General features: G+C 32.4%; 3 protein-coding genes across 7 annotated transcripts; 2 read left to right on the forward strand and 1 right to left on the reverse strand.

The window, feature by feature from the left end:
- Nucleotides 1-16,253: 16,253 nt before the first annotated feature.
- LOC132699572 (MOXD1 homolog 1) lies at nucleotides 16,254-86,837 on the forward strand. Its single transcript, XM_060666365.1, has 10 exons — nucleotides 16,254-16,481; nucleotides 37,626-38,094; nucleotides 66,757-66,912; nucleotides 71,478-71,651; nucleotides 75,945-76,230; nucleotides 76,284-76,546; nucleotides 76,598-76,714; nucleotides 81,392-81,693; nucleotides 81,751-82,075; nucleotides 85,433-86,837. Exons 2-10 carry the CDS (start codon nucleotides 37,663-37,665, stop codon nucleotides 85,583-85,585), a joined length of 2,208 nt encoding a protein of 735 aa, XP_060522348.1. The 5' UTR covers nucleotides 16,254-16,481; nucleotides 37,626-37,662; the 3' UTR covers nucleotides 85,586-86,837.
- A 1,924-nt stretch (nucleotides 86,838-88,761) lies between these two features.
- LOC132699835 (trans-1,2-dihydrobenzene-1,2-diol dehydrogenase-like) lies at nucleotides 88,762-95,632 on the forward strand. The gene is made up of 5 exons (XM_060666755.1): nucleotides 88,762-89,054; nucleotides 91,120-91,411; nucleotides 91,462-91,700; nucleotides 91,748-91,906; nucleotides 91,969-95,632. The coding sequence occupies exons 1-5, from the start codon at nucleotides 88,853-88,855 to the stop codon at nucleotides 92,082-92,084; spliced, it is 1,008 nt and encodes a 335-aa protein (XP_060522738.1). The 5' UTR covers nucleotides 88,762-88,852; the 3' UTR covers nucleotides 92,085-95,632.
- Nucleotides 95,633-96,056: 424 nt separating this feature from the next.
- On the reverse strand, nucleotides 96,057-104,146 carry LOC132699859 (globin-like). Of its 5 annotated transcripts, none has more exons than XM_060666803.1 (5): nucleotides 103,966-104,146; nucleotides 103,634-103,877; nucleotides 103,105-103,275; nucleotides 102,827-103,049; nucleotides 96,057-98,992 (listed from the first exon to the last, which is right to left on the reverse strand). In XM_060666803.1, the coding sequence occupies exons 3-5, from the start codon at nucleotides 103,260-103,262 to the stop codon at nucleotides 98,870-98,872; spliced, it is 504 nt and encodes a 167-aa protein (XP_060522786.1). In that variant the 5' UTR covers nucleotides 103,263-103,275; nucleotides 103,634-103,877; nucleotides 103,966-104,146; the 3' UTR covers nucleotides 96,057-98,869. The 5 variants fall into 5 exon arrangements, with proteins under 5 accessions (XP_060522786.1, XP_060522784.1, XP_060522785.1 ...); XM_060666801.1 differs by having other exon boundaries at nucleotides 103,612-103,877; XM_060666802.1 differs by having other exon boundaries at nucleotides 103,612-103,905.
- Nucleotides 104,147-107,129: the final 2,983 nt, after the last annotated feature.

Below are 107,129 nucleotides of genomic sequence, written 5' to 3' on the forward strand. Positions count from 1 at the left end.
AGTTACTTGTTTTTCCTTAATAAGATAAATTACCTTTTAGAATTTTTACGTATTTTTTGCCTGTGATTAATTTTCAGCCCAAGGCGAAAACCTACATCTGCTCTTCAGCCCGTTGAGTTCATTCAGAAGGGAAATACGAAATGTTTAATCTAAATTTACACTCCCTTACTCTCATTAAATTTTAATAACGTATTTGGGCAGCAAGAACTACCATAAACTCTTAACGAAATTAAACTTTGTCGGAGATTTAATAATTTCGGCTTGATGTATTATTGTATATGCTTGACTTTAGGGGATGTATAGCATGCGTTATCGAGTTATTAAAAAGCATAATAGTTAAATTTAAATCAATGAAAGGTGGCTTAATGTCTGCTAATAAAAATTCAACTAATATTTAAACAATAAATAACTAAGTACTAAAAAAACGAAACTGATTAACTATTTTAACTGCACGTTGCTAAATGCCGTTTTCGTTATTATATTGTTTATAAATCAAACTTGGTGACGTTTCACCAATCGTCCTGTTGGCTTCATGTATTATGTTTTGTGATTTGCGATTTTAAGTGCATTGGTTCATTTTTAAAAATTAAGTAAACTTGTATCCACCAGTTTATATTAAAAAATTATTATAACATGATACATATTTGTTTAACGACACTTTCGTCACGAGTTAAAATCAACATGAGCGGAGCGAGTGTTTAAGAAACCGTACACACCACACTCAAAAAAAAAATATGGTCATTAATCAGTTGTTGGACACTAATTAATTTTGTTAAATATTGACGTATTTAAGAAGTAAAATGTGGAAAACAATTATAAAATTAATTAAAGTTGTCAAAGCCTCTTGATTGCCTGCCGTTATAACTTATATTATTTAATATTTAATAATTATTGCATTAAATATGTCTTTTAAAGTCAACATAACCTAGTGCCTGGAACAGACAATTTAAATAATCCAACAATTAATAAAACTGGTTAGTTTTCAATATTTAATTAGTTTTGGTTAGTTAACTTAAAAAAAAGTGATAATCCTATACATATTTTTTTGAAAAAAGTATAGGAATGTCAAAAGGTAGAAACATCAGCAGCGGGATATTTTAAAAAAAGCAATAGATGAAAATAATAACATTTTAATTTGATTTTAAATATCATTTATCTTTCTGAATAGTCAATTAGCTTTTATTTGGTAAATTGTTGATAATTAGACATTAATAACTACTAGTAAAGTAAAAGTAAGTCAGTGAAATCATTTTGTCCATATTTAGGGTTAGCATAAAGATATTGGAATACCGTTTTCACTGGATTGTTGGGTTCTTATTTGATATAAAAAAAGTCATATAGTTGCATTTATTATTCTTTCAGAAAATTAGTGTTTTTGATATCATGTCAGAAAACGCCATCTGGTGGCCAGGTAGGCGATCGTAATTGCAAGGCACTTAATATTATACGAAATGTTGTCCTCCTTCTGGCTAAGCTGTGGGTGGTTTCTGCAACACCCTGTGTATATAAAAATATATTTTGCAAATAGTTTACTCTGAACTTACTTTGAACAACTTTTGTATTTGACGTTTTTTTCCCCAAATTTTTGTGTTTCTTAAAAGTGTAAATAAAAAAAATGAAACGAAAAAGCAAATTGCAGAAAAAGAATGGTAATTAAAAAAGACGAAATATTGGATATGAAATTATTCCACAGGGTTACTTAAAAATATATTATACACATATCAACTATCGATGAACCGTGTTTTACTTACTTAGTGTTTTAGCCACTTAACAAAACGCTGAATATACAAAAAAAAGTAATGGGGAAGTGCCGCAAGATGTCGGCTTTGTTGAAATAATGGAAGGTGAATTCCAAAAATTCTTCGCCATTATATCAGCCGCAAACGAAAGAGGCAGGTAGCCGCAAAAAGACGGACGTACATTGCGACTGACAAAAATTCAAATACGAAGTCGGGTGGATGGTGAAATTTCCTTTTTAAAACTAAAAAGCAAACACGCATTTTTCTAACTAAAATTTAATATTAAAAAATTTGGCATTAGTCACACTTATACCATTGACAGTGCTAATATGTTGTTTAAGTTTTGATCTCGATCTTTATACTGATATATCTTTCAGGAAAACTAATAAATAATAAAGTCAAACTGGTTAGATTGTGGAATAAACAAATACACTTGTGGGGCTACTTTTATCCCTAACCCATTGTTAAACGAGAGTTGGGTTTGGTTATGTGGGTTCAAAAAGGCGAACAACCTAGAACGTGCAAACTATAGGAGTTCTTCAGCATCTTATAGAAACTGAATATAGAGGAAAAAGAAAAATAATCTTGTTTTAGAGGTAGAGGAACGTGCACAAACAATATTGCAAATATCAAGCACCAGCAAAGAAACACACCTCATGTATATTTATCTACATAAAGCATACATTAACAATGCTATTCCTATCAATAGGCTATGGAGAGTACTTTAGGTAACCAACACAAGTCTTATCCTAGGAATGTGAAAACAGAGGAAATATAACATCTATGCGGTTCCTCTCAAAAGCAGCTTACTGTATGGGACAGAAACTTGGAGACCGAAAGAAAATAATAAAAAAAACATTGAATCGGTAGAAACGGATGCATTCCGAAAAATGTTGGGATTATCAAGAGAATTACAAATGAGAAGTAAGACAACGAATATATGATTGTCTGTCAGCTGATGTGGAAAGAAAACAGCTCATATGATACGAAAATGTACAAAGAATGAACTCTATAAGGTTACCATAGAAAACGGAGAAGATCAAAAAAAACTTGGACGGGAAAATATGCATTGGACAACGTCGCAGGACGTTGTTAAACTGATATAATAAATGACAGCAAGAAATAGTGAAAATCATCATTACAAACACGTGTACCTAATTTTTAAGTGCTTATTTTTTGTCAAAAATATTAGTTGCAGTGTCTTCCAGAATAATTAATATTAATATAATGGTCAATTTTACATAGGAAGAAATATATTTTTTAAGATTTTGTATGTTTTAGTACTCCTCGTAAAATCCCCCGAACATGACAACCCGTATGTATCCAATTCATTGCGGGCATGGGAAACTAAGCCACACAAAATCCGATATAGAGTATTACGTAGGCAATGGGACAAATAATGAGTAAGTAAGTAAGTCGATATCATATCGATATTAAGCAGTTTTATTAGAATCCGTAGAATATAAAAAAATGTATTGTCCCACGGGAGTCATTTGGATTTGGATTCCCACATCTTCTGCAACATTTTTCTTCGAAAAACCTTGTTTTTAATTTTCTGAAATAAAATACCGTCTGACGTAAGTGGTTCAAAAGAGGCTTATCCCTTTTGATGCGTCGTTCGTAGCCGACGAGTATAAAAAGACCCTGAGAATTTCCTTTCGTGAGAACCTACTCCGGGTAAATGTTACACAGGGTATTGTTTGGTTAGTTTAAAGCCGTTCGGGGTTTGTTCCGCCGCGGCCTAACATAAAGAGAATGAAAGTCTTAGAATCTCAATCTTAACATAATTTTGAACATTTATTATTTATAAAAATTACAAATTGACATGACAGTTTAAGGAATTCCTATACACAGAGGGGGTGTATTTTTTAGGATATTTTTATGACCTCTGTTATTCCTTATTTATACAGCAAGTATGTCGAGTTGCTTTGGTGAATTCACACAAATACTCTATACTATTTTTGCCAGTCTGATGCAGTGGATACTTCGAGGAAGCTAAATAGAGGTTTGTACTTTGAGAATAAACTTAGATTTCGTATACAGGTTCCTAAAGTTCTCCGCAGCATCTATAAAATCAAAGATATTCAGAACTTCATTTTTTTTTAAATCTCTGTTAGGCATTGGTTCGGAGTCATCTAAAAAACTGTCATTTTGTGACACTGGTCACTGATGAAAGCTCCTGTATAATAGGAACCCATGGTCCAAATAGGTTCCAATAACTTAATAAGCAATTTGAGTTTTTTGAAAATATTGCATATTCTTAATTTCTCCAAAACTTAAGAACAATTTTAGTTATTTATTTCATTATTTATTAAGATTGACCAATAAGAATTAAAATTCAAGTTATGTAATCTAATAAGATTCTATTTTAGTAAAACCAATAAATTTGAAAGTAAACATTATCATCTATTTTCGACGAAATATGTCGTTCTCTGATGGAAGATTTAACTCATATGCAACTTTTGGATATTTAGCAAATTTGAACGAAAATCAGAAGAACCCAAACACCTAATTGACTCTGTTATTACTGCCAAAATAGGTAGATGGGCTCGAAAAGTTGCACCAGGTCTGATTATTAGCAGAGTCTTTCATCAGATATTTTGATAGAGCGACACATTCCGTTAAAAATCTTTAATCTTTGATTTGAAATTTAACGATTTCAATCTGAAACTTTATGTATTGTCTTAGGTACCGTCCGGTACGTTTTAAAGTCCAAATATAGTAGTAGTCCCAAAATGCAGCACTGGATGCACTGTCCGTGCTTCAAGATTCAAATATATCAAAAGTCAAAAAAATTCACTAAACTTATACTTGTACGGGGTGTTTTTTTTCGACGCTTGCAAATAGTGCAATTTTATTTCGAAAATAACGGTTCTGTGCGGAATAGGTATCGCGCACTACGTCCATTTTATCGTCGACAAAATCGCCCATTAGAGCAGTTAATTCGATTAACCATGGAACGTTTTCGCACCATATTTACTCTTATTGATAACTCGCACCCCCAGAGTCGCCGTACGGTGCGTACAGAAGAAGCTATTGCTGCTGTAGAGCGTAGCATTGAGGAAGACCCGAATGAGTCCATTCGCCATCGAGCACAGGAATTGGATCTGTTTCCATCCACTTTATGGAAGATTTTGCTGAAGGATCTTGGTTTACGTGCTTACAAAATCCAGCTCGTGCAAGAATTGAAGCCAAACGATCATCAAGTAGAGTTGTCGAATGGGCCCAAAACAAGATTGCCGTTCCCGATTTTCATACGCGAATTTTGTTTAGCGATAAAGCGCACTTCTGGATGAATGGCTACGTCAACAAACAAAATTGCCGCATTTGGAGCGAAGCTAATCCTCAACTGTATGTCGAAACACCGTAACATCCAGAAAAACTGACTGTTTGGTGCGCTTTATGGGCTGGTGCAATCATTGGTCCGTACTCCGTACAGTTAATGGTGATCGGTGCAGAGCTATGATTACTAACTGTTTCATTCCGGAATTGAATAACTATGATGTCCAGGAGATGTGGTTTCAACAAGACGGCGCAACATGTCACACAGTTCGTGCCACAATCGATTTATTGAAAGACACATTTGGTGACGGCCTAATTTCACGTTTTGGACCTGTGAATTGGCCTCCAAGATCTTGTGATTTAACTTCGCTTGACTACTTTCTGTGGGGCTATGTAAAGTCATTGGTCTATGCGGATAAGCCACAAACGCTTGACCATTTGGAAGACAACATTCGCCGTGTTATCAGCTAACATGAAAGTTCTAAGTAATAGAAAATTAAACAAAAAACATCTTAACTTTTCTTAAAAGGCACTGCTTTTACTCGGTTGGCGTGTTTGTCAACGGCGTGACTGTACAACGATATGTACAATGTATAATTTTGTTGACGTTGCTTCCTTTTATTTATTTATATAAACGTCTTGTTCTTTGTTATATACGCTGTCCTGTTCTTATGTATTATTCACTGTTTGATATAACTTATACACTCTTTATATAATTTATGGATTGTCTTGTATTTTATATACATATTTTTCTACATTGTATTTGTGACTTACCAAAATTGTATGAACAAAACGTGGTCAACGAATTCTATTCTATTCTACCAATTATGGCACAAATTTTTGAAAAAATTATTGGAACGAAGCAGTTTTAAAGTCTATTGATGAATATCCTGAACTTGGTACTAGAAAAATTAGAAATCATCTGAATATCGCGCACGTCTTGGTTTGGAAAATTATTCACGATTTTCTATTGTATCCATATCATATTCAACGAGTCCAAGCGTTACTTCCGAATGATTTTCCTTTGCATATTAATTTTTGTCAAAAATTACGCATGATCCCTTGTTTGACCAGAAATGCAAGAAGAATTTGGGCCGATGAAAACCTCCCCGCATTTATAAAATTTAAACATAAATGTAAATGTTTGGGATCGAATTGTTGGAGATTACTTAATTAGACACTTTTTCCTGCCATAGAGGCAAAACATCTGTAATTATCTTCGAATTTTAGAAGAGGATTTACCAATATTACTAGAAGAAGTACCATATTTAATTAGAAACAGAATGCAGTTCATACATGATGGCGCGCCTGCTCACTTTGGTGTTGCAGTAAGAGAATATTTAAATCAAACATTTAATAATCAAAGAGTAGAAATGATTGGAGATTTTAAGAATAATTTTTATTTTAAGAGAAATCAGTGGCTTACCATAAAAATCTGCCAAAATAGAGAGGTGAAATTCTGTACGCCCGCTACTGCTGTATTTAAAAAAAAAATGTGGTATACTAAATATTACCTTTTGATACATGTGTGCTAGATCTCATCAAAATATCTAAAGTGGCATTACAGATGTTAAAAAAATATTTATTTTATTTTTGAAAACGTTATCAAAATGTATCCCAAAAATTTAGACGTTTAGGACATATGTTCATATAAAGTTTTCTTTTTAAATGAACCCAAAATTCCCCCCCCCCCCTTAATTATTGACATTCAGTTAGTAAGCATAGATCACAAAGCAGATGATAGTTCACAGAGGTTTGCAGATATGGGTACCACCAGGTAGATCAGTACTGTTATGTTAATTACCTATTACAATAAATAAATAAACACGTTTTGACCTTGTGATTCCCATCCCCATAAAGCTGTTTAAAACTGGGTCACTTTTTCGGAGGCCAACTTCATCTAGCTAATAAATAACTTACTTTTTATAACCACATTTAAATAAAACCAATTCCGTCGAACGTGGGGCCCCCATTTTGAATAGACCATCAATTGCGATAGTAATGGTGTAATATAAACTATTTTAATCAGCTGTCCGTTTACGTTCAGACCGATATAAACCTCGATAATTTCGACTGATATAGAAGTTCGTGTTACGTAATCCTGCTCTAACTTTCACGAAGATACACTGTTCTTAAAATAAAAGTATACTATGCATCAAGTGTGGTAAACACCACTTGAGTGCATGAATATTAATATCTTCTTTACTTAGTAGTATATTATGCCACGAGTGCGGTAAACGGCATTTGACTCACGAGTTCATTTGGCACGAGCGGAGCGAGTATTTAATAAATGAGTGAGATAAACAGTTTACCAAACGTGCGTGGAAACAATTACAATCTAACAAATTAAAACTAACAACAGATTATCCGATTAATAAATTTTATATCATTCAAACGAAAGATTTACTAGTTGCCATTAAACCTATAAACAGGGACCGAGGATGGCTCGGTTGGTTACGCAGTATTCCTGCTATCTCGACTTGCCGGAGGTTGTGGGTTCGATTCACACCGGGAGCCTTGGGTGTTATTGTGTTTGTCCAACTTCAACGACTAGCAAAAATTGCCTAATTTACTCGTTGATATGTGGAAAAACCTGGGCAGCTGTCTAAGTAAAGACGCGAGCTCACGAGGACTTAAATTATAAATGTCACTTTACTCACCGACTAGTCCACTATATTTTAATTGTAGCTTATAGCATGTAGTATTTAAATTGTCTGACATATTGCATAACGTTTTTCTGTGTACTAGTTTTTGAACAATACGAACACATTCACTGACATGACCGTCAAATTGACAAACGTCAAAATTTACTAGTGAAACAGGCCCTGTTTTTGATCTTAAGCGGAGAAAATGTAAATTATTTACTAAAATTCTAATATTTTAATAACTAATGGACTATGTAACTAGAAAAATATAATAATTATGAAGTAAAGAACAATTTTATTTTTAAGAATACATTTTATATTATTGTTTTTTTTTAATTCTAATAACTGTTCTGCAGTTGATGTACACTATTCTGGTAAGTCAGAGTCCTTTAGGGACAAAGTTTTTTGCTTCAGTGATTCAGAATAGTTACTGTAAACTTTACTGCTTTGAAAAGAAAACGATTTTTAAAAAATTCTGTTTTGTGTCTAGGAATTCTGAACCTACGAAGCTATCTTAATTATTAAACAGATAGGGTAGATTTTTGTTCATTACGATTTTATGAAACACAGAATGCATTCAGGATTCTTCTCCGTTTTGATATTCAACCACCTGATTTTTTCTTCTTCTTTTTCTTCTTGTGGTGCCTGTTCACTACGACCATTCTGGCGATGATAATTTTGTTGGTTGCAATCCGTAACAGTTGTGTGGAAGACTTGCCAAACCATGCTCGAATATTGGCCAGCCAATAGAGCCTCCTGAGTCCCGGAACTCTTCTTCCTGGAATTTTTCCCTGAAGGATAGACTGAGGTAATTCATAACATCCTTCGTTCCTGATGATATGAGATAGGAAGTTTGCAGCATTTGACGATGTTGGCTGTTTTAAGATCCCTGTCTCTACACAGTACAGAAGAACCAAATACACGTAACACTAAAGAGTATTTTCTTTATTTCCAGTGAGAGTTTGTGGCATTTGAATACTTGACCCATTCCAATTCTGCACCAAATCTCTTGAGAATTGATGATTCATTAATTATACTTCCAAGACATCCATTTATGTCTTTCTTGCTTATTATCATAAGTTTGATTCTGCCGGTATTTATATCAAGACCATATTGTTTACTTGTCTCTGTAACTTTGTCTATTAGCTTCTGCAATCTTTCTGTTGTATCCGCGAATACTATCTTGCCATTTATGTATGGCAGGTGGTTAAGTTTAAGACTATTTATGGAGAGAAACTTGATTTTACTGTCACACAATTTATGAGATATATGTCGTCTTCATCTGATACCATAGATGAGTCTTTGACACGAATTTTGCACTACTTGAATTCTCCGTATGCATGCAGAATCTAAGCAGGGTGCATAAATAACATCCCCGTAGTTAAATCTTGACAATACTAAAGATTCGCAGATATTTTTTACAATTTTTTTACTGAAATATTCCTGTACTTTAAGGCAATTGTTTATGTGTAGTTTAAATCTCAAACAGCTGTCAAATGTCAATTTAAGAATTCTAGCTTGTGGGACGGAACGTATACTTTCGTTAGCAACTTTGATAAAAAAGTTTTGTTCGCGGAGTTTTTTTATTTTTCTTGGTAATGGTATATTAATAGTAATTTTACCATATTAGCAATACTAGATATGTCTTCGTTGATCATTTCCATCACCAATAAATGGTGAAAAAGATATATAATCCGCATAATATCCTGGTTTGCAATATCTAATAACTGAGTTTTTTTTTAGACGTGTAACAAATATTAAATTGACTCTTTGGGTTCTTCCTGGCAAAAAGCTCTGAAATAGATAAGATTAGCCCGCGAATTTTAGAATTGCTCTTGAAAGACGGTGGTTGATTGCATTAAAAGCTTTTGTAAAGTCTTATAATACAACCGTTGTAAGTTGTATCTGCTGCTTTACATATATCACTCGACAAAATTAAAAGTGACGTTTCACAACTCAAGTTCTTCCCGAAGACTCTTTGCTGGTTAGATATGTTTGTATTCTAAAAATTTTCGAAACTGTTTTTAAATAATCCTTTCCAATATTTTTGATAGAGTACACATTATATTGAAAGAACCAAGATCTTTAAATTCCTGAGGACAAATACGAATAACTGCATGCTTCCATGAGCTTGGAAAAATACCAGATGTTAAACTACAGTTTACTAAGTGCGTAAGGAAAGTTGAAAAGCTATTAGGAATTTTATTGGCGTTAAAAAAAAAACATTAATTGAATTGACAACAAACAAATGTATCGGTATTGCAGTGTCCCTTTTTTCCGATATTAAGTGACTTCAGAGTTGCCCATGTTTGCTTAACTCCCACAGTTCACATCTATGCTCTACAGTTTGTATTCTCTTTTAGATCTTTTCCACTTTGACTTAGCCTTATTTCTCAAGGTCATCAAAAATCGAATATTGTCAGTAAGGTCAGTAAGACAAAGAATGTACTGTTCGATCGCTTTTATGGTTTTTAAAGATGCATGTTTATGAAATAACAAAAAAAAAATTACGGTAAAGAAGTCTATTTCTTTATTTGGATGAGAGATGTTATAAACTTATAGCAAAACAACAATTGTTTATCATTCATATTATTAAAATCTCTTATTATCTGGAATGTAGAAGTGTTTTCATCCTTATCCAATTTTAGAGAACAGAAAATTAAATCATCACCTATTTTTTATCTAAATGAGTATTTTAAACTAAATCGCGATAAAATCTAGGAAATGTCCGAAGTGACTCAAAATGACACTTTCCGCGGGTTTGATCCTTGTATAATTAGCTATTTTACAGAAGGGAGTAGAAAAATACCATTAAAAAAAAATCTGGGTTTCAGGTAAAGCCCCAGCCGACACATTAAGTATTACCTAAAAAGAGATTAGCAAAGCAAACTTTTCTTGTCTAAATGTTAATTAAGTTACGTTTTCGCCGTTCAGACGTTACTTTGGACTTAATAAGTTGCTGGGGGAATTTCGGCAACTTTTCGTTGCATATAAATCACAACATTCCGAAAATCAGTGAGTTTGGTATAATAAATAATAAGCGAGGGGAACAAGTGGTAATGAATAAAATCGTAGCGTACATCAAGTGACATAAAAAAGCGGGAGATAGCAACACGGTCTCGACTTCCCACGCCCCTCCGTGAACATGTGGCACGTGCCACGAACATCTGCCGTGCTCTACTCAACCGGAAACTAAAGCGGCAGCTGCTCAGAAAAAACAACGTTGCCACATTTTTTATAGCGCCGAAACATCTATTTGATTGACATTTCAATGATCAGGAAACAAAAAAATAAAAATAAAAATTTTCCTGCTTCAAATTTAAAGAGGTAGTTTTTGTAATTTGATGAAGATTGGAAATGAAATGAAGATTTACCCAAAAGAGGGCTTATTGATATGATTTTTATCTTTCGAAGATGCAAGCAAACTTGTATATTGACTTCTCGGCTTTAGACTCAAAGATTTCTTGAAACAAAAAATCTGAACATGAACGTTTAAGAGAATATTAAACAAGTTTACAGAATCTGGATGTCGATTTGAGAAATTAGAATTAGGTTACATTTTGGCGAGACTCAAATTATTTTCAAAAGACCTTTAGTTAATATAGAGAGGATTCAATTTTAAGGCATACATACATCGTGACTGTAATAATGCTCTTATAATATATTATACAACAAGTGCGGTAAACGGCATTTGACTTACGAGTTTATTTGACACAAGCAGAGCGAGTGTTTAATAAACGAGTGACTTAAAAAGTTTACCGGATATGTTGCATACTATACATTTTCTGCCGTTAGTTTTTGGGTGCTTTTACGCAAAACAACAAGAATACTGACATGAACGTCAGAATTGACAAACGTCAATATTCAAAGCATGGGAAATACCTCCGAAAACATCCGATTGCTCCCAAACTCGTGCGGTAAAATCCCGGAAATGTCCGAAGTGGCTCGGATCTGTGGGAAACGAAACTGACATGGTAAAGTGACGCTTCTCGAACGCTAGATCGGTGTGTAATTAGACATTTTACCAAAACATTTTTATCTGCTCTTAGGCATTTTTTGGCTAAATATATGAAATACATACATAATGGTTTTACGTTGTTCCAAGTTTAATTGTTATAATTATTATTTCATACTGAGTTTTAATTACATTATATTACATCAATTACATGGGCTGACATTTTTGGGTTTATATAATTGTGTCTAATTTTGTTTTTTGATTCAGCCCATATAGTTTCAATTGGATTCAAATCGCATCTAAGATGTAAATTACCAGATTTTCTTATGACCTCTTCTAGGAAAATATGATTTATAATGCGATCTCGTTCTTAAAACTTCAGATAGTTGTTTTTTTAGTGTTTTCAAACATAATGTCATGTGGACTAAAGAACTTCTGCAATATCACTTTTTTGCTACTGATCTTTGGTACTTTTTTAGCTAATCGGATGTGATAACTAGCATTTTCATGAGCTATTGCGCTGCCTGATGGAATATTTGGAAAAAGGGTTTTTTTCTACCAATATTTTTAAAATGTTAGTTATCATGTCCTGATGAGCAATCTTTAATGTTTTTTGCTGAAAGCAGCAAAGTGTTTGGCACCCAATCTTCCCTCAAGTCACAATCAAAAAGAATATTCTATTTCCTCTGGACCCTTTCTTTATAGTGTCATGGGTGTCGGACTAAATCCCAAATTTGATTCAAATATTTTTGTCTCCTTCCCAGCGAATGTTTAAGCAAGTTATACTAAACGTTAACTGACGTCTTGTCACACAGTTTTTTAAAATCTAAATTCCTAGAAAAGGTATATCCAATTCTCCGATAATAAAGACATAATTATATAAATAATAATAAATAATAATAAATACCTTCAGATGACACTTTCCTTTTGTTCGGTTTCTTACATTAACTTCCTAAACATAACAAATAATGACTGTAACAACCCAAACTTTAAAATGTGTAAGGTGTCGACATTACTAAAATAAAAATACCTCTCTTTACGGATTCAGAGTAAAGGAGTTTCCGTTCATGATCAAGACCATTTATTGTGTGCTAGAATATGCTTCTAACAATTTTGGAGCAACCTGCAACAGTATGAAGGTATTTTCGAAAGTAACCATAATAGGACTATGCAAATTCCAGATATAAAACTTTTTGAGAATCTTGTATTTTGACCACAATATTCCGTAAGGTAAGGTATGTCAAAATTAAAGTAAAGCAAATATGAAATTCGATCCGTATCTTCGAATTTACAGCGTTTTAAATATCAGGAATGATTTATGAATGCACTATAGTGAAGTTAATGCTTCCGAATTAATATTTCAAGCCCATTTAAAATAGTGATAAAAGCAGCACTAGTAATGCAGGTTGTTTAAATTAAACAGAAAACACAATTTCGCGTATATATGGAGAGGATTACTATTTAAATTAAAAATAACGAATCTTGCAATTTTGCTAATAGATGAAATGAGGAAAATGTCGAATTATTCTTATAGACGATAAATTGAGAAATTTGAATATTATGAAGAACCTGCCTAAATCATTTGCTTAATTTTAACATTTTAAATTGGTGGAGACGAAGAAACCGAAGCGTACACAAAACTCGGTTTCTGATTAAACGGCAGGTGGCAGCTATACTAATTATTAAAGTTGAGATTAGTAGAGCGTTGTCACTATAAAGTACTATTAAAAAAACCTTCCCACCTACATAGCAAAAACGATTTTTTTTTCGGATAGTCCTTTAAAATATTTCAAATTAAGCTTCGAAATATTTCACACGGCGGCTTTCCTGTGCGGAGTTTTGTGAATTAAACGGATATGGAGACGACGGAAACTGCGGTTGCACTAAGAGTGCGGGCTGCTAAACGAAAATGCCATTATTATTCTGCTTCGTTTTTTTATTGCGCTTCTATTACATTATGGTAATGTTCATAAGACTTTGCTTAATGTGTATTATTGACAGAGGCAACAATTCAAAAGTGAATATTTCATTATTTTGCTGTTTCCAACAATGTATGAATGCACTTCCCAAGAAGCACATAAATTTTATTATTCGACTAAATAGTTATATACTTGCCTTATTGTTACTTCCTTTAAGAGCAAATAGTCGAATAAAGCTTGCCATGGTCATCAATAGCTTTAGAAACTGATACATTTTTTTAAAGTGCCTTAAGTTGTTGATGAGACTGATTAATAAAACTGTTTAAATAAATAAGTTTAAATAAAACTATTTACGTTTGAGCTACATTTATTTTATAATTGTTTCAAAATGATTTTATTAGTGGTGTAGAATGCCATAATAAAAATAAAATTTTATTTTTTGTAAGAGCATTATAACAAGATATTATAGTTGTTCTGGAAATTTACCTTTAAATGAATTTGTATGTTGTGACATTTTTGCACTCAAAACCACTTTAATAAAAGTATTTTATAATTACATTACACATTACGCTTGTTATAGAATAATTGAAACATTTATATACTACTTCATTAACAATAACCTATCTTTTTATGCTAATTCAACATTCCGTATACTGCAAAGTTGAAGAATTTCTATGTTAAATTTTATCATTACAGATTTAAAACAACAAAATCGAGTGACGAAGAAGATACCACAGAGCTGTCCGAACGCAGTAAAAATATTAACGTGGACTATGGCCTATTTCCTGTTGCATTAGTCATTTTGCATTAAATGGAATAGTAGCTGATGATAACGAACAACAATTACAGGAATTTATGGATTCCATAAGAGTACATCATAGCCAAAATTTTTCTAAACAAATCACAAATCACTATAAAAACAAAAAGGCAATAATTTGCATACAAAATATAATTTGGTATCTAGAACATTTAAAAATATTTTTCTACTCCCGTCTGTAAAATGCCTAATTACACACCGATCGAGCGTGCAGGAAGCGTCACCTTACCACGTCAGTTTCGTTTCCCACGAATCCGAGTCACTTCGTACGTTTCCGGAATTTTACCGCACGGATTTGGGAGCAATCGGATGTTTTCGGAAATATTTTCCAGGCTTTGATTTTTGAAGTTTGTCAATTCTGACGGTCATGTCAGTGAATGTATTTGTGTTGTTTTGCGAAAATGTACCCAAAAACTAACGGTCGTAGAAAAAGTATAGTATGCAACAAGTACATGAAATTGTCAGCTCTTGTTGCTTTAGTATTACCTTAGCAAAAAGTTCAAATTTCTATGTACGTGTACAGTAAAGATTTCTTTACACACATTTCGACATGAGTGAACCCAGCCCATTTTATTCACAATTCGAATTGTTCTTTATTGCCGTACAAAAATTTCTTGTATTCTACTATGAGGACTCAAAAATATAATTCCATACTTAGGGGCAGAGTCAATGTTTACAAAATAAACTATTTGGTGTTGTTCTATTATCTAAATATTTACCAAGAACCGTGATTTTGATTTATATGACATGCCTAGTTCAAATTTTAATCAATGGACATATCCAAAAATCTGGCGTTTTCCGAAACATCCAATATATGATTCGCGAAATCAAACTCAATAATATTTTCCAATTTGGAACTTTTTGTTTTTAAAAAATATTCTCTAGTTTTCTTTCTAGTAAGGGCCGTACTTTGAGAAGAACAGACATCCAATTTAGATTTATATATGGTTGTGGTCATATCTCAGTTCTTTTATAATTTATAGAGTTTTGTAAAAACAAGTAAACAAAAAAAACAATTTTATGGGGCGCATTTGTCGCACAGAAAAGAGCAGGATCTCTTAAAAACTTCAGCGAGTTTATATATTAATTTTTAGTTAGTTTATATATTGCGACAGCTGTGACTAAATCATAAATATTAATAGCATCAAATTAATTTATTAATATAAATTATATATAAATATAAACATAAAAAATATCGGGCCCAGGATTGAACTCTGCGGTATTTAGGTTGAATTATTTATCATAACAGTGCAATAACCTTAGTTTAAATATTATCTGAGACATTTACGACATTTGAATATAATGGCAATAAAGAAAAACAAAATGTTTTTCCCTTTTTATTATGTTTACAAACCACTATTAAAAAAAATACCCAATCGAACTTTTAAAGTTTTCAAATGAAGAATATATTTTTTAAAAAATCTTACAACGCATTCGGGTTTTTTAACATTAAAAAAAAATTCTAAACTAACGAAATTATTTATAATTTATTTTGTAAGGTACTAAACTAATTTATTGTGGAATAATTTGAATGTTTTCGGAAGATGAAACGACTTCACCTATATAACATGTAGCCCTATAATTCCAAAGAAAATCTTAATCCCTGAGGAAATCTCTCAGCTTTAGCAAAAGATTATTTTATCTTTTAGCCAAAGTGAAATGTTTAGTACCCATATAAGTTCCTACAAAGTCATTGCGATTAACTTAAAATAATCCGGAAAGGAAACTCCATTCATAAACCCTCAACCACGAGAAATTGCGCTCCTGGTGCAACGGACGCGTCCGATTGCGCCATTGAAACCATCTGTAGGTAGCCGGTGGCTGCCGGTTGATGCATGGAAGGAAGAGGGTATGCCTCGCGGCACCGGCACCCGGCCTATGGGTACCAGACCATCACATACACGACGTTATAACACCGGTCGAGTCGCCAGCGTTCTTTCTACCTTCAGTCGCAACGGTTAGCTTTTGATGGCAGGATGTCAGGGGAATAATTACTAGAAATCCCCGTCAATTAATCAGATTTTCGTTCGTGATTGTTCGTAAGCACCAGTAGTTTAGTCGCACTTCTTCAAGTCTGTGTTACAATTTGGATTAAACTTCCTTCCTTCAGAATCAGCTGATTGGGTAAGCAGTTAAGCTAAAATGCGGTTTCCTTAAGCTACTTTAGTGTGGTTTTATTTATTTATTTATATTTGGAACTGTAATATTTTAAAAACATTTTGAAATAAAGATGATTATTATTATTATTATGTGCAGTATGTTGAATTATGGATACATGCATACTATCTTATAAAAAATAGGTCCATAATAAATTTGAATTGTTGTAATAGTGATTTGTGAAATCAAACACAATTATTTAGCCAACTTTAGCTCTTTCCAGCAATAAAGGTTTGGAAGAATGAAGTATTTCCACAGGAAGGCTCAAAGGAATAGAAGTATATTTATATACGATTATATATGCCGATAAATTGTGAAAATTTGACTTCACATATTACCTAAACAAATATCTTAATATCTTAATTGTAACCCATTAACATGGCTTTCCACATATTATTTTTAATTTATTTTAAACAATAAGAGAATACTACTGACAAATTGTTATTAAGTTAAAAAATGAGCTCGTTTCTAGATTTCTGGTTCGGTGATGATCAACTAGCCTCGGATTAATGTTCATCTCAAAATTTTTGTCTACTGGTCTCTATAACTTAGTCGCTTAGGAGTGTACTCACCCAGTTGGATAGACGTAGACACGAAAGCAGACTTTGAAAACCTAGAAAATATCGTACTGCAGCAGCTAACGATAAAAGTATAATAAAAAATTGTCTTATGAAATAAGTTTGATGAATCCAACCTCACTAGGGGAGCGTATGGCTGAAGAAGTTTATCAATGTGTTGCAATAGCATACTTCTTTTTCTTCACACATTCGCACTTAATTTTCGATCGCTCCTAAAGTCGTGACTAAAGTAACGAAAACGTTCGAAGTCACACTCGATCAGTGCATAATTGGGTATTTTAAAGTAAGGAGTAAAAAAAGTTATGGGGGATTATAAAATAATTGTTATTGTGGTATAAATACTTTTGCATTGATTCAAACGGTAAATATTGATCTAAATGCAGTGCGGTTCCACGCCCAGAACATGAATTATCTATTTGCATATAATGAATATTCACTTAAAATATGTTTTAAGTATGTATATTTAGTTATTTAAGACACTGATTTTGCTATTTTGCACATCTATATCATCCATATAGACTTTCGTGGTCAGTATTATACAGATATTATAGACGATTTTTATAGCTACTTCAAGCCAGGCCGATGATGGGCATAAAAAGCAGTAAATTGGGCTATTAGAGGTTTTAGTGTTTAATAAAAATATATAAGGGTGTAAAATTGATACGTGGCGGCAAAGCGACATACAAATTTTTTTCCAAATATATTGTCCTTCGCCGTAGCGGCTTTTTCACTACTCAGCGTTGATTGTATACTTTTCGGGCAGAATAATATCCAATTAAATTATCAAACACCATTTTGCTTTTAATTTTGCGTATGCGGATGACTTTAATCCTACGCAATTGAGGAAACCTTATCTCTGCCTCAAATTCGTTTAATCGGGGATAATCCACACGTTTTCTGGGAGATTGGGTCTAAATTGTCTCCCAATTTATTTCGCCACTTCCGGAAATCATAGTCTTTAAGAATCCAGATAAAGGGAGTTTTTGCTAATGGCTGGCAGCAACGTCAGAATATGTGGAAGAGGGATAACGAAATAAATTTGAACATTCAACGACGTCAAGTTTGCATGATTAATTTCAAGACAACCCAGATGGTAAATTATACTGTAATTAATAAATTATTCATAATAAGTTTTATAACTAATTAATTAATAGCAACCTCAAAATAATCCTCAAACAAATTAGATAATTTCATTTACACAGAGCAAGGAGCGGAAATAATTAACTATCAAGTAATTACATTAAATAATTAGATAATATTGGCTCATTACCAAATTAAGTGTTAATTAAATGTCTAAAAATAGCAAATAAAGAGTGATTATTTTGCGATATATTCTAAAAAATTATTTTCCGCAGCAACTAACAACAAATACCCCACAACACATTGCCGTTTTGTGCCGCTATCATTTTCCGTGAAATTGAAATTTTGGATCGTTAGAGAAAGTATTATAACATAAAATAACAAAAGAATATGCGAACAAAAAATATCCGATAACGACGCGACGTGTGTCCAAAACAGAATTTTCAGCATTAAAATATTTTTTATTTATTTGGTTCTCTATACACCAGGTGTCCCACCAAGAATGGCTATGTCGGAAGTTATGGTCTGTATTCCATAGGAGTAGCCATGATGATTGGCAAGGTTTCTGGGAGTGTCAGCTTCATTCGCATGTTCCCTATTATAAACAAATTAGTGTGAGCCTAATTTACAAACAATTCGAAGTGTATAGATCATAAAAACTGAAATATGGAAAACTATCGTTGCAATCTTTCTGAACTTTACGATATAACCACGTCCACTCTGTAAACAAGAGTTATTGGAAATTAACATTTAGGTATAGAAGCTTATTTTTTCGTATAACTAACAGAATGCAGTGTTTATTGACTTTGTTAGCTCTTCTTTTAACGTTCATGTTTGTTAAGTTGTAAGACAACGCCCCCTAGCGTGTACTACCAAACGGATATTGTTATTATTTATCACAGGAAAAATATAGCCCAATTCATGCCCTTCTAAATGATACCTAGCTCATTTCATTTCAATGGCCCAATCCAGAATTATTAGCAATAAAAAAATCAAACCTTGCCCTTGTTTCAGCAAACAGAAAAAAATGTTTCGATCAAAGGAATCGGAAATTTTCTGGAGTAATAAAGGAATTCAAAAAACTCAAAAATGGAAACGCACCGGAACGCGATAAAATAGCAAACAATATAATGAAACACGTTGAAGAAAGGGGAATGGAAATCCTTTCCAACTTATATATAATAAAGTGTGCTCCGAAGAATACATACCTCAAAATTCGAAGACATCTTTTAAAACCAAAAAAAAATAGGAAAGGGGATAAATTCGACTGTAATAATTACAGAAGAATAAATCTTCTATGTTCAGCGGTTAAAATATATGAACAAGTCCTGGACAGAAAGATAAGACCGATGATAGAAAATACTTCACAAAAATCTCAATCTACAGGATGACATATGCACGTTAGAACAAATGGCTGAAAAGGCAATAGATCAAGGTAATGAAATATATTTACATTGACTTATAGAAAGCGTTTGATTAAGTACCAAGACGCAAATTACGGAAAACTCTACTTGAAAGAGGAATCGACAACAAAATGATAACGGTGTTGAAAAATATATAGAAAGAAAATATTAACTATGTTATCAAAATAAAGAATCATTCACAACCAAAGCAGGATTAAGTAAATGAGAAGGACCAAATCCTTTTCTCTTTACAGCCTATATTGATGAAATAGTAAAGAATTGTACCTCAGCCGTAAGAAAATATAATGTAAGCTATACATGCCAAATGTAAAAGTATCCGAAGGAACATTTGTTGGCGATCTAGTAGTAATAGCCGGAAAAGAGATAGATTTGTAGAATTATATGACAATCTAGAATAATACTTTGCTGGATTTTGGAATGAAACGAAATGAAACAAGACAGAAGCAATGGGAATGGGAAATGAACACAAAGAAATATATGTAAAACTGGATGATGTATTAATGCAGCAGGTCACAAGTTTCAATTCAATTCAATACCAACATAAACAAAATTCGAGCCCTGCGAAGTCACAAAAGTGGATAAAATAAGAAACACGGAAGTAAGAAACGACTTTGAGGTAGAATCGACGCTGGAATACATAGAATGGAGACAATTGGACTGGTTGGACACTACAGAATTTGGAAAACACAAAACAAGTAAAACAGGTATGCGAAACAAAAAAACAAAAAAGAAAAAAAAGGTGGAAGACCAAAAAAAATAGGACAGTATTGCAGGGATTCTGTAAAAAAGAGGCAAAACTTGGAGTAAGGGAGGATTATGAGAAGAAATTAAAGAAATGGGCAAAATTTGTAAACGAACATTATACCAGTCTTACTTAACATGACATTAAAAGTAGGAATGTAGGATAGTGCAATAACCCAACTCTATTATGTAATTATAGCAAGGGTCTCTTGAAAATATACATGTTGCATTTGAAATGAATTGGAGAAAGACCGAATAATTATTGGTTTTATTATAAATTCGTTCCTTCACCATTGTAAGTCGGCAAACACATATAAGCTTCGGGAGATGTCAGAAACGACATGTTCTAACAGGCTTTTGTGTAGTGTAGTGCGAAGTAAATAATGATCAATTTCTTGAAATGTTAAATACTCTAATAAGAAGTAGGCGACAAGAAAGATCTCTAAAATCGTTTCTGAAGTAATTTCTGTTAAAACTAAATGAAGTACTAATTTGGACTACATACTTCTAAGGCGTTTTGACTAATCCGCAACCCAGCACGTCCTCATCTGAAATGCTGATTGATCTACAACTCATCTTCAACTCAAACCACGCCTCAAGTTCTGACTACGCAGCACAACCTTATTAATTCAAAAAGAGGGTCTACTACTCCAAACAACAAAAATATTGTGAACTTGGTAATAAATTGGTCATCGTACAGACTATCGAAATGTGCTAGAATGAGGATTTCATGCCTTTGTGTAATTCAAAGTGTTATTTTTATATTAATATTAGATATATATTTTTTGTATTTGTTTTAAGTTCGACAACTTCAATATGTTCATTTGAAAACTTCTTCCATGTTTTAAGCAAAAAAGTAATAACCTATTCAGTTTTATTTAATTTGCTTTTTCAAAAAAATACATTTGAATATACACCATGTGTAAGACGAAACTAACCAAAACTAACCACAAGTTACTTGGCGAATGTTGACATTCGCTGGTATATCCTGACAATGTTTTCGGACTTTCACGGTAACATACATATACATTGCTATTAAAAATTTGCCGCAGAAGTTGTGGCGCACTCGGTACGTCATAGCAAAACAAGCTCCGGAATTTCTATTCATATTTTACTTTTACAACTTTAACTCTTCCAGATTGCGCAGATAACCTGACCACACGGCAGGTAATTAAAAACGCAATTTCGCATAACCGAGACGATTACCCCAGTGTGGGAAAAGAAAAAATAATTTTTCCGCTAATTGCGAACGCCGGCATTTAACAATGAGAAAATATCAGTTTGCATCTGCGATCATGAGAACCGTCCAACCGTTTATTGAAAACCCTTATGTGTGAAATATGGGAAAAATTAAAAAAATAAAAACGTTTTTCCCAGTAGATGCGTGAATCTATCATTCGAGTTACGTCTGCAGCAACAGTTACTTTCAACCGATTTGATTATTTATTCACTTGAGCACGGTGGATATGACTCACCGTTGTGACACGTAACCTGTCTAGACTTTTAAACAGTCTTCCACTCCTTGGCTACTAACAGGCATATTACATGTGAGAATAAATTTTTTAATTAAATAGGTTAATTATAAAAACATTAAAAATGGCTGCGAGGATTAATTTAAAATTATTTTTACAATGTTTGATGGCATTGTTAGTGATATCCTAAGTGAAACCAATTCAACAACTAAATGTGTTATTTGTTATTCAGAAGTAGTAGAAATAGCACAGTTTAACACCTTCATATTTTATATTTAAGTTATTTCATATATTGATTGCTCTTGAAATTTATTAAAATGCAACGGAAAGAGGATTAAATAACGTGGAGACAATACATACAAAATGCTTTTTAAGAAACTGCGAAAATTTCGCATCTAATTTTATATTTCATGTCAGTTGAAATCTATTTTGAACATATGAATATGATTCCTTCCTTTATAATGTGGACCTGCGGAAAAATTTTAAAAAAAGTTTCAAATTATTTTTTTTATTATTAATAATAATAATAGATCGAGTTTAAACTAAATTTACTAAGTCAGTTATGTAGATTTGTGCTGTATTAAAAAAAAACATAAGTCATACTTGGACTTAACTAAATTTTTGATATTTATCCGCTTTGCCTGCCGTGGAGCAATTTAAAATTTTATTCAAGAAAAGAGAATCAGTGACTGCATTTTTACGTTGTTTAAGCTTTGAGTATTTAGCTTTTTTTCCAATATCACTCCATTTGTTACTCTTTTCAAAATACTATTGTTGACAGAGTAGTTGACGTGAATAGGAAGCTAATTTTAATAAAAGATATAACACAGTATTTTTCGATGATTATAGACAGCCAACTATTTTCACAATACGATCTAAAGCACTGTATGTCTTGCTATAACATACTATAATGCAGTGCGAAGGTGAAGTAAATTGTCTGAAAATTTTTAGTTCATCAGCATAGAAACACAATATGCTGTGCTGAAAACATTTCACTTCGTCATTAATACCAATCACAAATCCTAAATGGGATCCCTGAGAGACCCCGGACGTGTATATCCAAGTTTTGATTATTGATACGGATTTTAAATTTTGTGCCGGAGTTGCCACTCCACCCAATCCATCAAAATCCCATCCACACCGACTTCAGCCAGTTTTAACTAGTAGCAACTTATAGTCGATCTTATCAAAAGCGTTACTGAGATCGGTGTATCCTGCATCAACCTGAATAATAATAAAAATAATAATACTCGGTATAAACAAATGATCGATTTGAGAAAAAAACAAGCTGGTCTAGGTCTGGAATAATTTGCCTCTTATCAAATTAAGAAATGTTTGTAAACAAGTTTCTCGACCGCTTTGGCGAATACACAAAACTTACTAATGGGGCGATAATTTTTAACCGTATTTTTAGACCATTTTTATGAACCGGAATGATATCCGATACCTTCCAAATTATAAAAACAATGACGGAATTCCGTCCAAATCAACACCCTTGTATAGTATCCACCAATGGAGTACTTTGAGTACTTTATGCTGGAGCATTCCGACGAGCAATGAATTTGACAAACAAATTACGTATTTCAGAATGGTTACATATCTCCGAGTAAATTAATAATCTAAGGCGGAACAACTTTTAACTGACACAAGTTACCAAAACTTTTTGTGGTTGTAAGGAATTTCATTTTCAATATAGCTTCTGAAATCACTTCGAATTAGACGCTTAGATCGTCTTCTTGTTGCATATAAATGTGTTGGAAGAATTTATTTTTGACCAAGCATGCCGCTTGGCATTTTCTTTCTAAACACATTTTATTATTTTTACATGAAACAACCTCTTCGCAGTTTTGCATACATCAAACGGTATTTTGTTGTGCGAAATATTGCCAATTAAGCAATTAAGTATCGTAGTAGGTATATTATCGTGCACATTTAACTTTTACCACCGATTAATCAGCGTTATTATTGACAGTAACATTGAAATGGAAAGTGACAGCAACATATTATATTCACTCGTGCTATTGTTATATTGTAACACGGCCTAATTAGACGTAAATTAAGTAAGGTAAGAAAATGCACAAATCGAGGCCAAAAACTATAAATGTAAAAAAATACGAATTCATTCATACCAAAGTTAATTATTATTTGTTGTGATCGATCGCTTTTTAAAATTGCTCAAATTACACGCGAAATGTTATAAAAATATTATATTTAATATTTTTTTTCCTGAAATATCAAATATTCCAAGTCGTCATACACATTGAACATAAGAAACAATAATTCAAGTGGGTTTTCATTAAAGATTTACTACAGGATTTAAATGAGTGATGTAAACATATGTGTTTCTCGAGGTCTTCGCTACAAATATAGTATATTGCAAGATATTTGATATGAACTTAATGGTTGCAAATCACGTGTGCCGAGCCTCTGGAAATGGATAAGGGCAAAATAATAAACAACCAAATGACAGAGGTTCAAAAAGGATTGTAATTTAGATAACTATGTAGTCTATATAAAAAAGAAAGAAGGATGCGAAATTGCAAATAAAAGTTAATTACATTTATTTCATCTATAACTAGTTACGATCGCTCTTGCTATTTTCATCAAGATCAAGACATTTGCATAATTCTAAATCAAGGAAATACTTTCTATCCTGATATTCAACTGATCGTAGACTTTGTCTAGACTGACGTTAAAATTCCAATAGTAGGGTATAAGTCCAAGGCCGCACACCTCCTCATATTCGCTATCAATGCACCATTAAAATACTTGTAAAATATCACGCTTGGTTAGTTTTGGTTAGTTTAGGCTTATGGCAACAAAAAGCTTTATAGCCCTTAAATAAATATACTACTTTTTTCTAATCTATCAGCAATATTTTCCTCTCTCTTTCTTCTCCTCTTCTAATAATAAATAACGAAATTTATTCTTATTTCATTTTCAAATCATAACTGTTATCTAATTATAAAGAAAATTACAACTAAATTAATAACCAACAAGAACTACGACAATCCCGTATTGATAAACGAATAAATAATTATTTCAGGGCGGCCACTTTTATAATAAAATTTAACAAAAATCGCAAGAATTATAATTATGATTAATTATTATTTCAATAATTATATATTGACAATTACCACTTAAACGTTTTTTATTTGTTGATTCTTAAATATTACATTCTTTTTAAAAGCCATCTTAACCTAAATTGGCTCATTACCAAATTGCCTGCATTTTTAACTTATCGATGTGGACGTATATATGAAATTTTACAGATAATTCGAAAATGGGTTTAAAAAAGCGGTGTTCTATATGATAAACGTATACAAGCATTTTACTTGAAAAGCAATTACCTGATTTTTAAATGAATTTGTACCAATGTTAGCCGTTCAATGTTCAATCGTTTGATTGTTCCAAATGATGACACCAACAAAAAAACAAAAAAAAAGAAACGTATTAAGAAGAAGGGATATAAAGCATGGCAGGGAACATTGTCTTAAAGTAGTTTTACGGAACAATAAAAATGAGAAAAAAATATAGAGCATCTCCAATCGGTCACTTACATATTTATATATACAAATACATATACAAATTATATTATTTAGAAAAAATAAATCCGTAATATATTATTTTATGCAATACAAATTTTGCTTTTCGCTATTTATTGGCGCATGCTACCAATAAACTATTATAGATTGTAATTATGGAATAAGTAACGTTTTTCTGAGTGTAGGTTAGGTTACATCCCTCAGGTAAAAGGTTTCATTTATATTTAGTAACATATTCATGTTTATGTAAATATATTTACATAAAACATATTTACATACATAAAAATATATTTTCATAAACAAGAATATGTTACTAAATAAAAATGAAACCTTTTACCTGAGAGATGTTATATATATATATATATATATATATATATATATATATATATATATATATATATATATATATATATATATATATATATATATATATATATATATATATATGTGTGTGTGTGTTCGAAGTGTTTTCGGAGCGCGAGCATTGAAGATGCCAAGTGAGATTTTGGCGAAACGTCTGCAGGATTCCAGTAGGATGCAGGATTTGCAGGATTCCAGTCGGAGTTCAACGAGCGAACGGATGATATCCCGGAATATAGTGCCATCATATATATATATATATATATATATATATATATATATATATATATATATATATATATATATATATATATATATATATATATATATATATATATATATATATATATTCTCACGTATTGATTCACGGATGGAAAAATGTGATGACACTATACTCCGGGATATCATCCGTTCGCTCGTTGAACTCCGACTGGAATCCTGCATCCGACTGGAATCCTGCAAATCCTGCATCCGACTGGAATCCTGCAGACGTTTCGCCAAAATCTCACTTGGCATCTTCAATGCTCGCGCTCCGTGTTCGAAGTGTTTTCGGAGCGCGAGCATTGAAGATGCCAAGTGAGATTTTGGCGAAACGTCTGCAGGATTCCAGTCGGATGCAGGATTTGCAGGATTCCAGTCGGATGCAGGATTCCAGTCGGAGTTCAACGAGCGAACGGATGATATCCCGGAGTATAGTGTCATCATATATATATATATATATATATATATATATATATATATATATATATATATATATATATATATATATATATATATATATATATATATATATATATATATATATATATATATATATATATATATATATATATATATATATATATATATATATATATATATATATATATATATATATATATATATATATATATATATATATATATTTCTACCAGTAGGGTGTAAGGGTGACATTTTTACATACAATCTAGCTAACCATTTAAAAAAGTTTCCAGTCATTTCTATTTAGTGCCAAATTTTTAGCGCCTACCCGTGTTCTTTCCCGCTTTTTCTTTTTCACAATCTTTCCCAATGTGCTGTCATTTCTCTGGGTAATTTTTCCTTTTTCCGACATTTTACTCTGTACCTGGTACAGTGCTGCCTCTGTAAATGACCTCATCAGCCAAGTTGTTTCCTTTCTATAAATTCTTCTATGGATGGTTTATACGTTGCAAAATTTTTTACTCAGTGAAAATTAATAATTCTTCCAATGCTTATAAAAAAATGATTCACCACAGCATGAAGCTACCGTGACAATATCATATTTACCAACTAATTAAACGTTTCCGTTGAATTCAAAGGTTGAACGCGTAGGAAACGCTCGGCGATCGACCGAAACGACAAAGACGTTGCTAACTACAACAATTATACCGATTAAAAAAATTTAAATTAACACTGATTATCTCAGCGTGGCCGTAGGATCCACACAGACTTCCTGCGACGACTGCCCCGAGTCAATTTCAAATTAAAATATTATGCGGCGTATCGTGAGAGAAGGTTAAAAACTTGTTTGCGGTGTGATTTAGCGGAAGTTCTATATTATTATAATATATTTTGCATTGTTAAGGATTATTCCGGTTGATAAACCTCCGCTGACGTCTTCGGATATTACAACACGCTATCGTATTAACTAGAGACGCCGCACAGTGGAAATGAAACAGACATTTTATGGGACATTTCTTACATCATCCTCTGAAACTGCACAACATTTGAGAGGATCGTTAAAAATGCTAATCTAAATCTAAAAAATCTTAGGTTCTTGCCGATTTTTAGAAATACTATTTTATTTCTTAAGATGTATTATCAGGTAAGAAAAAGCACACAAAAATATTACAAATTAACCTTACAGAATTTATAGAGAAAACAACAAAAAACAACAGAAAACTGTTCATTAATTAAATAATGTTTATACAATATTTTTTAACATTTATTTTAACTTGGGGTCATCGTACAAGTCTAACAAATAACGGGTGATTCAATAAGTGTTTCCACATTACAATCTGAAATATTTTTGAAACGCCACTGTATTTGTTTATTATCATATGAGATTTCTAACCTCAAAACATAAACAAAATTAGTCATGGAGCAATATACGATTGAACAACGTTTAAAAATTGTGCAAGCCTATTATGAAAATGGTTGATCAAAAAAAAATGCATTTCGGGCTCTACGTGAATTTTTTGGCGCGCAAAATCGACCTTCTGCGAAGACAATTTGGAATGTGGTTCAATAATTTGAGCAAACTGGATCTGTAACTAACCTCAAAGTCCCTCGTGCAGGTCGGTCAGATCAAAATGTTGCCATTGTTCGCGAAAGTGTAGCGGAAGATCCAAACACATCGATTCGTCATCGATCGCAGCAAGTGGGCCTTATGTATTCAACCACACGGCGAATTTTAACAAAAGACTTGCATTTACACCCATATAAAGTCCAAATAACTCAGGAGTTGAAACCCTGAGATCATCAACAGCGTCGCGTGTTTGCAGAATGGATACGTGAACAACGGGTTCATTTTTCAACGAAAATCATCTTTAGCCATGAGGCACATTTTCACGTTGGTGGCTTTGTAAACAAACAGTATTTGGTGATTAGAAAATCCAAGAGAGATTGTTCAAAAAGCAATGCATCCTTAAAAAGTGACTGTTTGGTGCGCATTTTGGTGCGGAGGAATAATTGGCCCTTTTTTTTTCGAGGATAATGCGGAGAACGCTGTTACGATTAATGGTGTTCGCTATCGAAACATAATATCTGATTTTTTCTGGGAGCAGTTGGAAGGTATGGACATTGAAGATTTGTGGTTCCAACAGGATGGAACCACTAATCACACATCCAGAGAAACGATGCAATTGCTGCGGGGCAAATTTCCTGGTCGGATTATCTCCGCAAATAAAAATGTTTGTATATTTTTATACTCTTCCGAGTTTTTTTTTATTATTTTAATGTGGAAACCCTTATTAAATCACCCTTTATAAAACTTCTAAAGACATTTCACCAATATCACTTTCTGAAGATATTTTATTCATATGCAGAGTATAGTTAAAAATTTGTTTGTTCAAAAGTGGCAAATTGGGACAACAAGAGTCAATTTTATGCAGCTTTTCGTTTTATGGCACCTTACGGCACTTGCATTATTTTTCTTAATTATTAGATCTGTATATAAGGATTTTAAACTAAAAACATATAATTGGTGATGAATCAGATTTACGTAGAAAATGTTGTCAAAAATTAATTAACAAAGAACGTGGTAGATTACAAACATAATAACTTCAAAAAACCTACAACCGCTTGGTCAATAAAAAAAACTCAAATTTTGGCAATATTTCAAACATGATTTTATCTTAAAAAAAAAGTTAATTTTAAACTTCTGCAAGAACGACAAAATGTTCTAAATAATATTTTGCAAATGTGGAGTATTATCTATCATAAATATAATGTGTGCTTTTTACAAAACTTCTGGATTTCTCCGTCAGGAATTTCGACTAAGCAAAAACCGACGTAGGAGGAATCTAGAAGTTTTGTAAAAAGCATTACAGTAGCTAGTGGAAGTTTCTTTGAAAAAAAAAAATATGTGTTATGTTTGTTTCGTAATAAATTATTATGCCATTGTGATGTTCAATTTACCTTCAAGGCATTCGCGAATACGATACTTGGCGATTTGGTTCGTTAGTTTAGTTTAGGTAGGTTATTTTACTGAGTATCCCAACAAAGATATCAACTCCATTTATCTATCAGAAGGACACAACAGCGACGTAACACACAATATAAATACATGTAAATAAATAAATATAAATTTCATTGTATTTTCAAAATTATTTCCGTTAATTGACACAAAAAAATTGCTCCGTCAATTCCACAACGACAGGTCTGACGTTTTTTTTCGGATTTAAAATTTAACCTAAACTTCCTGCTTTGTTCGCCTGGTTGAAACTATTAGCGTGTTATGGAAAATTAAAATAAAAACAAATACGCCTCAATAAACCTCAATAAGAATTTTATCGAAAACAATTTACCTATTTTAAATGGAACACCAGGTATATTATTTCACTTTTAGCGCCTTTTAATCATTTTAGACTTGCAATAATCGCCTGTGAAGTAAATTGAAACACGAAATTGGTACTGTGATTAATTTATCGCTTGCAGTGTCCAAAATTTATAAACCAATTAAATAATTTAGATTGGATTCAAATTCTTTAGGGTTTTATTGACTTTTAGTAGAAAAATATAAAATTTCCAAAAAACGGTGCATACAATAATTTGAACGATATCGATATCTTACAAAAAAAAAACTGAAAAAACGAAGTTTTGCAACTTTGAAAGATGTATCGGGTTGGTAAATTTTTAACACCCTGTAAGCAAATAACCAATTATCCCTATGTATATTAGGTTTTTCTGTATTTACCTTACCGGTGATTAGAATAAATCGAAAATAGTAAAACAGCGCACTGTTCAAAATAATGTTACCTTTTAAAATGTTTAAATATTCAACACTGCAACACTCTGTATGCATTGTTCTTTCACTTAAGTCAAGCTTTTAACTATTACAACACCTCAAATGTTGATGGTTTAGGTTTAAGAAATAAAGGATTATAAATTAGCGACCTCTTCTGGTGATAAATTAATAAATAAATAAAAGTATTTTATCTAATCATAAAATGTGACAAATGTACTCTTGTACATTTTTGATACTCCAATCTGTTTCATTTTGGAAAATAATCGATATACAACGATTCGTAAAACTAAAATAGGACGTTACTTAAAATCATAACAGTTTTATCTTCAATGCAAGTTTTCTAGATTATTTAAGAGTTATCAAATGATCGAAATATTTCAGGTGAATCACTTTCTCAACGTATGAAGCTTATGAAGATTACAGTAAAAGATAAAAAATAATTTAGAGCACATCTTATTCTTAATAAAAGTTTGAAGGCATTTTTGTATGCCACATCAAGCGGTTTACAATTTTGAGGTTTTAGTAGCACGCAATAGCTAACACGCAATTATCAATTGAAAATTACTGTAGTTAAAGTCAAGGCTGTATGTAATACTAAGTTTATCAGAGATGAAAGAACAGACCTTTAAAATCCATGCCTAATAACTGTTTTGTCAAATGCCAATTTTCATATCACTTTCATAAATTAGACCAAAATACAACAAATAAAAGCTATTACCATGGTATCACGTTTGATACAAACTTTAATTAAGGGAAATTATTAGGCGTCGCCGACAACACAATGTGAATTATGGGCATCATTATATCAGGTACATTTTGTTGCAAGGAGGTGCATAAATTATTACGAAATAGTTTTACATCTACTTTAAATTAACAGTTAATATCGGCACTAAACGTTATATTAAAGTATTAACGAGCTATTCATTAATTATTTTCCTTAACCATTACTCGTTTTTTGCTGGACTAGACTCGCTATTCATATCATTTGTCTTCTGCCATTAAGGCCCCCGTTCTAGCACTAGACACCAACACAAAAAAAAAGCAGCGTAATGTTTTTACGCCATTTTTTACTACCCTTTGTGTTGCTCAGCAAGTAGATGAGGCTGATCGAGATAGTTGATACGATCAATCCATTCGCCATAACGAGATAACAGTTGAACCGATAAGCTACTAACAATAAAGCTTTTACGAATTCTTGGTTTTAGAAACGCTTGGAAGCTTTAAAAATCGCGTGAGTTAACGAGTTTTCGGAAATACGGTTTCCACCGCAGACAGACGGCGAAAAAATTAATACCATTTTCCCCGTTTGTACTCGCAAATGGATAGAACTATATCAGTCTCAATTTCTCGTTCTACGTAGAGGATACTTTAAAACTAGGACGTGGTAAGGTAATTTCGTTAGGTCAAGGATTTTGTTTCACAGGCTTTGATTTTCATTATCTAGATTGTTTCATGCTCCGAACAAATTTTTCATATTTACAAATATACAAATATACAAAACAAGATAAAATATTTTTTTACATATACATGCAATGATACTACGGAATTCATTGCACTTTTCTTACAAAAAAGCGTTTATTCGTTGTAAGGTTACCTCATTCAGAAAAGATATTTCCTACAAACTATATCGCCATTGTTAAAAGGAATAAACATTTTTTATTTTAGGAGTGATGTTCATCGCATGACATTTTGTTTACATATGATGAGTTATATTTCTTCTTTATTTGGTTTTATTAAAGTGTTATAATCCAGAAGGGTTAGCCTACACCACACTCATAACTTTAGGTAATAAATATTATTCAGACCAAAAGTCACACAATCAGCACACAGCAGTACTTTTTCAGTCTCCCCTCCTTCACCAGTTCTACCCCATACTATGGGTTAGTTGGTTTATGTACTACTAAGAGCTTTTGCAAAACGCTTAACAAAAATCATAATAAAAATCAATCGAAAGACGATAGACCTTGCTTAATTCCACTTCCCATAGAGTTCTAGATGCTGTTTAGGCGTCATATCAAGTTAAAAGGTAAACCTAGGCCTAGAATGTAACAATAGACAACTAACCCAATACATATTAACTGTACAAACACTGAGAACGTTGCAATGCGATCCTAAATTTTGCTCTGAAGGTGTGGCTAGATGGGCAAAAATCCGCGACGCCCGTAGAATTCAGAATTGAAGAATTGTTGTAATATATAAATGATCGCTTGGAAATCTATTTTCGACGTTTTTTTATTGTAATTATATTTTTCTGCTTACGCACCTCCGTGCGCGAGAATAATCCTTCGAAGAGACGGAATCTTAAATTTCGCAATCTTACATATGAAGTTTCAGTTTGTTACTAAGCCATCCTGATCACCTGAAGCAAAGCGATATGATCTTTTCTTCGACCCCATCAAATTTTGAATAATTTGTAGATGTATTGTATATTTTGTGTATGTATATTTTACTAGCTAAACCTTTTATAAAAATATTTTGCCACACTGGAACTAATTTAATTTGCCAATTTGATGTTAAGGTATGGTATTGTAAGAACATCATACTTTTCTTCTTCTCATCTGAAATATCTGTTTTTCGTTTTATCTTTTTTAATTTTTTTTTACTCTTTGAATCAAAAAACGTCTTATTTTCTGATCTTTCTTCTTGCTTTTGTTCAAGATCGTCTATCCCAAAAATCTGGGAGAGATGGCAAGTTTCATATCACCAAAGTTCAATGCGATTATGAAACCTTTGGTACTTTACTATAACCTCAATCAACTATAAAATAGTGAATCGAAAAAGTAATTTCATTATAATTTCATATTTTTGATTGGTCGTATAAACTTCAGAATTGTACAAAAATGTATAAAACTTAATATGGTTAAAGTAACGGTAAGTGAAGACATCACTCCCAGAATTACTCTATTTGGACACTAATGTTTTCCATGTCTTTGTGTATCAGAAATTTACCTCTAAATATAAACATGTTTATTTAACCAACTAAATGCAAATGAGAACAGAATTGATCAGATCCGTATTGTTTTCGTTCTAGTTTAGGTTAGTTTTTTATACACCTTGACACTTGATTCAAAATCCTTAAAAATAAAGTATTTTTTTATTGAAACAATAGTTTTGTTTCTTACTTCTGATGTGAGTATTCCACATTTGTTTGTTATATCATTATAAATTATGTGTAGTGGATCAGATTGGAAGAACAGATATCATTGTAATTTCAGTTTACATAGAAAATTATGGTCTTTACAGCTCACATATTTCATAATCTGTTAATCAGTCGTTATTACTTTATAAAGGTGAGTAAAGGAACTTTAATGCCGTGATGCTTAGCATATCCCTTCATGCTTTCCAATTTTTATAAATATAAATATAATATACTATAAAAAATTTTTTAATTTTTGATATATCCATTAAAACATATGGCGATTTTTCTATTTTTTGTTCCAATTTTTTTTGGGTGCAGGACTAAGCAGTTTCAATTTTAGAGTCAACTCATCCATCGTTAAGTCCGTTTGAGTAGAATGTTCAGTAGGTTGATCTTTATCCTTTCCAAAACATGTAATGGTACCTTCATCGATTACAATTTTTCTTAGCTGTTTGTTCTTTTGAGTAGCTGGCACTATAAAAAAACGGTTTTACACAATATCTACTAAGACTTAAAAAACGCAAAAATTAATTGCTTTTGAAGTTTAGAAAACACCTAAACACTTTTAACAGACACAAAATAAGATCATTTGTTGAAAAATAAACAAAAAAACAAAAAACAGTTATTTCTTTGTTTGTTCACTCTGGGACTCCATATCGAATTGCATTTGACAGATCGTTTGATTGGGAAATTACGATCTCATTTATACATCCAACAATTACATATTACAACACAATAATTGCTTTGTACTTTCCAACCGTAGTTTCCTAACAACAAGGAAAAAGCTCTTTGACGCCAAAAGTCGCAACTTTTTTTGGTGTTGACTATGACTCTGGGATTTTCGTCCATTATTTAATATGCAAAAATAATTAAAAATTCAAAATAATAATTTAAAAAATTTAGCAAAATGAACGTTTTATTAAAATTTTGTCAGGACAAGTCTACTAACTAAATCAAAAAGATTATTTCTAAAAAAGGTCCATTTGAAATATGACGCTTAAAATAATTTTCTTATGTTCTCGTCATTTAACTAAAGGCGTTTTTATGACTTCTTCGCATCTATTTGGTGCACAGGGATATTTGGGACAGATTGAACCGACATGCCGTCCGGAATGGGAATGTGGAACATAAAACGGAACCTATACGGACTTTCTTCGATAACGTATCTTATCACCTCTCATTAAGAATTCCACAACTAACCTCTTCCGAGAAATTAGCTACTTCGACTGCAAGACTATTTTAACGATCCACATTCCGTAATCTGAATGTATTAGCCGAATCAGCTCACCAAAACCAATTTCTACGCTTCACAAAAATTTAAAACATCTTACCGATTTTAATGACCTTTCTTTTCAGATCTAATGCATAAATTTTCTAATTCCTTTTTATAAAACCTGAAGGTGCAAGCTAATAGGGACACAAAATATATATACTACAAAGGACCGCTGCACTTTTTAATTGGAAACTGACCGGCGCAGGTCAAATTTAATGAAGGTTCCATACGGGGTGTTCATTTAACCTGAAGCATCAAAAAAATATCCCTGAAATGTATTGATTGAGGATACCCCATTTGGATGTGCTGATTATTCCTTTTTTTTGCTATTAAAGTCACATATTATATCCAAAATTCTCAATACGCTTGCTATTCTCACTAAGAAGAAAGTTGCCATAATTAAATTAAGAAGGTGTCAAATAATGTAATCGCCAAAATCCATTATAGATTTAGTATCAGTATTTGGAACCATGTTCTTCTTCAGTTACATAATATTCGTAGAAGTAATTTGGAAGCAGATAGTGTTAACTAGAACACATCTATTTCCATCGCAGATTTTATGGGGATATGATTTTCATTCATAAAGTTCATAATTTTTAAACCTATTTTTGGGGTTTGTTTGAATATTGGATAGCAAGTTTTGTAACATTCATCTAAAATTACTTTTTTGTTCAGAATCCTCTGCTATGACTATTTTAAGGTCTAGAGGGTAAACAAAAACTAAAACGCGTTGAACATACGTTACATTTCGATTGCAAAATACTTTTGCTTTACTTCATATCAGGACTACCTAATATGAGTCCTGTAAATATAAATATAAATATCAATAAAATATTATAAATCTGGAAGCTTAATCCATAAAATATCCAGGTATAAGTCTGGATTGTCATTTAAAATGGGATCTTTATGCTAAAGAATCTCTAGACATGATCAGACACCTGATTGAATCAAAGCTTAGCTTTGAACTAGGTGGTTGGGGGAAACAAGGGATTCTCTCATTTTTAAATTTTTGAGTAATTCAAAAATGATTATTAAAATTAATTTATGAAAAGAATATTCTTTAAGTGGTACACTTTATTAAGACACCAATATATTTCGCTTACGAAAATTGTATTTTTTAAATCTCATTAAGACCATCAAAAACAATAAAAACACCACCCAGTGCAGCGGTTATATTAGGTCACAAAAGCAAGCCCTAGTCACTAGTCAACAAGGCAACATGGTTTCTTAGTTGATGTTGATGTTTTTTTACGAACTCATTCGTACATCCAACAAATACAAATTAAAACACAAGACCCTCGGGCAATGTTTTTCTAAAAAAGTTATGGCACAATTTTAGTTTTCATAATACCTTGCTTAAATGTATTTAAATCATAATTATATATTATCACGCAACGCCAGGTGCTCTGTGCGATTCCAATCCTTGGTTGCTTTAGTTTAAGATTCGAAAATACATTTATATGATGATGATATAAAACTTTATGCTGTTATTAAAAATTACGTTAACTGTCTAAAACGTCAACAAACCTTGCAGAGAATATATGACTAAATAATGATAAATGTTTTGTGCTTTGCTTTAATAGAGATAAGGAATAAGAATAATTTTAATATAAAATTGATTGATTTATCATAAGAAATTGTAAGGTTTTAATTTCACATGTCTTAAAACATTTTATACCTCATTTGTCACAAGTATTCTTTAAGATTGTTCTTTTATATGGAGTCCTTGTCAAGGTTATAAAACTCAAAAGTATATCACTGAAAAGGATCAAAATAAGTTTCTAAGGTATTTGTATGACCGTGAAACTGGTGTGTACCAAATACACATACCAAAGACCGAAATTCACTATCGACGAAATAGAAGAAATTCGTCTGCAGTAATTTTTTTTATGCAAATTGTTAAATAATATGACTAATGCTCCCGAATTATTAATTCAAATTAAAATTCATACTCCCTAATACACAAAACCCCCTGAATTTTTATGTAGACAATGTCCACTCAATATTAATACAGTCAATCGAACCGTTTTATTTGACTGTATACAAACAACTAACCAAAACTGAGTGTTACAGCAATTCATCAATTATTGTTATACGTAAATTGTGCAATCGTAAATCTAAACTCTTTGAAATATGGAATTGGTGATTAAATTGCATCTTTCTTTTTCTTAGGTTCTACTCTGTAAGTGTTGAGTATCTGAATAAATAAATAAAATAATCAAAATTAAAAAAGATGAATTCAGCAAACAAGCATCTTATGCATATAGCCTTTTTAAAACTTCTTATTTTTCTGTAGACATCTAATCAAGAAATAATTCCTTAATTCAAATAATATATGTTTTAATTTATATCCAATATAATCTTTCTCTCGATTATGACAGAACATCCTAACAATAGATAAGTTTCCAAAATTTATATGGAATAACCCCAGTAATGACCATAATATAAAACTTTTAATATACTCTTATATCCATTTTTTCGTTATTTACATATTATTTTAAAGTAATTTTTGTAAACTTTTATTTATTTATTGTAAAGTAATAAATAAACTTTTTTTTGCTCCTACTAACATACATATAGTCAAGCTTAAAGCAAAATAAATATTCTAAAGGATCTTCTCTCAATTATGCCTATACAGAGCACTCTTTTATGGGGTCTATATATTATAATTGGTTTTTCAATAGAGTGTGTTTTTTTTTTAAATATCTATTAACGAAATAATAAATGTATAGGTCTTTGGTATAGTACATTTATAAATTAAACGATTAAGTAGCAATGACACAAAACACAAAACGGTTTTATTATTATTAAAATGTGTTTATAATGCAATAAATTATTTAATACGTTTTGACGTTAACTGCACAGATTAAGGACCTCCTTTTGCATGTATAAGAGATAAATGCTCGACGCAACATGGATAAAGTTGGGTCTTTTCTGTATCGAATCATTTAGCATTGAGTTTTTGAGACAAATAAATTAAGATGGAAGTTGGTTCAAACCGCCCCTAATACGAGTTCTTTTTTAATTTCAGATAATGTAAATAAGGCTATCCCGATAAAGCTACAATTATGATTTACTACTACGACCACCGCAGGACCTACCTCTTTATATTTTTCCTGATCTCAGCAATCGCCACACAAGCTGAAGACCTTTTAGACCAATACGTGAAACACGTGGAATTAGTGAACGGTTTCGAACGAACTAAGGAACATTCAAACGATAGTGCAGTTTTAAGGACGTCCAGTGATGTGCTCGTGGAAGAAAAGTGGCGAAGAAAACGTCAAGTGTCGTCTGATATCGTATGGACCCATTCGGCCTCGTTGGATCGCGAAGGTTTAGTAGTTTTAAGGTGGCAACCCAGGCACCAAGAAATCCTGTTTCGAGTCGAAGCCAAAACGCTAGGGTATATTGGCATCGGATTCAGCCCAAACGGTGGAATGGAAGGGGCGGACATAGTCATGGGATGGGTCGACGACCGACTGTTGAAACCCATGTTGGTGGTAGGTACACGTGCGGAAAATTGGTTTTATTGTATTGATCTCTGTGAAAATTGAAAATTAAAGAGCCAATAATAAAAAAAAAATAGAAATCACTTGATCGTACAAAATGTGCGTTAAATAAACTGAAAATAAGCATCACTTTTTTTAACTTTCGTAACCCAGCATTCTTGAATTTCACTTTTAGAACTACAGTTATACATGGGTATGTATGCAGAGCGTCCAAAATAATGTTGTCAAACTCAAAAACTACAAACGATTGAAAATAAATATAAAAAGAAAAGTTGTATAGTTTCATCTAGATTTTGATTTATTAATTATAATTTGAATAATAATAATTTTAATTATAAAAAACCTAAAAAGGCAATTTTTTTAGCCACTATTCTTATAATTTTAGATATACGTTTTGACATAAAAACTTAAGCTGTCTTTCTATCAGGTTGTGTTTATTCTGGTGTTTTATAACAATTTAACACTTTCTATTGTAATAATATATATATATAAAAATATATAAATAATAGATACAATAATAAATTATGCTCCTGCTCGTGTAATGCAATCTTTTAAATCTTAATCCTCTTCATATACTTTTCTTCCAAAAATTCTTTTATTGGAGACTTCTTTTTTGTTGATATTTTCTTTGATAATATTTTGTGGTCGAAGCGAGATTTTTGTTGTTTTCAATATAACAATTATATAGATGAAATCTTTTATTTTGTGAATACATATTTGGTTTAAAGTGACGGACAGATTTAGCGTATACTAGTGAGACAAAATTTATTGCTTCTGTAGATTATATATGTCTTTACTAGCCAGAATTTACGTAAAGCTGCTGAGAGTGAATCTTTTTGGTCCACTCTATCAGTGATTTCGATTTATTTGTCGTTCCCAAAATGATGCATTTATGGCAAATTGTCTCAGCTGTTATTGTTCTGAACAAGTTAAAAAATCCTCGATACTGAAAAAGAAAAGAAACGTATGGATTAAAACAAGGCAAGCAAATACATTTTTCTCAATATTATTGAAATAATTGCAAGAACATGCAAAGTCTAACAGATTTTATTTGCGAACGTACAAAGAAACTGGAGCCGTTGATCAAAAATAACGGAATTCACCATCTGAAAAACTCGACATTACTTAGCAAAAGAAAAAAACTTCCAGTGATATTAAAAGTAATTCAAAACTGAAATTGAAAAAAATATATTACTGTCAAAAATAACTGTTTCCATTTATTTCATTCGCTGCGAAGTATATATATATCGTCTTAATTTCGGGCTCTGAAAAGACTGGTAGAACTTGCTGCAGAAAAGACTCAAAAAAATTGTGCTGTCGAAATGAGCATTACAGAATTTCTTGCTATGGCAAGAAATTGCTAGATACGTAAGTTTCGTGGTGGAATCGGTGAAAACAGTTTTTAAAAAAATTTGACTTTATTTCTTAAAGTACAACTTTGGAACCGACAATTCATGCGAATTTACAACGTGAGCGCCCTGAAGTTAAGAAGCAACTACTTTTAATCCGGCGAGAAACGAGGCACCAGAGCTTGCACATAACGATGCACTTATCAGCAACCGATTCGGCGAAATTGCATTTTGTTTAGTCTACGTCTACACTTCATCAACATATAACTTCTCCCCCCTTAGGAACGAACTACCCTTCCAGAAGGGTATGAGTTAAACAGCATACTCTTCTACTTCTGTAGTTTCTTCAGGATTAGACCTATTTTTCCATCGGTGTACCATTATCCAAACGAAGTATATCAGTATCAGGAACAAACCAATATAAAGGAGTAATGTCCAGATACTTAATCCTTTTACATTTATTACGTTTTCTTTAATTTTGTTAATTTTATTTTTTTGTGTTTCCAATGCAGTTCCAATAGTTTTTAAGTCATCCAGTGGAATTGTATCCAATACTAGTGGTTGCAAATTATTTTCTTCATGATTACTTATAGGTGTTAAGTAATTAAGATTTGGTAGTTGAATTTGTTTAAGTTTCAGTTTAGATTGTTGATAAATTCTTAAAGTAATTTGGTCCAGTTTTACTTCACAATCTGGGGTAAGTTCCACTATATAGGGTCCTTCAAGCGGGATATATTCTTTCTCTTCTCCACATTTTTGCTCAGCGATTAAGTCTGTTGGGACAATTAATAGAAAATGTCTTCCTGACAGTTTTTGTAGTTTAACATTCTTCAAGGAAACGTTAATCATATTACAATTGGTCACGTTCCTTTTATATTTCAATAACTGTACTTCACAGGGTGAACTGACGTCGATATTTATCGGATTATTATTTTTACACAAAAATTCGGATTCAGTTATCTCGTAGCACGGATCATTAGTCAGTATGTATTTATGCTCATTTAGAACAAGGAATTTCGTAGATGGGAATATCGATTGATAGGTTTTTAGATTTTTTACTGGAAGTGGGAATAGTTGAAAGTAAGAATAGCTTTCCTTTTCGGTAATTGGAATTTCTATAATAAAAATCAGTTTATCGGGTTTAAAATAACTTTTCACTATTGCCAACTTTTCGAAGAATAATAGATTTTCCAATTCTGGTTCACAGATTAATTTATGATTTTTATTTAAATATTTTTTAATAATATTTAATTCTTTTAGTAAATCTATAGGTTCTACAATAGAATTATGAAGAATATTCAACTTTGCAAAAGTTATTGCGTTTCCTAGGTTTTCCAAAATATTATCAATCATTTGATATTCTGTAATTATTTGAAATAAGACAGTTTGTATCAGCAATAGGTGGAAATTTTCTACCATAGTGATTTTAGTTTGTTTAATATTTTGTTCAATTTGCATAATTCGGCTTTGAATAATTACTTGATTGTGCGCCAGCAAATTTGTTGTATTATTGAATTTTTGAATCGAGTTTTCTAGGATTGATGTTTGGTCTTCAAGAATAGATTTTATTCCGTTCTGGTTTTCGGAGAGCGTTTTTAGAAGGCTGTCGTAACGTTCAGCATCTTCACTATCTAGGTTTCCTGTTATTAATTTTATAAATGAGCCTAACCCATTTATAAGTCCACGTTTTTTCTTATTTGATTTCATCAACGGTGGGTCAATTTGCAAAAATTGTGATTGTATTTTCTCTTCGAGTGTAGCCAATATCTGAAGAGAATTTTGAAATTCGTTTTTATAGCCTGCACTATTTTCATATTGTTCAAATGCTTGTTTTAAATTATTTGTAGATGTCTTTAGAGTAGTAAACTCCTTACTAATAGTTGCTAAATCAAACATTTGGATAAATGTCCATGTATTCACCTGGTTTTGTGCGATTCCAACTTTATAAGGGAAAAGTCCGGGGTTGTTTTCGATTGGTTGAAAGATAGATGTTCCGGTTACAGCAACTAAGAACACGATTCTGTAACAGAAACGGGTATTCTTAATTCTTTAACATGAAGAACAATGATTTTATTATTCTTTTTGTTTTTTACTTTAACCTTATTATTTTCAAGAATTTCTATTATTTCGAATGGGCCAGAAAATTTATTTTCCTTTTTATTTCGTTTCTCGTTACATTTAAACACTGTCTGACCTAATTTAAATTGAATTTGAGTAGGTCCTTTGATGTTATGTTTATTAATTATTTTTTGTTTTGTCTGTTCATTTGTCTCATTTACCTTTTGATAGATACTTTTTAGTTTATTTTTGTGGTTATCGACATAATCTGCATAAAATGTACTTTCAATAAGTTCGTTCGGATCTCGAGACGCTGTGTGTCCTAATATTAGTTCGAAGGGTGTGTATTTGGTGGTTGAATGTATGGAACTGTTATATGCAATGAGGGCATATTCTATTATATTGGTATCATTTTTATACTTTGAACGTAATATTCTTAGATGTTCTAATAGAGTTGAATGAAAGCGTTCGACAGGCGAATTACCTTCATGGTGCATAGGGGTTGTGAAGTGGATATTTATTTTATGTACTTTTAGCAATTCTTTCACAGTTTCATTATTAAATTCCTTTCCATTATCCATTACTATTTTTTCAGGTAATCCATAAAATGAAAAATATTTAATGAGATTGTTACATACTTCAATCGCAGATTTTGATTTTAATTGAAAAGCTTGTCCCATTTTTGAAAATTTATCAAAGATTGTAACATAATTTTGTCCATCAAATTTGAAAACGTCTATATGTAGAATTTGAAAAGGTTTATTGGGTGTCTCGGTTAGTGCTAATGGAGAGTATGGTTTTTTTCTTGCATATTTTGCGGTTTGGCAGACCTCACAGGAATTTATATAATTTGAAACGTCCTGTGTTTCATTGTTGGCCAATAATAATTTCTACGTATCTGTTCAATTGTTTCATTAATACCTCGATGGTTACATTTTCCTTCGTGTTGGAATTTTATACTCATAATTTGTTCGTCTTTTTCTTTAACTGTGTTTACCATTTTGGTACACCTAATTAATTTTAGTCCTTTGACATAAAAGAATTTTCTGTAGATATTTGAAAAATCTAAATACTGAGAGTCATCTTGGAAGTAAAGGTGAAATATACGATCTATAGATGTATAATCTCTTAAAAATTCAAATATTAAGTTATCGTCTTTTTTTGGGATTTTAATTTCTAAAATTTTTAATTTTCCAAAGTCATTTTTTGTTATATCTAATTTTTTATGAATGTTAGGGGAAATAATTATTTGGAATGGCTTATTATTAATAATTTCATCTAATATGGGTATACCATTATTTACTGAATCAGAATTACTATCGGAATGTGGTGTTATTTGGCTATCAGGAGGGTTAGTATTGGTTAGATCATCATTTGGGATGTTTTCACTAGTAGAAGGGGTTGGACCATCTTCTAATGGTTTCTCACATAAGGATCTGAGAAATTCGACAATATCTTCATTTACATCACCCGGTTGATTAACGATGCTTTCAGTTTCGAGGGCATTTAATTGAATACGAGACAAAGCATCCGCGTTACTATTATATTTACCCTTTTTATAAATGATTTCATAATCAAACTCTTCTAAACGCAATCGCCACCGTACCAATTTACTATTAGGCTCTTTAAGGTTGAACAACCACACCAGGGGGCGATGGTCGGTATAAATTTTAAATTTTCTTCCGTAAAGGTACGGCCGAAAATGTTTACAAGCCCATACAATCGCGAGAAGTTCCTTTTCGGTAGTGGAATAGCGGGATTCACTATCGTTTAAAGTGCGTGAAGCATACGCCACTGGTTTGTCATAAGGAATATTTCCTTGGGACAACACTGCTCCAATAGCAACATTACTTGCGTCGGTAGTCAGTATAAAGGTTTTTTCAAAATCCGGATATTGTAGGATGGGGGCGTTTATTAGTAGTTCCTTGCACATTTGAAAAGATTGTAGGAAATCACGGGAATGTATAACTTTAGCGTTTTTCTTTAAACATGCCGTTAAGGGTTTAGTAACATTAGCGAAATTATTAATAAAACGTCTATAATATCCAAGAAGGCCAAGAAAACTTTTTATATCTTTTTGAGTTTTTGGAAGAGGAAAGTTTTTAACGGCATTTATCTTTTCAGGGTTTGGTCGTACTCCGTCACGTGTAATTGTATGTCCAAGATATTGTACTTCTTTACGTAGGAATTCGGATTTATCAATTTGAATTTTAAAATTAGATTGTCTAAGTCTTTCGAAAATTTGTCGTAGTCTTAACATATGTTCTTCTAGAGAAACTGAAAAGATTATAATATCGTCTAAGTATACAAGGCAAGTCTCATTCTGTAATCCTCTCAAGATATTATCCATAACCCTTTGAAAGGTTGCGGGAGCATTTTTCAGCCCGAATGGCATTCTCTTAAATTCATAATGCCCACCTTGAGTAGAAAAAGCAGTTTTGGGAATGTCTTTCTCATCAACCTCTATTTGATGATACCCTGACGCAAGGTCTATTGTTGAGAAATAATTTGATTTTCCTAACTTATCTAGGATATCGGTTATATTTGGTAACGGGTATCGATCGTCTACTGTTTTCTCATTTAACTTTCTAAAATCAATTACTAATCTCCACTTACGTTTTCCTGATGCGTCGAGCTTTTTTGGAACAATCCATATTGGACTGGACCAGGGAGATGTTGAATTCTGAATGATACCTTGGCTTAACATTTTAGTTATTTGAGAGTTTACTTCTTTCTTATGAATTTCGGGGAATCTATAACTTTTCGTGAATATTGGTGTTTCATCGGTAGTATTTATTTTATGACAAATTTGGTTTGTAAAGCTTAAGGGGATGTCTTCGCTATAGAAAATATCACGGAATTCAAAACAAAGATTTCTAATTGCATTCTTTTCCTCTTTATTACAATGTTCCAATCGTAGATTTTTTAAATTCGATTTCAATAGGTCATCCTGCGTTTTTTCTAGCGGATAGTCATCTACTTCCATTTTTTCAATAAAATAAATTTCTGAACAATTTACAGTTTCGATGTCTAAGGGTTCAAAAAGTTTAATTTCAACGGGATTTTCGTTTGAATTTGTTAAGCAAACATAAGCAAAATAATTTTTCACATTGACTAAAGCCTTTGGCATTTCTACCTTATTTCCAAAATTTACATAATCCAAAATGCCTATACCTTCCTGAAGTGTAACAGGTATCTTTACAATCTGTTGAATTCTACCGGCTACTATTAAAGAATAATTGAAATTAGTCCAGCATTGATTTAAATTGTTTAGATTTTGTCTAACCTGAGGTATATCAGATTCTTCATATATTATTGGTATTCTTGTAGTTTGAGTTATTAATTGTTTGAGATTAAAATCAATATTTGCATTTAACTGTTTTAATAGATCAGATCCGATTAAACCATCATATTTATCAGAAAACTTAAATAAGTGGAATTTTACATTTTTATTGGTGTTAAAAATTTTGAAAGTCGGAATTTGAATTACTTTATTATGATGTGAAAGTGCGTGAGCCGTTTGGATATAAAAATCTTCCTCAAAGATGAAATTTTGAAAATATCTTTTTGCAAGATCTGGGTCCATTAGAGATCGAGAACTTCCTGTATCGATTAGAAAATATCCATCAATTTCTGGTATATAAATATATGGAAGATCTGTTCTATAATTATTAAGTTGTATTAGGGTTGTTCTATTTGATTGGGAGTTGTGTGAAAATTTAGTTGGTTATTTTCGGCGTTACACAATTCCGAATCTATGTTATAGTCAAATGGATAAACTGTACAATCTGTATATTCGAATTCTTGTGTATCACTCGGATAGTCAAAATTAAATTCGTATTCGGGATAAATATCGTTCTCAGTCGGATATGAACAAGATGGTGTTTCTATTGAAATATCATTTATTTTATTTTTTTCAACAGTATTTTCAATTTGTTGGTTAAATAATTCTTGGGAGACAAAGGTTGGTTTTGGTTGGATTCGAGAATTTCCAGAACTAATATCCATGGGTTCAGGGCGGTCTTTTATTGGATTTGTTTGAGTATTATTTCTCATATTTTGATTACGCAGTATCGCACTTGTACGTTGATTTGCGAAATGAGGGTGTTGTTGTGTAGGGAATTTATTATTTGGATACCAAGTCATTGGTCTAGGATATGAAGGTTGCGAAAATATTGGTCTTGCGAACCGTTGAAAGCTTTGTGGAGGATTTACTAATGGTCTTGTCAGATAATTATTTGGAGGCGGCGTCCAGTTACTTTGAATTTTCGGGAATTGTGACACAAATGGTGCACGAAGGTTTGTTGAAGGGAATTGAACTGGTTTAATATTTACGTTATCCTTTTGGAATATAGGGTTTATACGAGTTTGTGGTTTATATGTAGGTGTTATTAGATTAGCATTTTGACCCATTTTAAGGTACAAGAAATTTTCCTCCTCTCTGACAAAAGCGAGAGCTTGTTCCAAAGTATTAGGATCTCGTAATCTTACAACTAACTGCATGTTATAAGGTAAACCGTTTATAAATGTTTTTAGAGCGAATTGGTCGTAATGATTTATTTTTATTAATTTTTCATTTGCATCCTGTATTTCAGAATTTAATTTTGCAAATAATAAACTCCTAGCATCTTGTATTCTCATACTAAATTGTACGGGTGGTTCATTTTTAAAAGGTTTTAACGAAAGCAAATCATGAATTAAACAATCAGTTGATCTTTGATCGCTAAACGTTACGTTTAAAGCCTCTTTTACTTGTGCCCATCTTATTAGTTCACTTCTACAGCATATTAAATCGGCAGCACGATCACGCAATTTACTTAGAATCGTATCGAAGATACAACTATTTATAGGATCATTAGGTACCGTTACATTTTGGAAAGCCCTTACAAAATTATCGCAAGAGTTAATGAATCTTGATAATAATTTAGGATTTCCGTCAAAAACAGGAATATTATCTGCTTGATATCTCATAAGAGCGATGTTTGCCATATTTTGAGTTTGTTCAGGATCCCTAGTAGGTTCAAAATTAATCTGTGCGAACCAATCTGCTAAACCTTCGATATCGGTTTCAGACATAAACTATTAGTTCCAAAAATAGTTTTTTTTTTTATGAGTTTTAACAGGAAAACTTTCTTAAACAACAAAATGGAAAGAATAAAAGGAATTGAGCACTTACTGAACTAATTCGACTTTCATGTCTTCTCTTAATTGCTACTGCCTATAGGTACCAACGATGTGAGATTGTACCCAGGACTTCCTATCCTAATCGTTGTCCAGGTCCCTTGAAAATGTGGTTCGAGGTGCCCCGGCGGTTCCCACGAAGTTTTGTGTTAGTTTCGGCGATGTTAGCACTTCTCCAACTTTTCACTCCGGAAAAACTGTCACCGACTTTTCCGAATGTTCGGATTCGCCAATTAATCGATGAAACGAAACGTACGAAATGTCCGTTTAGCGAATCCTACCGACTGCGCCAGTTTCGTGGTGGAATCGGTGAAAACAGTTTTTAAAAAAATTTGACTTTATTTCTTAAAGTACAACTTTGGAACCGACAATTCATGCAAATTTACAACGTGAGCGCCCTGAAGTTAAGAAGCAACTACTTTTAATCCGGCGAGAAACGAGGCACCAGAGCTTGCACATAACGATGCACTTATCAGCAACCGATTCGGCGAAATTGCATTTTGTTTAGTCTACGTCTACACTTCATCAACATATAACTCGTACATGCTTTTTGGTACATTCGATCATGAAGCTGGTGGTGCAATTAATTAATAATGAAGGCTTACCGAATGCAAATCTAATTCAATCACCAACTCATGCTCACATTGTTTTAAACAGTAGGGCACTATAACTTTGTGTTATTATGTTTGTTTTTATACCTACTTTTAATTCATCAAGCACCCATTCATCAATCACCAAAATTGCTGATGCTTGCTGTACTCTGCATTAAACTCATAAATTGCAAATGGTGGAATTTTTTTTAACACACATTGTGATCAGTGCTTGAACTGACTTTTCATTCTCATTTGTCATAATTCACTCATAATTTGGCATTTTAAATTATGCCATTTCTTTCTCACTTCTAGCGAATGTAATGCTCTCGTCTTGTTTTCTTTTAAGAAGCAATTCCACAACTCTTTGTCCCATGGAGGTTAGGAACCCACGTTTCACAAACGCCACACCCTACCTAAATTAAATAAATCTATTTGGCTCAACAAATAGACCAAGGCTAATCTCACAAGTCACAATACGACCTATGTCCATCGGCGCCTTCGCTAGAGGACCATGATATATCTAGATTATTCTAGATCATGGACTAACTCTAACTAGAGTGCTCTCAGAGGTCTGTTCACTGGTAGACAGCCCTGATGAGAGCGAATCCGAATACGGTGAACCGCGTGTTCAATTTATCTTGATAATATTTTAATTGTCCATAAATTTTTTTAGAGATATTAAAGTAAATAAAAATAAAACAAAATGTAAGGTTAGTAGCCAAGTTTTTTTCCAAGTGACGTATAAAACGAAACGCTATCGATTTTCTATCAATATCAATATGCGTTCAATAAAATATCTTATTCCGATTACAATGACGTAACACACTTTATATTTTAGTCCACTCGTTTTTGACCAATCGGCAATAATAGGAAATTTTTATATAATTTAAAAGAGTGCCTCGACTGACTGCAACAACAATAAGTATTTACAAATTAAAGTAGAACAAAAACAAGACACACTAAAGTAAAAAAAAACGTCTGGGATATGCAATGTTAAGAAAATTTTTAGCCTCCACAATATTTTAAAGAGGGGCTGATATATAATCAGCGCTGATATATTTCGGAGTAAATCTTCTATATATTGTTCTATTCGATGGTTTAAGATTTGCAAATAATGATCTCCAGTTAACTTTTGATCTATACGATCGTACGCCTGGGTTTTTATTTCGTGTATTTATCTAGGATTATTTAAATACCAATATCGCGTATTTTGGTTATTACAACCCTTTCTTCTAGTGAACAAACTTTCATCAGTCCATAAAATGTTTTTCAAAAAATTATTATACTCATTATGTCTATTTAATCCAAAAAAACTGCACCCTTCTTTAACATTGTTCTGCACTTAGTTTTTGAGTTCTTTTTTCAGAACTGAGTAGATTGAGCCTCGAGAAATACCTGACTCTTCATATACTCTAGTAATAGAGAAAACTGAATGTGCTTCATAGAATCCTAATATGTTTTCTGCATTTAAAACATTACGATTCCGGCATACCTTTTTAGCATTTAATAAGTTACCGTTTTCTGCAAATTTCTTTGCCAGCCTTGAAAATATCTGTTTGATGCTAAATTCGCGAAAAACCATTTTAAAAATAATGACTTGGAAAATAATTCAACCATCAAACTAGTTTACTAATATTTAAATAAAAATATCTTTATTTGTCAGTTACGGCACTCATTGAAATTATATAAAAATTTCCTATTTTTGCAGATTTGGCAAAAACGAGTGGACTAAAATAAAAAGTGTCGGAATAAGATATTCTATTAAACACGTATATAATATACAGGCTTAATATGTCAGAAAATTGATAGTGTTTTGTTTTATACGTCACTTGGAAAAAAACTTGGCTACTAAAACTACATTTTGTTTTTTTTTTTGTTTACCTTGACATCTCTAAAAGAAGTTACAGCCAATTAAAATATTATCAAGATAAATTGAACGCACGGTACACATACCTTTAGGTATATTACTGGTGAAGGATACTTTCTACTAATTGAAAATCAGTTTTATTAGATTTAGTTTATTGTACAAATTATTTTTCAGCTTTATTACATCCGTCCATATTGGATTGAATATTCTAATATAATTTTTTATTTAAAAAAATCATTTTGACGAAGAAAACCAAAACATTATAAATCCAAAGTTTACACAGGTTGCAGCTTGATTTTCCCATAAATCTAAAAATTTCGTTACACTGCGCGATTTTAGATGAACAAGACATTTGCTTTACAGATATTCACGCTTTGATTCGTGTTCATTTATCGACATCGAGCAGGACATTTTTATATTCGAAACACAATTTGTGGGAAACATGTGTGGTCGATTTTAAAATTTTTCATATCATTAAAAAATGGCGTGTAAATAATCCGGTTATCAGCTTCGTCGTTTTTTTTACGTATACGTCGCGGTGAGAACTTAGCATCTGCATCAAAGATAGATTTCACACGCCGTATTACTGGCGTTCAACGTACCAGAAAATAATGACAAAACCGCAGTAGTCGGCGACTATACTTTTTGCGAGTCTCGATGTTCGGGACCTATCGATGTAACCTTTTGTTTTTGAGAACAAAAGGCATATTTTGAATATATTGAATGCATTTTCAGCAAACTATTTATTTATTGTTTCCAGGGTAGGCAGTCGAATCATATGGTATAATATTTGAATACAAAGTTGAATTAACTAAAATTAAGTGAACTTTTAGTATAAAGAAGAAATGAAAATTGAAATTACTAACTCAGTAATGGTAGAAGAGAGGAATCAAGAAAAAACCTCCCTTCCCATGACTTATTCCGCAAAGGGACTATAAGCTGAAGGTTGTTGCTAATAAATATTGCCATTTCATTTGCTTGCAGCGCAATTTTGTTGAGAATTAATGTTAAAAGTGTGATGATTGTAAAATAATTTTAATCTAAAAAATATAAAACTTGCTGCTTGTCCTTATTTGAGCCAGTACTCTGTGAATGTATATTGGAAATTCAAGTGTTCTATCTGTGAAAAGTCAAAGTTGGCATATGTTGAGCTTTGAGAAGTGATAATGTCACACTCGAACAATTTCGTTCGCACTTTTTCATCGAGAATGGAGTTTTATTAGTCGCTATAAATTAAAAGTATTCAAACACTGAATGTTTTCAAACACAATTCTTGCCTGCGGCGTTCAAATAAATTTCTATTCTTAGGAATCTAGAAGTTTAATTTGTTGAGTAAAACAAATTTTAGAAGTCGAGAGTTTTCCAGTTTGCAAATTTTGATATGGGAGTTTGAAACCATTTCTGCAAAAAAAGAACTACTCTTTTATAAAAAGCTTGTTTGAATTTAATCCTCAAAGTCAATATCTAGGTTCCAATAATACAATTGTTTCTGAAGGGCCAGGACGCAATATTAGTTTTCGATATTGCTGAGAATAATCTTCCCGTTAATACATTTAGACTTTAATTCAACACGACGATTGCTATGGTTGACCACCCCTCGAAAATTTAATAATTTTATTTCCGTTTACATTAATAATTAGCTATTTCCAGTTGGTTCGTTGGTCCAAATTGGTTACATTTGACTGTTATGATAAATTTCAATATATGAGATATATAACACGAAGATCATCAATGGTGATAAAGCAAAACACATGTTATAATATTAACAAATGCCAATTTCAAAGCGATAATGGGTAATACAAAAGAAAGAAAGCCAGTCAATATTTCAATCGCTTAAAAAGATTTTAGAGTATTCTAAAAATATTTTCTTTATCTTTAAAGGTCAGATATTCTGATCCAAAAATCATAAATAGTGAGAAATCGTCTCTTGTATCAGCTCAAAGTACAGTAAAGTTACTTAAACGTTAAAAAAAAACACAAATTTTTCTAAGAAAATACAGAGTAGTAGACTATATTTCTTGTTAATGAAACCATTAAATTTATTTTCTACTCCCTTCTGTAAAATACTTAATTATACACCAATCTAGCGTGCGGGAAGCGTCGCCTTACCACGTGAGTTTCTTGTCCCACGGATCCCTTCCCTTCGGACATTTCCGGGATATTCGCACACTGGTTTGGGAACAATCGGATGTTTTCGAAGATTTTACCGCACTGCTTGAATTTTAACCCAAGTCATGTCAATGGATGTGTTGGTGTTGTTTTGCAAAAATTTACCCACAAACTAACGGCCGTAGAAAAAGTATGGTGTGCAACACGTTTGGTAAACTTTTTAAGTCACTCGCTCCGCTCGTGCCAAATAAACTCTCGACTCAAACGCCGTTTACAGCTCTTGTTGCATAATATATTATTTTCTACTCCCTTCTGTAAAATACCATTATACACAGCGCTAGCGTGCGGAAAGCGTTACTTTATCACGTGAGTTTCGGGTCCCATGGATCCCAGCCATTTCGGACATTTTCGGGATATTGCTTTGCGTGCAATCAAATGTTTTCAGAAATATCACCGGACTGCTTGAATTTTCATGTTTGCCAATTCTGACTGTCATATGTGTAAATGTATTTATGCTGTTGTGCAAAAATGTACTCAAAATGGAGAAAAAGTGTGTTTCATAAACTTTTATGCAACTCGTATATTAAAGACTCGCTCCGCTGCGCTCCGCTCGTGTCAAGTAAATAATATACTATTTTCCATTACTTACTTAAACTCGATGTTTATAAAAATAATACAGTGTTAATCAGGAAAGTGAATTTGGAGAATTCTTAACATCAATCAAATTAAGTAATTTCTGTATGGAGAAATAGTTTATAGGTTTAACGGCTTTTGTGGGTTTGTGTGAGTCACCTAATAATATTCTAAAAAATCTGCTTAATTTAGATATTCGGATTATAGCAGAGTTTAATGCAATAACTGGGGAGTGTCGTATTTCTTTATTGTGCTTTAACCCTACGAAATTCCCTTAATTTTATGAATTTTCCTTTTACAAATAATTTTTATTTGAAGAATGCGTAAACTTTGAAAATTCAATATGTTTCGCGTTATTCATTTTTCAAAGTTTCTATTATATTATTTAAAGGGTAATAGAACCTTGAGTTGAGCAATATATAAGGGACAAATAATTCTTACTTTTGATATAAATTAGTAAAAATGTTGAACTTTCTTTCATTTTGTACTCGACAGACTGGAGAAAAAAGTCTCGCCTTAAAAAAGCTCAACAAATTTAATTAAGCTGGCGCGAATGTACTTTTTACCAGACGTAAGGCGAAATAAAATGGCAAAATATTCCTTGTTCGATTAAATGGCAGCGTCAAATTCCAATTACAGAATATAGGAAACACTATCCTTCAAAACTGCTAAGCTCGTCGAAGCTCGTATTACATTAGAGCTGAAAAAAGGAAGGGTTTAATATTGATTTATCAAAATAATCGACGCTACTTTTTGTCATTGCGCCATTGAGCATTTTCGACGACTTGCGACTGTCGGCGGGGATATTTTAACAGAGCGTGAGTACTGGGTTCGTTAGGCAAAAAGGGGGACAGATGTTCCAATTCAGAAACTTATCACCTGGCTTTTGCTTTTATGTATCCTATGCCACCACACATATGCCAATTTCAACTAACGATAAAAGCGAAATTTAACACGACGCAATCTGAAACTGATTCTATGGTAAGTTTCAAGAAAGGAATGTAATAACTTTCCTGTTTCTGGCCTTTGCAGAGCCAATTCATTAATTATTGTTAATTTTTGCAAGATAAATTTGAACTTCAAATTCTATAATGCGCTATCTTAATTTAATTTCATTTTAACTTTTAGCTTCATTCTTGTTGAATTAATCTATATATAATTAAATATAGAGCGCTTGTTTGGGAATGTAGGAGGTGAAATTCAAATTTCCAATAAAAATGTCACTGTATTGAGTTAAAAAATGAGACTGTTATTTTTTACTTATAAGTATAGTTGTTTTTAAACTCATACAGTGATAGGTCAAAAAATTATTGTAAAAATGTATATGTTTTTCAAAAACTTTTTTTTAACAACAGATTGTTAAAGTTTTCAGGCAGAATTCTTTGTTTAATATTATCTTAAAAACTGTTTCTTTTGCAAATTGACATGCAAATTATTTTTAGGCATTTTCAAGTAGAATGTCAACTAATGACGTGAAATACAACTCTAAATATAACTGTATCTGTAGCAGCTGTAATTTACATATAAACATCCTTGAACATGGTCTTTCATTATTACATATTACGTATTACGTATTACGTTTCATTTATCTTTAATGTTTAAGTGGCAAAGAAATCAACCAAAACTGCATATTTAGATAAAACATGGGTGGCCGCGGAAGCGTATGTTTTTAAAAGACAGTAACAGGTGACGGCATTTTCTGACATTCTTATTTCCAAAATTTTCTATTTAGTTCTTTACTCAAATTAAATACCACAAAACTCAACTCAAACTCAAGCATACTCAAAACTGTAATTATTAAAATGTCCCGAATGTAACATATTTCGCCTCGAATCGTAAGTTACTATGAATGCAAAGTTACTTTTAATAAATAGCTCACTGTTGATGGTTGAGTTCAGCATATGCATACAACAGGATCTTTATCAGTGGCGCCAATAATTCTTGAAGCTCAATTACCCAAATTAGACGACACATTTCCTCGTTAAACATGTTCAGGGAGGTTATTTTGAACATTGCAAACATTATTTGACAAACAAAGAAATTGTTCTTCAGATAAATTGAATAGAAGTTTACTATGTCAAAGATATGTTATTTTGAACAGGAATCAATCATTCTTATCTAATTATGAATATAAAGGAGATGCAGATGCGATTGGCAGTATATCCCAGATAGTTGTAGCTACAGGGATCCCTGCCTATAAACACTCCTATAAAAAATTGCAACCAGGCAGTTTTTCTCTTTTAAGAATTTTTTAATTTCCTACATGGCGCGAAGCATGTTCCGTCTGCAATACAGTATCGAACATTTGCATTAATCACAGATGAGGCAAATTTCTCCAGGAATGCTATTCAAAATTTTCATATAGCGTGATCGCGAAATTAATTTTGAAGATCAATTTTCGGTTCATTAATAGGCCCATTTTTTCTCGATACTCGTCCATACTTTGTCTCCAAGAATAATAATTTGTAATGGATTGAGGGTACATAAATTATGTATATATCTTATTATTATGCTATTGACGTAAATCATTTAGAAAGAATTTTACTGGATGGATAGGCCGCGGACGACTTTAAGAATCGCAAGCAAAATCCTCAGATCTCTATACATAACAAAATGTAAAACTTCTTTAAACACTTTAATATATTTGACGCAGCTGAAAGCTACTTCCTGTGAAACTATTCTGAATAAGCCTGGAATATTCCAATGAGTGAGCAATGCAATTCAAAGACATGCAGAGGCATGGCTGTTTTTGTTATTTATTTATTTATTTACACCAATTTTTATAATAATTTAGTTAAATTAATAGACAAAGATATATAAACTTTAGCCACTCATATGAAGTTTATAAGGGTTTTTTTTTTCGATGTATAGAACTTTAAGTTGCAATAAAACAACGATGGATTATTCGATTGACATGAATTTTATTTATCCGAAACATAATCTTGTGGCATTGTATTTTAAATATGATTTCTGGCATATGACCGCCAGGGCTGGCACGGATGTAGACCAATCTGAACGTCCAATTTTCGATAACTTTTTCCAACATTTGTGGCCATATATCGGCAATAACACGGCGAATGTTGTCTTCCAAATGACTTTACATAGCCCCACAGAAAGTAGTCTAGCGGTGTTAAATCACAAGATCTTGGAGGCCAATTCACAAGTCCAAAACGTGAAATTAGGCCGTCACCAAACGTGTCTTTCAATAAATCGATTGTGGCACGAGCTGTGTGACATGTTGCGCGCGCCGTCTTGTTGAAACCACATCTCCTGGACATCATGGTTATTCAATTCAGGAATGAAAGAGTTAGTAATCATAGCTCTGCACCGATCACCATTGACTGTAACATTCTGGAAGTATGGACCAATGATTCCACTAGCCCATAAAGCGCATCAAACAGTCAGTTTTTCTAGATGTAACCGTGTTTCGACATACACTCGAGGATTAGCTTCGCTCCAAATGCGCCAGTTTTGTTTGTTGGCGTAGCCATTCAACCATAAGTGCCCTTCATGGCTAAACAAAATTCGCTTATGAAAATCGGGAACAACGGCAATTTCGTTTTGGGCCCATTCGACGAATCTACGCCTTACTTGATGATCGTTTGGTTTCAATTCTTTCACGAGTTGGTAAACCAAGATCATTCCGCAAAATCTTCCATAAAGTGGATAGACAAAGATCCAATTCCTGCGCTCGATGGCGAATGGACTCATTCGGGTCTTCCTCAATGCTACGCTTTACAACAGCAATAGCTTCTTCTGCACGTACCGTACGGCGTCTCTGGGGATGCGAGTTATCAATAAGAGTAAACGTGGTGCGAAAGCGTTCCATAGCTGCTGCTCTGATAGACGATTTTGTCGACGATAAAATGGACGTAGTGCGCGATACGTATTCCGCACAGAACCATTATTTTCGAAATAAAATTGCACTATTTGCAAGCGTTGTTCAGGCGTGAGTCTATTCGTGATGAATTGCCAAACCAAACTGAGAAGAAATCACTTGACAGCTGTTAAATCGGTCGCCATCTTGAACAGTACTGCCAACTTAAAGTTCTATACATCGAAAAAAAAACAGTCAGTGCTACGAAATATAATATTTTCACTTAATTATTTTACTCAACGGCGCGAAAATTTTAACATTAGTAGGTGACTTTTATGCAGAAATGGCTATCCAAAAATAGTTTTTTGCTTCAAAATAAAATAAATAAATTGTATTTTGTATTGACAAATTATTAAGGAATATCCTCTAAATTGGTAAATTGTCTTGGAATGGTTTTGATAAAATTATTAAATAATTGGAAATACCACATTTAATGCAAATGAAAATACAATTTTCAAAACAAAAAGCTTGAAAAAAATGAAATCTGATTGATAAAAATATAAATAAGGATCTCTATTTAAAAATATAAATAGAGATCCCATAGTTTTTAAGGTTGCTAGATGTTGCACATTCATATAATCACATATAATCCTAGTTTATGTGAAATCGTATTCTTCTTTGTTTCTGTACACACACAATGGCGTGGGTACAAAACTTCTTAAAAGAATAACCATGTAGATCTTTTTCTCGGTGCCCTTAAAATAGTTATTAGCCGCACACTCATATTGCACTTGAGCAACATAAACTTTACTAGGTACTTGAAATGAACTATTTTATACTATACGATATAATGTAAATGGGGTTGTTACCACAGTTTATTTTTTAAAATAAAGGGGATAATAAAAGGACGATGTTATTTGTGATTTGCAATAACTTTAGATTGACAACAATTACAATTTATTTGACTTTTAACTCATGCAATTTTACTACGGAAAATTTTATATGAATACAATATGAAATATAAATTGGCCTGACAACTTTAGCCTGCTAAAACAACTCCATTGGTGTAAATATATACGGCTTTGCTGAAGATTTTATTATTACATTCATTAGATTACTTTCATTTTTGTGTTCTTGATGAAACATAAATTGAAAATATTACTGATTGCGTAGCCCGGAGTATTATCGAAAGTTAAGCGATTTTTTGGTCTCATCAACCTTTCATGAAAATGAAGGTTCCTTTTATTAAGATGGAGAGAGTTTATCAAACCTGTTGCGCCAACGAATCAGTATCTCTGACTTCAGGAAACAATTTTAAAGCAACCGGAAAAACTTATGATTTTCAACTAAAATGATTTCTAAAATATTAAAGAGAATATTTACTGCAAAATTTGTTCAGGCAGCAGTTAATGGCTAAAGTATTGGGTTTTAAATATTGGCCAATAAATGGAGCAATCCCATCAGCGATTACAAATAGGAAGCCAGGATTATTTAAGTGGGGCAGAAAATTTACCCGAGATATTACCTTAATGCTTTGATACTACCCGCACATCAAGCAAGCGTCAAACCAAAGTCCGCTCGAACATGACAGAAGATTAGAATTGTGCATGCGGGTCTTGAAAATGGATATATGGAATTCAAATAATGTAAAATAAGAGTTTGTGCACTTATAATAAACATTTTAAACGCCTATATTGGTATTACAATTAAAAAAGTTTGCCAAAATGTAAAATTGTCGATTTTACAATTGGAGATACTTGAACTTTTAAATATAAATATGTCATAAATTGACAGAGTTAGGCAGCCGAATCCTATGAAAAATTGAGCATTCCTTCGGATTTTCATCATGAAACTAGAGTTCTGTTTGTGCAACATCCAAATAAGTTCGAAATTCATGAAACCACCGTTTTTTATTATTACACTTTAAAAACATTTACAACCTCAGAAACCAGGGACATATGTATGGCGCTTAGTCAAATATGAAAACCTCAATATTTTGATACCTGGTATCTCCAGTAACTAGATTGACCATTCTTTTAGTATATATGTATATTTATTTTATACCATCGAACATAGTGTAAATGAAGCGACTATAAGAGAAAATTCACGTGTCCCGCAACAATAACTGAATTTTAATTGAATTTATTAAAATGTATGTAACACATATTCTTCTACGCAGTTAGCTGAAAGAAAAAAAAATTTTGCGGTCGCCAATTTTAGACGTCACCTTCGTTAGCCATTAATTGATGCCCACGTTTTGAGTTACTTTTTGAACTTTTTAACATCTGGTCTCTTTAAGAAAAATGCATGAGTTCTCGTTATTTCCTACCTACGGGCGCGAGACATTTTACAATCTTTTAATAAGTACTTAGTCAAAATTATACTGAATGCAAAGTTAAAAACGCCCGGAACCTAGAACATCCCATATGAATTTTTCGGTGCCAAATATTGCCTATACATTTTATAGCAAAGCGGTAATTTAGCTTTTTGAAGAGACCGGTATGATTAACTCATGTGCCTAGTTTGGCTAAATTTTAATAAGCGAATCTTCAATTATTGAATTGAATTGAAATGTTCAAACAGCCATCTATTAACAGTTAAACAATATCCTAAGCTATGATAAAATTAATTTCTAAAATTGCTTAGTTGATATTTTGGAGTCCTGTCACATTCTAATCAAATAGCGTTTTCTAACTGGTCAAGGCTTAAATTTCACATTTTTGTAGATAACACTTTTCGATACCCCACAGAAAGAAGTCGTACTGCGAGAAGACAGGTGACCTGAGTGGCCAAAGGATTCGGAACCTTCGGCCAATAATAATTCAATTAAAGATATTTCCCAAATACTTTCAAGCCATACGGGAATTATGGGCGGAACAACCCTCCACCTTTTACCAGATCTCCTGATCTTCGCGAACAACTTTGAGTGCTGGTTCAATTCGATTTTGTAATAAGTTCAAATATTTTTTTTAAAATCCCCCTCATTATTTGCTAATTCCTTTATTTCAAAACGAAATCTTCTTTCTTCTTCGCATTCCCAGAGCTCTTGGTGCTTTTCGTATTTATAGGAAAAATATTTGTATAATTTGTATGTGCGCAACATTGTGGTTTGATGATTATTTACAGCTTGTCTAAGAATATTCGTGCTAATCAAATCTCTATTGACCCTTTCTTCAGCTATATTAGCGATATTTTTAGCTGAAGATTTGCAGTTATTGATTACGGTCCCTTTGGACTCGAATTGGGCAATAATACTTTTAATTGTTAAAATCGAACGTACAGTTTTAGGAGGAAAATAAACTGAAAAATATTTCAGATGCTGCTCTAAGACTGTTTTCTGCAAAATACTGCTTAATCATGGTTACTTTTGTTACTATCGCGAATTTTCGTGTTGTCATTATCAAAATGTATTTTACTTGTGTTTGATTTATTATCTAAACTATACAAATTTTTTAATTTTGCCATCATACTTTATTCAATAACTGAAGATTGGCTTATTCAAATTTATTCAAACTCGGCACATAAGTTAATCATAGCGACCCCCACAAAAGTTATATTACAATTTTGCTATAAAATACACAAGGGAGTCAATATATGGCCAAATAAAAATTTACTTCGGATTTCCTATCTTCCGTTCGGCAATGCAATCACCCAATATATTTCACAGTTGCACCCAAATCGTTAACCGAGCCTCTCTTCCATTAAAATCTAGAAACCAACAGCGTCATAATAATTCCGGGCGACCCGCAAGAAGGGGAGGACCGAACTTCCTGCCAGGTACATCCGGTTTTTAAATCTCTCGCCGAGCAGAAAAAAAGCGGCCACAGATTACCGGCTGTAACAGCCAAACCGGAATACACGTTTGTCGTATCCGGCGAAGGAGATGCGAAACCGGTAAACCAATCAGTTCACAAACTCCTCGCAATTGATTGTTAACGTCTATAGCCAAATTACCAATTACTTTAAAGTACTATAATTCCGCCGAATCTGACGCCGTCTGCGGATAAAGCTCGGTACACACGATGCAATTTCTACGTGCGGCCGTTTCTTCGTGTTAAAATTGTTCAAAATACCCGTAGGAAATTTATTACTTTATCGTTATCGTTTTTTCTGAGATCTTCTTAAATTGTTACAATTTCATTTTTACTTTTAAATGTTCGTGATAGAAGAAATGTTTAAAATACCTAATTAGGCACTGATCAGGAGTGTCCAATGTGTCACGGTTAGATTTTACTGAAAGACACTAACTAACTATTTTGTTAAAATTAAATATGATTGGAGAGGATTAGATATGAACTAAGCAGATCTCTCTGTAGATTGACTCTGTATTTTTTTAAATAATTAGAATTTTTAATTCTCATCCAATAATGAACAAAACAGAAATATCAAAATTGATTGACGTCGCCATTCTGCTTTCTTCAGTATTCAAATTCAGTAGCTAATTTATATTTTAATTTTGTTTATATCTTTTGAATACTAAGATTAATTAATGCTGTCGTTTTAAGATGATATTAAAAAACAAATGTCCCTTTAAAAGACTTTTTTATAATTATGTTTAAAATTCACATACAAAATAATCGCTATTTACAATGTTTACACTATTTATTTATTTTTTAACATTAAAAACTTTGGTCATTGATCTAATTACTTTTAGGTAGTGCTGAACACGAATCTGTTGTCATATTTTCGGTAGATATTTAAAACAATGATAGATTATAACGTTCGCCAATATTTTCGTACTTTTTTCCGTGACGCTCATTGAAAACAGTATGTAACAGGTTCATAAACTTCTTCAAACAGAAGTTTATTAAATACTCGTTCCATTGCCCTCCACCAGTACCTAAACAAAACCGCCACTAAAGTGTTGTTAACAAAATATACCGGTGTGAAGTTAGCAGCTAAAAGTTGGCAGCCAAAATTACGGAAAGAGCCGAACAACCAGTGGCGGCTGAAATTTCTAAACCAGTTTAGGAAGCAACTGATTCAAATGAAATAGATTTACGTTTTTACAGAAAAGTCCGGTTGCAGCCCCGTACGGGAGTTGCTATAGGGTGAAACAAAAAATTTTCAATATTTTTTTTCTACTTTAATTAAACTTTTATTTGTTGACGGGAGTGGAAGAGAATATTTTCACTGAAAACGAAAGCTAACCGTTGTGGACACATATTCATCAATAAATGAAAGTGTATAAATTTCGATTTAAGCAGAAAAAAACATTTAAAACTTTTTTGTTTCGCCCTATAGCAACTCCCGTAGAGGAGTGCAGCAGAATATTTTTACTGGAAACGAAAGCTAACCTTTGTGGACACATTCGCATCAAGACATGAAAGTGTGTAAACTTCAATTAAAATATAAAAAAAATATTTATAATTTTTAGTTTCACCCTATACTCGCACGGCCCTGCAATCGAACATTTTCTCTGGAAACGAAGAAGATCTTATTTGAATCAGTTGCTTCCCAAACTGGGTTACAAATCTCCGATGCCACTAGTTATTCGGCTCTTTCCGTAATTTTGGTTGCCAACTTTTAGCTGCTAACTTCACACCGATAAAAAATATACCAGTGAATATTTTGGTGGAGCTATTTTTTTAAACCTTGTATATAACTTTTAAGAAATGTTCTTCCTACCGGTGCTTTGCAAACGAGGAGTTTGAACTACTTATATTTAGCACTTTTGCTTCTTAAAAATAAAATTGACTTGGAAATGTAGTACTAGTATTTTTCTATATTGTGTTAGTCAATCCCATTTTATCTAGCGATCAAATAACTATAATTAATAACAAACATCTACAGTATAAAACGCAAAAGATGCGTTATGTTTTACATTATTTTTGAAGTAATAATTTTTTTAAAGCTGCCAAACTTTTATTGCAATTTAGCGACTAACTTTTAAAGTGTTAAGAATACTAACCATTACGAATACTAGTGATTAAAAAAATTTGTATTTTAATTCTAGCTTGTAGTTTTTGAAGCATTAGATATATAATATTGTAACTGTATCCAAAATTCTACCTAAGAGAATAAGCACTACTTTTAAACCCAATGGCCACTAGTCTTTGCTTTATTTTCTGAAATTTCTTTTAATAAAGATTTCAGCTACAAGGGGATATAATCCTTATCCAACTGAGTTCAAATTCTGATACAGAGTAAAACGTTTCGTTTAGGAGAAAAGCCTTTGTGTTTTTAAAAGGTGCTGCGTTGTGTATATTGTCATATTTTCCGGTAGTAGATGAAGTAGTCTGCAATCTAAATAACAACCAGTCTTTTTGACACATTCGTGATTGTATTTTTTAACACTATTAGTTTCAATCTGCTACTAAACCAACGACCTTGCGACATTCAACAAACACACTAATTCTGACAGATCATCAATAAGTTTGAATGTAGAATTTTTACAGCAGAATTTTCTCAAACTATACCTGAATCTCGATAAATGCTCTGGGAGAAAGAGTTAAGTGTGTGGAAATCGCTGTTTAGAAAGAAAATGGCTCCAACTGCAGGTTAGTGGATGAACTGTAGAGGCTTGTGCGGAAAGTCTTCTCGACTCCTGCGGAGTATTAATATTTATCGTAGTAGAGTCACTACATTATCTAACGGCTATATTGTTTCTGCATATACATATTAGCCACTACTGATTTTAAAAATGTGCCTGTAGTATTATATGGTAAATCGATAAATAATCTCACAATTCTTTTTTGCATCCCTAGCATTCTGTCCCAATCCTGCACACTTTTCCACACTGCTAGTGTTCAATTGTCTAATATTTTTGCTGACTCTATAAGGCATTGAACCACAGAGATCGAGAAGAGACCTTTTACTTGTATTCATTACATTACAAAATGTAACACCCCTAAATTCGAAATTATTTTTCACGTACCAGAAAACTGATAATCTTATTTGTAAAATCTCGTGCAATTTGATAGCAGATATGTAACAATATCATCATAAAAAAAATCATGCGACAATACATATAGAAATTGCATAGTGTCTACCGGGCTTAACAGTTTAGTGCTGACCACATTAACTTTACCGAACTCGTATTTCCGTGATAGCTTCGTTAAACTAGTTTTATAATTTACGAGGCGTTAATGAATCTAGAGGTTTAATACATCGCATGCAGTTTTTGATAGTGCAGGCTATTTCCTGACCAGCGGGAAAGGGAATTGAATTTCGAAAACTATAGTCCCTAATAGAACAACGTGATATATATTTAATTCAGTCCTTGAGATAAGTTCTGTCAATTTTTCGGTAATATAATATTATAATATTATAATTTTATAATAATATAATTAATAATATGCACCTTTAAAGCAGGATAGATTATTCCAACTCAAAATGCTTCAATTTATGCTCTCTTAGGAATCATACATTTATACTTTATTTATAATTGGTGATAATATGTTCCTATTTATTGAGAGCAAATTATTACGTTTTAGCCTAACCACTCAATTTTACTAGTCTTCACCAAGATCTATATATCAATTTTCATCGCATAAACAAAACATCCTGTATAAAAGCTTTAGACATTTTTATATTCTACATTAAAAAATAGAAACTTCTAACCAAATTTAAGTTATCTATATCAGTTTCCATTTAATTAAACAGCTTTTTCGGTCAATCTTGTTCATTAATTTTTGGTCTATATATAGTCTGAAACACAGACGCACTGAGACGCCCCACATAATGGTCATCGTCATTATAACAGATATGCCATTAACAATTTATCAATTTTGTTTAAATTTCATTGTTACAATTGTAGTTTTTAAGGACTCAAATTCCATAAAATCCTATTAGTGATTTTCTTTTAAAGCTGATGAATTTTTGTCATAGACCATCTAAAATCTTTCTGTACCTATTTTCAATGCTTCTAAATACCATAGTGGATTCATTCAAAATAGATAGTCAAGCATAAGTGCAGTTCCACGCGAACTGTATCCTTCATTTATCGGATTTAGATAATTATTTTTTAACTGAAACATTTTGTTAATTAAAGATAGTTTCCCCCGTGATTAATTTTCCTTTTATTAATATCAGAAAGCTACCAGAGCAATGCGCATGTGGGATCAGTGTAAAATTGGCTTTTATAGTCATGACGTAATATTAAAAAAAATGTTTTTCAATATCCGTAGGACGTATTGGTAATTATTCGATTTGAAACTCCTTTTCCGTTAGATTAGAGTACACACGGCAACGCTGCACTGTATAGGAAAGTCATTATTAATGATACACTGTCCCTATGTTACAAATTGTAAATAATCTTCTTCACCATACATAACTTTCAAAATAAAAAGTTGTAAGTTTTTTTGTTATGTAATTCTGACTTTAATCAATAGTCTCAAAACATAACCTTATGACGTTACTGTTGATATTTTCTCTTTCGTGTCGTTATAGGAGGGTTTAGGTAAAGATATTAAGTTATTGCAATCAATTTCTAGAACTGTATTAGAGTTATCTGAAATTGAGGAAGAAGTATTATCTGTGAATGCTGTAAAGAAACCATTGGACTATTCCGTGTTGGTAAAAAGTACCGGATTGCTGTAATATCTCCAAAAATTCCCCAGCTGGAACAATAAAATTCAATAACTGGGAGTTTTTGAACATCACGAAAAAAAAATACTGACAGCAATGTTGTCCGATGATATTTATAATTCTAGCAAGATTTTCCTTATACACTTCTAAAGTTTCCGATATTCAAAAACCTCCATAATTCTGAGGTTAAGTAAATGTTAAATCGAACAATATCGGAGTCAGCATTTTTCAATTCTGGATGTTCAAAAACTCAAAAAGTGATTGAATGTTTTAAAGTTCCAGCTACGGCATTTTTGGAGATATTTAAGCGTTCCGGTACTTTTTACTGAAAAAGCGGCATTGCTGTAGCTCTGTAATTAATCAAAACAACATTTTTAAGTTATGTCAACTTACCAAATTCCCCATGAGCAATTCAATGCAATAAACATAAATATTGCGTTCTAATTAAAATAAAAAAAATATGATGTGTGACGTAAAAGTGTTAAATCTATGAAAACGAGAATCTTTATCGTGCTTATAAAAATAAAGGCATTCCGTTGTTGCTATCTAGATTTAAAACACTCAGGCGTCAAATCAACACTGAAACAGTGAAATCATATAGGAAGTACTCAAGCAATATCGAATTGAATATACGAGATGATCTCCCAAAATTTTGTCATACATTGCTTCCCACTTACTCACATATTCAATACCATTATCAAATCGTGTTTCCTGATTTGTGGAAGATTGCCAAAGTTATTCCTGTTTTTAAAAGATATGACGCCAGTGTAATCGAAAATGATTCGCTCATATCAATTCCTTGCAATTTTTCTAAACTCTTTGAAATTATCTTTGTAACTGTACTTATTCTAGTCTTAAGAATAATATTAGTGTTGAACAACAAGGTTTTGTCTTAAATAAGCAATCTGGCAATGTTGACTCAATATTTATTTCAATCAATTGATGTTTTAGGTCAGACGGATGTAGCATATATGGATATTCAAAAAGCATTTGATCAAATAGGTCATTATATTTTACTATCGAAACTTCACAATCTAGGCACATCGTTGTCGTTACAAAACTTGCTATTAGAACGTAGACGTCTATTTCAATACGAGGGGTTTAGCTCCTTAGTATTTTATCCCACGTCGGGAGTACCACAAGGGTCAAATTTAGGATCTCGTCCTTTTACCGTCTTTATTGATGATCCAGTTGAATTGTAACAAATCGCTTCAGGATAACGTTAATGTCATATCAGCATTGTGTCTGATTAATTGATTAGGTTTAAATGTTTCTAAGTGTAACGTGCTTACAAATTTATTTAATTACGTAATAAAAGGGACTGTATTGAATCGGTTAAGTGAAGACTTACTTTTATACCTCGTATTTAGCAATTAGTATTATCGGCATCAAGAGCGTTGGGTTTTGTAATATGAAGTTGCCGACACTTCAAAAATACCCCAACTATCAGAACTCTCTACTATTCTTACGTCAGATCTAAATTAGAATATGGGTTTCGCGTCATATGTCATGTCATGTCATAGCTTAAGTTGATCCAAAAACGGTTCCTTAAATGCTTAGATAATATATACCCCATAGAGGATTTGACCATCAGGTATTATTAGGCTGGTTAGGAGGGACATTAATAATTTAAAATTTCTGTATGTGTGGCTTTTAAACAAAGTAAAATTTTGTGTCCCCAGAATTGAAACCAGATATAGGCCTACAATTCATCTCCCTACACCTAGCAATTTTGTGGCATTTGTGACATTAATGCGCATACACGTCGTGAGAGTGTTGACTGTTTTTTGCTTCATGCGCAAAGCTTAAAACTGCTTACAGTTCGTGTGTGAGTAATTAGCTTCCTTAGAGTACTTGTGCGAGTAATTGTACTGTACTCTATTTCGTATGGTATTTTTATTATTTTTCTCTTATTTATATCTGTTCTGTAATTTTGTGTAAATCTCCTGAAATAAATTTGCTTATTAAATCTGACAATACTGCCGTTAACATTTTTTAATTCTGCAGGTTCCAAAACTTTTGGAGTTTTAGAGATATTTAAGCGTTCCGGTACTTTTTACTAACCCAGTATACTGTCAAATTGGTTGACAAAAGAAAGAATCGAATCTTGCTAAAATTTGTAACATATTTGAGGTAAAATTTTAGACCAATCTAAATGCTCACAATATAATGAATTAAGACTCTTATTATGATCGACACAATTGAACCCCTGTTGGGATTCCAAAAGATCCCAGTAGGGCACTCCTCCATACTGATCAAGTTTAGCAACCTTTCATAAAAAAATTGTATCGCAGATATTGTACTTTAACCATTTCTAAATCCACGCTGACAAGATTTTACTATTTTTTAAATGATTAATTAGTCGATTTAATAACTTTTCGAGATAATGGATGGCGCCGTAATTGGTCTGTATTTTTTGGCATTGGATTCGCTTGGGTTTTTAAAATAAGTATCAACTTATTGTGGACGTGCAAATGCTAAAACCTTTAGCTAATTATGAATTTCTTAATCTTCCAGGATTGCCACGGCGTGCCCAAAAGTCAAGGAAGCGCTCCGGTCAAGGACGTAATTGACAATTATACTTTGATGAGAGGCGTCCAGAACAATACCCATACGGTTCTCGAATTCAGAAGAGCCCTGGATACTTGCGATCCAAACGATTATATATTGTCGGTAAGTAACGTCATCTTCCCCATCTAATACACGGTCCAGTTAGTCCTATGCAATCGGAAACAATAAAAACCCTTTTCGGATTACAGAAAGTTTCATCATTTCCGATATAAAGTGTTTCTTGAAGCGTATAGACGACGCACCGAATCTCTTCATACGTGCCAATCAAGGAGATAGAAATGAATTCCTAAATGGAAAAGTCTGCAACAGACTTTCGAAACGTGCACCCATTTGTGATTGAAATGTCTGTTCTGATAAAGTCCGCGTATTTTATCCGCAGATTATCATGTGCTGAATATTTTTATCAAACGTAAATATTGATAGAAGAGAAGTGGATACAGCGAAAAACTACTAATTTTGTAATAAAAAAGTAACAGTTATTAAATCCCTAATTTCCTAAGAATTGATAAACATAAATTTAGATACCATAAATATGAAAAATGATTCATTGATCCTTAAGCAGCAAATTTAAATAATAAACATTGTAGACTCAATAATTAAAAAATCACAATTAGAATGGCCTTTACAAATATGAAATAGAACTTTGTAAGGTAGGATCTTAGCATGGAACTTGGCAGAAAGACAACTACGAAAGTTGGGCACTTGATCCAACCATGGAATAGAAATTTTTCCCGTTGGAAACATGTTGCGCATATGACTGATAACAAGAATAACTAGTATCGAAGTACTTAGTTGCATTCATAAATTGATATATATGTCATATAAAATTATGTAAAAGGTATAAAACACTGAGGCACTTTATAGACAGAAAAGTTCAGGGTAACCTTTAGAGAAGCAGTTTCGAAAATTAAATTGGTCAATTAGGGAAGAGAGAAAAAAGCAATATGGTTTATTTGTTGTGAATGAACAATCAACTGTTTTTTTGTTTTGGAAAATTCGAAACCATAAAATGTTGGGAAAAATGGGTTCGAATAGTGGTAAAATGGACAAGCGTCAACAATTTGAGAAGGTTGCAATTTAACCGTTCCCCGGTCTTGGTTGCTTAACTACACTGATACCTTAATTACAGTGATATATAAAACTTTGAAATTTCACCCCAGAAATATTTATTTTAATCACACGTCAGAGACATAGAGGCAAGGTTATATCCTGTGTCCTAGTTTCAGGGGTACGATCTCTTCTAAGGTGATATCAAAGTATAGCCCAAATTCAAGATTATCAAATAAACAATTTGATATTAGAATAAGTAAGGGCCTATAATATTTACTTTTCGAAATAACTTTCATATTATTCAGGATGTGCTAGAAGTTCAAATTAATTATCTGCAGTTAATGACGGCAGTTTCGGCAACACAACATTAATTAAGGTAATCCATCACTTTTTATGACAGAGAAAAATACCAACTAATAATAATGAATTATGAATGAATTATGCCTGTAGTTTTTTTTTGTAACAACACCACCAGTTAAACTTTTAATAAGATTAAGAAAAAATTGGAATACCATATTGCCTTTAAACATGTTATCAAAAATTGGTTCGACCTAGTCAACGTCCAAAATCTATATCCTAGCATTCCACCGATTGACGTTATAAAAATAATAAACAACATTCTCACAGAAACAAGTCATAAAACAAGACTTTTTTGAATTTATTTTTTTATATATATTTTAATTACTTTAAATTTAATGGTCAATTGTATATTGCTAAAGAAAAATTAATTATGGGAAAGCCACTTAGTCCAGTACTTGCAGAAGTTTTCATGGACAATTTAGAAAATATCACGCACGAACTTCCTCTAACTCTTCAGCTTTTCTGGACTTAAATATAACTAAATTATGGAACAAATTCGATTTTTCCATTTTCCATAAACCCTCACACACATTGTCGCACACACAAAATGGCTGCGTTTTATTACTTTATCTACAGACTACTTAATATACCACTTTCCACAGAAAATTTTAAAAAAGAATTAAATATTATAAAACAATTAGCATTTAACAATGGTTACGACCTCTTTTGATAGATAAGATTATATATAAAGAAGAGTATCAAATGACTCGGAAATCTATCCATCCCATATTAAACACCGAACCCAAAATTTATAACCTAAACTAACCAAAACTAAATTACAGAACAAATTAGATTTTTCCATTTTCCATAAACCCTCACACACACACAGCAATACATAATAACGCAACTTCCAACATGAAATTTTAGAAAAGAATTAAATGTTATAAAACAAATAGCTTTTAACAATGGTTACGACCCCTCTTTGATATATAAGATTATAACTAAAAAATAGTTGCAAATAACTCCATCCCATATTAAACATCGAACCCAAAATTGATAAAACAACAAAATACACAGAAGTGCCTAACAAGAAAGTTTTGAAACATCTATTCAAATTTGGTCTCAGGATTGCTTTTAAAACTGAAAACATAATAATTTAATAAAAAAAAAAACAATAAAACTAAATCACGAAAAACTCATAAATCCGAAGTCTACAAGTTCAAAATGTGGATCATGTCCCAGAACTTCTATGAAACAAACTGGTAGAACATGTTATTCATCTAAATTCAAATTTTCATCTTTTACATAATGAACCAAAAAACCGAAAACTAAATTTGTTGGAAGCTATGAATATTAACCAAATGAGATATTCTAATCTATTACTCAATGGCCAATTGAATTTAAACCGGTCTCCATTATTATATTTAAATTTATGTGTCGGCTTGATCAAGTAGTGTATTACCATTAGTGTGTGTCCAGCCTCTGATGTTTCTCAGCCACGATTTCTTGTTTCTGCCTATACTTCCTTTACCCTCAATTTTGCCTTCCAAGATTAGCTGCAAAGGTGGCAAGTTTTTCTAATTTTAATGAGACCATTGAAAGGCGGTCGAGTATTCACTCTTGTTACAGCTTCTTCATTGGTTGTCCTAGAAATCCATCTGATTCGAAGAATTCTTCTGTACATTCAAAGTTCAAGTACGTTAAGTTTTTTCATGTTTATTGTTTTAGTGTCCATGTTTCGCATGCGTACAGAAACAAATGTCATGTGTAGAATTTAGCGTTCTCGGTCGAATTGGCGCGGACAGTTTGAGTTGAAATAACAAGTTACGCATGTTCAGGAATCCGACTTCTGCGATCTCAATTATTCTTTTAATCCTTTTTGAGTGTTTATCGCTAAACCTCATCTAACACTATCTTTCGTCAGTCTGTTCATCAATATTTGTTATTGGTTATTGGGCCTTTGCGCCTTCTAGTCGGTCTGGCAAGGATGATCTAATGATGGATTCTGCGTATATGTTAAACAACGAAGGAAATAAAAGATAGTCTTGGCGAACTCCTCTCTCTAAATTGTTGTAGATGGTGTTACCCTTTTCCATTCGAACATAACCTTGGAGGTTCCAGTCAATATTCTGGATGATCGTAGTATCCCGTTTATCCAACCCTATCTCATGTAAAGTGTTCATTAATTTTTGGTGTTCAATACTGTCAAACGCTTTCTTATAGCCTTCTTATGGGCCTCCAGGTACCTTTCGGCGATTATCGATAGAGCTAGGATAGCTTCCCTCTTCTGAAGCCGTATTGAGAGCTGCTTAAGTATTCTTCACATTTATTTTGAATACGATTAAAAATAATCCTCATGAAGATTTTTGCATCGTGGCGCATTAGACATATAGTTATATGATCTTCGCACTTGCGAGTTTTGTTGTCATTCATTCTCGCTAAATAGCTTGTCTAGATATCTTTCCCAAATTTGTTGCTGCTTATCCGGGTCCAGTTCGATATAGTTTTTCTCGTTGGCCACTAGTTGTTTGGGCTGTCGCTGGCTAGTAATGTCTTTGACATTTTGATAGAAATCCGTATCTCTATGCTCTTGTTGCAGTTTTTCTACTTCAACTATCAGCTTTCTTCTTCTTCTTCTCGTTCCTTCTCCTAACGGAGGTTGGATATTATCATGGCTATCTCGTTAACAGCTGCTCTGAATAGTTGGTTTAATGTCATTCCAAATCATTTCCTTAAGTTTTTAAGTCAAGAGGTTCTTCTTCTCCTTTGACTACTTCTGCCCTTGATCTTTCCTTCCATAATGTTCTGTAGCATCGCATATTTAGGTCCTCTGATCATGTGACCAAAGTATACCAATTTGCTTCTTTTTAGAGAGTTAATTATTTCCCCCAGTTTCTGGGTTCTCTGTAGCAGTTCCAGATTGGAAACCCTGTCAGTCCATGAGATTTTCCACATTCGCCGATAACACATCCTTCAAAAGCCCCGATCTTTCATATCTGCCTTATTCAATGTCCATGCGTCTGGCCCGTAAAGTAATGTTGAAAAAACGTAACATCGAAGCATTTTTATTCTTAACCCGAAATTTACATCTCTGCTGCAAAAAAACTTTTTGATCTTTACAAATGCACTTCTGGCTACCTCTATGCGACTTTTGATTTCAAGAGACTGAAGAGTAAGAGTTCCGTTAACATTTTTCTTAAGGTTCTTAGCTTTACAAATACAGAAATAGATGTAGGTATATGTATAACGTAGGTAAAAATATGTAGGAAATTTAATTAGAATCTTCTAATCACGACATACGTTTTCAATTGTTACAGAGCGACACCGTAAGGGTCATATGGGCCCTTCACGACAGAGACCCGCAGTATGACACCACAATGATTTACCACGAGGAGAAAAGGGGGGTTCAAAGTTTGCACCTGTTAGGACCGCCGCCGGTCCCAAAACCCACGAACCTCCATTTGAGAAACTGGGATGTAGAATTAAAGAACGTAAGCGCAAAGCGTAAATCTCAATCGACATCAAACGTCGAAATTTCTAACGAGACGTGGGGAATTTTTCACGCCGATATGAGCCAAAATCGAACAGCTACAGTCGTTTGTCTATAGAATTTTAAGGAGCGCATTTGAAATTTAAATAAAGCTAGCCTCTCGTAGTGGATTCTTCCACTGTCGGCTTCTCGGAAAAGTTGCTTTTGTGGCTTTCGTATTGAATAAAAGAATAAGTAATATTGCACAATTACAATTTCCTCCAATACGTTTTGAATACAAAAAGAGAATATATACGGATGAGTTTCGGATTGAATGAATACTACCTCCAAGTAATCTAACAAGTTCTTGGTAAACAAATTTTCACATCTTTTTAGTGGAATCGTAGGAGTAACGTTTAAAACGTCATGGTTAGAGGGTCCGTTAAGTGCAATAAAAGTTGTGAACTTAGATACACAGGGTACAGAAACAACCAAAATTCAATTACTAGAGACAAATTAACAAATATCTTCCGAAAACCCGGTTCTTTTTTTTCTATTCTATTTTACCTTTTTCGCGTAAATTAAACTTATCCCATAGTTTCTTATTAAACTATCCCACATGCTCCTCTAAAATGTTATTTGTCATCAGAACTTTCCATATATGAGCGTTATGGCGACAATGAAACATCAGGGACAGTTTATGAAAAATAAAATATAGGTTTCAGTAAACCATTTCGAGATGAGTGTTCCTGTGGCCAGATTTATCGTGAACATATAAATGAAATAAATGTGAACTAAAAAGATGTCTTAGAAAACAAACAATTACAGAAATAACTGAACAAAATGAAAGCACTATTAAAATGGAAGTAAAAGTTTTGCTTTTGGTTAATGGCCGTATCAACTGATCAACTTGATTTAAGACAACATGTGTTACAAAGAACCAGTTAACTGACATAAGAGTTCAGTCAACTCACAGGTTTTTGGTTTGTAAGAAATACTTATTATAATTTTTGCATTTGCAAATATTTACATTTCTGTACAAATAAATTAATCTCTTTTTTTAATTTATTTTGATCCAATTTGCGTAATATCCAACAATGAAATATTAGAATTAAAAAGGAAACAATGAATTTATTCAACATTTTCTGGAAATGATCCTTTTCGACTTGGACAGGAGATCTGTCAATTTTTACATTCTTTATACAAAACTATTGCTAGTTGTTTTCGAGGATAAAACAACTGATAATCAGTAATTTTTTATTTTCAATTCAAAATCTCTTTAAATGGTTCGAGATTTAAGAAAACAGATTGCATTTTCCTATTTCTGCTTTTAATGGAATTAAAAGAATTAAACCTCTTGTTCAAGAAACTTTAATGAAAACGGATATAATAAATAGATTTATTAATCTCATTAAAAATTAAATATCAATTACAAAAGTAGCTCGCTTTTAAAAACTAATTTAAGAATCTAAAAATGTAAAAAAATCAGGACATTTATTTTTTTAGTGCAATATTAGAGATAGTGGTAAAATGTAAACTTGCAATGGCAGGGATCATTAAACAGGATGAACAATTTAGTTAGTTATGCATACAATAGAATGACTAGTATGTAGTTCATTCGAATAATGAATACAATAATTATTTTTCACGATTATAGTGATAAATATGGTAGATAACAGCGATATTGTATTCTATCACCTATGTTTCTATGCTGAGTAACTAAAAACTGATGTAAAGGATAATAACAAAATAGAAAATAATTGTTTTCCTGCCATGTGTCACCAACGCTATATAGATCTTTATATCTTTCTCTAATAAAAGTGACTTTCTGTGTTGAGTTTTTACGTTTAAGTTTACCACAATTTCCTCTTACCCATAGGCAAAAATTCTTTTGCCATAGCAACTAATGTCTAGAGAAATGACAAAAAAATAGCTCAAAAACCTGTTTAAGAATTACATGTAAATAAAAATATTTATTTCAATTTTGTGGCAACATTTTTAATTTAAAAATGTTCTAGCGATAGTGATAGAGGGCGCTTAGGTTCGTAATCAGTTTAATTTGAAATAAATCCTTTGGTCCAGATAGTTGTAATAGGCTCGAGTATCCCGATGCATATGGTTTATCGAAGATCTTTGATAACCTGGATCACATCCTCCGTATTTCAAGTTGAAGCTAACAGTATTCATGTATGCGAGACGCGCCACTAGCCCGACGCCAACGGAATTATCATTTCCTCGCATATTAATAACGATAGAGCCTGTATGTGATAATTACATAGTCTCGTTTTGGTATATACGCGTAATTAAACTTTGTGCCCATCTCTAATTCGCAGCGTATCCCTGTGTATGTGTGTGTAGCAGATTAGTTACTCAGATTTTTATAGAGACATAAAACTGCTTTAGAAACAGCTATTCATTTTAACTTTCTTTTTTAATTCCCTCATGGAGAATACAATGTGTTTGTATGCAACGAATATCGCCGAGGTAAGAGAAATGATTTTTTAAAATCAAAGAAATCTCTCTAATGTGATAATAACATCATCAGTATTTACACATTTAATTAGTAAATGTTTTCGTGATCCGTGCTTTCATTGCTTTCTCCAGATTGACATAATCAAGCCCATGTACAAAAAAGTAGAAAACACTAAAATAGCAAACTATCGTCCCATCTCTGCAATACTTTAGATTCGAAACAGTCTAGTCCGTATTTTTCGATTTTCTATTTCTCCAATGCGTTTGATACGGTCTCTCACTGTAGACTTTTGTATAAAATGAGATGTTATGACTTTTGACAATTCTTCTGTAGTCAAGTAATTTCGCCACCAGAACTCAGCACGGGGTTTAAGCGTTGGGGTTGGTTAAGGCGTACCGCTGGGTAGTGTACTTGGACCGCTGTTATTATCTATCTATATACCCCATTTAATGAGGAAAAATTTCTGTGGACAAATAATAAATTATGTGGATGGTTCCTACAATAGTCTTATAAGGCAAATATCTGCAAAAATAAAGAAAAATTTCGTGATGTTTGTTTTGTGGTTTTGGGATACTTTTTCGCGTTTTAGATACCTGCAAAGTTTTTTAACCTTTTCACAACTTAAAAACTTATGCGTTTTAATAAATTAAGTTGCGGAGGGTTGGATACTTGAGAAATAAAAATATTTAAGATAACTTTGCGCTTCTGGTTAATGTGCATATCTATTGATCTAGTAAACGTCTTTGTTTTCTTTGGACATTTAAACCGTTTAAATTATAGTGTATTTTGTTAATTCTGACTTCCAAAAAATTATTTCACTTTTTAACTTTTTAAACTCCACTCACAAGCATTTATACATATATGCTTGTGTTGATGTTTTAATTGTTTATTATTGGTTTCTACTTTGTGAAAAAAGTATAAATATAAATTATGGACCAATTTCATTTTAGCAAACGGGCTTGGCATTGTTTTTTTTTTGAAATTTAAATTTTAAACTAAAATTTTATTTACATTTAAAATTAATAAAGGAGAGTGCCATATTATCATTAAGATATTATGTTCTGTTATTGTTGTTGAAGGAGGAGCTAAATTGGAAACTTTTCAAGAGAAACCGTGCTTTCTAAAAGAGATGGATGGTATAAATTTTTATAAAAAACGTAATGGCCGTTTGGAATTAGAGTCTTTTCCAAAAACGTAATAGTTTTGTAGTAAAGTGTGCAATTTTTTTTTCGAAAAAGCAAAAAACTATTTTTTAATGATTCAAAACTTACACGGTGTCTCATATAACAAATATTTTTTTATAACTGTTAGACTTAAGTTGTTTACCGTGTTAAATGATCCAGAGCATAAGCTATTTGCTTTTAACATATTACACCATTCAATTCTACTTAAAAGATGCTTTCGAATTATTTTCATGGAAATACAAAATTTCTCTAAGCAAAACAGTTTTTTAATGATGCAGATTTTCAAACAACACACTATATAGCTATGAAACAGTAACAGATATCCATGTGTAGTTTTTACCATTATATTTTCTTTTATTAAGATTGTATTGATCCACCCTGTATATACGTTCTTTTTCTATTGGATTCTGCACATTCCTTTGTTGTTGGTAAATTGTTATTTGTTTAATATTAGGTTACTTAACTTGACAATTTTAATAGCAAAAACATTTGTAAAAGCTATGAAAAGAGACGAGTTATAATATGCTCAGAAAATTTACAAGAGTTTATGTTTTCTTATATAATTTTGTTAGACTAGGTCAAGAAAAAGTAAACATTGCATGTTGGCGGATTGATGTGGTAGAATTTTAATTTGCTATTCATTTAATTAAAATTGCAGTTTAAAATTCCAAGCAACATGGACACGGTGTACTGGTGCAAAGTTTTCAAAACCCCAACATTTAACGAGAAACATCATATCACGGGCTTCGAGCCCATAATCGGTAAAAACCACGAATCGATGGTTCATCACATGATCATGCACGAGTGTGAACTCGACGACTACACGAATTTCCATCTGTGGGACGGTTTTGCGAAACAAGATGGGCAACTCTGTTATAGCAACATGCCGGTCGAATGGGAGAAGTGTCTGACTCCACTAGTCGCTTGGGCAATTGGTTCCAAAGGTAAAATCTTCTCCTCAAAACGATCGAATCCTCTACTCGATTTTTTTTTCAAGGTGAATTTTTTCCTAATCACGTGGGGCTGCCACTCGCCAAAAATAAAAACTCGTACTACATGCTGGAAGTGCATTTCGACAATCCGTCGATGAAAACAGCAACCGATACGTCAGGAATAAGGTTGCATTACACCAATCGATTGAGAGAGAACGAAGGGGGGATTTTAATAACCGGAGTGGCACCTTCAACTCTTCACTTCATTCCACCATTCCAGAAAGAGTACAAGACTGCTGGATACTGCAGTATCGGATGCACCAAAGAGGTGATGGTAAAAATAATTTTATCCCCGTATTATTTGACGATTTCATTATAGGTGTTTCCCAAAGATGGCATCAACGTCGTATCGGTGATGCTGCATTCGCATTTAGCTGGGAGAAAGTTGAAACTACGTCATCTCAGAGCTGGAAAAGAATTGCCTCCTTTAGCCCAGGTGACAACCTCATTCCAATCCAACTAATATATTTTGGCAGCTTAAGGTTCTATTATAAACCAACGCAAGTTTTATAATATTGCATTCAAAACATTTCCGTTACTTTATTTGTAACATGTTTGAGGTTGGTTGCTTCCCGTTTAGTAAAGAGGCTTTTTAACGTTCTTAAATGCCTCATTATAAAACTTTTACTTATTGGGTTTTATGGCTTACTCCATAAAAACCCTTATCAATCTTAAAGCACCTAATACCTAATAAATAATCTGCAGTTTATATAGAACCTAAAGAATGTTATAAAACTTTTTCATGTAGATAGAGGCCGCTATGTTAGGGTATGATGTATAATCAGTGTTTTCTTAAAGATGTAACATGTTAATAAAAATTGGCAAGAAGATAATTATACGAACCCTAACAACTAATTGTTGTTATTTGAAATAGATTTTTTTTTGCCTTTTCGATTGAAAAATGAAATCACGCACTTATTTTTATACCAAAAAGTGCTATCGTAATGAACTATTTTTTTATTTCACATAAATTGCATAACAAAATATCAAAAACATACCGAATTTGGTGACAAATAAATATTCGGACGCATTTAAATCTTTTACTTTGAATCGAACATTAATAAGAAGCAACATCACCTTTCGCGGCAATAACAGCTTTTATGCGTTTTGGCATGGAATCTACCAAAGTCTTCCAATATTCGGGGGTGAAAGTGTTCCAAATTTCGGAGATTTTTGCCTTTAATTCTGGAACTGTACGCTGAGGATTGTTACGCAAAGTCTTTTTCATCCGATGCCATAAAGTTTCAATAATATTCAAGTCGGGGCTACTTGATGGCAACGACAAAACTTTCATATTATGGCCCCCAAACCACTTTTTTGTTGTTTTCGCAGTATAGCAGGACTCAACGTCTTGTTGAAATATACAATTTCCATTTCCAAAAGTTCGTTCTATTGATGGAATCAAACTTCTTGATAAAATTTGTTGGTATTTTTCTGCATTTACAGTATCATCAATGAACTCGTAGTTGCCTACGCCTTTACCACTCATACACCCCCATATCAAAACACCCTAGGGATCGCCTACACACACATCAAATTTTGATTCGTCGTTGAAGATAACGTTATTCCACGTTTTCGTTGTCCAGGATATTTTAGATTTTGCCCAATCCAAACGTTTTTTCTCCTGAATAGGCGATACAACATTCCCTGGAGACATTTAAGTTTGCCTCGTGATTCCATTGGGCTTGAGTTTGTCGTAAGACACTTCGTCTGCTAGTTTTACAAATTTTGACCAGAATACGCTACCACTCCCCATACTTTTTTATATCCCCGACTGTTGATTTTGAAATTTTTTGCATTGATTTACCTCTGCAGTACTGAGATATCATAATTTCTCGCACTTTTTTGTTTGTTGCAACACCACGCGTCATTTTCTTATCAACTATTATACAAACTTGATAGATACAACCCGAACTGACTATCTAAGCAGACTACATGCAAAAAAAAAATGAAATAGATATAAAAATGTCTTTTTTTATCATTTTTTACATCGTCCGAACATTTAGTTGTTAGGGTTCGTAGTATCAGCTTTTATAGAAAGTACACTAAAGCCCGTAGACCTGAATTTGGGTCTCAGATCAACTTGTTTATATTTTTTTCATTTTTTTCAAAAATCAATTTAAATTAAGCGGATTGTTTCGGGGCAAAATGTTGCAAATATTGAAAAAGGCTCTTATTTGCTTGTCTATTATTTTCTCCACAATCTTAGTATTATGTCATAAACGTTACTTTTTCTACGACTGTTAGTTTTTGCATAAATCTCTGCAAAACAACACGAAAACGAAAACGAAAATTCTAGCCTTGCGATAATATCTCCAAATCCATTTTATTGGTTCCAAACCCGGGCGGTAATATCTCTGAAATCTCTGAAGTGAGAAACGAAACTGAGGTGGTAAAATGACACTTTTCACACGCTAGATCGGTGTATAAATAGATATTTTATAGAAGGGAGTAGAAAAAGTGATACTTCTTCTTCTTCTTCTACTCTTCACGGTTTAGACTTATAGTCTGTTCCGGCTTCATACATCCCTCCAGCGTCGGCGGGGTCGGCCTACACTTCTTCTGCCTATTGGCTGGTAGTTTGTTATTATTTTCGGGATTCTGTCATCAGGCATTCTATCTACATGTTGTTTCCAGTTGCGTCTATATTCTTTTATTTTATCTGTCATTGCAAATATTTGTAATTCGTTTCTGATATCTTCATTTCTAAATCTATCTAGTCGTGTGCAACCTTTCACCCCTCTTAAAAATTTCATTTCGGCCGCTTGTATTCTGCTATATTCTGCTTTTGTTGGTACCCAGCTTTCGCAACCGTATAGGAGTACTGGAGTTGCCATAATTTTGTAGAATTTTATTCTGGTGTCTTTCCTTGTTTTATTCTTTAATGTTCTTTGGATTGTTCCACATATATATTCAAATTTACGTAGTTTTTGAGAGATATCATTATCTCTGTCATATCCTACTTCGCAACCAAGGTACTGGAACTGAGACACCTGTTCCAATGGTTGATTGTCTAGAACAATCTTTGTTCTTACAGAGTACATACCTTCAAAGGCCATAACTTTCGTCTTTTCCTTCGAAATTGTCATATTGTATTCCTTACACAGTAGATTCAGTTTATGTATAGAGCTTTGGAGATCATTTTCATTGTTTTGTATCAGTATGAGGTCGTCTGCGAATAGAAGGGAATAGTCGTTCTGGTCGATCTTAATTCCCTTCTTTGTTTGTCTTTTCCATTCTCTCAAGATATGGTCAATGTAGATATTAAAAAGAGAAGGTGACAGACTGCATCCTTGTTTTAAGCCTTGGTTTGTCTTTATGGGTTTGGATTCGCCACTGTTTAATTTTAGAGTTATTTGGGTGTTTTCGTACAAGGTTTTTATTGTTCGCACCAGATGTATGGGGTATCCTCGGAGGCGCATAATTTTCCACAAAAGATTCCTGTCCACCCTGTCAAATGCCTTCTCAAAATCTATGAAGGCGATGTGTGTTTGAATATTGTATTCGCGGTGTTTTTCTATGATTTGTCTCACAGTAAAGACATTGTCAGTGCAAGATCTTCCTTTCCTAAACCCATTTTGATCTTCTAATAGAATGGCGTCTGAGATTGCTTTTATTCTGTTGTTGATAATTTTAGAGTATATTTTATATATAGAGTTCATGAGACTTATACCTCGGTAGTTGTTGCAATCGTTTCTCTTCCCTTTTTTGAATATTGATATGACTTGGGTGTCTTGCCATTCTTTAGGTATTTGGCACTCTCGCCAGCATTCATTAAACAGGTGCAATAATCTTAGATTTAATATCGGTCCTCCATATTTCAAGAGTTCCATGTTGATGTTGTCTGGACCCGCCGCCTTTCTATTTTCCATCTTTTTCATTACCTCATGAAGTTCTTCGATGTCTATTCTATCGCCCACATAAATATCGTCGTTTTCTGTTTCTTCTGGTGTTACTGCATCTGGGTTATACCATAGAGATTCGTAATGTTTAGTCCATTCTTGTTCGTCAATTATATTTAAGCTTGCCTGATCTTTTGTAGTTTTATTGAGTTGTCTAATTACCTTATAAGCAAATGCTTGTTGTCCATGCATATCGTTTTCCACGTTGCTGATGAATTTATCCCAAGACTGTTGTTGTATTTGTTTCCTTAATCTGTTGACAGTGTTACGAGCTAGGTTATATTGCCCTTTACTCTCATCTGTTTTTGTTTGTAGATATTTCAATATTTCTACAATATCTACAAAAAGTGATACTAATTATATTAGTTATACTTCGTCAATTAAACAAAATTTAACCTCTTAATCAATTTCATCAATAAAGTTATTTTTATCAAAGCTGGGAAATTCTGAGTTAGGCAAGGTATTAGAAGCAGTGGAGTTTATAAACAATTATTAACAGCGTGTTGCATTACTAAGACAATTAGGGAAAGTTTTCTTTCTATAGCACTAAGGTCGCGTCACTATCTTATTTTAATGTCAGTCTCCCTTTACTGCTACCACAACAGCGATGAGTTGCGTCTTCATATCTGATGAAATATTCCATCTCTTAATTAAGAAATATTCTGCCTCTCTTTCTATCTCTCTTGTTTTTTGTAAATGTTTGTAACTTTGATTGCCTACATTTTTTATATCCGGTTCAAGCCGCTTGCTGTATTTGCTCCGTTAACTTGTCATTACAACTTTGAAGGTGTCTAGTCAAATCAAGGGCTGAACAGTATCGGAGGCACATTTACATGTGTATATAAATTTTCTAAGTACAGGGTTATACCAATAATGGTATTAATAATTATTATTATTATAATAATAAAAAGGTCAAGGAATAAGGCAGGGTTTTTTGATTAGTGTTTATAATCACTGTAGTCATGTTTTCCCTCGTTTAAGAAGGTATTCCTTGTCTTTATATAACTTGTGTAACAGGTGTAATTTTATATGGGATTAAAATTTGATCACCGTTACCTTCATTAGAGTCTCCATTTAAGTGGTGTATGGGTTTTACAAGAGTAACGAAAATTGATGGGTTTTTACTTTTATAAAATAGGTAAATGTTACCGTTAAAACACAAAAAATGTTAGTTTTGAAATCTTCGAATTTACGAATTTGTCTAATTTTAGGATGAACACTACGACTTCAACTATCAGCAATCGCGAGCGTTATCACAAGATACCAACATCCTTCCCGGGGACGGACTAATCACCGAGTGCAGCTATTCGACTCAAACTAGAAACAAACCAACGCTGGGGGGTTATTCCACCAGGGAAGAAATGTGCCTCGCCTTCGTCTTGCACTACCCTCGTACCGAGTTGGCGGGCTGTTACTCCATCCCTCCTGTGCGATATTTTTTCGAAAACCTGGGGGTCAAGGAGTTTTATGGGAAAAATATGTCCGTGATAGAGCAAGCGTTGCTCGAAGGAAAGTAAGTTTCGACGAGGGAAAAAAAATGCGAAAGGGACCAAAAAAACTTCCGTTTCAGAATGGAATCGGAAAACCTACCGTCGACTACTCCGAAACCGTTCGAAACGAGACCCGGAGATGAGATGTCGCCCGAAGCAAACATGAGAGCGATCATGGCCTTGCGAAATGCCAAAGAATACAGCATAGACGGGGACACTGCCGATCAAAACCTCTTCGACAAGTTGGTAATCAAAGACCCGGAAGAGTTCCGAAACAAAACCTTCACGGCCCACCTTCAGAGCATTCCCTACAACGAAACGGTCCTCACGAAGAAAATGGAAGAATATTTTTACAACGGTCTGCATTTGACGTTTTGCCGGAAAAGGGATGATACCCTGGCCATAGTAAGTTTTTTTTTATTTACAGGAGCTCCCCATTATAAGCATAAATATTAATGTTATAAATATATGAAAAATTAATACTTTTCCTAGAAAAAAAAATATACGAAGTACGTTCAAAAAGTACGGTGACTTTTCAGTTTCAAAAAGTATTTATTTATTGATTTAACTTCCATTTTAGTTTCCATGGAAATTTTCTTGTTCAATGCATGGTACACCCAATTCGCCATTTCTATTCTATTATTTAATTCTGTTTACTGCCTTCCTGTTTATTTCAACATAATTCCCAATCCCGTTTTTTGTTAGTATTTGGTCCCAATTGTTTAGATTTGCTTGCAAATCCCTCGGAGTCCTTGCTATGACCATTACATCATCTGCGAAGATGCATTCCGATACGGTTTTGATCTCTGTTCTGTCATTCTAAATAAAATGTCTCTATTAGTTATAAATAGTAAAGGAATCGAGATATATCTCGCTCCTTGCTGTAGTTTTTCCAGATTTTTTCCCATTTCTTCTTTTCTATGGGTAGAGTAAAATCAACCTTTTTCATTCCAGACATTTTGTTGTTCAAGATCGTAAGTAAAACGCTTGTATTATTCTGCTGCCAGCACTCTTCATCCTCATTTGTTGCAGTTTCTTTTCTTCTTGTATTTCTGTTCGTGCACAAGTCGGTATATTCTTAACTTCTAACATATTCGAACGCATTTTAACTTCGCCAACAACTGTCGAAAAGTAACTGTTTTGAACTATAAACTACAGGTACGTGAACTACCTGTCCATTAACTTGCCACTCTCGGGACTCTTGACTCTGATTTATAATAAACCAAACGAATACATCTAAAACCAGTAAATTTTCTTACTGACGCGATAAACGATTAAAGATAAGGTTTTAATAATGAAACACAGGCAAACAGAAAACAAACTCAGAACTTTACGGAATCTCCCCATTATAAGCATAAACATTAGTGTTATAAAGATATGAAAAATTAATACTTTTTCTAGAAAAAAAAAATACACGAGGTGGGTTCAAAAAGTACGGTGACTTTTCAGTTTTATCAAAAAGTATTTATTAATTTATTCACCTGTGCCAACTTTTTTCCAATCCTCGAAGCACTTTCTGCTATAGGCTTGAGTTCTTCCAGCGATGTTTTCTTTATCTCCTCAATCGTTCCAAATCTCCTTCTTTTCACGCGTTTCTTAAATTTTGGGAACAGGAAAAAGTCGCAGGGTGTCATATCCGGTGAATCTGGCATCTGAAGCCTAATTTTGGTTTTGTTTTTGGCCAAAGCGTTAGATACAAGCAACGATGAATGAGCAGGTACATTATCGTGATGCAAAATCCATGAATTGTTTTCCCACAATTCCGGAATGGCACACAAATTCAAGGTAATACTCTTTATTGCTCGTACGACCTTGTGGTGAGAACTCTTGATGTACTAGGTCACGATATCAAAGAAAAGAGTAAGTAAGAAACCTTGACATTTGATCGGACTTGACTTGCTTTTCAATTGGCACTGGGCTTTGGTTTCGACGTCATAACCATATACCCATGATTTGTTACCAGTTATGACCTTTTTGATCAACATTGACGTCGCTTAACAGCTCTTGAGCGATGCTCCTTCGACGGTCCTTTTGTTCAAAATTAAGCAATTTCGGAACAAATTTTGCTGTTACACGTTTCATACCCAAAACTTCGGAAAAATTGAATGGCACTTCTCTAATAGTGATTCGACGATTTTTTAACCCCATTTGTTTCGATTATTCAACCATTTAATCAGTCATTTACGTGCTGGGGCGTTCAGAGCGTCATCGGCGTCTTCTCGGCCATCTTGGAACAGCTTGTACCACTTATAAACATTTTTTTTGCTCAAAGTAGATTAACCATATGCTGTTGTTAACATTTCAGGTGTTTTACAGGCAGCACTGTATTCAATTTTTTATACAAAATTTTATGCAAATTCTTTGTTCCATTTTTTTTTGACAGCAGAAAATCGCCGAGCAAACAAAACACATCCAACAGTTCTGTCTCACAAAAAAAAGTAAACGTGCGAACTGGGTGAAGCTGTGCCCATTGTTAGGGACATGTATACCAACATAACAATTACAAAAGTCACCTTACTTTTTGAACACACCTCGTAAATATCTAGATACATGATATAAAAACAACAATAAGTGTAGTCTATTGTTAACAATGTTTTTCAACTGGGTTAAATTTAAGTAAAAATGATTTGTATCAAAGTGCTCATTTAAAAATTGCAAAGCGTATAATTGGAACAATAATTTGTATAATGAAATTTGACAAGATTCAATGCTTCTCAACCTACTTTGTAGTATGTTTCAACAATTCAACTGATTCAACAATTTTACAATGAATACTAAGTCGAACTGAATTCTTTTCAGATTTAACGTTTCCAATATTACTGTTTTGTTTGCAACTGCTATTCCCAATTTGAAATTACAATACCTCAAAAACTTTTTCCGAATCTTGTCAATAGAATGAATGTATAAATCATAAACAGGTGACCAAATTAGTGTTGCATATCCAATTTGAGTTCGAACAAGAGGACAGTCATTAATGTTGTGATGTTAATTGAGAATTCATTACAATTTCCTTAAGATGAAATCTTAAATTATGCAATTATACAATGCAATTATTTCCAATCTAATCATCCAATACTATAGCCGATCACGTGACTTACACGTCCGTTTCTAGTCCATTAACACATTCCTTATCAACCGATAACTACTCAGTTAAACAATATCCAATTTGAAGTCTGCAATCTATTGAAACTGAAAACATTTAACCATATTCTAAATGCCTGCTTCCCTTATTTATCTGCTGCCAGCTGGGATCTCCTGTAACTTGTAACCGCATCAAAAACATTTTTCTCTTAGATACGCTCATTTCCTGAGAAAAATACATTTTTTTAAACGCCAAAAAATTACAAGGTTCGCGCATGTTTTTACCATTTTCAAATCATTGACCACAAGTACACAATAATATACAGGATGGAAAAAAAATGCGCTAACTCTCGCTGAGATTATTATATATAGTATTTTTGTGATTATTATTTTTTTTGACCCTTTGGTCCCTATAAACTGTGACGGATGTTAGCACCATCATTTTTTTAAATATTGAACAAGCTGAGGGAGATTTTGTAACTATCTACTTGACTTGACTTGACTTGACTTATAATTTATAACATTTTTCAACATTGTCTTCTTGCGCACAAAGAATAGATAAGAAAGCGTTTTCCAAAAAATTTCTCCTAAACCAAACCCTTTCTCATTCCTATAATTTATTGGTTCTACTGTCAAATAACCACAGTAACATTAATTACATGCTTGCTTCGTTCATTGCAGAAAGAAAACATCGAAAAGCTTCCGATATTCGAAGCATACGATCCAAAAGCTAGTATTTTATGCAGCAACAAAACCAAGAGGGCTTCTAATGGATCGCGTGTTAAGCCGGGGATTTTGTTAATTGTAATAGTAGGACTTGGGATAACCCGATAAGATGAAAGGCACTCTGGAGGCCTTTGCGATTTCGCTTTAGCAGGTGAAGAAAAAACAAACTGTGCACGGTGACGTTTTGTTATATTAGTTTGCCAATGGGCAAAATGTTTTGAATGATTGCGTCCAAATGAAAGCTGCTCCCCTTTAATTTAAGTAAAAATGACAATCAAAAGACGCTTTGAGGAAATCATATATGTATGCCCGTTTTGACTGTTATTAGAGGTTTTTCAAAAAATATGACTAAATAATATCCCAAAGTATCATTTGATAGGTCCTCTTTAAAGAAAATTCATAAAAAATAAATAAAATAGCTAAAAGAACTGACCAATTGGCTTTTATCATTGGACAAAACAATAACACACCATTTTCATTTCAATTATATTGTTGTCAAGATGTTGTTCAATGTGTTTTCTTAATAATTAGTTTTTTATCACGCCTACGTCTATTTGTCTATAACAAACTATTGGAAGGCAATTTTAAGCAGCCTACACCGATTATTGTTAAATTGAAAAATCGATTATAATAGCCTAAACCAGTATACGAAACTTTCTGCTATGAAATATGCCAATGCGCATGTATTCCACCATTTTTAACAAATGTCATTGTGTTTTGGTAAAATTTTCAAATAATTTTAAGTAGTCGAGAACAGCGAATGTAAGACTGTAGATTAGGCTCCTTTGTTTGATAGTTTTCCTCCCATAAAGTACTTACAATAATTATGTATATAATTGCATTTGCTAATAAGATGAGCGTGTTTGAATATGAACGAATGAATACCCTACGATATTCTGTTTTATTATTATGATTTTCGCATTTATTATTTATTTTTGTGTTTTTTACTAATTTATTTTTTTGTTTGATTTTGTTGTAAATTTATTCCAAACCCTGTATATAGTACTGGATGAACTACCAAATATATTTTACTTTTATTTATAATTCATAAAACTTGATGCTGTGAATTGTTTTATATAATGTAGTGACTAGCATATAATATACTTATTTTTAGTACACGTGAGTAGCAATTAGGTAATGCTGAAAAGGGTAACTCTACATTTTACGACTGAATACCTTTTTGATGAAATAATTTTAACGCCAGAAATAATCATTGTATTCAATGACGATAGATAAAATGGTCTACATCTACCTGAAACACACGAATCGAGCGAATTTTAGCGCGTCATTTGCCAGTAATATTTAAGAATATTGCCGGTAGACAAGGAAATTGGGGCACCTGTAGATAATTTATCTAAAATAAAATCTTTTCTTCAAGCATGTTTTATTATTTATTTTTACCATAGTTTAGTTTAAAACTGTAAACGTTATAAAGAAAAACTAATGGATTATTGAAACTTTAACTCTTTGTTAATTTAACATGGAAACTATTTCCTTAAAATCGGTTTATGGATTTTGCACAAGGTATTAAATAAGGCCTACAGGACGAGTTGCTCTTGATAAAATTAAAATCAACACTTTAGGGCTTACATCTTCCAACATGGATACTGATTGTTAGAATTGTAGAGGGAGATTATTCTTCAAGAGCAAGACCTACAACACTTCAAATTTTCACTAAATTAGGGTCACACTAATGTGCATACAATAGAAGAAGAGTTTAATTAATGAAAGTAATGGCACAGCGGCGTTACTACAGGTAGATTAATAAAATATCAAAAATATAAATAATTATATATAATTATTATTAGAGAGATGTAAGTCAATTAGCAAAATCCCTACCATTTGCAATGCTTCTTTATAAATTTTATCCGTCATATTACGTGTAGCCAGATGAACAATAGTCGTCGGAGTCCAGAGCATAATAAGCACTACAGTGTTTTCGAGCATGTTATCAGCTCCCACATTCATTCTTCTTCACATTTTATTTAGGCCTAAATGTTTAGCTTCTAACAATGTTCTGCTCCTCTTTTTCAAGATCTTTTCCAGAGTGCTGTCCTATGTTTCTATACTTTTTTTTTTTACTTAACCAAACTCTTGTTACCGGCACACTAATAAAAAGTTGTTTCTTCTCTTTGAAATTTTTCATGGATTCCATATCTATCTCTTCTCTTATATGCATATTTCTAAATTTATCCCCTTTAGTAACCCATTTTAGTATTCTCATGCATTTCTGCTTCTCTAATTTTACTTTTGTCTCTATCTGACAATAACCACGATTCGCAGCAATATGTAAGAATTGGTATATCAATAAATTGATTTTTAAACTTCCATCTTAGTTACCATGGTAGTTTCCTTGCTCTTGCTCAATGCATGGTATACCTAATTCGCCGTTTCTATTCTATTATTTAATTCTGTTTACTGCCTTCCTGTTTATTGCAACATAATTCCCAATTCCGTTTTTTGTTAGTATTTGGTCCTCATTGTTTAGATTTGCTCGCAAATCCCTCGGAGTCCCTGCTGTGACCATGTTCTGTCATTCTAATTAAAACGTCTATATTTGCTACAAATAGTAAAGGAATCGAGGACTAAATCGCTACTTGTAATTTTTCCAGATTTTTTTTCCCTTTTTTCTTACCCATGGGTAAGTAAAACGCGTGTATTATGCTACTGCTAGCACTCTTTTCATCCTCATTTATTGCAGTTTCTGTTCTTCTTGTATTTTTGTTCGTGCACAAGTCGGTATATTCGTAACTCCTAGCATATTCGAACGCATTTTAACTTTGCCAACAACGGGCGAAAAGTAACTGTTTTGAAAAATAAACTACAATTTGCATCACATTTACTTGCCACTCTCAGGACTCTTGAATCATTATTATACTAAGTCAATCGAATACGTCTAAAATTACCAAGTTTTACAGTTGCAAAACGATTCATTAGAAACCCAGCATAGGTGATGCTATAAACGATTAAAGAAAAGGTTTTAATATTGAAACACAGGCAAATAGAAAACACTTAGAAATAATATTGAAATTTTTTTCTGAACTGATATAAAACTAAAAAAAAAGAAATAAGCAAATAGAAAAAAAATGTTAAAACAAATAATCGGGAAGGAAAATGTACCTTTTAAAAGCAAAAGAGAACGCTGTGCCTACTGTTGTATTGTCTTAACTCGTAAACTGTCCAAATTATCTCCTTTACTCACAAATAAGCTTATCGCATCGAAAACAATCGAGTTATTTTCGCCGCATTATCAGAAATATCCACAAAAACAAATTTGACGAACCTTACTTGGTGCAGACGTGTAACAAACACATCGAACAAAATTACCGTCGACTTCGGGGCCCGTTAAGTTGGTTTTTATTTTCCGCCGTTAAAATGGCCTTAAAATGGGGAGTAGCAGGTGCCGGCAGGATTTCTCATGACTTCGTAACGGCGGTACAAACATTCCCGGAAACGGATCACAAATTTTTCGCTGTCGCCGGTAGAAATAAAGAGAACGTTGAGAAATTTGCTAAAGAACACAACATTCCAAAACCGTACTATGATTATCTTCATCTAGCCGAAGATACGGATGTTGGTATGTAGATTTTGGGCACTTTTGCTCAGTTATTTCTAAAAACAGAGAGTCACGGTTTACGCGATACTGTGCTGCTTTTTTATGAAATTAAAGATGCCGTCAACCAAATTATCATGGCCGTCTTGGTTTTTTAGATACAAAGTGAAATCTCCGTTTTCTTATGAGTTATTGAAAAATTTCATTTAACGTTTATATAGCATTTTTATCGCAGATCCCAGTGGCGTAGTTTGCTTTTGACATACTCTAATTATTTTTTAGCTATGAAACAAACATATATTTCTTAAAATGGAACGTCCCATATATTATTTTTTGCGTTCATTGCAAATTATTTAAGTTTTTAAAAAAATCATATTCGCATAAGTTGTCTTTAAAAACAAAAAATTAAGTTGAAAATTCTTTTTTTTTTTTCATTTTTAACTTTGTAGCCTACTGCTGCATATATAGTAAATCAACTAAATCAGTTAAAAATACATCTAAGCAGTTATTACAATAAAAGAGACTTTTAACTTAATTTCGAAAAAACAGGATGAAAATATATATTTTTTTAAATAACAATGTCTTATTAATATGATAAATACCATCATGTTAAGTAGATAGTTCGATAGACCTCATCTATTAGAAACAAAAAAGCAAATGTGTGTGAAAAACGAAAATGTCATTTTTTTAATTATATTTTCATATTACCACAGGTAAAGTTTTTAAGGATATAATCAGTATAATTTTATATTATACAAATGTGTTTTGTTTATACCAGATATCCAGAGACACCCCTACCGTTTCCAGATATATTTGCGCGTCTGAATATAAATCTAGTTAGTTAGTTATTCAACCACGCCCTAAAAATCATTTGAATCAGAATAGGTAGCAAAGAGAAACAAATGCATTAGATTACATAGAAGCAACGCCGTGATCATCTTGTAAACACATCGACTGCCCAGAGAAGTTTAAAAAATTACAAATACCACCCATACAAGTTAAAGAATGTTCAACATTTGCTTCATGGTGGTACCGAGCGTCGTCTTTTGGGAGACTTGAAATATGGTCCGACGAATGTAACTTTTCAAGGTCGGGATTTTTTTATCGCCACAACACGAGGAACTGGTCGACAGAAAACCACCATTTAATTTTTGAAAGGCCCTACAAGGAGGCTTTGAGGTTGGGTTATGATGAATTTGCAAAGGAGGCCTTACAGCACGTAGATATTCTTGAGCAAGTCATTCCAGAATTACTCGAAGATATTCTCTTCGTTTATTATAATGATTAAGACCATTTTTAAATGACAACTCGGCAACACACCTGTAAGATGGCCTCCACGATTTCCGGATTTTTCAGTTTTCGAGTTCTTTTTATGGGGATATATATGCAAAATACAGTATATAAATCATGATACCAGTCTGTAGTAGCACTCCGAGGGGCTATTAATTTAACTTTCGAAACTCTACGAAGAAAACCAATAAATAAAGAAAAATGTGCCAGTTTTGCATTCGAGTCTTTGCAACAACAGTTACATTATATGTTATTTCGTATAAATTACTGGAATAATGTAATGTAATATGTAAATAATGTAATAATAAGTTGAAAATTATTCCAAATAGTAGTTCTGGAGTTTCTTGTATGTTAATAATTGTATACTTAAATATTGTTTTTAATAGATTAATCACGGACTGTTGCTATAAATAAAATAAAATATGAAAAAATTTCTAAATTTACAATTAATATAAGAAATAATATAAGGGCGTTCTATTAAAAAAATATGTTTGCTTCAGAGCTAAAAAACAGTTAGAACAAGTAAAAAACGAGAGTCACCGGATGCTACCGAAAAAATCCTGCAAGAACGTTTTAAACTCTTCAATAACTTAAAAGACAATGGAGATACGAGGAGATGACCAAAATCAAAAGTTTTGGATTTCACCTTTTTTCTCAAAACCCAAAGAAGCACAGTGTCGCGTAAACCGCAACTTTCTATCTTTAAAAATAACCGTGATGCCCCATAAAAGGGCCCAAAATGGGATACCCCGTGCATATCTGATAATAATAAATCTTAGTTGCCATCTCGTTTCATTAGATATTGTTTATATTGGAAACTTAAATACTCAACATTTCGAATGTACCAAACTGATGCTTGAACACGGAAAGCACGTGCTTTGCGAGAAACCGTTCACAATGAACGAAAAGCAGACCAGCAGATTGGTAACCATAGCGAGAGAGAAGAAACTTTTTCTAATGGAAGCGGTTTGGTCCAGGTGCTTCCCAGCGTATCTCGAAGCCAGAAAAATCATAGACTCTGGGGCCATTGGAGACGTGTTGTTCGCATCAGTTCATTTCGGGCACGCCTTACAACATGTCGACAGACTGAGGTAACACAATACCAAGCAAGGGATATTGGGATAGTCCAAGCCGGTTTCAGATCGATGGATATGGGAGGCGGTGCCATTTTAGACTTGGGAATTTACATCCTGCAGTTTCAGCAATACGTCTTCAGGGGACTGAAGCCGATTAAAATAGCCGTCAACGGTCATAAAAACAGTTGGGGTACCGACGAATCGGCCGGAGCCGTAATTACTTATCCGGGTGGTAAGATGGCGGTGGTCAGTACTTCCGCGAGAGTGACTTTACCCAACGAGGGAATCATAGTCGGAACAAAAGGTGCGTATGAGCAGTGATTTCTTTCATATAAACGTTGTACATTTTAGGAACTTTGAAATTACCAACCTTCTGGTGTCCAACAAAACTTATCACTGCTGATAAAACTCTGGAGTGGTCATTGCCCGAATCTGCAGTACCATTTTTTCATACGAATAGCGCAGGTCTATCCTACCAAGCTGAGGAAGTCAGGCAATGTATCAAACGAGGTGGGCTACGTGGAACTTGATACCAAGATGGTGGTAATAAGTTTCAAGGACATATGTTACAGGAGAAATCGAGTGCAAACACATGACGCACGAGGAATCAATTGAGTTGGCGCGACTCATGGACACGATGAGAAAAGAAGTGGGAGTTATTTTTCCCGAGGATTCTCAGGAGTTTTAGAAAGTATACCGGTTACGATAGAAAAATATACGAACCAAGTCAGTGTGTCAGATTTTGCCAATATAGAGCAAGGCAAAATTATATTTTGAAGAAAAGCAATGCGAATGTATGAAAATATATTTGTTTATGACAAGTTTCACAAGTTTACCAGCTTCCATAAATTAACGCACTAAAATTTAAAAAAAATTCTTGATCCTTTTTACTTTACTTTTGCTTTACTCTACTTTAGCGATATTTTGGATTTTTAAAAGTGTATTTCTATCACATGAACTTTAAGTTTTGTCACCTGTTAACAACTTTTCGCACATTTTACCATTTTAAGGACCTTAACAATCTAAAATAGGAAATTGCAAACCATGGGGGCCATTCAACCGTTTGGATTTTATGGGGAGTCAAAGATGCAACAATGACATGTTTGAAACGTCATTTTACTTTTGACAACAGCAGGTGTTTAATATTTTGAAATCATAAAGTGCACATCGAGGTAATACTCCTTTTTCCATTTAACTTTTTTCCAAGATGGCCCTCTACCAGCATTTTGAAAATCAGATCTATCACTTTTATATCAAGTAGTAGGGTCTTTTATTATTTTTTCATTTGTTTATTTTTTATTATTTTATCGTTTTTTTGTGGATTTTAACCATCAACTCGATTTATTTCTGACTTGCTTTAACTAAATTTATCCAAGGTTTGGCGAAGGTTCTGGCCCTCGTGCCCCACTCTCCACTCTCCAATTGTATGTTAAAAACGCTACTTCTTAGAAACTATTTTTCTATCGATTACATTTTTTTTTAAGATTTTCGAAAGCTCTGACTTGAGGCTAAATGCATAGAATTATCCTAAAAATAACACTTTTCATAAATTAATCATTATTCGGTTATGAAAATATGGAATAGCTTTTTTTAGAATTTTTGAGCGGTCCATTTTACCCCTGCACACAAAAGGCTAAAAATTTACAAATAACCAGAATTCATAAGTTAATTTCAATGGTTATTTAAACATTTCAATAGTTATTCAATTTTAAACAATAATGAAATATTTCTAGTCAAATTTTCAACAACGCCGAATATGTTTTTAATCGATAAGCAATTCATTTAAAATTGATTCGAAACAAAAAACAGGCATTAAATCATTTGAATCGCATAAGTTTATTTATTTATTTCAAAATTGGTCGGTAGAGAAAACATGTCCATAAGCAGTTTTGGTTAGTTGACCTGCTGATTGATTACTAAAATTTGATTAAAAGTCAGCTCCCACGTATAAATTTGACAACAAAAGTAATTTAGGGCACTCCAGGATGACATTACCTGCTGACTGATTTAGAAATGTTTGCTGACGATAAGTTACTAATCAACTAACCATTTTGGCTGACCGCATACATTTTTTTTTTACAAAAGAAATACTTTGCTAACCGGTTAAATAATACCCTTTCTAATGACTACGTAATATAAACGGTATTTAATATCGCGCAGTAAACAGTTACTTACCCTCATCAAAACTCTCCATAACACCACAATATTTGAAAACCAAACACATTCATAAGAAACGTCAAAACGAATTAGCCGCTGCGTGACAGTTGTATGACGAGCACATGAGAGTCACGGCATGCCATGGTTTTTAAAATGTTTTATTTCGGCCAAAAACTTTCAGTTTCTGCGGATCAATTTATTCAATTATGTCTCCCTAGATTCCCTAAGTCTGTGCGACTGTGCAAAATATTGTGCATTGACTTTTATAAAATGGTAAAGTGCTTAGAGTTTTGGAACTATGTCACCAGTTTCAGTGGTGGAGTTTGGCGAATGAAATATATTCTGCGTTTAAAGTAAAAGTTAGCTTATTAAGTTTCTTTGCGTATTTGTGGTAGAAATGTAATCAACAAGTATATATCATGACCACCGAAAAATTAACATTGAAATATCACTGATTAAAACAAAAAACTTCGAAACTGGATTATTCCTCAACAAAACTAAATGAACAATTGGAAAAATGAAATTTTATTACAAAATACCGCAAAAAAATTAAATAGATCCAAAAAAACTTTTTCAAAATCTGTCGGTGCTTATTTCCATTCCTCTTCATTTTAAAATAAGGCGGTGACGAGATTTAATGATAATAATCTTTTTTCTCACGGATCCGAGTCACTTCGGACATTTCCGGGAATTTACCGCACGGGTTTGGGAGCAATCGGATGTTTTCGAAGGTATTTCCCACGCCTTGAATTTTGACATTTGTCAATTCTGAAGTTCATGTCAGTGAATGCGTGTTGTTTGGCGAAAATGTAACCAAAAAAGAGAAAAAGTATAGTACGCAACACGTTCGGTAAACTTTTTAAGTCACTCGTTTATTAAACACTCGCACCACTCGTATCAAATATTGCATAATATACTATTAATAATCACTAATAATCAAGTAAAAAACATCAGTCTCGTTTTGTTTCCTACATTTATGTCGCAAACCATGATGGTAAAATTATATCTTAAGTGCCTGAAATGAAAAGGGGTTGAAAAGCCTAAATATTCTTGAAAGAGTGTAGTATCAAGTTAACTGAACACTAAACTTTCAATATAAACATTTTGGTCGTAATCAGAAAAGTTTTTTGTCATATTTTACTTAGTGATGTTATAAAAATATTTATAATTGTTAATATTATATGCTTCTAGTTATATAGGATGCAATAAATTTTAATTTTTTGACGAAAATTTTGAAAAATATCTTGTAGAGTTCTTTCTGATGTTGGGTTTACCTTGAGCCGTCTGCGTTGCTATTTAAATATGACCATTTCATCAAAACAATATCAGATATCGTCCGAAGTTTATGAAATTTGGCAAAACCAAAATATAAAATTTCCCAGAGAGTGTTTGAACCTCAATATTTGATTATTTACAATCAGATGGCTATGGTAAATTAAATAAATTAATCACAAGTCTTTTGAATTCCTCAAAATAAATTAGAACTAAAAGTTCAGATTTTCACATGATAATTGTATCGACAACAAATCTTTCTTTATCAGATATTGTCATGTGAAAATATATAATCTCGTGAAGATCTGAACTTTTAGTTCTTATTTATTTTGTTAAATGGACTTTCACAAAGTAAAAGCCACCTCAGTTCAATTTTTGAATTCCTCCTGAATCCATTTAGAGCTTGACAGCTTGTTGGTTAATTGTGGTTAGTTGTTGTAGTGGTACTTTGTCTAAGAAGTCATACCTGTAAAAAAAGTAAATAACTTTCGACATTTCAATGTACATGTAAATTCTACAAGACACGTGAGTCTTTCAGAGATATTACAAAATTAGGAATTTTATCAGGTCACCAGTGACATTGTTGACACGCGACAGTTCCATTAGATGAAGATATTGCTTTATCAGGAAAAATAATAACTCTAATTCTCCTTGAATGGGACAGCAAAAAAAAAGCTTTTATTTTTAATGAGTGAACTTCTTTTTGTTAGAACAAATTACAAATTTTCCGTTCCACGGTCCTGACTCATCATTTTTTGCGACAAAAAAATTTAGAATTTATAGGTAAATTTTAGGACATTTAGCTGAAATGTTATAGGTTCTAACCTTATATATATATATATATATATATATATATATATATATATATATATATATATATATATATATATATATATATATATATATATATATATATATATATGATGACACTATATTCCGGGATATCATCCGTTCGCTCGTTGAACTCCGACTGGAATCCTGCAAATCTTGCATCCGACTGGAATCCTGCAGGATTCCAGTCGGATGCAAGATTTGCAGGATTCCAGTCGGAGTTCAACGAGCGAACGGATGATATCCCGGAATATAGTGTCATCACATTTTTCCATCCGTGAATCAATACGTGAGAATATATATATATATATATATATATATATATATATATATATATATATATATATATATATATATATATATATATATATATATATATATATATTCGATTGTATTGTATGGAACTGAATACTGGACACTCAAGGCCCACTCGAAACTTTTGAAATGTGGGTAATGCGGAGACTCAGGATATCGTAGAAGAAACATGGTTCCAACGAGACGGTACTAAGAAGAATGAATGCAGACAAAGACGAAAGACAAGTACAAACAATACAAGACAAAAAATCCAGTTAAAACAGAACAATCCATGTATTTATTCAGTTTTAATACTCTTGCAGCATATTTTTACTTACATTTTTTGAGCAATGACATTTTTGGATTGTGTAGATCAGTCATCACCAATTGTCGGAGTTTTACATAAAAACATGTTCTTATTACTCCCAGTATTCTTTATTTTCGTAACAGTTGAATGGGTAACATTTTATATATTATTAATTATATATTTATAAAAATGTTAATTAAAAAGAATTGCCGCTTCTCTATGGGTTTTATAATTAATTCCCACAATCAAGAAGATTTATATTTTCTCTTCACTACTTACCATATGTGTGAATAAAGTTCCAACCCTTTTTGACTAATCAAAGGAAAATTTAATAAATTTCCTCAATGTAAATGTATGTTTTTTTTAGTTTTTTTTTATAGTATCAAACTAAAGGCACAAGTTACCTAATATCTCCTGATTGTCTAATACTGAATATCATTATATCGCAACTAAGTGGACAACTGCTGGTAAAATTATAGACCCCTCCAAATTATTACTTCGCACCAGTGCTAGGAATAAAATTGGGTACTGTCAACATTTTAACATTCCCAGCATGACATTTTCAAGAGGTAAAACTAATTATTTTTTTATTATATATCATGGGAAATTCAGTAGATTTCAGCCTCTTAATTCATATGTAAATCATTTAGCCGAACATTTTTTTGTTCTTTTAAAGAACATTATAAATTTAGTTATGATCTCGTATATATAGTGTTGGTTCCCTAATCTAGCAAATGCAATATTTCATTTAAATATGGTTTTCGAAAATGCAGGTTGCTTCGACTTTAAAGGTATGATTTTGCAAGTCACTCCCAGTTTGAAAGAACACCACCACCGCATCCTTAGTTTCAGTAAAACAAATGATACAGAAACCAAAATATACATTAGTTTCATTCCCAGTTATGGTGCCACTGTAATAACGCGACCTCAATATTAATTACAAATTACAACTCCAAGAGTTGAGAGGCTTTCCCAACGCCATTATTACTAACCAATTAACCAAAAGGGTCAAGGAAATGAACATACAGATTAAACAGAATCCAACCAATAATCTTAAGGGAAAGAGAAATCAGAAAATGGTTAAACTAATTCCAAGTTCTTCTAATGAAGGTCTTGACGCCGATACTGAAATGCAATTAATAGGTAGTGATGACGATATAGATAAAGATGAGGAATACATTGACACTATATTGCAGCAATCTCTTTTCAGAGGACACGAGAGGGGAATGTTTCCGTTAGTGTCACGAAGAATGCGTTGATACTTTTATACTTTCGTGTTGCTAATATCGAATGTGTGCGAGATTATGAATACCTAGTATCTGATATTGGGAACCCGTTTTAAATTTATGACTTTTCGTGTAGAGTGTTTTTTTTTTTGAAGAATATTGAAAAACGGGACGAGGTATAGCGACTTGCTTTCAAATTAGAAAATAAAACATTAAATACAAACGTTTAAAAACATGTTTCCTATAAGTTTGAAGAATTGGGATGGCTGTACATGGATCAGCGACGTGCTTTGCATTCGGGGTGTCTGTTACAAAATATTTAAGTCAAAATGTTCTTGAAATCTTCATGAAAAACTAACATATGGTGCGGATGTTAACAACATTAATATTCCTAATCATTTGTTAACTATACCTGTTCATAAAAAAGAGTTTTTCAAAAAAGTACTTCTCCTATCAGATCGCGTTTATAATTAATAAATATAAAATAAATCATTTTACCCAAGCTATTGACCCATTCAAAAGACACATGAATTGCAAATTTTTGAGACGTTTATAATTTGGACGGAATTTTAACAATGGTTCACTAATTAATGAAGCATTATGCTTAAATAAAGAAATATCTTTTTTTCTCGTTTCCTGTAGCTCTGTATTCTTTTTTTTCTTATTTCTTTTCTTTTTATTTGTATGCTCTCATTCCTCTATGCCGTTCTCTACATAAGGTAAACTTAAATTATTGCATTTAAGGAGTATATAAAATGTTGTAATATGTATTATTTTTTTGTTATAAGTTTAGTTAACTTAAACAGCACCTTCCTTGGGAAGGAAGCTGCGTCAAGGTCCGTTATTCTTTTTTATAGCTTTATATAACTTGGCATGTACATACTATAATTTGGAATAATAAACGTCATTACTATTTTTATTATTATTATTATTTATATCATTATGTCCCAGCTCTACGTGAAAATGAAATAATTTCTTCTTCCTCTGCGTTACTATTGAGTAAATTTATTTTTTTTACAATCCCCGTATAATACTGAAAAATTAATAATAATAAAGTTTCCTGAATGGTCCAAAGTTAATGTTTATTAACATTTTCCTTTTTTTTATTTAAACTTTGGTGGGTTTGCCGCTATGGGTTAAATTTTGAATAATGATATGGTTCCAAGATACTTAATCGCGCTTGGTTGCTGCGTAGTTGAATTTTTGAGTGCGCAATATTTTTCATAAATTATTTATTAATTCGTTTACATCTTAAGTACTTAATAGTAGTATTGTGTAAGCATTGCAACGCGATCTGCATAAAATTAAACGTCCCCCCCCCCCCGCACAAACGTCTTTTGTTGAAGAATCTTGAATCAAGCGCCTATAACGTCTCCTGTCATCGTTTTAATTCTCCTTTATCCCTACGTATATTTGCGAAAACGCCACCTCCAAGGTCTTCTTCCACGCTGCCACCTCATCCGGTTTCATTATACTCGAAAACAGTTCGATCGTCACCGCTTTTAAATCCTGAAACAATGTTTATTAAAAATATAAACACCGATGTCGAAATTCCTCACAGAAACATATCTACGCTCTTTGACCTAAATCGCTAATCCTCGATCTATTGCTTTCACGTTTTTATGCACAGTTATAAAAATATGCTTACAAAATAACAGGAATATAACTTGCCAGACAGTAGATTCTATTTTGTAACAAAAACATGCAATTTTGGATAATAACGCAGGTGCATAGTGCTATTTTAATAAGTGTTCGATATTTCAAAGCGTGATATTTTGAAATAAAAAACTATAAATGCGATGACAATTGGGCGAGTTTTTCTTTCTATCGACTTTTTACAAAGTATAGGATAAAATCAATTGCAAAATCTTAGTAAGTATCTACACGGAGATATAAAAACACAAACAATTTAATATTGACAAGTATACAAATAGAAACAAATAAATATGTAAAAATTAAACTAATCTGTTAAGGTTTTCTAAGTTTTAATTTTATTTATGTTTTTCTGCATAATTATTAAATTCCCTTAATTTAGCTCTAACTTGTAGGGGCATCAACGGTAAGACCGTCCTTTTTCTTCGCTTGTCATGTAAAAAATAGAAACATAATACAATTTTGATGAAATTTATAATGAAATTTATCATTAAAAAAATATAGTTATACTGTTTGTGTTGTTTAAATGACAACCCAGAAAAAACGCTTTCTAGAGAAACCTACTTGATTTTCTAATAAAAAGAAGTTTTCCAAATAAAAATGATTGAGAAACTCAAAAGTTTTAAATTTTTTCAATTTTCGTTTAGAAATAAAAAATTTACTTTCGACATCCTGTATCTAAAAAACGAAGCATTTTAGACCCCAGGTTTATGGTAACTTTTTACTTTAAAAATACTTGAGAAATCCCTCTGTAAATGTAAATATTATTAAATAACAGTCTGTATTTATTTATTGTTTTGCATTAAGTAAAAAAATCAATACCTACCACAAAAAGGTCGTTTTGAAAAACTACATCATTTTTTTTAAAGCTGACGAATACCAATAAAAAAATAATCTATATTGGTATTGGTTTTTGTAATTTGTTCCTTCTAATGGGGCCATTGATTATAATAACCTAAAAAACTATTCGATTTTAAGCTCAAAATTTTTGAAAATCTCAAACAAAAAGTTAAAAAACAACAACACAAAAAACAACATAGATTACGCTAACACAAAAAAAATATTTTTTTGACTTCTATTTTTTTTTAAACCAGAAAGAGTTAAATACTCCGTTTTTTTTTAATTTTGAGGAATGCCCACCCCAAATAATTTAATCTGTTTTGTATATTGTTTTTTCTCTAATGGGGCCATAGATTACCCTAACATAAATAAAGGTTATTAAAAAATACGCCATTTTATTTAATTATTGGGGAATACCCATAAAAATAATTTAATCTATTTTGTGTATTACATTTTTTCTAATGGGACCGTAGATTATCCTAACAACAAAATTTATTCAATTTTGACTTCCAAATTTTTGTTAAGAAGGGGAATTTCATTTTCTTCTTCTACATATTTGCTTCCAAATTCAGCTCATCAAATTTGAATTATTCCAATTTATTCTTTAATAGCTATGAAAGTTCGAAATTATTTTGGTAACAACGCGCATGCAGGCTGTTATATATTTTGTAAACGAATTCTGCAGCAAAAGATTTGCAAATGATAAATCAATCATCACTTTCTTTTCATTTGATTTTTCAATTTAATCTTAATTTACTATTTTAAGTACTAAAAAGCAAATATAATAAATTAATCGAAATTTATTTTTAACTAAAATCATGAACATTAGGGTGCTTCAAAAAAATTTTTTAATTTTTTTTTTAGCTCTTACCCTCTCAAATGTTTCTTTCTGATATGGAAAAAATCCTCAACAAAGATGAGCCCTGTGGCTCAACTCTAAGGGGTCGCTATTTTTATTTTAGTTTCAGATTTAACTAACATGGGAAAATTCTTTGTTCACCAAAATAAAATTTACTTATAATGTTCGCTATTTTTTACAAAAAAACAATTTATATCGTTATAATTGAGTCTTTAACCTTTCCAAAACCGTATAACAAAGTATAATAATCATTAAAAGAAGATTAATTACAGCCATTTAAAAATTACTACATTTTGAACTTTTCAGAAATAGCTTATAATAATTTTTTATTTACATAATTTCTCAAAATTTTTGTCCTAACTAATAGTCAGTGTTTTATTTCTATGGATTTCAAATTTTATAATGGTTGTCAGTACGTAGTGTAGGTAGCAGCACTTATAATATTAGATCATACGGCGCAGTTGTCAAATTATCAGTGTCTGCAACACATATATTAAGAAATTATTGTGGATTGTCATTCTTTAAAGCTCTCAGTAGTTTCAATGATTATCAGTAAAGTAACTGACAATAAAATTTAGTTTGTTGGTTTTGCATGTAGAAAATTAAGTAAAGGAAAGTTACCGAGTATAAGAAAAGTTTTACAATTATTTTTCTACTAGCACACAGATTCTTACCTCACAATTCGACAGTGTTTTGATGCAGTGATTCGTGATGTTATGAAAGTTTGGAAACCTACTGGTATTCCGGTCTATCAAGCATATAACGTTATTACTAAAATGATGAAAGTGAGATCTTTTGAAAAAAATTAAAAAGAGAAAACTCAAACAAAAAATTAAAGTGCATACATTTAACAACCGCCTTGAGAATTTGTTTGATATATCTAATCATATCTCAGCACATTCTTTAAGAGAAGCTCAGTCTAAATATTTAAGTAAAGAATGGAAAACGTGAAATCGACATAGTATGTTTTTAACTTGTGCAAACTTAGAAGTTTCGACGGAGACTCTAATGAATTGTAAGGTTAGAATCTCAAAAATAATAACAATAATTGTAAAACTTTTCTTATACTCCGTAATTTTCGTTTACTTAATTTTCTACATGAAAAACCAACTAAATAAATTTTCTTTTCAGCCATTTTACTGGTAGCAATTGAAATTACTAACATCTTTAAATACACAATAATTTCTTAATATATGTGTTGCAGACACTGATAATTTGACAACTGCACCGTATGATCTAATATAATTAGTGCTGCCACCTACACTACGTACTGACAACCATTTTAAAATTTCAAATCCATAGAAATAAAACACTGACTATTAATTAGGATAAAAAATTTGAGAAATTATGTAGATAAAAAATTATTAGAAGCTATTTCTGAAAAGATCAAGACCAAAACTAATCAAAATGTAATTTTTAAATGGCTGTAATTAATCTTATTTTAATGATAAAAGCTCAACATTAACAATATAAATTGGTTTTTTGTAAAAAGTCGCGAACAATATACGTAAATTTAATTTTAATGAAAAAATAATTTTTCCCACGTTAATTAAATCTGTAACTAAAATAAAAATAGCGACCCCTTAGAGTAGAGCTACAGGGCTCATCTTTATTGAGGTTTTTTTTTATATCAAAAAGAAACACTTGAAGGGGTAAGAACTAAAAAAAAATAAAATTTCTTTTTGAAGCACCCTATTGAACTTAATATTCAAAGGAGTTAAAGATATCGAAATTTGAAAGTTGTGGGTGCTATTTACAAAATCTCACCAATTTAGAAACTTCCTGCATACTTTATCTAAAACATAATGCTTCTTAGTATATTACGCATCAAGTTTGAGAAACGACCATTTAGTCACGAGTTGATTCTAGCACCAGCCAGGCGAGTGTTTAATGAGCAGGGTCAGTGCATAATTAGGCAATGAATGTTTGTATTTCAACGATCTTTTTGTAATCAGTCTCAAAAGTCAAAGCCTTACACAATTCAGACCTACCTCAAATCCTTGTTGAGTCACACTCCTAAGTTTGTGGCTCGATCCTGTTTTGTGTAGCAACTGTATCAAAAGATCGTTGTCGTTGATCGCATCTATAATAGCGGATAATCCGTAAACTACGCTGGTACAATGAGCTCTGAATTTTTTGGATGTTTTTAACTCGTCGTAAGGCGTATCTTTGAACGGGAAAAGTTCAACATACTGCGGAAACTTCTTGAAAAACCTTAAACAAAAAACTGCGATTTTGGGATAATAATGCCATGGGCAAGAATACTCACAATAGTAATAGAGCTACGCCGCTGTCCGTGGGAGTTTTCGCGAGTTTAGCCCATGAAGTCTTCACCAGATATTTATCTCGTGTTGTTAATCCGGTAACCGGATCTGGATCATCGGTACGACCAGTGTTTTGCGATATGAAACTAACCACGGTACCCATATTTTTTCGAAACCTAAAAAATTACTTATAGGCATGTGCCATTTTGTCACTAAAACAATTTACATTTTATGTATCTCACTGAATTTAAAAAATTATTTGTGAAAGCTTTTCTTAATCGAAATATCTTCTAGCAGCTGGAGTAAACTTTTAATACATTACTTCACAGTTCCATATATTTGAAAAGTTTATGTAATAACTATTTATGCATGCAAGACTACCAAATTACCGACAAATACTATCAGATGCAAAATGAAATGAGACTGAGAACCAGTTGAATTTGCTTTGATCTGTAGCGATACCAGGATTGAAAACCGCGAGATTTTGATATCACCAGGAAATGTAAACGCACCGGAATTTGCGTTATCACTAACTTCGAAATTACTCATATTTCCTTCATTGACGGCGTTATTCAGAAAAGCCAAAGAATTAAACTCGAAACGTGGCCATTCTGGTTTTATCTCTTCCTTTTTTTCTCCCTTGTGTTGTGTATAAAAGGAATTTCAGGTATCAATCAGTCGCGGTATCCACGTCCTAAAGGAATCCGTAAAAGCTTTTTCTTAATTAATAGGAATCACTTCTCCTGCCGTGGGCAAGCCAGGACGTTCATGTTGGAAGCTTGAAGAATTCAGGACTGACCCTTAACCTCAATATTTTCACAACGTTTCCAGTGATTTTCAAATAAAAACACAACATAAATACTTACCAATTATATTAAACTAAACAAAACTAAAATTGCAACTCGCGATATTGACGCTTTTCGAAAGAGAAGTTCCACTATCTGCTCACCACTACGGAGCCGAATCAAGTTTATAAAGTTCGACTAGAGAAACACGCCGCGACACTTGAAGAGATCAATTCAATTGAAACAGGACCGAGGAGCCGTATTATTGTTAGATATATAACAAAACTTCATATAAATTATGAGAGAAACAGGTCCGTACGAGGTATTTTGCACGCCATTTTTGCAAACGACTTTCAAAATTTATTAAAGTACAGAAAATTCAAACCAAACCAAAACTAACCAAATATTCTTCTAATACTAAAGAAAATTTAAAATCTTAAAAAACAACATGTTTTGTGTCATAAGTAATCCAAAAAATTCAATAATTTAAATTAAACATTAACATACAAAAGCTTTGAGATGATTTTAAGTAACAGCAAAACTGCATTTAGAGGCATGAATATTTAAAACAGTAAATTGAACCTAATTAAATCCAAGTTTTCAGAATCTTCAGGTCTTCCAATTCCCCTGGTCGTAGATTACTATTTTATTCCTACTAAGCACGTTGGTTTTGGTTTATTTCTTCTATCCCTTGACATCCACATCATTATTTGCTTGGAAATCCGTCTTCGGTCATTTTTTCCATTTTAGTTGTCGCCCCTTTATTTCCTCTATTACTGTTTTTTGTACTTTCATTATTTCCCAATCGTGTTCGTTTCTCACTTGGAGCCTTGACTTGTTCCAGGAATTTATTGATCTGTCATGTTTCACATCAATATTTGGTTATGCTGAAGAAAAAAGTGTATTCTAAAATGTGTCTCTGTTCGCCAGACATATTTTTGGACCAAGAATTGGAATTCAAATAGCCAATCACGGTCCCTTCATGAACTGTTTTACTGTTCGTCCTTTCCTAGATAGCTCCTAAATAGGTATAGTCTCTACAGGAATCTATATTCTCTTGTTGATCAGATCCAAATTGAACATATTGATTTTTTGCTTTATTTACTGATTAGCCCTGCACTTCCAGATCCTCCTTATCATGCGCAATTACCGCCTGATCATCTGCGAATTGAGGAGTATATAGAATTGTATCTTCGTTCAATTGTAGGCCCCACTGCATGAGTTTCTCCATTTCTTCAGCAAATCGTTCAAGTATATTTTGAAAAGTGTGATGGAAAAGCAACATCTCTGTTTCAAGCTTTGAAAGTATCCGTGTTCATATAGTTCATATAACTCTTATTGCAGTATTATTTATGACAGAGTTTATTTATCAGCACAGCATCCGTAGCTATTTGTCTGGAAATATACTTCAAATTCCTACTGATTTTCAATTTCTGGAGATGCACATTGTTCCTCTATTATATTTCATAATATTTTTCCATACAGACGGTTTATGGTATCAGCCATGGATATGAACTATAGTTACCACAATTGTCCCTTGATGCTTTCTTATATATTGGTGTTACCCAGCTTCCATTGAGCTATTTTTCCCCATGTATATATCTTGTGAACAATTCTTAAAGTTATGTGTGACTAAATTGTATGTATGGCTTTATTTATTTTCGACTCATTATGGACTTGATATCGTGGTATAGAACTTACATTATAATTCTATTGTAAAAAGTTTTCGTAATACGTAGTAGGCAAAATGTTTTCCTCTAGATTGACGCTGATTATTTTGACAATTATTCGCGTTCAATTAGTTATAACCTTTACCTAACCTCCGAATCTAAATATAGATTATTGCCGGTTTTAATATGTATTTTTCAGGAAATATTTTTGTATTAGATCGTACTTGAACAAGCTAATCGAGGCATTATTCTATATAGATTCTATCTACCTACCTACTTCTATCCACCTTACTACTGACTCATCCTTTCTTGAGTATTTGTGGGATTCTCCATTGATTGGATACAATTTCACCTAATTACCGGTATTCTTTAAAATTAGACCATGGTAAAATATGGTCGATTTTTCTTTAATGTCTAGCATATTATACCACTTGTCACCAACAGTTTGTGCTGAGCACATTTGCAATATTCTTATACATAAAACTTAATATATTAGTTACCCATATGGGGACAGCTAATGTTTACTCATCCTGTATATTAGTTTTTAGCCAATATGCCACTGTAATGGAAGACAGTAATATAATGATAATAATAGTGTTAACACACAGTGTAAAATTAATTTGTACTTGCTAAATGTCAAATTTTCTCAAAAAGACATTAGTAAGGATATCAAAAATCGTCCGAATCCAATGAACTCCGATATATTCACAGTGGCGAATGCAAAATTACTCAAATACGTCTCTGCACGACGCGATACTAAATGGATATAGGATGTTCTTCGTGTAATTAGCCACAATCAAATGAATGCACGCACACTTAATAACAACAACAATAGAAGATTTTTATTTTAGTCGAGTAATCGATAACAGACGGTCACATTCAGTCCATTAGGAGGTCAACTTGGCAATGTTTCTCACTACGATAAGAAGATATTCAGTTAGAATCGACACCTTTTCCTAACCTATTTTGAGTTTTCATTTAATCGAATTTATTACACGTCAAAAAGCTCTTTGAAAACGTATATACATATTTTATTTTATTTATTTATCACTGTTTTGAAAAAAACGTTCTAACATATCATTAACAAAGAAGAATAACATTTAAAAGTATTTTAAAATATACTGTATGTTTCATTACGGTTTTTAATCTCCTGCTTCTACAGTATTAAAAAGGTACCTCAATATCACACCTCAAATGCGTTGGTTTTGGTTAGTTTTGCATAATGCATGCGTGAAATCGAACAAATAACATTTAAAAATAGCGTGTTTTATAAAAATTTTCGATATGCTGCTTCTACAAATGTCAAATGCGTTAGTACAGCGCTTTTTAAATCTCGTTACTAATGGCAAATTTTTATTAATACATACATCACGACATTTTATATGATGTATGAGTTAAGAACGAATTTGATTATCTGTCCGAATACTTGAGTATCACCAAAGCATAAAAAAAAGTTTTTTCCATATTTGGTACAAGACAGACATGATTTTAAAAACTAATCAAAACTTTTACCCAGAGATATTGGAAAATTGCTGCCAAAATTTCAGATTTTAAAATATGCAACTCATCCAACAA

The sequence above is a fragment of the Cylas formicarius genome, unplaced genomic scaffold, assembly GCF_029955315.1.
Source record: "Cylas formicarius isolate icCylForm1 unplaced genomic scaffold, icCylForm1.1 PGA_scaffold_3__17_contigs__length_32017465, whole genome shotgun sequence".
NCBI classification, from domain to species: domain Eukaryota; kingdom Metazoa; phylum Arthropoda; class Insecta; order Coleoptera; family Brentidae; genus Cylas; species Cylas formicarius.

Coding starts and splice junctions, on each gene's coding strand:
- LOC132699859 (XM_060666799.1), bottom strand. Junction 103,050..103,104: donor GGCGTAGCTCTATTACTATT/GTGAGTATTCTT, acceptor TTTTTGTTTAAG/GTTTTTCAAGAAGTTTCCGC. Junction 98,993..102,826: donor TGACTCAACAAGGATTTGAG/GTAGGTCTGAAT, acceptor ACATTGTTTCAG/GATTTAAAAGCGGTGACGAT.
- LOC132699835 (XM_060666755.1), top strand. CDS start 88,853: ATGGCCTTAAAATGGGGAGTAGCAGGTGCCGGCAGGATTTCTCATGAC. Junction 89,055..91,119: donor AGCCGAAGATACGGATGTTG/GTATGTAGATTT, acceptor TCGTTTCATTAG/ATATTGTTTATATTGGAAAC. Junction 91,907..91,968: donor CAGGCAATGTATCAAACGAG/GTGGGCTACGTG, acceptor CATATGTTACAG/GAGAAATCGAGTGCAAACAC.
- LOC132699572 (XM_060666365.1), top strand. CDS start 37,663: ATGATTTACTACTACGACCACCGCAGGACCTACCTCTTTATATTTTTC. Junction 71,652..75,944: donor GGGATGTAGAATTAAAGAAC/GTAAGCGCAAAG, acceptor TTAAAATTGCAG/TTTAAAATTCCAAGCAACAT. Junction 82,076..85,432: donor GGGATGATACCCTGGCCATA/GTAAGTTTTTTT, acceptor CGTTCATTGCAG/AAAGAAAACATCGAAAAGCT.